This window comes from Lactuca serriola, chromosome 6 (genome assembly GCF_051521515.1).
Source record: "Lactuca serriola cultivar US96UC23 chromosome 6, Lser_US96UC23_V15, whole genome shotgun sequence".
Lineage (NCBI taxonomy): Eukaryota > Viridiplantae > Streptophyta > Magnoliopsida > Asterales > Asteraceae > Lactuca > Lactuca serriola.
Genome location: NC_136413.1, coordinates 3,047,345 through 3,191,523, shown reverse-complemented (window position 1 = coordinate 3,191,523; position 144,179 = coordinate 3,047,345). Strand labels below are relative to the sequence as shown.

Here is a 144,179-nt window from a genome sequence, read left to right as displayed (position 1 = left end):
GGACTGGAGAAGCATAAAGTATCAGCCCTTGAGGCGATTTTGAAGCCCCTTGGCCTTAAAACCTAGTTTATGGTGCATTTTGCGTAGATCTCCATCTCTACACGTAAAGTTTGCAACTTTGCGTGGGGAATATGCTTGGGAAGGGTAGATCTACAGTTTGGAGTCCATGCATGACTCAAAAGTCCTCTACATGTATGTAGATCTGAATGGACTCAGCGAGTCCTTCGAGTGGACTCGGCGAGTAGCATGAAGATGAGGAGGAACTCGACGAGTGGGATGAACAGCTCGTCGAGTCGGAGGAAGATGGGCATGAACTCGGCGAGTTGGATGAAGATTTCCTTGTGCTCGGCGAGTCTGTTCTTGGACTCAGCGAATCAGGTCGCGTAGCCCCAAACCCTTCGAGTTAAGATTCAAATCAGTGATTCAGGTGGAGACTCAGCGAGTTGGATAGGCTATGACTCGGAAATAGTTGGACTCGGCGGATCATGGACTGACTCGGCGAGTCATGTCGCGAATGGAAGGACCCTGAGTATATGAACTCGGCGAGTCAGTATGTGGACTCGGCGAGTAGGGTTGACCTGGAAAGGTTGACTTTGACCAGGACTTTGTCATTGGCAAGAGTTGACTTAGTTGACCTTTGGAGGTCAGTTAGACTAAGTGTTATGTTGATATTGGTAGCTCGGGAAGCTAGTGGAGCAGCAGTTCGGAGTCAATGGTCAGGTAGCGGTCAAAGGGATTAGCAGCGGTAGTTCAGCAGTATCAGGTGAGTTCCCCTTTGTGTGAATGGGTCTACGGCCACAATGCCGGCCCATGTAGATATGAGTAGAAGACCTGGGGGTTAGCCCTAGGCATCTTATGCTAGTATGTTGTTCAGGACGAGGTTCAATGATAGAGGGCGGGTGCCCAAGGAATGGTTTATGTGATAGTTTATACTTGTTGTCTATGTGATACTTGTATGTGCCTGGTAGGGAGGTGAGTGTGGGCGAGGTCCCGTATCTCACCAATAGTAGAGTGTGGATGGTGTTCCACATCTCAGTAGCCGCAGAGCAGGGGCGAGGCCCAAGTTAGGAAAGGAGTGAGTGTGGGCTGGGCCCGTATCTCACTACCAGTAGGAGCATGGATGGGGTTCCGTGACTCATCAGTAGCAGGTCAGGGGCGGGGCCCAGAGATAGGCGAGGCCTTAGGACAAGATCTGTTAGTATGTGTTTAGCTTATGTGATATGTTTATGTGCTATTGTATGTTAGTGGGCGAGGCCCTGTGACAGGCGAGGCCTAAGTGAAACAAATCTGTATCCGAGCGGGGCTCGAAGCCAGGCGGGGCCTGGAGCGGCGGGGCCGTTGTAGCGGGCGAGGCCCGAGGTAGGGGGCGAGGCCTAGGATAGCGGGCGCGGCCTAGTATGTGCAGTATGTGGTTATGCATGGTATGTGGTAGGGTGGGGAACTCACTAAGCTTCGTGCTTACGGTTTTCAGTTTTGGTTTCAGGTACTTCCGGTAGCGGAGGGAAGAGCTCGGGGTGATCGCATGGCACACACCATAGTTTAGACAGCCTGGAAATGTTTACTCTGATAACGAATATGTATTTTGGAAACTAGTACTTTGTTTATGTTTTGAAATGATGAATTTGCTTAACGTAATGTTTTATTAAAAGAACTTTTTAGTCTTGAATTTTGGGACGTTACAAGTTGGTATCAGAGCCTTGGTTTGAGGGATTCGGGCATACTCACGGGTGTGCCTGAACTCAAACTGAGTGGTCGGATAAAAAGTTTTCAAAAATGAAAAGACAGTTTTGTAAAAAGAATTTTGAGAACGAAAAACAGTTTTAGAAATGCAAAAAGAATTCAGAAAGAGAAGAATTTTGAAAAGAGAAAAGGGGTGTGGTGCATGCAATCAACCGAGCTCAAGTAAGTACCCCCAAAATACCCATACCAGTTTATGTTATGATTATCAGTTGATAGAACAACATGCTAGAATAAGACGAAGGATCTAGGGATGATGCCTTATGTGCCTGTTATTTGTGCTTTTGAGCTGCATGATAGTGCTGATTAGACAGTAGTAGGATAGCCTGTTTAGGTTATGCCTGAGTTTATGAGTTGTGTTGCATGCTAGTTCAGATTCTTGCTATGTGAATATGATTGCTTGAGTATGTTATGGTTAGATTTTCCCTTGACCAAATGCTGCTTGCTTTGTGCATTGTGGGATTCTGAGCGATGGGAGTTAGCCATTATGTGGATACGACACGCCACATGTGATCAGGGTTGAATAATCTTAGAGTGTTGGATTTGGTCCTATTGCGCAGCTCTTGTCTGAGTCCAACCGTTGTAGGAACGATTCTTTTACTTGAAGGATTATCTTAGCCTCGTCACATGCGACGGTATCCAGGTGATGGCTAATTGGCATCCCAAGGAGACCTTCAGCAGCTGAGGACTGGTTTAAGTTGAGTCAGAGGTTTCCCTAGGGTAAGCCTAGGGTGAGGTAGTGCTGGGAGCAGTATTAGTGGATTAGGGACCTGGTGGAGTCGAAGCAATTCCTGAGGAAAGTACGGATAGATGTGGAAGGTAGTATGGGCCTGTACTACTGAAAGCAGAGGATCCGTACTCGATTCGGGAAAGGCCAAGACAAGACCGGGAACCTGGTAGGGTATGGTTGGTCTCGCATCAGTGATGAGTATTCTGATAGTGGTTGTGTTATATGTTTCAGCATGGTGACGTTGCGAGAGAGACCAGCGGGCGGATCAGGCGCCAGAGAGGGATCGGGCTCGGGTTCAGGGGCCGAGCAGCTCGAGGAGCGAATGAGGGAGTTGATATCCGCCGAGGTTGCGCGCAGTATGCTAGATCAGACTCCTATGATCTTTGGCACGGTCAAGGAGGGTATATTGGAGATTTTAGATGAGAGGCTGGGAGCCTTCCGTACCGAGATGATGGCTTTGTTGGGAGCGCGTACCTTGACATTTCGAGAGTTCAGGGCCTACGGGGCGCCAGATTATCATGGGGCTAGGGACCCCATTGCTAGTAGCAGATGGTTGGCTGATGTTGCCAACCCTTTTCGTACGAGCAAGTGTCCCGAGGGGGACAAGGTTAGACTCGCCTCCTGTCTTCTGAAGGACAGAGCGAGGGATTGGTGGGAGGAGATTGGTCATGCTTTGGGGGATGATGTCGCGTTGGACGCGACGACTTGGAGCGATTTCTCGGCCAGGTTCAGGGCGGAGTTTTCGCCGATTATTGAGGTGCAGCAGCTAGCATGAGAGTTTCAGGATTTGACGCAGACTACTGAGACTGTGGCGGAGATCACCACCAAGTTCAGGGAGAGGGCTCTTCTTGTACCGCAGTATGTCACGGATGAGGAGATGAAGAAGGCTCGGTACCATGAGATGTTGAGGGATGACATCAGGGAGTTCGTGAGCAGATCCAGCTGTAAGACGCTGGAAGATATGATTTCTCGGGCTAGAGAAAGGGAAATTAATTTGGAGCAAATCCGGAAGAGGAAGCCGGATGAGGTTCAGGTAGCTGCAGGTTCGGGCAAAAGGCCCAAGGGATCGGATTCGAGATTGAGGGATCATCAGGACCGCAGTCGGTGCGGAAAGTGTGGCAGGGCGCACGGGGGCGCGTGCAGGAGTGGTAGCGGTGGTGAGTCTGGCTGTTTCAAGTGCGGTCGGACTGGTCATTTCAGCAGGGATTGTACTGTTATCGCCGCACAGGGATCAGACTTGATATGTTTTCACTACAACCAGTGGGGCCACAAGAAGGCCCAGTGTCCCAGTTTGTTTTTGACAGGACGGGTGATGGCACCTGCCCCTACAACCTTGAGGATCACAGATGGCCGTCAGGGCCGGGTAGAGGCACCTGCAGCAGGGAGCAGGGCTTTTCAGATGATGACCTTGGAGACGCGAGCAACGTCGGACGTTGCAGGTATGCAATTTCCCATTTTCAGTTCTTTTATTTGTGCCTGATTTTATTGTTATGGTTCTGCATCATTATCGGTAAAAGTATTTTCTTTTGAGTGGTTGATTGTGATCGAGTTATATGCCATATGCATACCTTGGGTATTTGTATGGTAGTTCGGGGATGTGCTCTATTGAAGAAGGTTTCGAAGGATGCAGTAACTGTAGCATGCTTGGGAGGGATTTGGTATGTCTCGCTAGTTCGGAGTGGTATAGTGATTGAGATGGATTGGTTAAATCCCTATCTATGGCGGGCTTGGGTTCCTCAGTAGATGGGTTATGGAATGGTAGCAAAGATCGGGATCTCTTTTGAGTATTGAGCAGCAAGGGGTAGGCAGGATCGAAGTGGGGGAGAATCCTTCGGGTGTGCCCAGAGAGGAGCACGCAGACCCAGAATGAGTACGTGCCCTCCGAGAAGGAAAAGAAGTAGTTCAGCGTTGATGGTTTGAGGAATTCAGGGTTGGGAGTTTGAGAAACTCCTCATCAGCTAGTGCGTGTGATTGTAATGGTTAGTTCATGGTTGGGAATTCAGGTTGTGGATCGCCCGTAGGACTCGAGGGAGTTGGAATGAGGATCTTGAGAGCTAATGGCACATGGGTGCCTTCGTATTAGCAGTCAGTGGTGGAAGTGTTGTAAGACTACGGGGAAGCTGTAGCATTCACTAGCAGTCAACAATGGATGGTGATGTAAGACTACAAGTAAGCTCTAGCATTCTTTAGTAGCTTCGTTAGCGGAGTTGGGGCGAGGCCCTTATCTCCTAGTGATCAGATAGGGATCAGGAATGGGTAGTGGATGAGAATGATATGGAGTTTGCCTGTATAGCCCTAGTGAGGTGAGACCTTGGGAGAGGCCACTCCAAGATATAGTTGGGTGAGACCCGTGGGCGAGGCCCGTATGAGATTAGCAGTGTAGATGAGACCTGGGAGCAGGGTTGCTCAGTAGTATGGTTGGGTGAGACCCGTGGGCGACGCCCGAGCGAGAGTGATTAGACTAGTGGGACTAGAAGGATAGAGGCGGGTGGGACCCGTAGGCGAGGCCCGTGAGTTTTAGCAGCACAGGTGGGACCTAGTAGGCACCTTAGTACAAGTTAGGGGATCGGGGATCCCAGGTTTGTAGTGCCTGAATAGTAGAATGGATTGAGCAGTTTTAGGTGGTCGAAGTTTCTTCGGAAGTCGCTGGGAGCGACTAGCGGTGGAGTTGGGACTAGCTACCGGTGGGAGCCGGTAACCCAGACATTGATAGGTTGGTAGGGACTAGGGTGGTATCAGTTCATCCGGAAGGCAGACAAGGAATAGCAGAATTTTCAGTCAGTGGTATTACGGGTAAGCAGAGTATGGTGGAATTCAGTTAGTTGAATCGAGGGGTGCTTGGCACCAAGTTTTGGCAGAGGGAGTGTCAGTGGTTACTGACGGCGATGACCTGTACTGGTAAAAGCGGGGGTGATGGAGTTGGTGAAGGATAGGGCCTTCACAGTGACAGGAGGAATAGTTGGTTATGGAGTTTTGCCTTGGGAAGGCAAGGAGTTGTGCAAGGAAAGAAGGGGTGAACCCCTATAGGTTCAGTGCAGTATTCGGTGAGTACTAGACGGATTATCGGTTGAGTAAGTTGTGTTTCCAGAATGTTCAGGGTCAGGGTTGACCCGAGATGATTATCCGCAAGGTTTGATTCTAGTCAGAATGATTGGGCGGTAGGCCAGCTGAGGAAGGCAGCTAGTGTTGGAATAATTGGTTGGGTATGGCAGGCAGATCGCAGGCGGTGGGCCATAGCAAACTTCGAGGAAGAAGTTTAGTTTAAGTGGGGGAGAGTTGTAACACCCAAAGTTTTGAAGGCCAAGAAAGGAAAGAAAACCTTAATGTTAGGGGCGACTCGGCGAGTCCAAAGAGGAACTCGGCGAGTCAGAGCGGGATCCGGGTCGAGGAGTAAGTGACCGACTCGGCGAGTCGGCCAAGGTGACTCGGCGAGTCTGGTCTGTGCGTGGAAAACCCTAAATTCGGGACTTGGAGCCTATATAAACGTCTTAATCTTCTTCCTAGGGTTACTTACTGCCTCTTTAGCCCTGGATACCAAACCCTAGCCGCCATATTCCATATTTGAGCCATTTGTTGCCTTGGAAGGTGCATTAAAGCTTGGAGAAGGAAGAAGGAGCTTGGAGGAGCAAGAATGGACTATAGATCTGGGATTGTGAGTTCATTCTGAGCATTTGGAGGTAATAAACTAGTTCCTGGACCCTTTTTGCATCTAGAACCATGTGTGGTGTTGGGGCTCTTTAGCCATAATGTTATTATTTTGAGATAGAAGCCGGATCTGGAGTTGCTACTTCAGATCCAAGTGTGTTATGGACTGGAGAAGCATAAAGTATCAGCCCTTGAGTCGATTTTGAAGCCCCTTGGCCTTAAACCCTAGTTTATGGTGCATTTTGCCTAGATCTCCATCTCTACACGTAAAGTTTGCAACTTTACGTGGGGAATATGCTTGGGAAGGGTAGATCTACAGTTTGGAGTCCATGCATGACTCAAAAGTCCTCTGCAGGTATGTAGATCTGACTGGACTCGGCGAGTCCTTCGAGTGGACTCGGCGAGTAGCATGAAGATGAGGAGGAACTCGACGAGTGGGATGAACAGCTCGTCGAGTCGGATGAAGATGGGCATGAAATCAGCGAGTTGGATGAACAACTCGGCGAGTTGGATGAAGATTTCCTTGTGCTCGGCGAGTCTGTTCTTGGACTCGGCGAGTCAGGTCGCGTAGCCCCAAACCCTTCGAGTTGAGATTCGAATCAGTGAGTCGGGTGGAGACTCAGCGAGTTGGACAGGTTAGGACTCAGAAATCGTTGGACTCGGCGAGTCATGGACTGACTCGGCGAGTCATGTCGCGAATGGAAGGACCCTGAGTATATGAACTCGGCGAGTCAGTATGTGGACTCGGCGAGTAGGGTTGACCTGGAAAGGTTGACTTTGACCAGGACTTTGTCATTGGCAAGAGTTGACTTAGTTGACCTTTGGAGGTCAGTTAGACTAAGTGTTATGTTGATATTGGTAGCTCGGGAAGCTAGTGGAGCAGCAGTTCGGAGTCAGTGGTCAGGTAGCGGTCAAAGGGATTAGCAGCGGCAGTTCAGCAGTATCAGGTGAGTTTCCCTTTGTGTGAATGGGTCTACGGTCATAATGCCGGCCCATTTAGATATGAGTAGAAGACCCGGGGGTTAGCCCTAGGCATCGTATGCTAGTATGTTGTTCAGGACGAGGTCCAATGATAGAGGGCGGGTGCCCAAGGAATGGTTTATGTGATAGTTTATACTTGTTGTCTGTGTGATACTTGTATGTGCCTGGTAGGGAGGTGAGTGTGGGCGAGGTCCCGTATCTCACCAATAGCAGAGTGTGGATGGTGTTCCACATCTCAGTGGCAGCAGAGCAGGGGTGAGGCCCAAGTTAGGAAAGGAGTGAGTGTGGGTTGGGCCCGTATCTCACTACCAGTAGGAGCATGGACGGGGTTCCGTGACTCATCAGTAGCAGGTCAGGGGCAGGGCCCAGAGATAGGCGAGGCCTTAGGACAAGATCCATTAGTATGTGTTTAGCTTATGTGATATGTTTATGTGCTAGTGTATGTTAGTGGGCGATGCCCTGTGATAGGCGAGGCCTAAGTGAAACAGATCTGTATCCGAGCGGGGCTCGAAGCCAGGCGGGGCCTGGAGCGGCGGGGCCGTTGTAGCGTGCGAGGCCCGAGGTAGGGGCGAGGCCCATGATAGCGGGCGCGGCCTAGTATGTGGAGTATGTAGTTATGCATGGTATGTGGTAGGGTGGGGAACTCACTAAGCTTCGTGCTTACGGTTTTCAGTTTTGGTTTCAGGTACTTCCGGTAGCGGAGGGAAGAGCTCGGGGTGATCGCATGGCACACACCATAGTTTAGACAGCCTGGGAATGTTTACTCTGATAACGAATATGTATTTTGTAAACTAATACTTTGTTTATGTTTTGAAATGATGAATTTGCTTAACGTAATATTTTATTAAAAGAAATTTTTAGTCTTGAATTTTGGGACGTTACAAGTTTGGTGTGTTTCTTGAAGATTTTGAGAGAAAAGAAGAGTAGATCAAGAAGAGAAGAAGAAGGCCAGACATCCTTGTGTTATCTCAGTGATTTCCTTGAGGTATAACTCAGTTTCCCTCTATTTTGAAGCTTATATTCATTTGTAGCTCCATTAAAGTCCTTCTTGAGCCATTTCCAAGCTTGATTTCGAATTAGGGTTTGTAGTAAGTTGATTAACCCTTAGATCTAGGCATGATTGAGCTCCAGGAGCTCAGATCTACTGCCTTTATGGAGCCATAGTGCATGAAAGCCCTAGATCTATTCTTTTAGTTCATTTTGATCCCTAAAACCTTCATTGGTGTTTATTTACACGTAAAGTTGGAAACTTTACGTGTTAATCAGGCCTTAGAAACCCAGATCTATGTATGGCATGAGCTGTATTCGAGCAAAATCGAGTTTATAGTGTTTGCATGTGAAAGACTTGGTGATTCGTTCATCGGACTCGGCAATTCGAGTCGTGAGTCCCCGAGTTTTCCCCCTTTTCGTGTTTGCGGAGTGGAGTAGTGAGTCATGGGGTGTGAGTCAGTGAGGCGGAAGCTAGACTCACCCATGAAGGAATTCGGCGAGTCAATTTCCTGACTAGGCAAGTCCAAGGCAATCTTCTTGCCTCAAGAACAGACTCGGCGAGTTGTTCATACAACTCGGCGAGCCTCAGCATAGAGTGTTCTTCGGATGAGGACGAACTCGACGAGTTGTTCATACAACTCGACGAGTAGGATGAAGGACGTTTGGACAACAGTTTAGAAGGAAAACTCGTCGAGTCGTTGCCAAACTCGATGAGTAGAGTCGGGCCTATGGTCAGACAAAGGAATAGGGACTCGGCGAGTTAGCAGGACAACTCGGCGAGTCGGGCCAACTGGAAGTTGACTTTGACTTTGACTCTTGGTTTGGTTAGGGGTAACTGGTCATTTTACCCTAAGGTCGAGTAGCAGTGTTTGACTGAGTATTTTGTGGGGATTATAGCCGGAGGATTTCCGGGGCAGCAACAGCAGGAGACAGTCAGTTCCCACGAAGATCAGCAACTACTTTGAGGTGAGTTACCTTCCAGTAGCGGTGGGTCTATGGCCACAATGTCGGCCCACCAGTAGGAGTTGTATGATAGATGATTGTCTCTGTGATATTCATCTAGGGTTGCTACTACCTGTGTTATGTTTATGTGCTAGTATGATATGATGCTATGTGATATATGTTATGTGGTAACAATAGGGGGTGAAATAGTCCCCAGTATCTGGTCGTAACGACCGAAGGGGAGGCCAGCACCCAGATATGCTAGGCAGTATCCGATCGTAAGGACCGAAGGGGAGGCCATCACCCAGATATGCTAGTCAGTATCCGGTCGTGAGGACCGAAGGGGAGGCCAGCACCCAGATATGCTAGGCAGTATCCGGTCGAGAGGACCGAAGGGGTAGGTCGGGCACCCAGATATGCCCGACAATATATGTATGTTATTTGATTATGTGGTATGTGGTACAGTGGGGGAACTCACTAAGCTTCGTGCTTATAGTTTTCAGTTTTGGTTTCAGGTACCTCTTCTTCGAAGGGGAAGGAGTTGGCGCGGTAGCAGCCCATCACACACATGCCTTGTATTCCGCACCATGAGACCCTCCTGGGAAATTGTACTCTGAGTTTATTATGTTTTATAAAATGTTTTCAAGACATGCGTTAACTTTTATGAACTGATATGGTTGGTGAACGTTTTAATTATAATGTTTGCTAAGTATATGTTTCTAAAAATGAAATTTTTGGCTCGTATTTTTGGGACGTTACAGTATTGGCTAGATTAGACTATAAATTGAAACTTTTAATCTGCATAGAACACATTATTCTCTAGCCTAAGCTCACTCTATGAATTTATATGTTCATTCTTACTAAGAACTCACTGTAATCTTTACTTTATATCAATAAAATCATTAAGGGAGGTGATCATCACCTCCTAAGGTTTTATGCCGGAGATTCTAGCAAGGATCAAGAGTTTTCCTTGTAAACCATTATGTCACTTTTCTTTTACTACTTGTTATTACACAATCTGAACATCATAGCCTCTCATTCAATTTGGTTGATTAGTACTTGTGTAATTTTTGACCAAAACAATTTGTCGCCTACCGTGGGGTCGTGGTGTTCAAAAATCCTCAAAAAACATCATGTCTACACAAATGATCCTCTTTTCATCCTTTGCTCTTTCCGTTCCATCCAAAAACCTACCACCTCCTCCGAGTGGACCACCCACTCAAAGGAAAACGCCTGACACTTCCAAGAAAAACACCCCCTCAGTCGCAAGTCCAGGAAGTTTTGGATCCTTAGGGCTTTAGGATCCGACTCACTCAGTCGCTACTGCAAAAATCTATGCTATGATGAGGAAAATGAAGCAACAGGTGACCCAATAGCAGGAGGAGAATAGAGCACTGCTCAAAGAAGTGCAGAGGATGAAGGCGGAATTTCAGAAATCCCATGAAACTACGCCCACCCTTAGCTAACGTTTTTTATACAGAACAACATATAGTTAAGGATCCTCAAAAGTGAAGATCCCAAAACATCGGGGTCCTCACATTCAAAGATCCTGGAACATCTGGATCCTCAAATTTGAACACCCAGAAGCACAAGGATCTTGACAGATAAAGATACCAATACTTGGTAAACTCCATTATATTTAACAATATAATTCCTAAACTGTAAGTCCCCAAAATTGCTTGTGTATCAATCAGATCCAATTGATGGTGCGGAATCCCAATCAATTGGATGATGTCAGATCAATATAGAAGAGAATGAGAAGAAGAAGATGATGAATTTAAAGATGTATTCAATATGAATGATGTTCCTTACAATAGATTCATGCACACACACACTCTTCTCTCTAACTTTCTCTCTCTTCTCTAGCCTTCTCTCTTTTCTTTTTCTCAACCGTACACTCACATGCACTCCTCTATTTATATGGATCTCCGACCATACACATGTGTACAACCACACACCCTGTGTATGGCCGTACACACGTGTACGACCGTACACACAAACCGCAAACACATACAACATTACATAAAAATATATTTTCCTAGAAAATCAAAGTATAAACCATATTTTTGACCCAACAATATCCCCCTTGTTTTATAGCTTTCTTTTCTAATTGGCCCAACAAGCTCCCCCTAAAAAGTAGCTGGCTTTTCTTGTTAATCTTCATTGGGAGCTTGGCTTCAGCATTAATCTTCAAATTGCTTCACAGCATCAAGATGAACATATGAATCTTTAATAAATGACTTCATCTTGAGCAGTTGGGATTTCTGCAGAATTTGACATTGAACGCACATTGAGTGAGGAGGCTTCTTATAGAGATTCTTGAAAGATAGCGCTTCAGCTTGGGAATCTACAGAGAGAACAAATCTTCTGGATCACTTCAACAGGTACAAAGATAGCAGCAGATTGATTGAGGAGGCTTCAATGCAATCTGTGACATAATCTTCAAGTACAGCTTCACCATGCTTCTGGGGTTGACAGATTGAATGTCGAAAGAATAATCTTCATTTGTTGCTCCTTCGAATGTGAATTCTTCGATTCTCACGGACGAGGCTTTGGCTCAGAAATCTTCAACACAAACTCCATGAGTCTTATCTATACCTGAAATCACTTTTCAAGACAAAACAAAACTAAAAGAAAACTTAGCACACAAATGAAAACAGAAACAAAAAATATTTTTGGATTTTTGATTTTTTTTGAACAAGAAATAAAACTATTTTTGGATTTTTAAATTTTTCTGATTTTTCTTTGATCTTTTTTTTTTAATTTTTGAATTTTTCTGATTTTTTTTTAATTTTTAATTCTCCCCTAATATTTAAATTAGAAGAAACTATGACAAATTTAACAAAAATAAAAATGATATCTAACTTTAGGAATGATTTGGGATCAAAGTTTTTAGACAACCTTTATCCACTTATCGGTACCTTTCATATTCACATCTTTGTCTGGTCGATCTTCGGTATTGTTGTCCACTTAAACACGAAAAAGTGTGACAAATTTAGGACATACTATTTGTTACAAGATAGATGAACTTAAGTTCCTAAAAATTATATCTGATCCTAATTTCTTAGATACTATATCTTAAGGAGCATTCATCTGACGACGACCAGGGATATTGTTATCCACATAAATTGAGCAGCGAGATCTATAGACAATCTGTACGTGTTTAATTTTAAGTGTACTAGAACGTGTTTCCCGCTTCCTTATATGCCCCGGCCATCAAGAACTTCCAGAGTACTCCTTACACCGGGTGAGCAGACAACCATTCAGAGAGAGGATAGATTCAGAATTCTATTACTTATTATTTATTTCTTCAGAGGGGTTGAGAAGTAGAAGGTTGCATATGCTGTGTACCAGGTCGGATTAGAAGTCGCGCAGAGGAGACAGCATATGGCTAACAGATAAGAAGTCTTTCACATATATAACCTGCAGAGAAATAGAGTCGCATATGTTGTGTACCAGGTCGGATTGGAAGTCACGCAAAGGAGACAACATATGACTAACAGACGGAAAGAAAGAAAATGATATTCTACAGACCTAATTTATCGGAATTTACCAGTCACCCCATCCAACCGGAATTAAGGACAGAATCCACACATCGAGGAAAAGTTAAGCCACGGTTCCATGTACGGGTTCATTTAATGTGACGAGTAGATTCCCATATATATATATATATATCCCTGCTCAACCTATCCGAGCGTCGTATTGTCAGGCTGAATGGATCTAACTAGGTCAAGATTTGTCAAGTCTATAAATTTCCTAAGTTCAACTCTGACTAGTCAAATCCATTTAGAATCTTTCGTGCCTACCGACGCATCAAGTCGGAGCATAGATCCTTTAACTTTGGGTACGTTACGCAGACTCAGATTGCATGTTATCACTTGATAATATCACTTCCCAGAACATTTTCCTCAAGCAGCACAACTCGTAACCAACAATTTTTTTTTTGATTTTCTGATTTTCTAATGTTTTTGGATTTTTTAAAATTTTCTAATTTTTGTTTTGTTTTTATTTCTCCCCCTAAATTTGTGCATAGGAGAGAAACGAAAGTAAATGCGCAAATTTAAACTATCCTAAAACAAAAATTAGTCTTTAAGGCGAATCAGCTTAAGAAAAACTCAGGAGTATAGAGAAGAAAAGTCAAACCGTAAGTCACCGATTGAATTTGCATCCAGAAGATTTGAGAACAACAAGTGTAATCTCATAACAGATCCGAAAATTCTTCATGTCGTTAAGCACATACCCCATGTGATCCCTTCCTTTCTTCCCTTCCCGCAAAGGACACATACTCTCAAACAATGTCTGAATGTTGTATAGTTGAGAGCTGTTTCCTATCATGTGCCTGGAACAGCTACTACCAACAAACCGAAGTCTGATGATATGCCTCCATAGTTGCTCCGACACAGAGCGGGATTATTTGGTCTTTGGAACCCAGTCCATTTTGAAACTGGGTCGACCTTTGTCATCGACACACGATACTTTCTCCCATGACATGTCCTGCTTATCACAAACAGAAGATGTAAAAATATTAGAAGCATTAGAAGATTTGGGAGAGTGAGCCTTTGGAACCCATTTGTAGTTGGGTTTAACCCATTTCTTTTTCGATCTGATGGGTGGCTCAGTACTTGCTTTTGATCTTGATGTCGGCCGTTGAGATGACTTTGATTTTGACTTCATGGGAGCATCTCTTGGATTTGGCTTCTTGTCCGACATTCCCTTCTTGCCCTTGGGATTCAGATTCTTGGCCTTGTGGGTTTGATTCTTGGCCTTTTGCACATTCAAGTCATCATGTTCTGAACGTGACCTTGAGGGGTTTCTTTTGGAGTATCTCCCTCTTGGCGCATTCTGCCAGCCGCGTGCGTAGTAAGGAATGTATGCTCGATTAGGACAATTTCTAACAATGTGTCCAGGTGTTCCACAGTGAAAACAAGTCTTTTTCTTCATTGTGAAGTTGTTTCTTCCTACCCCTAGTGGTGTATCTTTTCCCTGTCTCTTGTTTTTCCCACACGCACAGCTGCAACAGGTCGGCTGTTTCACTTGACTTGGTGGCCTATACTTCTCAACAACAGGTTGATCAGAAGCAACTGAATTCGAAGCAACAGATTTAGAGTTCAAGGAGATGTTGGTTTGTTCAATGGTGTTCTCCTTGTTCTCATCCTCTGCTACTTTACCTGCACATGAAGTAGAAGCATTAGTATCGTTCTGCTCAGCACCCTCAGTTGGCCCTGATTGTTCAGTCTTAAGTGAATCTGGAGCAGGGGTTTGGCTATACTGAGCAAGCATTTCTTCCTCATTGGTCTCAGAGGGTGGGTTATAATTGTGATTAAAAGGAGGTGGCACATTGTGATACCCTAGACCCTTGGTTTGATTATCTTTAAAACTCAATTAATTTTCTACTAAGGACTCGACTGTCTTACTTGATGTAGTATAATTTTTGAAACTAACATCTGTTTTTCCACACTTTTTTTTCAAAGCATCAAGTTCTTCAGTTACAACAGCAAGTTTGCGTTTAATGTGATCATAATTTTCACACTTGTTGCTGTAATCTTCTTGGAGTTTTCGGAAATCCTTGATTTTGGTTTCTAATTGAGCTTTTAACGGTTTTTGTTCTTTCCTAATGGTGTACCTTTCATATTTTAGGTCCTCATTCTCTCTCTTGATTAAATCTATTGATTCTCGCAAAAATTTCATAGTTTTAGCACAAGATGGAGAGCAACCAGATTCATTTACCTGAATTGATGTGGAACTCATTTTTTTTAATTAATTATTTATTTATTTATTTTTATATTTTTAATTTCCCTTTGACTTAAAAACCGAGAAAGTCAACCTTAAAAGTCAAATATAAAAAGTCAAACTTAAAAGTCAAAGCGAAAAGCCAAATTTGAAAAATTAAAAGTCAAACGAGAAAGTCAAAGTTTAAAGTCAAAGGTCAAATTTTAAAAATCAAAGTCAAAATTTTAAAGTCAAAAGTCAAATATAAAAGTCAAAATTAAAATCAAAAATTTTTTGGGTTGAAAATGGATTTTAAAAATAAAATTTTGAATTTTTGGGCTGATATTGTCAATTTGCGAAATTATATGAGAAAAGGATTAGTTATATTCTAAAGTTCGGACAAATGAAACAAAGAACCTCCTAGACGAGTTGGTTAAGGCGCTGGTTGAACACTTTGAGGTCCCGGGTTCGATTCCCGGCAACCTCAAAACGCGTTGATATTTTATTTTATTGCAAAGCGCTGATGCGAGGATGAAGTGAGGCCGAGAATCCGAGGCGAGGTGAGGCTGCTACGATGCGATGACGAGGGCGAGGACCGCACACCGAGACCGAGCCGCACACTCCGAGGCCGCACACCGGGACCGCACACGTCCGAGGCGCACACCCGGAGCCGCAAACCGAGGCTGTTGAGCCGCACTCCTTCAACCGGGCCGCACACCTTCAACAGATTCACGAAAAAAACGACGTTTTTCACCCTTTTTTGCTCTAAAACTTGATCAAAAACTTGTTTTTATGAAAAATGCAAAGAAGTAACCCCCCTTATTTTTGCGAGATCTATCCAAAAATGCTATTCCCTTTTCAAAATAAGATCAAATAAGCTCCAGATCTGAAAAAATTGATTGATACAACCAAGCTCTGATATCAATTGTAAGTCCCCAAAATTGCTTGTGTATCAATCAGATCCAAATGATGGTGCGGAATCCCAATCAATTGGATGATGTCAGATCAATATAGAAGAGAATGAGAAGAAGAAGATGATGAATCTAACGATGTATTCAATATGAATGATGTTCCTTACAATAGATTCATGCACACACACACACACTCTTCTCTCTTACTTTCTCTCTCTTCTCTAGCCTTCTCTCTTTTCTTTTTCTCAACCGTACACTCACATGCACTCCTCTATTTATATGGACCTCCGGCCATACACATGTGTACAACCGCACACCCTGTGTATGGCCGTACACAGGGTGTGCGGCCGTACACACGTGTACGGCCATACACACAAACCGCAAACACATACAACATTACATAAAAATATAGTTTCCTAGAAAAGCAAAGTATAAACCATATTTTTGACCCAACATAAACTATCATGTACACAAGATAGGGACTTATCATCTCTCCCACGCCTAAGGGTACTTAATCCCATCTAAGGTTTAAAGATCTAATTATATTTCACACGAAATAATGTTTATACACCTCGGTTGGACGCATGATATCTAACTGTGGGATACGGGTAAGGCGATAATTTCAAAATTCAATGGCTTGGCAACCCTCTTATCTTTGAACACAAGTTGAAATCCTTACGGTTTATAACATTTTTGTGACAACCTGGAATTTTCATTCGGTCAAACCCTAAAAGTCAACCACTTCTTATTATAAGTTAATGTCATTATTTCTTATGTTTAACAAATTTAAAGTTCGTTTGATTATTTTAATATTATTCTTTAAACGAACGGGTGAAAGAATGTGCCGTCTCGGGTTTTGAATTTTAAAAACCGCAAACACCTTGTGTCTTAGAATTTCGCGGCCAAACTTTTATGTTTGGGTCGAAAAATCATCCAAAAACCGTGAAATCATGCATAAGCATGAATTTACTCCCCAAACTAGTCATTTTATGTTTACTCCCCAATTACCAAAAGAGTAAACTCCAAAAACCCTCTCAAGTATCATCCTAGAATTGATTCAAGATCTTCAAACTTGTAAGTGTTCTAGCCATTTCAAGTTGGTATAACACTTAATCTAGTGATTGTACATCGTTTCATCCATCCATATTTGTATTTTGTTTAGATTTGCAAAAACACCAAGAACACACACTAAGTGTTCTTGGACTTTTAGCTCAATTCAAGCTTCCTTATAGTAAGTACTTCCATTCTTGAGTCTTATTAAGCTTGTATTACATGTTAGCATCAAGAAAATATGCCAAGAACACAAGGATTAAGGTGTTAACGGTCCAAGAAGGTTCTTGGGCCGTAAACACCAAGAAAGGCACCAAAGTGTGCCTAAGTCCTTTATATAGCCCTAGTTTGATGTTTAAGCCTATCCTTGACATGTTTAAACCTTCCCTTTATGTGTTTAAGCCTTGAAAAACACCAAAGACCACCATTTTTAGGTGTTTATGGTTTGGGGATCTCCCAAAACCGTAAACACCCTAAAGTGTGTTTATTTGGGCCATATTCCTTCCTTAGGCCTAAAAACTAACCTAGACAATTACCTTGATGAGTTAAGGAGTTGAAAACATGGCAATACCCTTTTCCAATGGGTTTATGGTAGTAAACCCAAAGGGAAATGACCATGAGGCCGTAAACTCCTAAAAGGAGTGTTTTGCTGCCCTAGTCCCTTCCAAAGGCCAAACCACCAAGTAGAAATGCTTCAAAAGACTTGTAAAACCTCAAAACAATATATGGTTATAAGGTATAGAGTTTACGATCATAAACCCTTGAGTTTATTGCCGTAAAATACTTGGGTAATGGTCATTAAAACCGTAAACTCCAAAGGAGTTTACCCTTGGACTCCAAACACTCTAGCTTTGCCCTACCAACACATGGATGCAACCCTTGTGATCTTTAACACTTGAAACAAAGTTGTTTCATGTTCTAGAGTGTCCCAACTTAATTTATTAGTTATAAATTGGCTAATTAGTTATATATATGTTCATTATATGATAACTAGGCTCGTGCGTGTGTACAAGTCTCCATTTGTCACCTAGCACCGTATCCGACACTTCAATGCAATCCACTCACTACAAGTGAGTTCATACCCCTTTAACTAACCTTTGAAATACTTTTAAATGTTTTAAATTCTTCTATGGGGGGAATACAAGTTGAATACTTATAGTTATTACATCAATCACATGTGACTAATAACTACAAAACCAATGATTTTCTTACTGCTCAAACTGTTTTACTTCAAACTGTTTTACAAACTCTTTTACTTATCAAATAGTTTTACTTAAACTCTATTATACATATTATAAATTGCATGCCCGTATATATATAGTTATATAAGCAATGTTTAAAAGACTTAGGAAGGCCGCCCGCCCTATTTCCTTTTCGCGCTTGAGATGTGGTCTGGTGGGGTATCGGGTATCCGTCCGAAGGTCGCTTAAATATTAGTTATATATCATGTGTACATATATAGTCATAAAAGTTCTTCCATATTCATACGTACCAGTTACATCATTAGTAAGTTACCATAGGGGTAGCACAGGATAATACTTATACTATTGCTAGAACAATGAGATGTTCAATGAGTCAGTTCATTCATGAGTCAGTACTTATTACTATGAGAACATATACATTATATTACTATGAGAACATATACATTACATTACTATGAGAACATATACAACTATACTAGAAAGAGAACATATACAACGATACTATAACGAGTAACAATACATTACATATACATGAATACGTTAACATAATTATGATCCACTGTATCGGAGCATGCCTTCAATGTCATGGACTGAGTTGTAGCCAGAGTCTCTTGGAGGGAGAGCGTGAGTTTGCGTATAGATCTATACTGGATTGACTATCCTACACCTTGTTGTTAGCTACAGCCGGACCTGTAGGTCTGCGGGTGCCAAACGTCATACCTTTTTTTATGACTTACTTTGTCGCGTTTCATAGTCGATAGTATGGTACAATTAATCACATAATACCTTGATATAAATCCGGTTTAAGGTAGTTAGTACAGCAGTAGTTCCTATAATACAACACTACAGTACTACGTTAATTTACCCTTTACATATATTTAGTGATCATTTCACTTAAACATTAATGTACAAACTATATTTTGTTAATGATAGTTACACTTGGGAAAATTACACACTTTTACAATAAACGAACCTACAAAACAGTTACGCCTTGGTAGAAGGCTACTTTTAATAGGAAATATAGGGTTTTCTAAGAGATTTAAACTTTTACAAACACTTACAAACATTCGCATATTTTTATCACCAATGTTCACAAACACGTACTTCAAACCACGTTCAAACGTTTTGATACAAACACCGACACTAAAATACTTATGAACTCACCAGCGTAATGTTGATAAACTCTTTCCAAATAACTTGTATTCTCAGGTCATCAGTAGACAGGTACCGAGGCCAGCTTATGAGAAGATGGAGCGCATTCAAGACTCATCTTATTATTTTGATTTACATTTTTGGTGTCTATAACTGTTCAGAACACGCTTGTATTAAAATTATATATTTAATGCAATGGATGATGTTGTTTGCTTGTTTACTGTTATACTATGTTGTGATACTTTACATGACGTCCTCCGCCCCAGAACGTTTCCGTCGTTCTCGGTTTTGGGGTGTGACAGATTGGTATCAGAGCATTGTTTATAGTGAATTGAGTATATCAACCCATAAAAGATATACTAACTATAAACCCAATTGGGATTAAAACACTCTGACCAAGTGTCTATACTTTAAATACTAAAATATTTAATTAATTATACAAGTCTGCATTCATACTAAAATCAGTGTCACAATGACAAGAACAAAAGTATTACGGTTGTTAAATATCACAAGTGAGCTCGGGGATGTATGGTCAGTCCTGGGAATGGCATAGCCTGATCAACTATGTTGGTCCGAGGAGTGATTAGCCTATGCCCTAGAATGGTTGTGATATGTTAATAAGTCTAAAAACTTACCAACAATACCATAAGGAGAACAGTAGAACCTAAACTTAAAATACTATAGGAGTATTTTGTGCTACTACAAGCTATTTATATACTAGATTCTTATACCTCTTTTCTCGCGTAGATTTAAATGGCTGGATTCCATCATGGCGACCCGTACTTCCCAAATGAAGGCAATGTTGGATGGCTTGAAGAAGAGCCCGAAGATAAGCATCCAATCCCATTGGATGATCACCTCGCAGAAGGCTTTTCTGATGGATCTGACTCTGAGCCTGAAGTCAACAACCTACCGCCAGTAGGTCAAGCCCCAAACAATAATCCCCGACTAGCTTTCCCAGGTCCCACACCCTTGTGGGCAACTGTAACGCTCGCGTTTCCAGGCTAGGCATTTTCATTGATGTAATAGTCTAGGTTAACCTTTGTAACCCGTTTTGAAATAATAAAAATGTATTATTTGAGTATTATGTGTTTTGTGCTTAATTGCTTAATTATGTGGTGTGATTAATTAAGAATAAAAATAAGCGTCAAAATTAAAGTTTGAGACAAGCCCGATATCTTTTCATAAAGTTGTATTGGTCGAAACAAGGATTCCGAAGATATAAGGAATGCCGAAATCCGAGTTATAACGAAGAAGTTATGACCTGTCGAAGTTTCGCGACAGAACCGACATGACCCAACGCGACCCAGCGCGACGTAAATAGTGAATTTAAGGTAGATAGATATCTATCCTTAGTGACCTAAATGAGAATTGAAGATTTCATCGATAGTAGTGCAACGATGGAAAGACGGACGGAATCGGAGTTCAGATGAAGGAGTTATGAATTTCGAATGGAGTTTTCCAGTCCCAGCCTACTAAAGATATTATATAAGTAATATACTTATAATATATTAAAAATAAAGTCAAAATTAGCCAATGGAGTCTAAACGAGAGTTGTAGAGCATAATCTCACCTTCGCGGCGATATAAAGAACGTCGAAAACGGAGTTCGTATGCGAATGTTATGAATTTCTGAAGTTTGGGACGTGAAACCCCAAAACTGTCAGAGACCACGACGTGGCAAGCAGTGTCACGACGTGGCAAGTGTCCTGACACCTCCGGGAGGCCCCCAGATGCAACTTGGGATGACGCATGCAGTGACGACCAAGCCCACGACATGGAAAAAGGTTGCCACGACGTGGCAAGGGCCAAATTTTCCCTATAAATAGATTTGAAGGGCCAGCCATTTAGGGTTGCTATTTTCTCTCTTTTCTCTCCTGTTTTGCATCGATTTGCGTGCCAGAAGTACCCCGAAGCCCCGGTAATATTCCCGAGTCCCGAGGCAAGTCCCGAGATCCCGAAGATCCCGAGAAGTGCGGTTCCCGAGCCGAAGCTCTGCCCGCGAGAAGTTCGATTTTTGAAGAGATCTTCCAGATGTGCTGAGGATTACTACTTCTGCAAGTCGTAGTGCTGTCTGATCATCTTCTGATCAAGTGAGTGTATACTACCTTTCATAAACACGATAATAATACAAGTATGGTTTGAGTGTATTAAGTATATTGTTGTTTATATGTGTGAATGTATATTCACTCTCTTCTATCTCATGGATCTGATTTGTTTTCTATGAAATACGTGTTATGTGTGTGTGTGCCTCATCTGTTATGCGGAATATGTATTGATTAAAGCATGCTATACAGGTTTTTAAACGATGTATAAAAATGTATATTTTTATCTACTAATATGTTGGGTAGAACATGGGTAGATAGTTGGTGTGTAATAAACAGATAAGAGGCCTCGTTGTTGTTTGATTTAGTCATCTAGCGGAGTTTAGATGACGACCATTGGCTATTCTAGACAGTCTTGTGGAAACATTAGCAGGTTCGCCACCTGTAGGTGTTAATGAACTTGGGTGTTCATTTGCTGTACTCCATCCCCCTCATGGTTGCCTTATTTGACTTATATTGCTGAGGTACCCCCGAAGCATGTGTTGTCGCCCCGATGAAATATTCTTAGACTAGGTCCCTTGTGTTAGTTGTTTTAGGGACATAAAATGAGAATAACGGGAATGGGTAATTGGGTTATTGTTGGTTGGTGAAAATTAAATATGATTATTTATTGTGGGTTGAAAACCCTATATGCTCACCAGGCTCCCAAGCCTGACCCACTCAGTTTTATTTGTATTACAGGAAGTGGCGCGAGGGCATGAGATGGATGAACCATCAGTTGTTTTGTTTACAAGTCTGTATATGTATATATTTGTTGAATGACTTGTAATGTTATCGTTTATGCTTATTGGTCTGTATCGGAACATGACACCCCGAGTTTTGATTATATAATGAAAAATACATTTCTTTTATGAAATGCTTTGGTAAACATTGTTTTATCATGTTTTGTTTTTGGGAACAAATTCCGCAACTCTTTCAAATCAAAAGGATTTACTCTGAAAATATTTTAAAAGCATAAATGAAAAACGGTCTTTTCTGTCCGAGATTTTGGGGATGTCAAAGTTGGTATCAGAGCATTAGTTTAAGCGAACTAGGAATTTGTAGGATTTCTAGACTTAAACTTAGAATGCTAAGTGAAGTTTTGAGATGTGTGTCTATTATGTTTTAGACACGAGCACTAGTTTATTTTAGGAAAGTTGCCTAAAATGCTTTTATGTGCTAAATGTTATATGTTGCCATATATGATATTATTTGTTCGGATCTATGGTCTGTTGCCGACCGGATCTAGAAACCTTATGTGTGTAGGATTCTAAGCGTACGTCTACGATATTAGAACTAGCATGTAAACGTTTCGGTGTGATAAGGAAGATTTGAATATCTATCATGATTGAGGATCTGATTTCACCTTATTCGGTGTGTAGATCAAAATGGTGAGAACCAGAAGTGGAGTTGGAAATGCTGACGAAAACAGGAATCAACCACCAGTGATTGAACAAGTACTTGTTGTAGCAGCAGCACCTGAGCCAATAACCATGGCTGGTGTGCAAATGATGATTCAGACGATGTTGGATCGTCAGATGGATGAAACTAGATGGTTGCTTCAACAGAATCGTGAAGAACTGTCAATTCGTGTGGAAGAGCCTAAATTAAATGAAGGGCACTCGGAAGGTGGAAACTTCAGTGGGTCTGTTGGTCCAGCCAACCCACCGATAGTTAGGCAAGATAACCATGATGGAATGGGATGTAAGTACAAGGACTTTCTAACATGCAAACCATCGACCTTCAATGGAAAGGAGGATCCGATTGGGGTTATGGATTGGATCTCCGAAATGGAGTTAGCCTTTATGACATGTGGCTGCAGAGGCAAGTTGCAGACTATCTATGCAGTGCGTCAATTCCGAGGTGGAGCCGTTCGTTGGTGGAACACTCTAGGGAAGACGTTGAGCCCTAATGAGCCACTGGAATTGTCATGGGCAGAGTTCTTGGTGCAGTTCAAGTGCAAGTTCTGCTCGGCTCAAAATTTGTTGGAGTTGGAGAACAAGTTCCTGACATTGACGAAAGGCAGCATGTCAGTTGATGAATACACCAATAGCTTCACCGATAAGATGGAGTTTGTCTTGCGTATCATCCCAGACGAGTTGACAAAGGTGGACCGGTATGCGAAGGGACTCCCATGGGAGTACGAGGTGCCAGTACGTCAGACACTTACTCTTGAGGCAACTATTTGGGCTGCCAAGTCTGTTGAGAACATGATAAAGGGAAGAACCACCGGCAAGGTTGAGGTTGGTAAGAAGAGAAAGTTTGAGGGAACATCTGGTTCCGGTAAAAGAAGCAAATTTTCGAAATCTGATTCGAAAAAGTTTGGAGGAAAAGGAGGCGAAGCGAAGTGGTTTGATAAGTTTAAGAAAAAGCACTTTGGGAAATGTAGCAAGGATGTGACCTGCTACAAGTGTGGAAAGGTTGGACATTTTGCCAATGAATGTCTGAACAACAAAAGGATGTGTTTTGGTTGCAATGAAGAGGGGCATATTTTGAAAGACTGTCCGAAGAAGAAGGAGGCAGCTAGGCCCAACATTCCACCAAAGCCGAAGGCGAGAGCCTTCCAGATGACACTTGAGGCTGCGAAAGATGAAGCTGATCTCGCTTCAGGTACCTTTCTCGTAAACGAATTACCTGCTCAAATTTTGTTTGATTCTGGAGCCAACTACTCCTTTATTTCGCATGAGTTTGGTAGAAAACTAGCCTTTCCTGTTGATAGACTAGATAATGCTTTATTATTCGAAGTAGCTAGTGGCAAATTTGTACCTGTTAGCCATCGTATGAAAAACATCTTAATCGACCTTAATGGGAATAAGTTTCACGAGGAATTATTGTCCATCGATCTTAATGGTTTCGACATTGTGTTGGGAATGGATTGGCTTAGCGCCAATGATGCCGAAATTTTATGCAAAAAGAAGATAGTTAAAGTAAACCCACCTGGGAAAGATTCGTTTATGGTGTATGGGGACAAACGCAGAGTGAATTCTGGAATCATTTGTCTAATGAAAGCCAGAAAGTGTTTGACTAAGGGATGTACATCATATTTAGCATTCGTGATTGATGCTAAGAAGGAAAAGAAGGTGATGCAGAGTATTCCAATGGTGTGTGATTATCCAGAAGTATTTCCCGAAGATCTTCCTGGATTACCACCTGATAGACAAGTGGAGTTCAGAATAGACTTGTTACTAGGAACCACACGAATAGCAAAAGCACCTTATCGATTAGCACCGATGGAGATGAAGGAGCTGATGATGCAACTTCAGGAGTTATTGGACAAATGTTTCATTAGACCTAGTTCATCGCCCTGGGGAGCTCCGGTGTTATTTGTGAAGATGAAAGATGGATGTATGAGAATGTGCATCGATTACAGAGAGCTGAACAAGGCATCAATAAAGAATAGATATCCGTTGCCGAGGATTGATGACCTATTTGATCAATTGCAAGGTTCGAGCTATTTCTCGAAGATCGATCCAAGGTCAGGATATCATCAGCTGAAAGTAAGAGAGCAAGATATCGAGAAAACTGCATTCAGAACTAGATATGGACACTATGAGTTCTTGGTTATGTCGTTTGGACTAACCAATGCTCTGGCAGCGTTCATGGATTTGATGAATAGGGTTTGTAACCCGTTCCTTGATAAATTTGTGATAGTGTTCACAGACGACATTTTGATTTACTCGAAAAGCCAGGAGGAGCATGGCAGACACCTGCGAGAAGTGTTAGAAATCTTGAAGAAGGAGAAGCTGTATGCTAAGTTCTCCAAATGTGATTTTTGGATTCGTGAAGTCCAATTCTTAGGTCACGTGGTCAACCAAGAAGGGATAATGGTTGATCCAGCGAAGATCGAAGCTGTAATGAAGTGGGAACAACCGAAAATTCCCACGGAGATTCGAAGCTTTTTGGGGTTAGCCGGATATTACCAAAGGTTTATCCCAGGTTTTTCCTCGATCGCTACTCCATTGACAGCTTTGACCCACAAAGGAGCTACTTATGCTTGGAGTGATAAGCATAAAGAAGCATTCGAGAAGCTAAAGAAGAAGCTATGCGAGGCACCGATACTTTCTCTACCCGATGGAGTTGAAGACTTTGCTTTTTATAGCGATGCGTCTGGTGTTGGACTGGGTTGTGTTTTGACCCAAAGAGAAAAGGTGATAGCATATGCGTCTCGACAGCTGAAAGAGCATGAAAAGAATTACCCGACTCATGATTTGGAGTTGGCGGCGGTAGTTTTCGCTCTGAAAATATGGAGGCATTACCTCTATGGCACGAAGTGCAAACTTTTTACTGATCATAAGAGTCTCCAATATCTCTTTAATCAGAAGGAATTGAATATGAGGCAACAACGCTGGCTAGAATTACTTAAAGACTACAACTGTGAGATACTTTACCACCCCGGTAAAGCTAATGTTGTTGCTGATGCTCTCAGTCGGAAAGTCAATCTTGAAAGGAAAAGGCCAAGAGCGTTGAGAATTGAAGTTGTCTCGACCATTATGGAAAGTATAAAGAAAGCTCAAAGCGAAGCTTCTGAGAAAAATGACCGAAAGGAGGAGCGTTTGGGTAAAACGTTGGTGTTTGGTACAAACGGTCATGGACTGAAGGTATTCCAAGATCGTATTTGGGTACCTAAGTCAGGAGGAATTAGGGATCTTCTGATGGAAGAGGCTCACAAGACCATGTACTCGATTCATTCTGGTAGCACTAAAATGTATAGGGACCTGAAACCCTACTACTGGTGGCCGACGATGAAGCTTGATGTTGCAAAGTATGTGGCCGACTGTGTGACTTGTGCGAGAGTCAATACACAACATCAGAAACCGTACGAGAGTTTAGAACCATTTCCTGTGCCTATGGGTAAGTGGGAAGACATTGCTATGGATTTTGTCACTAAACTGCCCAGAACAAAGAATGGTCACGACATGATTAAGGTGGTCGTTGATCGATTCACTAAGAGTGCGCATTTCATAGCAGCCAAGGAGAAATGGTCTATGGAAAAGCTTGTGAATTCTTACGTGAGGGAAATTGTGAGGCTTCACGGTGTTCCGTTAACGATTGTATCGGATCGTGATAGCCGTTTCACCTCAAGGTTTTGGAAAAGTCTACAAGAGGAAATGGGTACCAAGTTATGTTTAAGCACAACTTACCATCCGCAGACTGATGGTCAGAGTGAAAGAACAATACAAACACTTGAAAATATGCTGAGAGCATGTACCTTGGAATTCCTAGGTAATTGGGATGAACATTTACCTTTGGTAGAATTTTCCTATAATAATAGTTTTCACTCGAGCATTAAGATGGCACCTTATCAAGCTTTGTATGGACAGAAGTGTCGTACGCCGTCTTGTTGGCTTGAGGCAGGGGAAAAGCAGTTTATGGGACCAGAGATGGTTCATCAAACTGCTGAAAAGTTGAAAATAATTAGGGAAAGAATGTTAGCAACTCAAGATCGTCATAAGAGCTATGCTGACAAGAAGTGAAGACCGATGACTTTTGAAATTGGAGATTCGGTTTTGCTTAAAGTCTCGCCGTGGAAGGGACTTATAAGATTTGGAAAAAGGGGAAAGTTGAGTCCAAGGTTTATTGGACCGTTTAAAGTTCTTCAGAGGATTGGGAACCAAGCTTTCAAGCTCGAATTACCCGAAGAACTGAATGGAATTCACAACACTTTTCATGTGTGTTATTTGAGGAAGTTTATGGGAGAAGTTCCCGATATAATTCCAATTTCTGAATTGAGAATTGATGAAAACAAGAGGTTAATTGAAGAACCAGAGGCAATTGTTGACCGAAAGACTAAGAAGCTTCGACGCAAGATGGTTGAATTAGTGCTTGTTCGTTGGAAACATTCGAATGGGCCAAATCTCACCTGGGAAACAGAGAGTGACATGTTGAGTCGCTATCCGCATTTGTTTGTTGATGTGTGATTCCGGGGACGGAATCATCTTAAGGGAGAGAGAATTGTAACGCCCACGTTTCCAGGCTAGGCATTTTCGTTGATGTAATAGTCTAGGTTAACCTTTGTAACCCGTTTTGAAATAATAAAAGTGTATTATTTGAGTATTATGTGTTTTGTGCTTAATTGCTTAATTATGTGGTGTGATTAATTAAGAATAAAAATAAGCGTCAAAATTAAAGTTTGAGATAAGCCCGATATCTTTTCATAAAGTTGTAGTGGTCGAAACAAGGATTCCGGAGATATAAGGAATGCCGAAATTCGAGTTATAACGAAGAAGTTATGACCTGTCGAAGTTTCACGACAGAACTGACACGACCCAACGCGACCCAGCACGACGTAAATAGTGAATTTAAGGTAGATAGATATCTATCCTTAGTGACCTAAATGAGAATTGAAGATCTCATCGATAGTAGTGCAACGATGGAAAGACAGACGGAATCGGAGTTCAGATGAAGGAGTTATGAATTTCGAACGGAGTTTTCCTGTCCCGACCTACTAAAGATATTATATAAGTAATATACTTATAATATATTAAAAATAAAGTCAAAATTAGCCAATGGAGTCTAAACGAGAGTTGTAGAGCATAATCTCACCTTCACGACGATATAAAGAACGTCGAAAACGGAGTTCGTATGCGAAAGTTATGAATTTCTGAAGTTCGGGGCGTGAAACCCCAAAACTGTCAGAGACCACGACGTGGCAAGCAGTGCCACGACGTGGCAAGTGTCCTGACACCTCCGGGAGGCCCCCAGATGCAACTTGGGATGACGCATGCAGTGATGACCAAGCCCACGACGTGGAAAAAGGTTGCCACGACGTGGCAAGGGCCAAATTTGCCCTATAAATAGATTTGAAGGGCCAGCCATTTAGGGTTGCTATTTTCTCTCTTCTCTCTCCCGTTTTGCATCGATTTGCGTGCCAGAAGTACCCCGAAGCCCCGGTAATATTCCCGAGTCCCGAGGCAAGTCCCGAGATCCCGAAGATCCCGAGAAGTGCGGTTCCCGAGCCGAAGCTCTGCCCGCAAGAAGTTCGATTTTTGAAGAGATCTTCCAGATCTGCTGAGGATTACTACTTCTGCAAGTCATAGTGCTGTCCAATCATCTTCTGATCAAGTGAGTGTATACTACCTTTCATAAACACGATAATAATACAAGTATGGTTTGAGTGTATTAAGTATATTGTTGTTTATATGTGTGAATGTATATTCACTCTCTTCTATCTCATGGATCTGATTTGTTTTCTATGAAATACGTGTTATGTGTGTGTGTGCCTCATCTGTTATGTGGAATATGTATTGATTAAATCATGCTATACAGGTTTTTAAACTATGTATAAAAATGTATATTTTTATCTACTAATATGTTGGGTAGAACATGGGTAGATAGTTGGTGTGTAATAAACAGATGAGAGGCCTCGTTGTTGTTTGATTTAGTCATCTAGCGGAGTTTAGATGACGACCACTGGCTATTCTAGACAGTCTTGTGGAAACATTAGCAGGTTCGCCACCTGTAGGTGTTAATGAACTTGGGTGTTCATTTGCTGTACTCCATCCCCCTCATGGTTGCCTTATTTGACTTATATTGCTGAGGTACCCCCGAAGCATGTGTTGTCGCCCCGATGAAATATTCTTAGACTAGGTCCCTTGTGTTAGTTGTTTTAGGGACATAAAGTGAGAATAACGGGAATGGGTAATTGGGTTATTGTTGGTTGGTGAAAATTAAATATGATTATTTATTGTGGGTTGAAAACCCTATATGCTCACCAGGCTCCCAAGCCTGACCCACTCAGTTTTATTTGTATTACAGGAAGTGGCGCGAGGGCATGAGATGGATGAACCATCAGTTGTTTTGTTTACAAGTCTGTATATGTATATATTTGTTGAATGACTTGTAATGTTATCGTTTATGCTTATTGGTCTGTATCGGAACATGACACCCCGAGTTTTGATTATATAATGAAAAATACATTTCTTTTATGAAATGCTTTGGTAAACATTGTTTTATCATGTTTTGTTTTTGGGAACAAATTCCGCAACTCTTTCAAATCAAAAGGATTTACTCTGAAAATATTTTAAAAGCATAAATGAAAAACGGTCTTTTCTGGCCGAGATTTTGGGGATGTCACGGGCAACCAACTTGAATCGCTAGAGTGACGAACAGGGTCAACCCTTACCTTACTTTGGGGACCGAAGCTTTTACAACCTCAACGAAGGTGGCTTTGCGGGTCGAGCTCTGCCCGTCATTGTCCGCAGAATAGCTCGTAATGTTGAACAAGGTCGAGCAACCATCGACCGGGTCATGGAGATTGATGCCAACTCCGGTGTCAACACAGTCCGCATCCGCCATCTTGAAGAAGAAATGGAAAGGACTAGGAGAACCAATGAGACCCTACAACAACAGCTGGCTACCTCCCGAGCCGAAGTCATAGAACTTCGAGTTCGTCAGAGGGCTCATGAGCGACACCTTCAAGAGGTGGTTCGTCAAATGGCAGACCTCAGGGTTCGCCCGAGGAATTCCCATCACCGTTAGAAGATGTCTAATACATCTTTGTCTTTTGGTTAAGGAATAGCCTTTAGTATCTGTGCTCTAAGTAGCACTTGTCTGTAAAATATTCCTAACTTTTAGTACTCTAACTAGGAATCTAGGAACTGTCAAACTTTTCCGTATGGTATGATGTAAGACCTACCGTTAGGTCGAATTTCCCTGAATTTATTACATCAATAATACCAGTATTATTGACAACTACCTAATCTGTGGGAAAAATCTGTACACTTGTGTTTTACTACTAATCTTCTATGCTGTGATCTCAAATACTCATTCAACTGTTGGACTATGGTTAGTTAGTCCATGTGTCACTCTGACCCCGCTTATAATTGATTCTTACCATTGTGTTTACCTTTATAAACTTTCAGCAGAAAGATGCCTCCTCACAAATCTCCCAGACATAATCCTCCACCTCCACCACCACCTCCTCCTCCTCAGGTCATCGATACTGCAGCCCTGAATGCTGCAGTAGCTGCAGCAGTGGCAACTGCCATGGCTCAGTATCACTCCACTGATGCCAGCAGAGGTGGAACCCCTGTTGACTCTATTCCTGCTGAAATCCCTGCGCGCTCGAGAGAGTGCTCCTACAAGGATTTCACCAACTGCAAGCTGAAGTCCTTCAAGGGAACTGGCGGAGTCATTGCCCTCTCGCCATGGTTCGAGAAGACTGAATCAATCTTCGAAATTTGTTCGTGCCCTGCTGCGAGCAAAGTCAAATATGTCGCGTGCACCTTTGAAGAAAAAGCCCTGGCGTGGTGGAACGGCCATGTTAAAGCACTAACTCTCGTAGTGGCCAATGACATGGGTTGGGAAACCATGAAAGACCTCATGATTGAGGAATACTTCCCGAGGGGCGAGATCCATAAATTGGAGCAGGAGCTGTGGAGCCTAACCATGAAGGTCTCCAACATAGTCGCATATACTGCCAGATTCAGCAAACTGGTGGCCCTCTGCCCCAATATGGTTCCCACTGAAGGGAAAAAGATCGAGAGGTACATATGGGGGCTAGTGCCTCCGTATCAGGGAAATGTCCTATCATCAAACCCTGCTACCTTCGACAGTGCCAAGCGACCGGCACAGCGACTCATTGACCATGGAGTCAAACCCCCATCAGCAACAACAACCATAGCCATCTCAGAACCCTCCAAACCCGCTGACACTAAGCGGAAGTTCCGGGATGACAAGAAGAAACAACGAGCTGCAAAAAAGCAGCAAATTGTGGTTGTGCATGCCGCAATAACCCCTGCTGCTGCTACTGCTCCGGTGAGGCAGTATGCTGGAAGTTTGCCTAAGTGCAACAAATGCAACTTCCACCATAACGGTCCCTGCTGTGAAATGTAGTGCTCTAACTGCAACAAGAAAGGACACACAGACTGTTTCTGTAAATCTTCGGCGAGGCCGATCACCCAAGTCCCCGGCACTGGCGTGAGCCAGGCCTTCTATGGATGTGGCGAGGCGGGCCACGATAAGAGGGACTGCCCCAAAGCAAAGAATGTTGGCGGAGCAGGGAGAGTACTAGCGATAGGCCATGGGGAAGCAGTTGCTGACCCGACAGTGGTGACTTGTACATTCCTCCTCGATAACTCCTATGCATGCATTATGTTCGATAGTGGAGCGGAGCGAAGCTTCGTGAACCATAAATTTGCTCGCATGCTTAAACAACAACCACACGCACTTAAAAAACAATTCACAGTAGAAATGGCTAATGGAAAAACTGAAAGCACAAATAGCATATACTTAGGATGTACCCTAACTCTAGATAACCATTCATTTCCAATCGACCTTATGACGGTCTCGATTAAAAGCTTCGACGTTATCATCGGCATGGATTGTTTGAGTCTTCATCGCGTCGACATCATGTGCTATGAGAAAGCAGTCCGTCTAAACCTCCCGTCTAACGAAACTCTTGTCGTCTACGACGACAAACCCGGTGTGAGTCTTCGTATTATATCAAGTATTCAAGCACAGAAGTATCTACATAAAGAATACCATGCATTCTTTGCTCACGTTGTCGATACGAGCCTCGAAGCGAAAGAACTAAAGAACATTCCAGTAGTGAGTGCCTTTCCCAACATCTTCCCAGAAGAGCTACCAGGATTAACTCCGCAACGACAGGTTGAGTTCAGAATCGACTTAGTCCCAGGAGCTACCCCAGTAGCCAAGTCGCCCTACCGATTAGCACCAGCAGAGATGCAGGAACTATCTGGTCAACTTAACGAACTGCTTAGCAAGGGCTTTATAAGACCAAGTTTCTCGCCTTGGGGAGCACCGGTCTTGTTCGTTAAGAAGAAAGACGGATCATTCCGTATGTGTATCGACTACAGAGAACTCTACAAACTGATGGTCAAGAATCGTTACCCTCTGCCTCGCATAGACGATCAATTTGACCAACTTCAAGGGGCGAACTACTTTTCCAAAATTGATCTAAGATCCGGATATCACCAGTTATGGGTGCTAGAGGAGGATGTTACAAAGACAACCTTCCGAACTCATTACGGACACTACGAGTTTGTGGTGATGCCATTCGGATAGACCAATGCGCCCACAGTTTTCATGGATCTGATGAATAGAGTATGCCGACCTTACTTGGATCAGTTCGTCATTGTTGTGACATCCCCAAAATCTTGGCCAGAAAAGACCGATTTTCATTTATGCTTTTTAAAATAATTTCAGAGTAAATCCTTTTGATTTGAAAGAGTTGCGGAATTTGTTCCCAAAAACAAAACATGATAAAACAATGTTTACCAAAGCATTTCATAAAAGAAATGTATTTTCATTATATAATCAAAACTCGAGGTGTCATGTTCCGATACAGACCAATAAGCATAAATGATAACATTACAAGTCATTCAACAAATATATACATATACAGACTTGTAAACAAAACAACTTTATTGTTCATCCATCTTATGCCCTTGCGCCACTTCCTGTAATACAAATAAAACTGAGTGGGTCAGGCTTGGGAGCCTGGTGAGCATATAGGGTTTTCAACCCACAATAAATAATTATATTTAATTTCCACCAACCAACAATAACCTAATTACCCATTCCCGTTATTCTCACTTTATGTCCCTAAGACAACTAACATAAGGGACCTAGTCTAAGAATATTTCATCGGGGCGACAACACATGCTTCGGGGGTTCCTCAGCAATATAAGTCAAATAAGGCAACCATGAGGGGGATGGAGTACAGCGAATGAACACCCAAGTTCATTAACACCTACAGGTGGCGAACCTGCTAATGTTTCCACAAGACTGTCTAGAATAGCCAGTGGTCGTCATCTAAACTCCGCTAGATGACTAAATCAAACAACAACGAGGCCTCTCATCTGTTTATTACACACCAACTATCTACCCATGTTCTACCCAACATATTAGTAGATAAAAATATACATTTTTATACATAGTTTAAAAACCTGTATAGCATGCTTTAATCAATACATATTCCACATAACAGATGAGGCACACACACACATAACACGTATTTCATAGAGAGTAAATCTTATCCATGAGATAGAAGAAAATGAATACACATTCACACACATAACCACAAAATTATACACATAACACGTATTTTATATAAAATACTTCATAATTATGCGTTAGAAGAAAGTAACTACACACTCACACGTATAAACAACAATATACTTAATACACTCAAACCATACTTGTATTATTATCGTGTTTGTGAAAGGTAGTATACACTCACTTAATCAGATGATGATCGGACAACACTACGACTTGCAGAAGTAGTAATCCTCAGCAGATCTGGAAGATCTTCACAAAAATCGAACATCTCTCGAGCAGAGCTTCGGCTCGGGAATCGCACTTCTCGGGATCTTCGGGATCTCGGGACTTGCTTCGGGGCTCGAGAATATTACCGGGACTACGGGGTACTTCTGGCACGCAAATCGAGGTAAAACGGGAGAGAAAAGAGAGAAAGATAGAAAAGGAGTCGGCTGCCTTCGAATCCAATTTATAGAGTCTGGAACCTCGGAGTACGCGGGACGTACGCCTCGGATCGTCATGGCTTACGTATCTGAAATACTCGAGTGCGAATGTCGACATACCTCAGTGTACGCGGGGCGTACTTCGGATGAGTCCGATGACTCGTCTTCGGATACTACCGGGATTTAATAATTAAATTTAATTATTAATTATTTAATAAACTTCGGAAATTCATATCTTCTTCATACGAACTCCGTTTTCGACGTTCTTTATATCCACGCGAAGGTGAGACTACGCTCTACAACTTTCGTTTAGACTCCGTCGGCTATTTTTAGTTTTAATTTTATTATTTATTTTTTAATAGGTCGGGACAGAAAAACTTCGTTATAAATTCATAATTTCTTCGTTTGACGTCCGTTCTCGCCTAACTTTTTATCGCTTCGATACCAAAAACGAGACCTTCAATCCTCGTTTAGATTGCTTCGGCTAAAAACCGCTCGATCTCAAATCGAGTATTTCAGGCTGCATACCGCTAAGCCGAAACTTCGACAAATCATAACTTCCTCATACGAAGTCAGATTTGGACGTTCTATATATATTTGGAAACCTAGTTTCAACTACTACAACATTATCCAAAGATATCAAGTTTATTTTACACTTTAATTTTGACGCTTATTTTTATTCTTAATTAATCAAACCACATAATTAAGCAATTAAGCACAAAACACATAATACTCAAATAATACACACTTATTATTTCAAAACGGGTTACAAAGGTTAACCTAGACTATTACATTGCTAAAAATGGCAAGCCCGGAAACACAGGCGTTACAATTCTCTCTACCTTAGAATGATTCCGTCCCCGGAATCACACACCAACAAACAAATGCGGATAGCGACTCAACATGTCACTCTCCGTCTCCCAGGTGAGATTCGGCCCATTCGTGTGTTTCCATCGGACAAGCACTAACCCAACCATTTTGCGTCGCAACTTCTTAGTCTTTCGGTCAACAATTGCCTCTGGTTCTTCAATCAACCTTTTGTTCTCATCAATTCTCAATTCAGAAATTGGAATTATGTCAGGAACTTCTCCCGTGAACTTCCTCAAATAACACACATGAAAAGTGTTATGAATTCTATTCAGTTCTTCGGGTAATTCGAGCTTGTAAGCTTGGTCCCCAACCCTCTGAAGAACTTTAAACGGTCCAATAAACCTTGGACTCAACTTTCCCCTTTTACCAAATCTTATAAGTCCCTTCCACGACGAGACTTTAAGTAAAACCGAATCTCCAACCTCAAAAGTCATCGGTCTTCGCTTCTTGTCAGCATAGCTCTTTTGACGATCCTGAGCTGCTAACATTCTTTCCCTAATTATTTTCAACTTTTCAGCAGTTTGATGAACCATCTCCGGTCCCATAAACTGCTTTTCCCCAGCCTCAAGCCAACAAGACGGCGTACGACACTTCTGTCCATACAAAGCTTGATAAGGTGCCATCTTAATGCTCGAGTGAAAACTATTATTATAGGAAAATTCTACCAATGGTAAATGTTCATCCCAATTACCTAGGAATTCCAAGGTACATGCTCTTAGCATATCTTCAAGTGTTTGTATCGTTCTTTCACTCTGACCATCAGTCTGCGGATGGTAAGCTGTACTTAAACATAACTTGGTACCCAATTCCTCTTGTAGACTTTTCCAAAACCTTGAGGTGAAACGGCTATCACGATCCGATACAATCATTAACGGAACACCGTGAAGCCTCACAATTTCCTTCACGTAAGAATTTGCAAGCTTCTCCATAGACCATTTCTCCTTGGCTGCTATGAAATGCGCACTCTTAGTGAATCGATCAACGATCACCCAAATCATGTCGTGACCATTCTTTATTCGGGGCAGTTTAGTGACAAAATCCATAGCAATGTCTTCCCACTTACCTATAGGCACAAGCAATGGTTCTAAACTCCCGTACGGTTTCTGATGTTGTGTCTTTACTCTCGCACAAGTCACACACTCAGCTACATACTTTGCAACATCAAGCTTCATCGTCGGCCACCAGTAGTAGGGTTTCAGGTCCATATACATTTTAGTGCTACCCGGATGAATCGAGTACATGGTCTTATGATCTTCTTCTATCAGAAGATCTCTAATTCCTCCTGTCTTAGGTATCCAAATCCGATCTTGGAACACCTTCAGTCCATGACTGTTTACACCGAACAGCAACGTTTTACCCAAACGTTCCTCCTTTCGGTTATTCTTTTCAGAAGCTTCCTCTTGAGCTTTCTTTATACTTTCCACAATGGTCAAGACAACTTCAATTCTCAATGCTCTTGGCCTTTTCCTTTCAAGATTTACTTTCCGACTGAGAGCATCAGCAACAACATTAGCTTTACCGGGATGGTAAAGTATCTCGCAGTCGTAGTCTTTAAGTAATTCTAGCCAGCGTCATTGCCTCATATTGAATTCCTTTTGATTAAAGAGATATTGGAGACTCTTATGATCAGTAAAAAGTTTGCACTTCGTGCCATAGAGGTAATGCCTCCATATTTTCAGAGCAAAAACTACCGCTGCCAACTCCAAATCATGAGTCGGGTAATTCTTTTCATGCTCCTTCAGCTGTCAAGACGCATATGCTATCACCTTTTCTCTTTGGGTTAAAACACAACCCAATCCAACCCCAGACGCATCGCTATAGACAGCGAAGTCTTCAACTCCATCGGGTAGAAAAAGTATCGGTGCCTCGCATAACTTCTTCTTTAACTTCTCGAATGCTTCTTTATGCTTATCACTCCAAGCATAAGTAGCTCCTTTGTGGGTCAAGGCTGTTAATGGAGTAGCAATCAAAGAAAAGCCTTGGATAAACCTTCGGTAATATCCGACTAATCCTAAAAAGCTTCGGATCTCCGTGGGACTTTTCGGGTGTTCCCACTTCATTACAGCTTCAATCTTTGCTGGATCAACCATTATCCCTTCTTGGTTGACCACGTGACCCAAGAATTGGACTTCACGAATCCAAAAATCACATTTGGAGAACTTAGCATACAACTTCTCCTTCTTCAAGACTTCTAACACTTCTCGCAAGTGTCTGCCATGCTCCTCTTGGCTTTTCGAGTAAATCAGAATGTCGTCTATGAACACTATCACAGATTTATCAAGGAACGGGTTACAAACCCTATTCATCAAATCCATGAATGCTGCCGGAGCATTGGTTAGTCTAAACGACATAACCAAGAACTCATAGTGTCCATATCTAGTTCTGAATGCAGTCTTCTCTATATCTTGCTCTCTTACTTTTAGCTGATGATATCCTGACCTAAGATCGATCTTCGAGAAATAGCTCGAACCTTGCAGTTGATCAAACAGGACATCAATCCTTGGCAACGGATATCTATTCTTTATTGTTGCCTTGTTCAGCTCTCTGTAATCGATGCACATTCTCATACTTCCATCTTTCTTCTTCACGAATAACACCGGAGCTCCCCAGGGCGATGAACTAGGTCTAATGAAACCTTTGTCCAATAACTCCTGAAGTTGCATCATTAGCTACTTCATCTCTGTCGGTGCTAATCGATAAGGTGCTTTTGCTATTGGCGTGGTTCCTGGTAACAAGTCAATTCTGAACTCCACTTGTATATCAGGTGGTAATCCAGGAAAATCTTCGGGAAATACTTCCGGAAAATCACACACCACTGGAATACTCTGCATCACCTTCTTTTCCTTCTTAGCATCAATCACGAATGCTAAATATGATGTACATCCCTTGGTCAAACACTTTCTGTCTTTCATTAGGGAAATGATTCCTGAATTTACTCTGCGTTTGTCCCCATACACCATAAACGAATCTTTCCCAGGCAGGTTTACTTTAACTATCTTATTCTTGCACAATATTTCGGCATCATTGGTGCTAAGCCAATCCATTCCCAACACGATGTTGAAACCATTAAGTTCGATAGGCAATAATTCCTCGTGAAACTTATTCCCATTAAGGCCGATTAAGATGTCTTTCATAGGATGGCTAACAGGTACAAATTTGCCACTAGCTACTTCGAATAATAAAGCATTATCTAGTCTATCAACAGGAAAGGCTAGTTTTCTACCAAACTCATGCGAAATAAAGGAGTAGTTGGCTCCAGAATCAAACAAAATTTGAGCAGGTAATTCGTTTACGAGAAAGGTACATGAAGTGACATCAGCTTCATCTTTCGCAGCCTCAAGTGTCATCTGGAAGGCTCTCGCCTTCGGCTTTGGTGGAATGTTGGGGCTAACTGCCTCCTTCTTCTTCGGGCAGTCTTTCAAAATGTGCCCCTCTTCATTACAACCAAAACACATACTTTTGTTGTTCGGACACTCATTGGAAAAATGTCCAACCTTTCTACACTTGTAGTAGGTTAAATCCTCGCTACATTTCCCAAGGTGCTTTTTCTTACACTTATCACACCACTTTGCTTCGCCTCCTTTTCCTCCACCAAACTTTTTCGAATCAGATTTCGAAAATTTGCCTTTCTTACCGGGACCAGATGTTCCCTAAAACTTTCTCTTCTCACTAACCTCAACCTTGTCGGTGGTTCTCCGCTTAATCATGTTCTCAACTACTTGGCAGCCCAAATAGCCGCCTCTGGAGTATGTGCCCGACGTACTGGCACCTCGTACTCCCATGGGAGTCCCTTCGGATACCGGTCCACCTTTGTCAACTCGTCTGGGACGATACGCAAGGCAAACTCCATCTTATCGGTGAAGTTATTGGTTTATTCATCAACTAACATGCCGCCTTTCGTCAATGTCAGAAACTTGTTCTCTAGTTCCAACAGATTTTTAGCCGAGCAGAACTTGCGCTTGAACTGCACCAAGAACTTTGCCCATGACAATTGCAGTGGCTCATTAGGGCTTAACGTCTTCCCTAGAGTGTTCCACCAACGAACGGCTCCACCTCGGAACTGACGCACTGCATAAATAGTCTGCAACTTGCCTCTGCAGCCACAAGTCATAAAGGCTAACTCCATTTCGGAGATCCAATCCATAACTCCAATCAGATCCTCCTTTCCATTGAAGGTCGATGGTTTGCAAGTTAGAAAGTCTTTGTACTTGCATCCCATTCCATCATTCCTTCCATCATGGTTGTCTTGCCTAACTATCGGTGGGTTGGCTTGACCAATAGACCCACTGAAGTTTCCACCTTCCGAGTGCCCTTCATTTAATTCAGGCTCTTCCACACGAATTGACAATTCTTCACGATTCTGTTGAAGCAACTGCCTAGTCTCATCCATCTGACGTTCCAACATCGTCTGAATCATCATTTGCACGCCAGCAATGGTTATTGGCTCAGGTGCTGTTGCTACGACATGTATTTGCTCAATCACTGGTGGTTGATTCCTGTTTTCATCAGCATTTCCAACTCCACTTCTTGTTCTCACCATTTTTGATCTATACACCGAATAAGGTGAAATTAGATCCTCAATCACGATAGATATTCAAATCATCCTTATCACTCCGAAACGTTTACATGCTAGTTCTAATATCGTAGACGTATGCTTAGAATCCTACACACATAAAGTTTCTAGATCCGGTCGGCAACAGACCATAGATCCAAACAAATAATATCATATATAGCAACATATAACATTTAGCACATAAAAGCATTTTAGGCAACTTTCCTAAAATAAACTAGTGCTCGTGTCTAAAACATAACAGACACACACATCTCAAAATTTCACTTAGCATTCTAAGTTTAAGTCTAGAAATCCTACAAATTCCTAGTTCGCTTAAACTAATGCTCTGATACCAACTGTGACATCCCCAAAATCTCGGCCAGAAAAGACCGATTTTCATTTATGCTTTTTAAAATAATTTCAGAGTAAATCCTTTTGATTTGAAAGAGTTGCGGAATTTGTTCCCAAAAACAAAACATGATATAACAATGTTTACCAAAGCATTTCATAAAAGAAATGTATTTTCATTATATAATCAAAACTCGAGGTGTCATGTTCCGATACAGACCAATAAGCATAAATGATAACATTACAAGTCATTCAACAAATATATACATATACAGACTTGTAAACAAAACAACTTTATTGTTCATCCATCTTATGCCCTTGCGCCACTTCCTGTAATACAAATAAAACTGAGTGGGTCAGGCTTGGGAGCCTGGTGAGCATATAGGGTTTTCAACCCACAATAAATAATTATATTTAATTTCCACCAACCAACAATAACCCAATTACCCATTTCCGTTATTCTCACTTTATGTCCCTAAGACAACTAACATAAGGGACCTAGTTTAAGAATATTTCATCGGGGAGACAACACATGCTTCGGGGGTTCCTCAGCAATATAAGTCAAATAAGGCAACCATGAGGGGGATGGAGTACAGCGAATGAACACCCAAGTTCATTAACACCTACAGGTGGTGAACCTGCTAATGTTTCCACAAGACTGTCTAGAAAAGTTCGTGGTCGTCATCTAAACTCCGCTAGATGACTAAATCAAACAACAACGAGGCCTCTCATCTGTTTATTACACACCAACTATCTACCCATGTTCTACCCAACATATTAGTAGATAAAAATATACATTTTTATACATAATTTAAAAACCTGTATAGCATGCTTTAATCAATACATATTCCACATAACAGATGAGGCACACACACACACATAACACGTATTTCATAGAGAGTAAATCTTATCCATGAGATAGAAGAAAATGAATACACATTCACACACATAACCATAAAATTATACACATAACACGTATTTTATATAAAATACTTCATAATTATGCGTTAGAAGAAAGTAACTACACACTCACACGTATAAACAACAATATACTTAATACACTCAAACCATACTTGTATTATTATCGTGTTTGTGAAAGGTAGTATACACTCACTTAATCAGATGATGATCGGACAACACTACGACTTGCAGAAGTAGTAATCCTCAGCAGATCTGGAAGATCTTCACAAAAATCGAACATCTCTCGAGCAGAGCTTCGGCTCGGGAATCGCACTTCTCGGGATCTTCGGGATCTCGGGACTTGCTTCGGGGCTCGAGAATATTACCGGGACTACGGGGTACTTCTGGCACGCAAATCGAGGTAAAACGGGAGAGAAAAGAGAGAAAGATAGAAAAGGAGTCGGCTGCCTTCGAATCCAATTTATAGAGTCTGGAACCTCGGAGTACGCGGGACGTACGCCTCGGATCGTCATGGCTTACGTATCTGAAATACTCGAGTGCGAATGTCGACATACCTCAGTGTACGCGGGGCGTACTTCGGATGAGTCCGATGACTCGTCTTCGGATACTACCGGGATTTAATAATTAAATTTAATTATTAATTATTTAATAAACTTCGGAAATTCATATCTTCTTCATACGAACTCCGTTTTCGACGTTCTTTATATCCACGCGAAGGTGAGACTACGCTCTACAACTTTCGTTTAGACTCCGTCGGCTATTTTTAGTTTTAATTTTATTATTTATTTTTTAATAGGTCGGGACAGAAAAACTTCGTTATAAATTCATAATTTCTTCGTTTGACGTCCGTTCTCGCCTAACTTTTTATCGCTTCGATACCAAAAACGAGACCTTCGATCCTCGTTTAGATTGCTTCGGCTAAAAACCGCTCGATCTCAAATCGAGTATTTCAGGTTGCATACCGCTAAGCCGAAACTTCGACAAATCATAACTTCCTCATACGAAGTCAGATTTGGACGTTCTATATATATTTGGAAACCTAGTTTCAACTACTACAACATTATCCAAAGATATCAAGTTTATTTTACACTTTAATTTTGACGCTTATTTTTATTCTTAATTAATCAAACCACATAATTAAGCAATTAAGCACAAAACACATAATACTGAAATAATACACTCTTATTATTTCAAAACGGGTTACAAAGGTTAACCTAGACTATTACATTGCTAAAAATGGCAAGCCCGGAAACGCAGACGTTACAGTTGTCTTCATTGATGAAATCCTGATCTACTCCCGAAGTAAGGAAGAGCATGGCGATCACCTGCGACAAGTTCTAGGAACTTTACGAACGGAGAAGCTCTATGCGAAGTTCTCTAAATGTTAATTTTGGATCCGAAGAGTCGAATTCTTAAGACACGTGGTAAGCGAAGAAGGAATCCACGTGGACCCATCCAAAATTAAGGCCATTGAGAACTGGTCATCACCGAAGACGCCTACAGAAATTCGTTAATTTCTAGGTCTCGCTGGCTACTACCGCAGGTTCATACAGAACTTCTCCCGAATTGCGAAATCTCTTACAACACTGACCCAGAAAGGCGTGGCCTTCGACTAGGAAAAGAAACAGGAGAGAGCGTTCCAAACGCTCAAGCGAGCCTTGTGCACCGCACCAATACTATCCTTCCCCGAAGGGATAGAAGACTTCGTTGTCTATTGTGACGCGTCAAATCAAGGGCTCGGTTGTGTTCTGATGCAACGGGTAAGGTCATCACCTACGCCTCGAGACAGTTGAAGACACACGAAGTTAACTACACCACACATGATCTTGAGCTGGGGGCAGTTGTGTTTGCCCTGAAGATCTGCAGACATTACCTGTATGGCACTAAAAGCACTATCTTTACCGACCACAAGAGTTTACAACACATATTCGATCAGAAGGAGCTCAACATGCAACAACGACGGTGGGTCGAACTACTCAATGACTACAAATGCGATATTCGTTATCATCCGGGTAAAGCCAACGTAGTAGCAGACGCCCTAGGTCGAAAGGAATATTCTGGTCAAAGAGTCAAGTCATTGACGATGACTATCCATTCACACTTGTCTAAGCAAATTCAGGCGGTCCAGCTTGAATCCATGAAACCTAAAAACGTGACGAGTGAATCCCTTAGAGGAATGAATAAAAATTTAGAAGCCAAGGGTAGTAGAGCCTTATATTTCATGAACCGGATCTGGACACCGAAGCACGGTGGTTTCCCAGACTTGGTCATGACCGAGGCGCACAACACTCGGTATTCCGTCCACCAAGGTTCATATAAGATGTATCTGGATCTTAAAAAGTTATACTGGTGGCCTAATATGAAAGCAGATATTGCTACCTTCGTAAGTAAATGCCTTACTTGCGCAAAGGTTAAGGTCGAGTACCAGAAGCCCTCCGGTTTACTACAATAACCAGAGATTCCAGAATTGAAGTGGGAGCGGATCACTATGGATTTGATAACCAAGTTGCCCAAGACAACGGGTGGACTTGATACCATATGGGTCATCGTCGATAGATTGACCAAGTCTGCACACTTCCTGCCTATCAAAGAAACTGAAAAGATAGAGAACCTTACGAGAACATACATTAGGGAAATAGTACAACTACATGGTGTACCTATATCCATTATCTCCGATAGAGATAGTAGGTTCACCTCAAGATTATGGCAATCGCTACAACATTCCCTGGGAACAAGGTTGGACATGAGCACGGCCTACCATCCTCAGACTGATGGACAAAGTGAGAGGACCATCCAAACACTAGAAGATATGTTGAGAGCCTGTGTGATTGACTTTGGAAAGGCATGGGATACTCATTTACCTCTTTTCGAATTTTTCTACAATAACATTTATCACACGAGCATCAAGGCTGCTCCATTTGAAGCCCTCTTTGGCCGAAAGTGCAGATCTCCTCTATGCTGGGCTGAAGTGGGTGATACCCAGTTAGCTAGGGGGCAAGTTTCTGACAATACTCTCACAGGCCCGGAAATCATTCGGGAAACGACATAGAAGATCGTTCAGATCCGTGAACGATTGAAAGCCTCTAGAGACCGACAGAAAAGCTACGCTGATAAACGAAGGAAACCTTTGGAATTCTAGGTGGGAGACCGAGTCCTTCTTAAGGTCTCACCCTGTAAGGGCTTAATACGCTTCGGTAAGCGTGGGAAGCTTAATCCGAGATATATAGGGCCTTTCGAGATTCTCGTAAGAATCGGCCCTGTAGCTTACAAACTCAATCTACCCGATGAACTTCGTAACGTACATTCTAAATTCCACATCTCTAACTTGAAAAAATGTCTGTCCGAAAAAACTCTTGTAATCCCACTCGACGAGATCGAGATCAACGAGAGCCTCAACTTCGTGGAAGAACCAGTAGAGATCATGGACTGAGAAGTCAAGCAGAAGAAGCAAAGCCGTATCCCAATTGTGAAGGTTCGCTGGAACGCCAAGCGAGGACCGGAATTCACTTGGGAGCATAAGGATCAGATGAAACTGAAATATCCTCATCTTTTTGCTTAGTTATTTGTAACTACTTTATTTGTTTAGACTTTAATTTCGGGACGAATTCCCTTTAACAGGGGGATGATGTGACAACCCGGAAATTTCATTCGGTCAAACCCTAAAAGTCAACCACTTCTTATTATAAGTTAATGTCATTATTTCTTATTTTTAACAAATTTAAAGTTCGTTTGATTATTTTAATATTATTCTTTAAACGAACGGGTGAAAGAATGTGCCGTCTCGGGTTTTGAATTTTAAAAACCGCAAACTCCTCGTGTCTTAGAATTTCGCAGCCAAACTTTTATGTTTGGGTCGAAAAATCACCCAAAAACCGTGAAATCATGCATAAGCATGAGTTTACTCCCCAAACTAGTCATTTTATGTTTACTCCCCAATTACCAAAAGAGTAAACTCCAAAAACCCTCTCAAGTATCATCCTAGAATTGATTCAAGATCTTCAAACTTGTAAGTGTTCTAGCCATTTCAAGTTGGTATAACACTTAATCTAGTGATTTTACATCTTTTCATCCATCCATATTTGTATTTTGTTTAAATTTGCAAAAACACCAAGAACACACAGTAAGTGTTCTTGGACTTTTAGCTCAATTCAAGCTTCCTTATAGTAAGTACTTCCATCCTTGAGTCTTATTAAGCTTGTATTACATGTTAGCATCAAGAAAATATGCCAAGAATACAAGGATTAAGGTGTTCACGGTCCAAGAAGGTTCTTGGGCCATAAACACCAAGAAAGGCACCAAAGTGTGCCTAAGTCCTTTATATAGCCCTAGTTTGATGTTTAAGCCTTTCCTTGACATGTTTAAACCTTCCATTTATGTGTTTAAGGCTTGAAAAACACCAAAGACCACCATTTTTAGGTGTTTACAGTTTGGGGATCTCCCAAAACCGTAAACACCCTAAAGTGTGTTTATTTGGGCCATATTCCTTCCTTAGGCCTAAAAACTAACCTAGACAATTACCTTGATGAGTTAAGGAGTTGAAAACATGCCAATACCCTTTTCCAATGGGTTTATGGTAGTAAACCCAAAGGGAAATGACCATGAGGCCGTAAACTCCTAAAAGGAGTGTTTTGTTGCCCTAGTCCCTTCCAAAGGCCAAACCACCAAGTAGAAATGCTTCAAAAGACTTGTAAAACCTCAAAACAATATATGGTTATAAGGTATAGAGTTTACGAATGTAAACCCTTGAGTTTATTGCCGTAAACTCCTTGGGTAATGGTCATTAAAACCGTAAACTCCAAAGGAGTTTACCCTTGGACTCCAAACACTCTAGCTTTGCCCTACCAACACTTGGATGTAACCCTTGTGATATTTAACACTTGAAACAAAGTGTTTTCATGTTCTAGAGTGTCCCAACTTAATTTATTAGTTATAAATTGGCTAATTAGTTATATATGTGTTCATTATATGATAACTAGGCTCGTGCATGTGTACAAGTCTCCATTTGTCACCCAACACTGTATCCGACACTTCAATCCAATCCACTCACTACAAGTGAGTTCATACCCCTTTAACTAACCTTTGAAATACTTTTAAATGTTTTAAATGATTTTATGGGGGGGATATAAGTTGAATACTTATAGTTATTACATCAATCACATGTGATTAATAACTACAAAACCAATGATTTTCTTACTGCTCAAACTGTTTATCAAACTGTTTTACTTCAAACTGTTTTACAAACTCTTTTACTTATCAGATACTTTTACTTAAACTCTGTTATACTTATTATAAATTGCATGCCCATATATGTATAGTTATATAAGCAATGTTTAAAAGACTTAGGAAGGCCGCCCACCCTATTTCCTTTTCACGCTTGAGATGTGGTCTGGTGGGGTATCGGGTATCCGTCCGAAGGTCGCTTAAATATTAGTTATATATCATGTGTACATATATAGTCATAAAAGTTCTTCCATATTCATACGTACCAGTTACATCATTAGTAAGTTACCATAGGGGTAGCACAGGATAATACTTATACTATTGCTAGAACAATGAGATGTTCAATGAGTCAGTACTTATTACTATGAGAACATATACATTATATTACTATGAGAACATATACATTACATTACTATGAGAACATATACAACTATACTAGAAAGAGAACATATACAACGATACTAGAACGAGTAACAATACATTACGTATACATGAATACATTAACATAATTGTAATCCAATGTATCGGAGCATGCCTTCAATGTCATGGCCCGAGTTGTAGCCAGAGTCTCTTGGAGGGAGAGCGTGAGTTTGCGTATAGATCTATACTGGATTGACTATCCTACACCTTGCTGCTAGCTACAGCTGGACCTGCAGGTCTGCGGGTGCCAAACGTCATACCTTTTTTTACGACTTACATTGTCGTGTTTCATAGTCGATAATATGATACAATTAATCACATAATGCCTTGATATAAATCCTTGTTTAAGGTAGTTAGTACAGCAGTAGTTCCTAGAATACAACACTACAGTACTACGTTAATTTACCCTTTACATATATTTAGTGATCATTTCACTTAAACATTAATGTACAAACTATATTTTGTTAATGATAGTTACACTTGGGAAAATTACGCACTTTTACAATAAACGAACCTACAAAACAGTTACGCCTTGGTAGAAGGCTACTTTTAATAGGAAATATAGGGTTTTCTAAGAGATTCAAACTTTTACAAACATTCACATATTTGTATCACTAATGTTCACAACTCGTACTTCAAACCACGTTCAAACGTTTTGATACAAACACCGACACTAAAATACTTATGAACTCACCAGCTTAATGCTGATAAACTCTTTCAAAATAACTTGTATTCTCAGGTCATCAATAGACAGGTACTGAGGCCAACTTTTGAGAAGATGGAGCGCATTCAAGACTCATCTTATTATTTTGATTTACATTTTTGGTGTCTATAACTGTTCAGAACACGCTTGTATGAAAATTATATATTTAATGCAATGGATGATGTTGTTTGCTTGTTTACTGTTATACTGTGTTGTGATACTTTACATGACGTCCTCCACCCCATAACGTTTCCGCCGTTCTCGGTTTTGGGGTGTGACAATTTTCATGTTATCCAGAAATTAAGATCCTACCCTAGTGATTACTCTAGCAATATAACATTTTCATGTTATCGGGAGTTCACCCTAGTGACTACTTAAGGTTTATAACATTCTCATGTTATCAAAGATTGGGGTTTGCCCCAGAAATTACATAAGGTCTATAACATATTCATATTCTCACACGTTGGGAATGTCCCCCAGAGAACACGGTCAAATTGTAACATTTTCATGTTACCTACCCAATGAATTACATCTTAAGTAGGGATGCTCCCCAGAATATAACATTAACATGTTATCTATTTTGTCTAATCTAAACAGGTTATCCTAAGGAGAAATTTCCCTTAAAAGATCCACGATCTTTATTTTGTAGGATCTCTGACGGTAAGGATCCTCACCCTTAAGGATCATCATCGACCTTCGTTAGTAAGGAACCTCATTCCCAACATCGGACAAAAATTCTCTCCTAAGTTGGATTGTATACTCAGTAAATTCTAAAATTCAAAGAATCATGAAGCTTAAAGTGAAACTCGAAGACAATCGGCCATGCAGAAAAACCATAAGAGAGATGTAAAAGGGAAATGCTAGCATATCATCCAAAAGAAAAAAGAGTTGCATATCAACACAGCCAAAATGTTAATTGTCTTACATCGCTAAAAAAAGCAAAAGCTACTCAAACCATTTTTTACAGGCCTAGACCTTAGTCTGGTCATCATCGGTCGTGACCTCCTTCTCCCCTCCTCCGGTCAACATCAACACAAGATCCTCATTGGCAACAACAGGCTTATCGATCAGCTTGGACAACGCCTCACGCCATCCCTCCACGTCCCAGGAACTCATATTTTCTAGATCCTCATCCAACTTGATCTTGGCCTGCAGTATAGCTATTGCAGCGCTCGTCTTGGCATCAACAATCACCTCCTCAAGATCCATTAGATGCTCTTCTTCCTTTTCGACTTTCTGCTTGCTCAACAACTCCACCCTTTGGAGAAGATCCTCGTTGGTGACCCTCTATGTCTTCTCTTGCTCTTTTAGAACAAACTCGACTTTATCAACACGAACCCTGAGGTCGTTGGTAACATGAGAAACATGAGCGAAGACCTGGGAGAAACATAAACATCAGCATGAAAAATAACAAGTATGATAAATTAATATGCATAGTGCCTATTCTTACAGCTTGAGAAAATGAAGATAGCTTCCCAAGAGCATCCTCGATGCTAAGGTTCTCTAAGCTGAAATCTACAGCCTCAAAAGTCTTTTGTTTTTGGGATCCTGAAGCCTTAACCATAAGATCTATATGAGATCTCGTGGGAGGAGGTAGAATGGCACCTTTTTCCTGTTTAGCTTTGATTTAACCACTGGTCACATCATCTCCAAGATCTGCCAAACCAAAGCGGGCCTTGGACCGGGTAGTCTTAGAACCTGCCATAAATCCCTATCAAGTCAGGATCCTATGAAAAGACATATCCACAAAAAAATAATGTTACTAGTGGCCATAGAAGCAGTAGTGGAGGAACCCTCTTGAAGACTGGAATATTCAAGCCTGAATGACCTCTCCACTGTAGGAAGTATGAGGAATTTCGATATCTTATCCTCAAAATTGCCAACGGTAGGAATTAGATCCTTAAACCTAAACGCTGCATCAAAACCAAAAAAAAATAAGGGAAGTAAATTTCAGGATCCTTCATATCTAAATATGTTTCCTACCCTTTTTAATCCATGATCTTGGCAGGGAACCCCCCTCAGAAATCGAATCGCGCCTCACGAAGAAATATTTTTTTTCCAAGCGCCATCTTTTTGTTTAGATTTCAGAATGAGGTGGGGTTTATTTGTCTTAACTCTTAACAGGAAACGCGAAGAACCAAAAGTAGAAAGACCATAGATAGAGGCCAACTCAGGTAATCCAATGAACATATTTTTGGATTGATTCAGGCGATCAATCCAAAAGAGGATCCTCCAAACCACAAGCATAGTTTGGATATAGGAGATTTGGGTACACAAAAAGAAATCACGAACAATACCAGTAAAAGGATAAGTTAAACCTAGAGTGAATGGATATTCAGGAGAACAAACCCACATTGGAGACACAAAATCAGGTTGAACGGTAGTCTCGAAAGGACAAAAAACCATGTCAGAAGGGAAAGCCCTGATGGATTTCAATGATTCTGTGTCTTCATTGTCAAAAGAACAAACCTTGTCATAGTTTAAGATTCCTTGATCATTAAAATCGTTCTCAGAAGGAATAACAATGCCAGCTCGAGAACAACTAATCCTCTTAGCCATGACAAGGAAAATCAAAACAACGGAAGAATGAATGAAAGGAAAAAAGTATTACCTTCACAACAAGATGGTGGTGACTTGGAAAAGTAAAAAGAGGATTTACCGAAAGCCCTCATTTATAGCTTGGAAAAGATGACAGAGATGATTTGACCATTTCTCGATAAAGATAAGACTTATCCCTTAATGACTAAAATCAAATTCTTTTTACCTATTTACTTCAAGTCATTCCTTTAATATTTACGGAACTAACCCTGATATTTTCAGGAATAACTTGGGGGCAATTTTTAGGGCCAGGATCCTTACAATTTTCAGGATCTTCAAATATCCAAGATCCTCAGCTACATCAGGATCCCGGCTAATTAGCGTTATTATTTTTATTGATATTTACAACAGTCATATTTTGTATATAACTAACACGTGTGCATAAGTCGTCAAGGGAAGACCAATTTTCAATGAAAAATCATCTCAACTATGCTAAAGACCTGGGATACTTGGTCAAATAACGTTCAAGAAGCTGGTCATAGAGGATCCCAGAAATATCAGACATCTTGTTGGCTAGATTAGACTATAAATTGACACTTGTAATCTGCACATAACACACTATTCTCTAGCCTAAGCCCACTCTATGAATTTCTACACTTATTCTTACTAAGAACGCACTGTAACCTTTACTTTATATCAATAAAATTATCAAGGCAGGTGATCGTTATCACCTCCCAAGGTTTTATGTTGGAGATCCTAGCAAGGATCAAGGGCTTTCCTTGAAAACTATTGTGTCACTTTTCTTTTACTACTTGCTATTACACAATCTGAACATCACAGCCTCTCATTTAATTTAGTTGATTAGTACTTGTGTAATTTTTGACCAAAACAACTGCCAGTCGCCCTGATATAATTTTTGCAACTAGCATGTGTGCACGCTTTCAAGCTAATCCAAAAGGGTAACATATTCTTGATGCCAAGAGTATATTTTGATACCTGAAGCATACACCCAACCTGGGGTTGTGGTATCCTCGTGACTCTACATTCTAAAGGAATAAATTTTGGACCTTGTTCATCGTCCAAAAGGTAAAACAATTATTAGCACTCGCTGGGTGTTTCGAAACAAGATGGGTAAAAATAGCATTATTACTAGAAATAAAGCAAGTCGTGTAGCACAGAGGTTTACTCAACTGGAGGGTTTGGATTATGATGAAACTTTTACCCGTATCACTGGGCTTGAAGCAATCTGAATCTTTCTAGCTTATGCTTCTTACCTGAATGTTAAGGTGTTTCAAATGGACGTAAAGACTGATTTTCTACATGGAGATCTTGAGTAAGAAGTCTTTATCAAGCAACCACATGGTTTCAAAAGTGAATAATTTTGTTTATGGATGAAATCAAGCTCTTAGGGAATGGTATGATATGTTAAATACATGTCTTCTTCAAAATTGCTATAAGAGGGTAGTTATCGACAATCCCTTGTATATCAAAGAATCAGAATGGGATATTATCCTGGCTTAATTATATATCGATGAAATTATTACCGAGTCAATAAATGAGGAGATGAGCAAAGAGTTTGCTTAAATCATGTCTAAGAAGTTTGAAATGTGTATGATGTTGGATTAGGTGTCTAAGTTCATAACTATTCCTGGAATGTACTTGACCTGATTAGCATGGTCCATTTGGGTTGCATGGCATTGCAACACTTGGATAGACTAAATGAGAGAAAGGACACTTAAGGATTATTAATATATTATAAGCTCTAATATATTAATAATATTATTTAATTAGTATTGATCAAAGAATTAATTTTGAATTAATTAAGTGATCAAAAAGAGACTAATTAAATATATGGGGTTGATTGTGTAAATCATCTATTCTTGTATAGTGGGCTAATGATCCATGGTTTGTATGGATTGGGTTAAAACCCTTAAGGTGCTCCATGGATAATCTAAGGAGGTTACAAACCCATGGATCATGGAATATGGAAAGCCATGACAATTAGGGTTTACATGGTGTAACCCTACTTGTGCCATAACTATATAAGGACCCCTAGTCTAGCAAAATCGGCACTACTTGTACAAGATAGAGGGCTAGCCGATTTTGAGTTTAGTGAACCTCTCTCAAGGTCATTCCAAGTGTTGTGGCGTTGTGTGAGACATTTGAGGCATCACACTTGAGGTGCTAGGATCACAAGGTTCTCAAGAAATCCAAACAACAAAAGGTATGTTCTTCTTCTAGCATTTATGTTTAAAAGTTCCCCACGCTATGCTAGATAGGTTAAGAACCTTGGAAAATCAATTTTGCATGTATCATAGTAAAACATAGATCCAAGGTTTCTAGGGTTGCATGTACACCTTAGGAGTGCTAGAATGCTCAAAACCCTTCATATGATGGGTGAGCTGATGTTATTTTGGGGTCTACAAGTTAAGAAACAATCCACAAACCCCTATGTCTCTTTCACCGAAGATCTCTACAAACTCATCTAGTGTTAATGTTACTTTAACTTTATATAGAGGAATGATCAAATCTTTGCTCTATCTTATTCCCAGTCGCCCTGATATAATGTTTGCAACTAGCATGTGTGCACGCTTTCAAGCTAATCCAAAGGAAACACATCTTCTCATTGTCAAGTACATATTTCGATACCTGCAACATACACCTAACCTTAGGTTGTGGTATCCTCATGACTCTAAGTTCAATTTAATTGGTTTCAATGACTTTGATTACGTAGGATATTCTCTAGATTGGAAAATCACTTCCCAAGTATGCCAACTGTTTTGAAATAGACTGATCAATTATTCTAGAAAAAAAATCATTAGTGTCATGCTCAACTACTGAAGTTGAATATGTTGTTGTTGGTAGATGTTGTGCTCAAACCTCTAGATTTAAAACCAACGTCTAGATTATGGCTTCAAATTCAGAAAGACCCCTATCTGCTATGAGAACACTTGTGTTATCCTTATTACTCAAAACCTTGTTTATCACTCGAAGACAAAGCATATTCAGATAAGGCATCACATCATTTGGGACAATGTGCAAAAATAGGAAGATCGAGTTGCTCTATGTTCCTACTACCAGTCCACTCGTTGATATCCTTACTAAGTGCCTAGATCAATAGAAAATCATGTACCTCACCGGTGAACTTGGCATCCTCTCACTTAGGTAACATTATACCTTTTTTCTAAGGCATTGATGTGGAATAACAAATTCTAGACTACAAATTTATCTTTTATTAATTTCATTGGTTCTTACATCCACTAATGAATTGTACCTAAATGAATTGATGGTGGATTTAATTTTTACTAGGTTTTACTTTGCACACTAGTTTAGGTCCCTAGAACTATGTTGTTGCACGTGACTAAATCTCTCTAAATATCTCATCAGTGATACCTTCTGTTGAGATTATATTGTGCCATCCACTAATGTTGGTTGAATAACACTGTCTAAACCTTCATTGTGAGATAGCCATATCCTTATAAAATAAAATTTCATATATTGCTTGGGTTTTTATGTTATTATTACCTCTCTTTCCAGACCATGACCCTAGAAGTATGTTGTCGTGTGTAACAAGTCTCATGTTCTGCTGAAACATTGAGCAGAACCCAGTGGCTCACTGATAGCATTATATATTTTTTGAGGGATACTTGTCTGGTCCTTAATGACAAAGGGTTGCTTTTGTGTCCTTCACACGATCTATTAAAATCATAGACTGCATACGACACACCCTAGACTTCATGTCCCTAGTCCCTTTCTATTGCCATCATAGATTGGGATATGACATCTCCAAAACCTTTACCATGATGTCTATGATCTTTTCTAATATCAACATAGATTATGTGAGGCTTCAAAATCCAAGTTTCTAAGAACCTCTATATTATCCTATACAACATGTTAGGTACGTCAAACAAAAAAGATGGCTTGGATCCTCTATATTATAAATATATAATGTATGAGTATCAAACAACTATATGTTTATGAACTCCTATAATGCACCATAAAATGAGCATGACATCAAACATCCCTCCCATGATTCTGTTGCAACATGTTACACTCACTCACTAGTTGCTTATATATCTTCTAAAGGATATTGTAGAATAGTGTTGAGACATCAAAGATTTTTAAATTGTAAAATTTTGGATTTGGATAGGAACGGAACAAACAATTTTGGGAGAAATAAGAATTACGTTGCCTTTTCTGACATAATGATTGCTATTACGTCATTCAATTTGCCAAATGTTTCAAATCCGTTTCAAATTTTCACTATAAAAGCAAATCATGTTCTCACTAAGCAATTGACAATTCCTGGTTTTCAAAACCCCCAATCCTCTCTCTAAAAAAAACCCTCTAAGAACCCTAAAATCTACAATAATGGATCCTCTTTCGGTCTTCGTCCCAACTACAAATGTTCTCACTGTTCCAAACACTCCAACAACACCTATTGTTACCAATGCTACAAATATCGCTAACCATGATATGATTCCTCGAAAATTCAAGAATAATGGCTTGGAAGATTTTCTGGGATTTCTATAAGTTCATCCTTTGAGATATGCTCTTGTTAATCATGTTACTTCATTCTATCCTAAGCATGTGTGTGAGGTATACTACATAAGTATATATGATAAATGATCGGATACTCTTATTGGCACCATTGGTGATATTTTCTATGAATTTCTACTTACAGTGGAAGTTATTAAGGATTCCTTTTGTCTCCCCAACCTCACAAGGTATTCAAAGCTTCCCATTGACAGTCAGTGTAAACAATATTGCCTCTTCTAGGGTATGATCTCATGCTTTATGGACCTCGTGATGGCTTGCAATATGTTCTTTGTCAGTGTCCCCCAGCGGGATGGAAGTAACCCATTTAGGTGATTGCAAAATGTCTAGGGCATAACATTGGGAGTCTTGACCGGTTCAATCTCTTCAGGATGAGAATTCTTTATGCTACGGTGAAAAAAGAGCACCTTGATTTTTCCAAACCCATATTTGACCAACTTGTAGGTACTATCAAAGGGAAGAAAAGACCAACTTATCTTCCCTATCGCCGGTGGTACGCCCTGGTACTTAATCACATTGGCACAAGGTATAGTGGATCATCTACTAATGAAATTGCTCCAACAATTATGTCTTCAAAGCTAGTTAATGTTGCTCCAAATTCTAATAATCCCTTTATTACTCTATAGATGTCAACATCAACAATAAGCCCTTATAACACTAAAAAATGTCCATATGATCCTATGGACATCAGGACCACTGATGATCCTTCTTGCAAAGACAATTATAAAGATGAATGTAACATCTAATACAGGTACTTGATCTTTCAATTCTTTGAAATTATTAAAGAATGACAAAACCTCATTTTATAGCTAGTCACATCATGAGAGAGAGTGTGTGTGTCTCACGATGTGACATTCCTCTAAACTGCACATCCTTCCTTGAGGCTCACGGGGTGACACATTGGTGTTCACATCATGAGATCAGGCTAACCTAAATCCCATTTTTTACACCATATTTAAGGGAAGTGTGAGGCTAGGGTTAGCAAACCATCAGCCTTCATCACTTCCTTCCTATCCAAGTCAATTTTAGCCTCTATTGGTGATCTTGAAGAGATTTTTCAGGATTTTGGCTCTTAGAAGTAGAAGAAAACTCCTGGGGTGCATCGCTTGTGGCAAACAAGATCCTTCCTCACCATCCTTCATTGATTTCAGATCTTTGCAAGTCCTAAAGCCCCTGTATTTATCTCTACTGCATGCTAGATCTTGGATATATTCATTTTTATTCATGGTAGGGTTTCATATTATGTACGGGATCCATAAAGTTAGCAACTTCATAGATCATTGAGGCATTTTACTTAGTATAAGTTTCAGATTTGACATTTGGTGTTGGTTTTAGACTCCAAGCAAAAGTCTTGATCCCATTTTCCTCTCATTGACCTAGTTAGTGTCCAAGTAATGCATTGGCCATCCATGAATGAAATGCTATGATTTTTATGGTACATAAGGTTGGGGAAGACCCTCTATAAAGTCTCAAGGAGTGGCTTAAGGGATTAAGAGCTTAATGCTCAAAGTTGGCCAGAGCGAATCTGATGACATGAGGAGTAGCATATCACTTTGACAGAAGTGATCATTCACGAGTGTTTTGTCCGGGTTTGGTGTAACGCCCCGATTCTCAGGTATTAATTACATAAGAATTATTGGATGAAGCCCTACTCGACGAGTCGGTCGACCTACTCGTCGAGTAGCAGCGGGGTGGGACCGCATGTTAAGTGACCTACTCGACGAGTCCACTTTGGGACTTAGCGAGTAGGAGCTGGCAGATGAAACCCTAAATCTCGGGGTTTTCACCCCTGTTTAAAGAAGCCTCAGCCTCCTTTGGCCTCCTTGCAGTCTTTGAGAGCCCTTAAAACCCTAATACGCGTGTGTGTGTGTGTGTGTGCCATTGTGTGATTGAAGCTTGAAAAGAGGATTTTGGAGAGAGAAGGCTTAGAGGAGAAGGGTATTGGAGCTCAACTCTTATCTCAGTCATCATCTTTTGGAGGTAACCAAATCGCCTTTCTTCTTGTGAATCTCTTCCATTTTTGAGTTTTAGGGTTTTTGGTGAAGTATTAAGTTGAAAGGATGAGCTATTGGATAGATCTGAGGTTATAACTTCACATCTGGACCCTCCTTGGATGCTAGAATCATAAATTTGTTGTATTGGTTGTGATTGAGGTCCCTCTTAGACTTGAAGCTTCATTAAGAACTTAAAATAGACATTTAGAGCCTTTATAGCCATGCATGCACGTAAAGTTTGCAACTTTACGTGATAAGTATGCCCTAGAAGCTTGGATCTGTGATTTGGGGCCACTGCATGGCTCAAATCAAGTCTGTATGGAAAAATAATTGTATGGACTCGGCGAGTCATATGAAGATGGCCGTGAACTCGACGAGTTGGATGAACAACTCGGCGAGCCCGATGAAGATCACCATAAGACTCGACGAGTTGAAGAACAACTCGGCGAGTCGGATGAGTTTTCCCTAGATTATATATGTGTGTGTATCTGTCAAGTTGCAAGGAGGGAACTCAATGTGTGACCTTAAGTTTGATCGAGGATCAAAGGAACTCGACGAGTCACTCCGATGACTTGGCGAGTTGGAATGTACTTCAGGGAACTCGGCGAGCAGCCAAGGGTACTCGGCGAGGTAAGGTCAACATGGACTGTTGACCTTGATTGAGGACTTTGACTTTGACCATGGGTTGACTAATGGTTTATGGAGTACCTTGTAAGGTTAAGTACTTATGAGCATATTGCGCTATGATCTTAGGTGGTGGAGCCAGTGTCGGGTGATCCGAGAGTTGGAGTGTATCTTCAGAGTGGACATTTGTAAGGTGAGTTATCCTCACTATATCGATAGGATCTACAGCACCAAGGTCGGCCCTTTAGTTGTTATTGTTATGGTATGTTGCATGTAGTTATGATTTGTTAGTTCGGAATCGAGGTAGACAGTATGTTATGCTTTTATGATCCGTAGGGATTGGTGTGTTAGTGACCTGATAGGTCGGTACTCTAGTTACAGGAGAATTCTATGATTATGATCAGTGAGATAGATATGCTTGATGTTTGTATATGCCAATATATGATAGCTATGCGCACATGGTTATTTGCTTGTTGGTTGGGTTGAGGCGGTCCTGCTTTGTGCTGAAGGCCAACATACCCTATGAGCGGTCTGAGGAGACTATAGGTCCACATGGCGGACCAGTCAGGTCGATGGCTCGGGATAGATTCAGACAGACTGTAGGCCCGGTAGGGCGGTCCAGTCAGGCTGATGGCCCAATATACATGATGATTGATTGATTATTACTGATATGGTATTGTCAGTGTGGTATTGGTATTTTGGGGGTAGCATACTAAGCCCTCGGGCTTACAGTTTTTAGTTTATTGTTTCAGGTACTTCAGGAGTTCATGGAAAGGCGAAGGCGTGACCGTACCGCTCCTCATCCTTTTGTTATGATTTTTGGGACACTCTGATGGAAAATGATTTGAAAACATTTTGTAAACGATGCTTTACGGTTTTTATTTATGATTGAAAAAGTTTAAATTTGGTTTGAAGTTTATGGATGTTACAAGTTGGTATCATAGCCTTGGTTTGAGTGAATTGGAGGAACACTCGTGTGAATCCAGTCTCAAATCAAGGAGATTTTCGGAAATAATTTTTAAAATGCTTTTCAAAATAAAGGATGGAGGATGCAGAGGGTACGATCAGCCGGAGCCTGTAAGTAAACCCCAAAATACCATGCAGTTATTTGATATTCTGATATGTTAGAACAGCATGCTAGTGCTAGGATAGGGATCTTCAGGAATCACATGATAGCCTTGCCTGATTATTTGATGCCGATTAGCCTAGGGTTTCTTGTATATGGAATTGACATTATAACTGTAGATGTTTGGTGTATGCATCACGACTGTGTATAATCAAGATCTTATAGCCTGAGAATGTCTGATTCGACCTTAGTGTAGGATTAGATATTCGAAAGTCTATGGGGTCCAGCGTTACGTGCAGTCAGCGTGCACCGTCGCTGCAGGGGATGATGGAAGTTTCATGGATGTGAGAGTTGTGATAAGTGGTGAGGCTAGATGCAAGATATTTAGTATTCCCCTAGAAGTGAGGGCTGGGCGCATTCCTATGTTGAAGATATTGTTAGGGCGTTGTGATGATACTTGAGACAAATATGGGTAGGTGTGGAAGGTAGTATGGGGTTTTCGTCTCCCGAAATTATGTTATTTATCTGATGACTTGTATGCATATATTCCAGTATGGTGGTGATGAGACGTGTTGCTTCGGGATCTGGATCAGGATCAGGATCAGGATCGGGGTCGGGAGACAGAAGGTTGTAGGTGCCGGTAGCACCTGAGCCCGTGGTTCAGATAGGGACCGAGGAGTTGGATGCCAGGATCTGGGAGATCATGCACGAGGAGATTCCTGCTGCATTCCGAGCGCAGCTGCCAGAGATGTTTGGGTCGATTAAGACCGCGATGGTTGAGTATTTTGATGAGTGCTATGCAGCTCTAGCAGAGACAGCTGTCACTGCTGCCACTTCGGCTGTAACCGCGGAAGGGGTTGGAGGAGGAGCCGTCCGGGCTTTCCAGTACCGGGACTTCGATAATACGAAGCCCCCGACGTTTGATGGTACACAGGATGCGATTAGGGCTATGAGGTAGTTATCTAACGTGGAGGGTTGTTTCTTCACGTGCTCATGTCCTGCTGACCAAAAGGTCTGGTGTGCCCTGAACCTGCTGAGGCTTGGGGCAAAGGACTGGTGGAGGATGACGACTGAGTCATATACTGATGATCAGCGGGCTACTGTTACTTGGGAGCAGTTTAGAGATATGTTCTGCACCTGCTACGTTCCACGCATTGAGCGGGAGCGGCTTGTGTAGGAGTTTTTGACATTGAGACACGATAGGGATTCTGTGATGGAGATTACCCATATGTTCACGGAGAGGGCTATGTTTTGGCTGGAGTTTGCTTCAAAGCAGTCTCAGATGACTCGTTATATGAGTATGCTCAAGACTGATATTCGACAGTTTATGTCTACTCAGCGATGTGATATCCTCCTGGACCTGCAGAAAGCCGCGCGGCGGCGTGAGTTGGAGATAGAGCTGCAGCTGAAGGAGCAGCGTCAGGCACCGTCATAGTCTCAACCGACGCCTAAGCGGTCTAAAACCGCTGATACACGGTTCGGGGGTCATCAGAGTCGCACTTGTGGAAAGTGTGGCAAGGCACATTCGGGGGTTGGTAGAGCAGAAGGTGGGTGCCACAAATATGGCAAGGAGGGGCACTATGCCAAGGACTGCCATCAGACTGCCCCTCCAGCAGATATGAGGATTTGTTACCAGTGTCATCAGGTTGGTCATGTGAAGACCAAATGTCCGTAGCTCGCCGCCAAGCTGTCGCAGGGTTCCGCGCCAGCTCCTGGGAGGATTGGAGATGGGAGGCCAGTCAAGGTGGAGCCTCCGAAGGCTCAGGGTCGCGCCTTCCAGCTCACGGCCGAGGAGGCCAAGTGAGCACCGGATGTGGTTGCTGGTACATTTTCTATTCTTTGTCTCAGTTATTGTATTCGTGTTATGCTTATTGATTGTATCTGTGATTAGGTACGTTTTTAGTGAATTCTTTGCCCGATTTGGTATTCTTTGACTCGGGGGGGGGGGGGGGGGGGAGTCGATTGTTTGTATCTCAGACCTTCTCTAGAGGGTTCAGTATGCCGATAGATGATCTTGAGTGTCCGTTGCAAGTTTCGATCGCCAACGAGCACAGGGCCTCTGCTTCTTCGGTCTTCTGGGGATGCGAGTTGGAGATTTTCGGGGTGCCCTTCTTGATAGATTTGATTCCTATTCCCATGAGGGATGTAGGCGTGATTATAAGGATGGATTGGCTAAGCCGTTTTGGCGCCATGATCGACTATGAGGGGCAGCGGGTGGTGGTTCAAACCCCAAGTGGGGGAGAACTTGTAGTATAAGGTGAGGGCACCAGGATGGGATCAAGGTGAGAGCACCAATCCTTTTTCTCAGGAAGAAGGATGGCTCGCACAGGATGTGCATTGATAATAAGGAGCTGAAAAAGTTAACGGTGAAGAACCGTTATCCGCTTCCAAGGATAGACGATCTTTTCGATCAACTGTAGGGTGCATCTTGGTTTTCCAAGATTGATTTGAGATCAGGATATCACCAGGTCAGGGTGAGGGAGGAAGACATGGAGAAGACCGCGTTTCGAACTCGTTATGGTCATTACGAGTTTGTGGTGATGCCGTTTGGACTCACCAACGCGCCTGCAGTGTTCATGGATTTGATGAACCGAGTATGCATACCGATGCTTGATCGCTCGGTCATTCTGTTTATAGATGACATCTTGGTGTACTCCAAGACTCAAGAGCAGCATGAGGAGCATCTTAGAGAGCTGCTGGAATTTCTGAGGCGAGAACGGTTGTATGCCAACTTCTCGAAATGCGAGTTTTGGTTACTGGAGGTCCAGTTCCTCGGACACCTCGTTAACCAGGAGGGGATTCTGGTCGATACGGCCAAGGTGGAGGCGGTAATACAGTGGGAGACTCCGAAATCTCCCTCAGACATCAGGAGTTTCTTGGGTTTAGCAGTGTATTATCGGAGATTCATTCGTGATTTCGCCAAGATTTTCGTACCCTCACTCGTCTAACGAGGAAGGGGGTGGATTTCCGGTGGGGCCCTGAGCAGCAGAGGGCGTTTGAGACCCTCCGACAGTGTTTATGCGAGGCGCCAGTGTTGACACTCCTCGAGGGAGTGGAGGATTTTGTGGTATTTTTTGATGCATCCATCACTGGCTTGGGGGCAATCCTCATGCAGAGAGGACGGGTGGTAGCCTACGCATCGCGGCAGCTGAAGCCGCATGAGACGAGGTACCCCACGCATGATCTTGAGTAAGGAGCAGTGGTTTTCGCTCTCAAGATTTGGAGGCACTATCTGTACGGGGTCCGTTGCACTATATACACGGATCACAAGAGTTTGAGACACATCATGGATCAGCCGAACCTGAACATGAGGCAGCGCAGGTGGCTGGATGTGGTCAAGGACTTTGATTGTGAGATTCTTTACCATCCTGGTAAAGCGAATGTGGTTGCAGATGCTCTGAGCCGCAAGTCAGCTGGGTCCTCGACCCCAGCCAGGTGTATGAGGATAGCGGTGGATTCCCCACTGGTGGGTTTGATCAGGGATGCTCAGATTGAGGGCATGAGACCAGAGAACTGGAAGTTGGATAGGATTAAGGGCGAAAGCGCCCGGTTTGTTCAGGATAGCCGCAAATTATTGACCCGTTACGGTCGGGTTTGGGTTTTGATGTCCGGAGGGGTCCAGCAGACAATGATGGAGGAGGCTCATAAGTCTTGTTTTTTCGATTCACTCGGGGGCCACCAAGATGTACCGTGATTTGAGTTCGAGTTATTGGTGTCCTGGCATGAAGCGGGATATCGCTTGGTTCGTTGAGAGGTGCTTGACCTGTAGGATGGTCAAGGCCGAGCATCAGAGGCCGCATGGTAAGTTGCAGCCTCTGGAGATTCCCATGTGGAAATGGGAATGAATCGCGATGGATGTCATCACGAAGTTGCCGAAGACGGCAAGGGGGTTCGATGCTATATGGTTCATCATGGATCGATTGACCAAGAGTGCCCATTTCCTAGCCATACGGGAGAGTTCGTCGGCAGAGAAGTTGGCCGACCTGTACGTCAGGGAGATTGTATCTCACCATGGGGTTCCAGTTTCTATCCTTTCCGATCGAGATGTCAGGTTTACTTCCCGTTTTTGGTAGAAGTTCCATGAGGAACTGGGTACACGAATGCATTTTAGTACGATGTTCCATCCGCAGACTGATGGGCAGAGTGATCGGACCATTCAGACCCTCGAGGATATGTTGAGGGCGTGCATTATTGATTTCGGTGGGAGTTGGGATTCTCATCTACCTCTTGCAGGGTTCGCCTACAACAAAAACTATCATTCTAGTATTGGCGCCCCACCTTTCGAGCTATTGTATGGGCGGAAGTGTAGGACCCCAGTCTGTTGGGGCGAGGTTAGGCACAAAGTGATTGGTCGGACAGAGGTAGTTCTGCAAACTACCGAAATGATACATCGGATTAGACAGCGACTGCAGACCGCTCAGAGCCAACAGAAAAGCTATGCCGACCGACGCCGATCTGAGCTGGAATTTCAGGTGGGTGACATGGTTCTTCTGAAGGTCTCACCACAGAAGGGTGTGATCCGTTTCAGGAAGAGGGGAAAATTGGGCCCCTGTTACATTGGGCCGTTTAAGATTATCGCCAGGGTTGGTAGGGTGGCTTATAGGCTAGAGCTTCCGGAGGAGCTTAGCCGGATCCACAACACATTTCATGTTTCGCAATTGCGAAAATGCATTATGGACCAGGAGGCAGTGATATCGTTGGATGACATTCAGGTCGATGAGCGCCTGAGCTATGTGGAAAGGCCTGTGGCGATTTTGGAAAGGAAGAAGAAGATTCTGTGAAACAAGGAAATACCTTTGGTAAAGGTACAATGGGAACATCGGAAGGGATCCGAGTGGACATAGGAGCCGGAGGCGAAGATGCGCGAGCATTACCCAGCCTTGTTTATTTCAGCAGACTTTGAGGGCGAAGTCTACTTCAAGTGGGGGAGAGTTGTAACGGCCCGATTCTCAGGTATTAATTACATAAGAATTATTGGATGAAGCCCTACTCGACGAGTCGGTCGATCTATTCGTTGAGTAGCAGCGGGGTGGGACCACGTGTTAAGTGACCTACTCGACGAGTCCACTTTGGGACTCGGCGAGTAGGATTTGGCAGATGAAACCCTAAATCCCGGGGTTTTCACCTCTATTTAAAGGAGCCTCAGCCTCCTTTGGCCTCCTTGCGGTCTTTGAGAGCCCTTAAAACCCTAATACGTATGTGCGTGTGCCATTGTGTGATTAAAGCTTGAAAAGAGGATTTTAGAGAGAGAAGGCTTAGAGGAGAAGGGTATTGGAGCAAGTGGAGTGTGGAAATCAGCTCTTATCTCAGTCATCATCTTCTAGAGGTAACCAAATCGCCTTTCTTCTTGTGAATCTCTTCCATTGTTGAGTTTTAGGGTTTTCGGTGAAGTATTAAGTTGAAAAGATGAGCTATGGGCTAGATCTGAGGTTGTAACTTCAGATCTGGACCCTCCTTGGATGCTAGAATCATAAAGTTGATGTATTGGTTGTGATTGAGGTCCTTCTTAGACTTGAAGTTCATTAAGAACTTAAAATAGACATTTAGAGCCCTTATATCCATGCATGCACGTAAAGTTTGCAACTTTACATGATAATTATGCCCTAGAAGCTTGGATCTATGATTTGGGGCCGCTGCATGGCTCAAATCAAGTATGTATGGAAAAAGAACTGTATGGACTCGGTGAGTCGCAAGATGACTCGGCGAGTCATATGAAGATGGCCGTGAAATCGACGAGTTGGATGAATAACTCAGCGAGCCCGATGAAGATCACCATAAGACTCGACGAGTTGAAGAACAACTCGGCGAGTCGGATGAGTTTTCCCTAGATTATGTATGCGTGTGTATCTGTTGAGTTGCAAGGAGGGAACTCGACGTGTAACCTTAAGTTTGATCGAGGATCAAAGGAACTCGACGAGTCACTCCGATGACTCGGCGAGTTGGAATGTACTTCAGGGAAATCGACGAGTAGCCAAAGGTACTCGGCGAGTTAAGGTCAACATGGACTGTTGACCTTGATTGAGGACTTTGACTTTGACCATGGGTTGACTAGTGGTTTATGGAGTACCTTGTAAGGTTAAGGACTTATAAGCATATTGCGCTATGATCTTAGGTGGTGGAGCCGGTGTCGGGTGATCCGAGAGTTGGAGTGTATCTTCAGAGTGGACATTTGCAAGGTGAGTTATCCTCACTATATCGATAGGGTCTACATCACCAAGGCCGGACCTTTAGTTGTTATTGTTATGGTATGTTGCATGTAGTTATGATTTGTTAGTTTGGAATCAAGGTAGACAGTATGTTATGCTTTTATGATCTGTAGGGATTGGTGTGTTAGTGACCTGATAGGTCGGTAATCTAGTTAAAGGAGAATTCTATGATTATGATAAGTGAGATAGATATGCTTGATGTTTGTATATGCCAGTATATGATCGCTATGCGCACATGGTTATTTGCTTGTTGGTTGGGTTGAGGGCGGTCCTGCTTTGTGCTGAAGGCCAACATACCCTATGAGCGGTCTGGGGAGACTGTAGGCCCACGTGGCGGACCAGTCATGCCGAAGGTTCGGGATAGATTCAGAAACACTGTAGGCCCGGTAGGGCAGTCCAGTCAGGCTGATGGCCCAGTATACATGATGATTGATTGATTATTACTGATATGTTATTTTCAGCGTGGTATTGGTATTTTGGGGGTAGCTCACTAAGCCCTCGGGCTTACAGTTTTTATTTTATTGTTTCAGGTACATCAAGAGTTCATGGAAAGGCGAAAGTGTGACTGTACCGCTCCTCATCCTTATGTTATGATTTTTGGGACACTCTGATGGAAAATGATTTGAAAACATTTTGTAAACGATGCTTTACGGTTTTTATTTATGATTGAAAAAGTTTAAATTTGGTGTGAAATTTATGGATGTTACATTTGGTCACGATGTGACCTATGGGTGGTCACTACGTAATCATTGGCTGACGTTGACCGTGGTTAAGTTTTTCACTATGGTTGACTTTTTTACTATGGTTAACTTTTTGCGTCAAACTAGGGTTTTAAGGGTGTAGGTTAATAGGGTACAACTTTACTACTGCTAGGTGTCTTTTTGATCCTGTCGACCCTATGTGAGAGTTGTCGTGTTTATAGCGGTTATTCGTAAGGTTAGTCTTCTCACTACTTTTACCTATGTAGTAGTTTGTCTTTAACCATCTATGTTTTTATTGTTGAATATTGTTTTATCTGAATTGGATTATTGATAACTTTAGGATTGTTGAGAATCCTTAGGGTTGCTGATGACCCCTAAAACGTTTTTTTAATCCAAAGGGCATGCTGTTAGCCCACTGAGATTGATGATAATCCCTAGGGTTGCTGATAACTCATAGTTGTGTATTATGATGTGTTGTATAGATATTTTGGGAAGGACTCACTAATATTTATGCTTATAATTTTGGATTAAATGTGTTTCAGGTACCTTAGATGATCGAGGGAAGGCGAAGGCATAGCTGTACACTCCGACTTGCAGATTTTTTTTATGATGTCCTCATTTTGATACTTTGATTTTTGGGATAACTGTATTAATACACCTAGGATTTCTTGTTTTGATTTTTTATGATACGTGAGTTTTTTGCTGAATTAGAAATGAAAATTTTGTTGAAAAGTCTGGGTTGTTACAATGAACCAGTATCTGAGGAAGAAAATGAGGATAAGGAGGTAAATAATGAGGATAAGGATGTCAATATAGGGAAAAATAAAGAAGGCTATGATGAAAAAGTTTTTGACACTTTAGGTGCTTCCTTTGAGTCTCCATCCATCACAGTTAAGAGATAAATGAGTTTTTGCCCTAATCCTACTACTGTTGATGCTCAATCACCTCCACGCCTCAGTAAGCATACATATTTCAGATCCTCCTCCTTTCACCGTATCATGGTATTCGCCATAAACCCACTGTGTATTTGGGTTTACTAGAACTCCAACTCCTCCATCCCCTGGTCATGTGTCTCCTATTCCTGGGGAGTCTCTTTCATTTTATAATTCTCCACCCCACTCTCAACAATAATGAGAGAATCAACCTAAGCAACCAAATTTGTAGTATCAGATACTTACAGTCCTCAATATGTTGATTGGGTTATCTGATATTTTCGTTCAGTGCCTGGGACGCATAGAGGTTGCCATAACTACTATCAAGAGGGAAGTTGTTCCATTGGATGCCCCGTGTTCCACCACCATATAACCAACCACATCTAAATAATCGAACTTCTCCACCCCTATGCCTCCTCCATTAGCTCCTAAATCTACACCACCCGCTAAACCCCTAGTCGATGAGGTCAAAAGGGGGGAGAAAGCAAAAGATAATGTTGAAAAAACCAAGTCATTCTGCAACAACTCTACTGATGAGGACTCAGACACTGATCTTGATAATGAAGAAGGTTTCATCGATCTCACTTCATGGGTGATATTTTTTATGTGTACACTATGCCCATTTTGACTATCGATCCTTCAACTAGATCAAAAACTGACGCGGGGTCTTGGGACAGGGGGAGAAACATGTAAATAGTGACATTGAATGTCAAGATGATCAAACCCTGACTAGAAGAAAAAGGAAGTCTAAGGTATCTTCTTTAATTCCCAATGTGAAAGGACCAAATACTATCCTTCTTTCTAAAAAGATTAAGGAGCGGTGTCTTATAGTAGAAGAAGTAAAAGCCTTTGTTGCTAAAGATAATCATGCACCGCGGAACATAACTATTCTTGAGAATGATTCTATGTTCATTAATGATCTGGTTACTACTAAACAAAGTATAGATTAGCATAAAAGATTTCAAATGATTTCATGTGGAAATTTCACATAATAAGAAATTGGAAGATATTATCACCAAGATCGATCACTCTAAATACGATGATGTGTTTTCAATGAGATTCTCTCCTGATCCATTTATAGAAGTCATGTGCACTAAGCCTAGAGGTCATAAATTTCTAACAATGCATCTGACTAGAAGAGACTACAAGGGTTAATACCTTAAGAGAATATTTGCATCTGATTTGGTCAAGTACGAATACATCGATTGGATGGAAATTTAGAATAGCATCAACAACCACAAGGGTATCCATGCCCAAGAGCTAAAGCATGCCTTGTCCTTGATGATCAACAATGTCAGGAATCTTAATTTGGTTCCTATTTAATGTGCAACTTCTATATAAACAACTCCAATAGCCTTAAGGATTTGAAGAAGAATATCTAAGCATGATCCATTCCTTCTTCCTTTCGAATCCATCTACATCAATAATTCCATACAAGTGGGAGTAGTTCATGTTCAACTTTTATTCATCAAAGAACCAGTGAATGGGATGTTTTATGTTCATGGGGATAACCATATGTGTTTCCAAATATCTAATGGGCTTTCAAAGGCTCCCATTGAGCACTTGTTTTATTTGACACTAGAGTGTTTAGGCAAACCTAAGGCTAGTAGCTATCACTGGTTAGTATCCTTTGAGCTGAACAAAAGAGGATATGTACTTGAATGTGATGATTACAAGTGGATAAAGTCTTTCACCATGATTTCTAACTGAATTAGGTTTTGACATCATCATATTATAACGACCCAAATTTCAAGGCCAAAAATTTCATTTTTGAATTAACGCATTTAATAAACATTTTACCAAAACCTTGTCAATAAAAACATTCCATTGCAAAGTCATAATGTTGTAATTCGAACAGTAACATCATAAGTATTAAAAATCAGAGTACAGTCCCAAAAACTTCTTGCGGAAACATGTATGTGTGTGATGCGCTGCTACATCGCCGGCTCTTTCCCCTTCGACGAAGAGGTACCTGAAACCAAAACCAAAACTGAAAGCACAAACCTTAGTGAGTTACCCCATCATACCACATACCATACAATATCATCGATATCTTTCAACCGGTAACCTTCATCGGTATCTTTCAACCGGTAACCATCATCGGTATCTTTCAACCGGTAATCAACATCGGTATCTTTCAACCGATAACCGGGGACTATTTCACCCCCTACCACTAGCATACAATCGACAGATATAAGCATACAGTCAGGCATATCCGGGTACTAACCTACCCTTGGGCCCTAAGGACCGCTGTCAGGGAAACTAATCCCTGCCATACACATAACATACTATCCAGATAACCCTCATAACCAACACATAACTAGACCACAATAATTATCACAAAGACCATTATCTTTTAAATACCCCTTTTTGGTGGGCCGGCATTGTGGCCTTAGACCCACCCCTACTAGAAGGTAACTCACCTCAATGTCGTGCAGTGTCTGAACTAGCCTCAGCGCACAAGTCGACTCCCTACGACTCCTCGATCCCTACACGACAATCTTCAAGACAACACACATCACATACAACCCTAAACAAGTTAAGTCCAAGTTCAGTCAAAGTCAACATTCAGTTGACCTAACTCGCCGAGTTGGCCTACCAACTCATCCTCGAAGTCTGCTGCTTGTTCCTGGAAAAGCTCTGGGTAAAGCTCCATCATCTCATCCACCGACTCCCAAATCCACTCCGAGCCCTTTCGGTGCTGCCACTGCACCTTTACCAACTCCACTCTCTTGTTGCTCAGATCCTTTGACTTCCTGTCAAGGATCGCCACTGGCCGCTCGATGTAGTTCAGGCTGTCATCAACCTGAATGTCCTCTAAAGGCACTACTGCCGAATCGTCCACCAAACATTTCCGCAACTGGGAAACGTGAAAGGTGCTATGAATCTGACTGAGTTTGGCTGGCAAATCCAGCCTATATGCCACCTTGCCCACCCGGGCTACAACCCTGAAAGGTCCAATATACCTAGGACCCAACTTGCCCCACTTCCTGAATCGAATGACACCCTTCCAAGGTGACATCTTTAGGAGGACCATATCCCCGACTTGGAATTCCAAGTCGGATTGGTGCTTGTCCGCATAACTTTTCTACTGACTCTAAGCAGTCTGAAGCCTGCTCCAGACATGCTGAATCCTCTCCGTAGTCTTGAGTACCACTTCGGTACTCCCCATAACCCTCTTACCAACCTCACCCCAACATATCGGGGTCCTGCACTTCCTTCCGTACAATATCTCGAAGGGAGGACGGTCAATACTCGTGTGATAGTTGTTGTTGTACGAGAACTAAGCTAAAGGAAGGTAAGTATCCCAACTATCTCCGAAGTCTAAGACACATGCCCGCAACATATCCTCCAAAGTCCAGATGGTCTGCTCACTCTGTCCATCTGTCTGCGGGTGAAAGGTGGTGCTAAAATGCAAACGAGTACATGAAACTTTCTCCAAACCCTGGAAGTGAACCGCACATCCCTGTCTGAAATCACAGAAACTGGCACATCGTGCCGCGCCACCACCTCCCGGATATAGATGTCAGCCAAATTCTCGGCCGAGATGCTCTCCTGAATCGGGATAAAATGGGCGCTCTTGGTCAATCGGTCGACGATGACACAGATCGAATCCACTCCCCGCGTGGTGCTGGGAAGCTTAGTGATAAAATCCATCGTGATGTCTTCCCATTTTCACAGCAGAATATCCAACGGCTGCATCTCGCCGTGAGGTCTCTGATGCTCGGCCTTGACCTTCCTGCAGGTCAAGCACCGCTTTACGTACCATGCCACATCCCGCTTCATGCAGGGCCACCAATAGTCCAGACGAAGATCTTATATCCAGACGAAGATCCCTATACATCTTCATCGTCCCGAGGTGAATGGAGAATCAAGATTTTTGCGCCTCCTCCATCAATACCTGGCCCACACCCCCATGATACGGGACCCACACCCTACGGTGCAGAGTCAACAACCCTTGGCTGTCATAGTCAAAGGAGGAAACCTAACCCATATCCCACTCGCTCTTCTGATGTTCCTCCTTGATGGCCTCCTGTTGGGCCTCCCGAATCCGCTCCAACAGTGGAGTCACCACCGTCATCCTCAGGCAGATATCCCTGATCGGTGCTGCCTTGCGGCTAAGCGCGTCGGCCACCACATTGGCCTTACCTGGGTGATAAAGGATCTCGCATTCGTAATCCTTTACCACGTCCATCCACCGACATTGCCTCATGTTTAGATTCGGCTTATCCATGAGGTACCTCAAACTCTTATGGTCCGTGTAGATAGCACATCGAACCCCATGGAGGTAATGACGCCAAATCATGAGGGTGAAAACAACAGCCCCCAACTCCAAATCATGCGTCAGGTAGTTCGCCTCGTGAGGCTTCAGCTACCTCGACGCGTAGGCGATAACATGCCCTCTCTGCATCAGAACTGCGCCCAAACCTGAGATGGACGCATCGCAATACACAACAAAATCCTCCATGCCCTCTGGCAGGGCTAAGATTGGCGCCTCGCACAATCTCTGTCTCAGAGTCTCGAATGCGGCATGTTGCTCAGGCCCCCAACGAAAGACCACGACTTTCCTTGTTAGCTTGGTCAGGGGTACGACTATCTTGGAGAAATCCTGGATGAATCTCCGATAGTAGCCGACTAATCCTCGGAAACTCCGAATCTCGGATGGAGACTTCAGAACCTCCCATCTCATCACGGCCTCCACTTTGGCCGGGTCCACTGAGATCCCATTCTGGTTGACGAGATGCCCAAGGAACTGCACCTCGCGCAACCAGAACTCACACTTGGAGAACTTAGCATACAAGTTCTCCCTCCTTTAAGTCTCCAGAACCTCACGCAGATGCTCCTCGTGCTCCTCTTGCGTCTTGGAGTAAACCAAGATATCATCAATAAACACTATCACAGACCGGTCTAACATTGATCTACACACGCAGTTCATGAGGTCCATGAACGCACCAGGAGCATTGGTGAGCCCGAAGGGCATCCCCACAAACTCGTAGTGGCCATAGAGCGTCCGAAACGCAGTCTTCTGCACATCCTCCTCTCTGACCCTCATCTGATGGTATCTTGAATGCAAATCAATCTTGGAAAACCAAGATGCTCCCTGTAGCTGGTCAAAGAGGTCATCAATACTCGGAAGTGGGTAACGGTTCTTCACCGTTACCTTGTTCAGCTCCCGATAATCTATACACATCCGATGCGACCCGTCCTTCTTCTTCACAAATAGAATCGGGGCTCCCCAGGGAGAACTACTCAGTCTAATGAATCCTTTGTCTAACGACTCCCGTAGCTGTATAGACAACTCCTGCATCTCAGGAGGCACCAATCGATATGGTGCCTTGGCTATTGGAGCTGCACTGGGGACTAGGTCGATCCTGAATTCCACCCGCCTCTCCAGAGGTATCCCAGGCAACTCCTCGGGGAATACGTCCGCAAACTCCCGCACCACGGGCACATCACGCACCGTCGCCTTACCCGCCTCCCGGGTGTCCATAACGTAGGCGACATATCTTGCGCAAACCTGCTGAAGGTAACGCCTAGCTCTCACTGCTGAACATACTACTGGTCCTCGCTGCGACCTCTCACCCTGAACTACCAACTCTCCCCCACTTGGGGTCCTGATCTGAACCAGATGATTCGAGCAATCTATCACTGCCCCATTGGGGCTCAACCAATCATCCCAGGCAACTTCAAAGAGTCACCAACCAACTCCCACCAATCCCTAGCCCGGTCCCTCAAACATCCTACTGCAAATCGTACCTTCAACCCCTCGGGGCAGAAGTTGGTCAGCTGTGCAGACTCAATGTCCGTAATCCATCGTCTGGCAGCAATGGGGTCCTTCGCCCCGTGGAAATCTGGCGCACCACGAAGCTAGTCTATCAGGGGTGTTTAAGGAAATTGCCTATAAAATGGCGACTGAATGGGTATCCACTCTTACCCACCGCACTCTTGACTAGTGGAGGGTCGTTAGCCGAACGGGTAGGATAGGAAAAAACCTTTCATTATAAGTATAATAAAGTACAAAAGTAACTAAATGTTTTACAAATCCCCAATCTTAGTTACTTAGGCAAAAGTGAATTGATGCAATTCCATGAAATTACACTTTGTGCTCTTGCGAAGACGTTAGTGGAGCGTGTGTGGTTTACCGGCACACTAAATAGTTCTAAGAAAAGGTAGCAAAGGGTGACTCAATGTTTGTCATAGTTTGGTGGAGGGTGTGTGGTTTACCGGCACATCGAATAGGTGACTGTAACATGTGAGGGCACCATGTAAGTTTGCATGGTTATTCACACCCGCTTTGTGATCCTCGGCATCCCAGTCACAAACAAGAGGGGCATATCGAGATTTAAACATGCCATTGAAAGTTCAATGAATCTCAAAGGATCTAGGAGTTTTCATAGATTTAAAACTTAAATTCTTTTTCGTTTTTCGCGGTAGAAATTAGTGAATCGTCATTCACTTACCTTCAAATATTCTGCAATTAGAGTTACGGCATCCCTCTCCCGAGTTGTAGAATATTGTGTTGGGTCCTAGCCTTAGTATCTCATTTGGGTGATTTACTAAGGACTCATTCAATCAACTAACTTGAATTCGTTTTCTCCCGTTTTGTAGATGTCAAAGTTTGACAACTATGGTCTTCTCAAATCCCATGGAACGAGCATTCCACATGAAGATGATATTCCACGATTCGATCTAGGAACAAGAGATCATACTTCAATTCCTCCTCCTCCTGCAAATTATTCTCCATAACCCACAAGTTCAAAGGCTTGAAAAGTTCAAGATCACTCAAGCCCTTTTGGCAAGTAAACATAAAGAAGGAAAGTCCGTGTGTGCACACGTCCTAGGGATGAAGTCACACATTGATAGGTTAAGAATGTTGGGATCCGTCGTCTGTGAGGAAATGGCTGTTGATTGGGTTCTTCAGTCACTTCCTAACTCATATAGTGAGTTCGTAAGAGAGTACTATATGATGAACTACGACATGACCCATATAGATCTCACCTATATGCTTATTGCTGCTGAATCAGAAATGGTTTGGCGCAATAGAAAAAGCAATGTTGATTGGTGAATCTGCCTTCGAGAGCTCTATGGATATAGACAATGGCAACGAAAGACATGCTATGATCGAAAAGTTTGATCACAAGAGAAAGGCAATGTCTGAAGTAGTTCCATGTCATGTTCCAAAAGAGCCAATTTGCTTCTATTACCAAGAGAAAGGGCATTGGAGACGAAGCTGCCCTATTTACCTAAGAGATCTAAGAGATGGGAGAGTCGAAACGTATGGCTCTAATTTAGGTAAAATCCATTGACTAACTCTTTTAAGCTTCATTCTAGATTCTGAATACATAATGTGATAAGATTACAATTGACGTTTTGTAGGATCGAAGAAAAGAAAGGAAGCTTAAGGGAAGAAGTGGGCAGAATCTAACCGTGAAGGAATGGATTTCGATCGCATTTCTTGAAGATTGGATTCTGGAGCTACTACTTAGAGTTAGAATTAGATTGCTAAGAAAGATGTATTAGCATAGGTTTTCAAGGAATTGCATTGTAAGGACAAAAATTTTCCGCAATAAAATAAATTTTGATTTTATATTATTTATTTATCCTTACAATGGCGTGTATGAAAAAATTGATGTTAAAATGTTTCTATTATTAGCAATAATGGATTTGGTTCTTATTATGTTATGGAAAGTCGAGAATTTACCAAATAGGGAGAGTTTCTCATCGCCCAAGTTTCAATTGGACAGAAACTTGGAATCATGCAACGTGGATGCACGATGAATGAGAAATTTAATATTTGGAAATTAGACTAATTCATTGACAAAGTGTCAAGTGAAGGACTAGGAGATCGAGCACACAAAGTTGCGTGTTGATCAAGTCCACCATAAGCGTAACAATGAATTCATCATGATTTACTAAAGGTTTAGTAAATATGATTATACTTACAAGATTAAGTGTAATTATGAATTGATTGAAAAAAGTTTAAATCAATAGCAGAACGAATAAGAAGAATCAAGTAGGCAGAAAGATAAAAGTTTCTCCATTCTAAGAAGAAGTGAGAGTAGCTATTATGCTTTATGATAGGTCTTAATGATTAAGAACCATATCTCAATTGATCCTCTAAGTGAGTCTTGGTACAATTGTATGTCCAAGAAGAGGAATAAAAGATTGAAGAAATGGTCAAATCAAGAAGTCAATCATACTTCGTTGCAAAACAAGTCTTAGAGTTAAGATTGTAACAATGAGTGAAAAGTATTAAGAAGGTTTAAAACATTCATTAAATGTGGTAAGTTGTGATGTCTTAAATAAGACAAAGACCAACTAGGACCAATTTATGAAAAGTTTTGATAAAAGCTACACTAACTCTTGAATATTTGTTTGTCAAGAAATGTTTTGACAAGAGAATCTTATATGTCAAAGAGTCAGTGGGAGTCTTAATGGTCTTGAAAGGTTTCAAGAACAAATCAAATAAACCTTATCGATCATCACTAGCACACGAGTTGAGGTTTACAACCTATTGTAATGACATTATTTTGTTTCTATGCCAATCCAATCGAGTTAATTATGCATGTGAGTCCTATGAGTTCTCATTTGGACGCATAAAAGGCAAAGCACCTTAATCAATGAAGGGTACATTGATAGGAAAGGGTGAGCTGCTTAACTACTTGGAAGACATGGTGGGCAGCTGTGCTACCATAAGGCAAGAAATCAAGATTAAGAAAGTTCGATCGATATGAGTTTGAATTTGTCGTAAGCTTTGGTTTTAACAAATTCACATGGATAGGAACACATACACCGCTCAAATCTAAGTGTCATAAGATTTACTCCTTCATGAAAATGATTGTGAGGAAATGCTTTCACTAAGAAAGATTTTAAGAAGATAGTGATTGTAAAATTGCATTCTCGAATTCGATTATGGTTACGGTATCCCTTTCCATAATTTGAATTGTGAGGTTTGGCAATTAGTCTTAATTGTTTAGACACACATATGAACTATCGAAGGCAAAGGTGTATAAGTTCAAGAAGCCTTGATAAAAGATTATCAAAGCACTAAGTATTAGAAACATGAACTTAAGAAATTCAATAAGTATTGTCTTTCTGGAAGTTAAGATGTTTATGAATACATGTCGAAGCTAGTGGGAGCATAAGTGTTATGTTTTATAGTAATCATCATGATAGTGGGAGCATAAAAGTTATGATTGTATGATTATTAAGGCGCGTATTGCAAGTTGGCAATATTAATTATAGAAAACAAGAGTCATACCTTGCAAAGTCGTAAGGGTTGTAAAGTTGTTTTGCTATAATTAAGGGAGAGAATATTATGCTTCATTTCAAATCTAAAGGCTTAGGTTGAGAAATGTTAATAAATTTAGTCAAAGGTACATAGTGTGTTCTTAAAATTTCGATTATGATTACGGCATTCCTTTTCACAATTCGAATTTTGAGAACATAGCAAATAAAACATTATGCGTCGTGCCCCATACGCTTCGGGTATAGGATCGATTGCAAATGCTTTAATGTTTGACCATTCTAAAAACTTTTCCAAATGTCGAGCGCATTTAGAGGGAAAAGGGACTAGAATTGGTTTTGACTAAAATAATTAAACAACTATCAAAGGACAATCCAAAGTTCGACGAGGATTGGTCGCTTGTGAGTAGTTGAAAGTATAGTATTGGAAAATATGGAAATGTTTCCATATTGGATGGACAATATCGACATTATCATGAATAGAAAAGATTCTGTTAAGAATGAGTTGTCATATGGAAAATATGGAAACGTGTCCATACGGGGAATTGAATATTGAAATAACTATGTCTAGATTAGAAACCTTTATGCAAAAGGATGTTCAAAGGAATGTACTTTGAGTGAGAGACATCACATCTAAGGAATTGTCTTGTAACAATCTTCGATGGAAGACTTTGTAATATCATTGGCAATAGTCTTTGTGACTTTGGTGCAGCGACATTACGAAAGGATAAGTTGCATAAAATGTTAGAATCTAGCATATTCTATAAGTGGCAAGAATTTGATATTCTTAAACTTATGAAAAATGGATTTGGAGTTGTGAAATGAGAATGATTGGAAATGTGTCCAATGTGATCTATTTCACAAAGTAAGAACCATAGGTAAACATTGTGTGCATGCTAGAAGCATGGGACAAGTGTAATAATTCAAGTAAGAAGTTGATTACCCGAAACGACAAATAATGAGTAATCAATATGGTGATAAATAAAATTCGTTTTATTTATACTCAAAGGTTTGTGGCCATATGGGATTAGTATTATTCTTGTGTTTCACATTTTCATGTTTTGACTTCTAGAATAATTGAGTTTATTAAGAATAATTGAATTATTCGAACGGGCCACAGTTGTTCATATGTTGGAAGTAGATATGAATGAAGACTGTCGTGAATTGGTGTGTGGATTGTCTAAAGAGCATTAGACATAAGCAAATGTGTGGTGCAATGTTCATGAGTGCTTATGAATATGATTTGAGCATTGGATTAAACCCACGCTCACTTGGATCACTCCATGAATTGTACTACGAGTGATTAGTGAGACGATAACATCTTATATTCTTGAAACCGAGATGTGTGAGTTGTATCTTGCAAATCGGTTGCACATTGATAATATGTAAACGCACTAGTAACTTGGTGTTATAAAACATATTGTTGTGTGTAATTCGGTAGGTGAGTGCAAGCAAGCATTGTATCAAAGTTTATCCGTTCCTTTTATTCAAAGTAGGATAAAAGCGATATCTTTGGGCCCCTCGACGGTTTAGTGATGACAAACGTAAATGCTCGGCCGGGCTAGGGCTAATTTGATTTGTTCAATTAGTCAGTCGTCATAAATCGGGAATCGAGATATAGTACAAAGATAATGATTTGAAATCATATCTCATATGATATCTAGAATGGAGGAATATATGATCCCTTATCTAAGGACACGGGTACTTGATATGATCAGAGTTGACAGCGGCTTTGGAAAGCTACGATTGAAGATCGGGATCCGAATTCATACGTAGAATAGTTGTTAGACTTATCCAAGTGGGAGACTGTTGGATTAGTGTCTAAGTCCATAACTATTTTGGTATGTAATTGACCCGATGGTGCATGGTCCTTTTGGGTTGCCTTCACCAAAGCAACTTGATTGGAGAAATAAATAGATAGAGAGGTTATTATGATTTATTAATATGTTATAAGAATAATATATTAAAGGAGAAATCATATTTTTTTAATTAATATTGGTCGATAATTAATTAAGAAATAATTTCGTGATCAAGTGTGATTAATTAAACTAGAGGGGCTGAATTGTAATTATGTGATAGTTACAAAATAAGGTAAGGATTATCTTAAATATAGGGTGAACGAATTTAAGGAGATAATGCCTTAGAATTCGACTAGGATAAGGTTTTCTAAGACTTATCTTATGGTTGCTTGGTGGGCAAACAACTAGATAAGGATAAGGACTAAAACCCTAATCTTTACACCTATATAAACCCCCTAAGGCTCATGAATTCGTCTAAGCCTTCCCAAGAGGTCCTAGAAACGAATTCAATACCTCTCCTCTCTCTTTATACCTTCTCCACTTGCTTATGGTGTTTGTAAGCCATTAGAGGAGTGACACTTGTGACTCTAAGCCTTCCAAAGTCAATTCAAGGAGGAATTGGGATTGTTATTGCTACATAACAATCAAGGTAACATTATGAACCTATTCTAATATCTAATATGATTACTTGTATGCTAGAATTAGAGTTTATAGTCTTGGATAACATGCATGTACAATAGAGAAACCTAGATCCAAGCATTAGGGTTTATATGAGCACATAGGATGTCTTATGACCAAAACCCATCAGTGGTATCAGAGACTTGATTGGTTTCTATTGTATTAATGCTTGATATGTTTGAAAAATTCGTTTTTTGGTGTTCTACTTGATGGACTCGGCGAGTCCCACTGTGGACTCGGCGAGTTGCCCCTACTCGGCGAGTTCCAGAGGGTGACTCGGCGAGTCGGTGCGTCAGACAGAGGTATATTCGGGATTTCTTGCTATTTTTGATTATGGATGGTTACCTTATCATGTTAGATCAATATTAATCCGATTATATGATATATTTGACTATAATTTTGATCTAATTGAAGATATTTATCAATTAATAAGATAATTGTTTCCTTATGTGATAATTAATTAATTATTTTGAGTAAATTGATAATTTGTTTTGCAAGAAATCATTAAATAAATCAAATATGGATAATTATGTGATTAAATGTTAATTTGAATTATTTGTTATTTGATCCTTGTTGTTATGAAAAGTTTCATATTTTGCCGTTTAGGTTTTATAGTTTAAATTTGAACCCAAAAGTTTTGTTGTTTTAAAATTTAAATAGTTGAAACCCTAATGTTTTGAAAAAGGTTTCAAAACTTACCCTCAAGTTTTGGAATTTAAATTTTGATTAATAGTTTAATTTTGATGTATATTTAAATTCTAAACCCTAATGTGTTGAAATGTTTCAAAACTTGCCCTCAAGTTTTGGAATTTAAAAGTTGATTAAAAGTTTAATTAGAAATGTTAAATTCTAAAACTCTAATATAGTTTTGAAAAAATTCAAATCACACCCTTATGGTTTTATTAATTAATTAAGGTGTATAATTAAAAGAGGTTTAATAAATCCATAAAAGGTTAGGTTTACAATTTAATTGAATTAAAAGTATAATTGTTAAATTAGACCACCTAGTATTTTGAAAGTATAAAATACACCCTATACTATATATAACATTAAAAGTCTAACATTATATATATGTATGAGTAAAAGTCAGTCTTACCGTTAGTAGGCCTCATTCACGAAGCTAGTCTATAAGGGGTGTTTAAGGAAATTGCCTATAAAATGGCGATTGAATGGGTATCCACTCTTACCCACCGCACTCTTGACTAGTGGAGGGTCGTTAGCCGAACGGGTAGGATAGGAAAAAACCTTTCATTATAAGTATAATAAAGTACAAAAGTAACTAAATGTTTTACAAATCCCCAATCTTAGTTACTTAGGCAAAAGTGAATTGATGCAATTCCATGAAATTACACTTTGTGCTCTTGCGAAGACGTTAGTGGAGCGTGTGTGGTTTACTGGCACACTAAATTGTTCTAAGAAAAGGTAGCAAAGGGTGACTCAATGTTTGTCATAGTTCGGTGGAGGGTGTGTGGTTTACCGGCACATCGAATAGGTGACTGTAACATGTGAGGGCACCATGTAAGTTTGCATGGTTATTCACACTCGCTTTGTGATCCTCGGCATCCCAGTCACAAACAAGATGGGCATATCAAGATTTAAACATGCCATTGAAAGTTCAATAAATCTCAAAGGATGTAGGAGTTTTCATAGATTTAAAACTTAAATTCTTTTTCGTTTTTCGCGGTGGAAATTAGTGAATCGTCATTCACTTACCTTCAAATATTCTGCAATTAGGGTTACGGCATCCCTCTCCCGAGTTGTAGAATATTGTGTTGGGTCCTAGCCTTAGTATCTCATTTGGGTGATTTACTAAGGACTCATTCAATCAACTAACTTGAATTCGTTTTCTCCCGTTTTGTAGATGTCAAAGTTTGACAACTATGGTCTTCTCAAATCCCATGGAACGAGCATTCCACATGAAGATGATATTCCACGATTCGATCTAGGAACAAGAGATCATACTTCACTTCCTCCTCCTCCTGCAATTATTCTCCCTAACCCACAAGTTCAAAGGCTTGAGAAGTTCAAGATCACTCAAGCCCTTTTGGCAAGTAAACATAAAGAAGGAAAGTCTGTGTGTGCACACGTCCTAGGGATGAAGTCACACATTGATAGGTTAAGAATGTTGGGATCCGTCGTCTGTGAGGAAATGGATGTTGATTGGGTTCTTCAGTCACTTCCTAACTAATATAGTGAGTTCATAAGAGAGTACTATATGATGAACTACGACGTGACCCTTATAGATCTCACCTATATGCTTATTGCTGCTGAATCAGAAATGGTTTGGCGCAATAGAAAAAGCAATGTTGATTGGTGAATCTGCCTTCGAGAGCTCTATGGATATAGACAATGGCAACGAAAGACATGCTATGATCGAAAAGTTTGATCATAAGAGAAAGGCAATGTCTGAAGTAGTTCCATGTCATGTTCCAAAAGAGCCAATTTGCTTCTATTACCAAGAGAAAGGGCATTGGAGACGAAGCTGCCCTATTTACCTAAGAGATCTAAGAGATGGGAGAGTCGAAACGTATGGCTCTAATTTAGGTAAAATCCATTGACTAACTCTTTTAAGCTTCATTCTAGATTCTGAATGCATAATGTGATAAGATTACAATTGACGTTTTGTAGGATCGAAGAAAAGAAAGGAAGCTTAAGGGAAGAAGTGGGCAGAATCTAACCGTGAAGGAATGGATTTCGATCGCATTTCTTGAAGATTGGATTCTGGAGCTACTACTTAGAGTTAGAATTAGATTGCTAAGAAAGATGTATTAGCATAGGTTTTCAATGAATTGCATTGTAAGGACAAAAATTTTCCGCAATAAAATAAATTTTGATTTTATATTATTTATTTATCCTTACAATGGTGTGTATGAAAAAATTGATGTTAAAATGTTTCTATTATTAGCAATAATGGATTTGGTTCTTATTATGTTATGGAAAGTCGAGAATTTACCAAATAGGGAGAGTTTCTCATCGCCCAAGTTTCAATTGGACAGAAACTTGGAATCATGCAACGTGGATGCACGATGAATGAGAAATTTAATATTTGGAAATTAGACTAATTCATTGACAAAGTGTCAAGTGAAGGACTAGGAGATCGAGCACACAAAGTTGCGTGTTGATCAAGTCCACCATAAGCGTAACAATGAATTCATCATGATTTACTAAAGGTTTAGTAAATATGATTATACTTACAAGATTAAGTGTAATTATGAATTGATTGAAAAAAGTTTAAATCAATAGCAGAACGAATAAGAAGAATCAAGTAGGCAGAAAGATAAAAGTTTCTCCATTCTAAGAAGAAGTGAGAGTAGCTATTATGCTTTATGATAGGTCTTAATGATTAAGAACCATATCTCAATTGATCCTCTAAGTGAGTCTTGGTACAATTGTATGTCCAAGAAGAGGAATAAAAGATTGAAGAAATGGTCAAATCAAGAAGTCAATCATACTTCGTTGCAAAACAAGTCTTAGAGTTAAGATTGTAACAATGAGTGAAAAGTATTAAGAAGGTTTAAAACATTCATTAAATGTGGTAAGTTGTGATGTCTTAAATAAGACAAAGACCAACTAGGACCAATTTATGAAAAGTTTTGATAAAAGCTACACTAACTCTTGAATATTTTTTTGTCAAGAAATGTTTTGACAAGAGAATCTTATATGTCAAAGAGTCAGTGGGAGTCTTAATGGTCTTGAAAGGTTTCAAGAACAAATCAAATAAACCTTATCGATCATCACTAGCACACGAGTTGAGGTTTACAACCTATTGTAATGACATTATTTTGTTTCTATGCCAATCCAATCGAGTTAATTATGCATGTGAGTCCTATGAGTTCTCATTTGGACGCATAAAAGGCAAAGCACCTTAATCAATGAAGGGTACATTGATAGGAAAGGGTGAGCTGCTTAACTACTTGGAAGACATGGTGGGCAGCTGTGCTACCATAAGGCAAGAAATCAAGATTAAGAAAGTTCGATCGATATGAGTTTGAATTTGTCGTAAGCTTTCGTTTTAACAAATTCACATGGATAGGAACACATACACCGCTCAAATCTAAGTGTCATAAGATTTACTCCTTCATGAAAATGATTGTGAGGAAATGCTTTCACTAAGAAAGATTTTAAGAAGATAGTGATTGTAAAATTGCATTCTCGAATTCGATTATGGTTACGGTATCCCTTTCCATAATTTGAATTGTGAGGTTTGGCAATTAGTCTTAATTGTTTAGACACACATATGAACTATCGAAGGCAAAGGTGTATAAGTTCAAGAAGCCTTGATAAAAGATTATCAAAGCACTAAGTATTAGAAACATGAACTTAAGAAATTCAATAAGTATTGTCTTTCTGGAAGTTAAGATGTTTATGAATACATGTCGAAGCTAGTGGGAGCATAAGTGTTATGTTTTATAGTAATCATCATGATAGTGGGAGCATAAAAGTTATGATTGTATGATTATTAAGGCGCGTATTGCAAGTTGGCAATATTAATTATAGAAAACAAGAGTCATACCTTGCAAAGTCGTAAGGGTTGTAAAGTTGTTTTGCTATAATTAAGGGAGAGAATATTATGCTTCATTTCAAATCTAAAGGCTTCGGTTGAGAAATGTTAATAAATTTAGTCAAAGGTACATAGTGTGTTCTTAAAATTTCGATTATGATTACGGCATTCCTTTTCACAATTCGAATTTTGAGAACATAGCAAATAAAACATTATGCGTCGTGCCCCATACGCTTCGGGTATAGGATCGATTGCAAATGCTTTAATGTTTGACCATTCTAAAAACTTTTCCAAATGTCGAGCGCATTTAGAGGGAAAAGGGACTAGAATTGGTTTTGACTAAAATAATTAAACAACTATCAAAGGACAATCCAAAGTTCGACGAGGATTGGTCGCTTGTGAGTAGTTGAAAGTATAGTATTGGAAAATATGGAAATGTTTCCATATTGGATGGACAATATCGACATTATCATGAATAGAAAAGATTCTATTAAGAATGAGTTGTCATATGGAAAATATGGAAACGTGTCCATACGGGGAATTGAATATTGAAATAACTATGTCTAGATTAGAAACCTTTATGCAAAAGGATGTTCAAAGGAATGTACTTTGAGTGAGAGACATCACATCTAAGGAATTGTCTTGTAACAATCTCCGATGGAAGACTTTGTAATATCATTGGCAATAGTCTTTGTGACTTTGGTGCAGTGACATTACGAAAGGATAAGTTGCATAAAATGTTAGAATCTAGCATATTCTATAAGTGGCAAGAATTTGATATTCTTAAACTTATGAAAAATGGATTTGGAGTTGTGAAATGAGAATGATTGGAAATGTGTCCAATGTGATCTATTTCACAAAGTAAGAACCATAGGTAAACATTGTGTACATGCTAGAAGCATGGGACAAGTGTAATAATTCAAGTAAGAAGTTGATTACCCGAAACGACAAATAATGAGTAATCAAAATGGTGATAAATAAAAGTCGTTTTATTTATACTCAAAGGTTTGTGGCCATATGGGATTAGTATTATTCTTGTGTTTCACATTTGCATGTTTTGACTTCCAGAATAATTGAGTTTATTAAGAATAATCGAATTATTCGAACGGGCCACAGTTGTTCATATGTTGGAAGTAGATATGAATGAAGACTGTCGTGAATTGGTGTGTGGATTGTCTAAAGAGCATTAGACATAAGCAAATGTTTGGTGAAACGTTCATGAGTGCTTATGAATATGATTTGAGCATTGGATTAAACCCACGCTCACTTGGATCACTCCATGAATTGTATTACGAGTGATTAGTGAGACGATAACATCTTATATTCTTGAAACCGAGATGTGTGAGTTGTATCTTGCAAATCGGTTGCACATTGATAATATGTAAACGCACTAGTAACTTGGTGTTATAAAACATATTGTTGTGTGTAATTCGGTAGGTGAGTGCAAGCAAGCATTGTATCAAAGTTTATCCGTTCCTTTTATTCAAAGTAGGATAAAAGCGATATCTTTGGGCCCCTCGAGGGTTTAGTGATGACAAACGTAAATGCTCGGCCGGGCTAGGGCTAATTTGATTTGTTCAATTAGTCAGTCGTCATAAATCGGGAATCGAGATATAGTACAAAGATAATGATTTGAAATCATATCTCATATGATATCTAGAATGGAGGAATATATGATCCCTTATCTAAGGACACGCGTACTTGATATGATCAGAGTTGACAGCGGCTTTGGAAAGCTACGATTGCAGATCGGGATCCGAATTCATACGTAGAATAGTTGTTAGACTTATCCAAGTGGGAGACTGTTGGATTAGTGTCTAAGTCCATAACTATTTTGGTATGTAATTGACCCGATGGTGCATGGTCCTTTTGGGTTGCCTTCACCAAAGCAACTTGATTGGAGAAATAAATAGATAGAGAGGTTATTATGATTTATTAATATGTTATAAGAATAATATATTAAAGGAGAAATCATATTTGTTTAATTAATATTGGTCGATAATTAATTAAGAATTAATTTTGTGATCAAGTGTGATTAATTAAACTAGAGGGGCTGAATTGTAATTATGTGATAGTTACAAAATAAGGTAAGGATTATCTTAAATATAGGGTGAACGAATTTAAGGGGATAATGCCATAGAATTCGACTAGGATAAGGTTTTCTAAGACTTATCTTATGGTTGCTTGGTGGGCAAACAACTAGATAAGGATAAGGACTAAAACCCTAATCTTTACACCTATATAAACCCCCTAAGGCTCATGAATTCGTCTAAGCCTTCCCAAGAGGTCCTAGAAACGAATTCAATACCTCTCCTCTCTCTTTATACCTTCTCCACTTGCTTATGGTGTTTGTAAGCCATTAGAGGAGTGACACTTGTGACTCTAAGCCTTCCAAAGTCAATTCAAGGAGGAATTAGGATTGTTATTGCTACATAACAATCAAGGTAACATTATGAACCTATTCTAATATCTAATATGATTACCTGTATGCTAGAATTAGAGTTTATAGTCTTGGATAACATGCATGTACAATAGAGAAACCTAGATCCAAGCATTAGGGTTTATATGAGCACATAGGATGTCTTATGACCAAAACCCATCAGTGGTATCAGAGACTTGATTGGTTTCTATTGTATTGATGCTTGATATGTTTGAAAAATTCGTTTTTTGGTGTTCTGCTTGATGGACTCGGCGAGTCCCACTGTGGACTCGGCGAGTTGCCCCTGCTCGGCGAGTTCCAGAGGGTGACTCGGCGAGTCGGTGCGTCAGACAGAGGTATATTCGGGATTTCTTGCTGTTTTTGATTATGGATGGTTACCTTATCATGTTAGATCAATATTAATCCGATTATATGATATATTTGACTATAATTTTGATCTAATTGAAGATATTTATCAATTAATAAGATAATTGTTTCCTTATGTGATAATTGATTAATTATTTTGAGTAAATTGATAATTTGTTTTGCAAGAAATCATTAAATAAATCAAATATGGATAATTATGTGATTAAATGTTAATTTGAATTATTTGTTATTTGATCCTTGTTGTTATGAAAAGTTTCATATTTTGCCGTTTAGGTTTTATAGTTTAAATTTGAACCCAAAAGTTTTGTTGTTTTAAAATTTAAATAGTTGAAACCCTAATGTTTTGAAAAAGGTTTCAAAACTTACCCTCAAGTTTTGGAATTTAAATTTTGATTAATAGTTTAATTTTGATGTATATTTAAATTCTAAACCCTAATGTGTTGAAATGTTTCAAAACTTGCCCTCAAGTTTTGGAATTTAAAAGTTGATTAAAAGTTTAATTAGAAATGTTAAATTCTAAAACTCTAATATAGTTTTGAAAAAATTCAAATCACACCCTTATGGTTTTATTAATTAATTAAGGTGTATAATTAAAAGAGGTTTAATAAATCCATAAAAGGTTAGGTTTACAATTTAATTGAATTAAAAGTATAATTGTTAAATTAGACCACCTAGTATTTTGAAAGTATAAAATACACCCTATACTATATATAACATTAAAAGTCTAACATTATATATATGTATGAGTAAAAGTCAGTCTTACCGTTAGTAGGCCTCATTCACGAAGCTAGTCTATAAGGGGTGTTTAAGGAAATTGCCTATAAAATGGCGATTGAATGGGTATCCACTCTTACCCACCGCACTCTTGACTAGTGGAGGGTCGTTAGCCGAACGGGTAGGATAGGAAAAAACCTTTCATTATAAGTATAATAAAGTACAAAATTAACTAAATGTTTTACAAATCCCCAATCTTAGTTACTTAGGCAAAAGTGAATTGATGCAATTCCATGAAATTACACTTTGTGCTCTTGCGAAGACGTTAGTGGAGCGTGTGTGGTTTACTGGCACACTAAATGGTTCTAAGAAAAGGTAGCAAAGGGTGACTCAATGTTTGTCATAGTTCGGTGGAGGGTGTGTGGTTTACCAGCACATCGAATAGGTGACTGTAACATGTGAGGGCACCATGTAAGTTTGCATGGTTATTCACACTCGCTTTGTGATCCTCGGCATCCCAGTCACAAACAAGATGGGCATATCAAGATTTAAACATGCCATTGAAAGTTCAATGAATCTCAAAGGATCTAGGGGTTTTCATAGATTTAAAACTTAAATTCTTTTTCGTTTTTCGCGGTGGAAATTAGTGAATCGTCATTCACTTACCTTCAAATATTCTGCAATTAGGGTTACGGCATCCCTCTCCCGAGTTGTAGAATATTGTGTTGGGTCCTAGCCTTAGTATCTCATTTGGGTGATTTACTAAGGACTCATTCAATCAACTAACTTGAATTCGTTTTCTCCCGTTTTGTAGATGTCAAAGTTTGACAACTATGGTCTTCTCAAATCCCATGGAACGAGCATTCCACATGAAGATGATATTCCACGATTCGATCTAGGAACAAGAGATCATACTTCACTTCCTCCTCCTCTTGCAATTATTCTCCCTAACCCACAAGTTCAAAGGCTTGAAAAGTTCAAGATCACTCAAGCCCTTTTGGCAAGTAAACATAAAGAAGGAAAGTCCGTGTCTGCACACGTCCTAGGGATGAAGTCACACATTGATAGGTTAAGAATGTTGGGATCCGTCGTCTGTGAGGAAATGGCTGTTGATTGGGTTCTTCAGTCACTTCCTAACTAATATAGTGAGTTTGTAAGAGAGTACTATATGATGAACTACGATGTGACCCTTATAGATCTCACCTATATGCTTATTGCTGTTGAATCAGAAATGGTTTGGTGCAATAGAAAAGCAATGTTGATTGGTGAATCTGCCTTCGAGAGCTCTATGGATATAGACGATGGCAATGAAAGACATGCTACGATCGAAAAGTTTGATCATAAGAGAAAGGCAATGTCTGAAGTAGTTCCATGTCATGTTCCAAAAGAGCCAATTTGCTTCTATTACCAAGAGAAAGGGCATTGGAGACGAAGCTGCCCTATTTACCTAAGAGATCTAAGAGATGGGAGAGTCGAAACGTATGGCTCTAATTTAGGTAAAATCCATTGACTAAATCTTTTAAGCTTCATTCTAGATTCTGAATACATAATGTGATAAGATTACAATTGATGTTTTGTAGGATCGAAGAAAAGAAAGGAAGCTTAAGGGAAGAAGTGAGCAGAATCTAACCGTGAAGGAATGGATTTCGATCGCATTTCTTGAAGATTAGATTCTTGAGCTAATACTTAGAGTTAGAATTAGATTGCTAAGAAAGATGTATTAGCATAGTTTTTCAATGAATTGCATTGTAAGGACAAAATTTTTCCGCAATAAAATAAATTTTGATTTTATATTATTTATTTATCCTTACAATGGCGTGTATGAAAAAATTGATGTTAAAATGTTTCTATTATTAGCAATAATGGATTTGGTTCTTATTATGTTATGGAAAGTCGAGAATTTACCAAATAGGGAGAGTTTCTCATCGCCCAAGTTTCAATTGGACAGAAATATGAGGTAGACTATGTATATATATATATATATATATATATATTGTTGACTTTGACTTTGACCAAGGGTTGACCAGTTTGACTTCTGGGGGTATTTTAGTAAATTGGAAATTTATGGAAGTGGTCTTATGGTAAATATAGGTGGTGGAGTTCGTGGTTGTGATTCGAGAGTTTGAGCTTATCACTTCAGTTTGACATTTGTGAGGTGAGTTCTCCTCACTATACTAAGGGGTCTAAGACACCAAGGCTGACCCATTGGATTGATATCCTAGTAGTTGTTGATATGTCGGGTATAAGTTAGCATTGCGTGCTAGTTGTCATGATAGTATGAGAGTAGTTATGCATGCTAGTTGCTGTAATAGTTTGGTAGATCTGTAGGACTACCTGTGATATTCCCTGATTATCTGTATGCATAGTTAGTATTATATGTCGACATTTTATGTGGGTAGGGTTCAGGTTGCACTGCTACGTGCGGTGACCAAAAAACCCTAGGGTATTCCAGATATGAGTTGAGGGCCAGGGAGAGCATGTCAGACTCGCACTGAGGCTAGTCATTTCATTACAGTCTAAGGACTAAGGGAGCAGGCCAGATATGAGTTGTGGGCCTGTAGGGCAACCCATAATCATACTATGGGCTCATGGGTAATCCAGTCTGTAGAGTTGTGGACCCATTACATGTTGTTATTATGTGTGTTGTATGTTATGTATCGGTGTATTGGGGGAACTCACTAAGCTTCGAGCTTACAGTTTCAGCTTTGGTTTCAGGTACATTAGATGGTCGTAGGAAGGCAAAGGCGTGATCGTACAACTCCTCACATATTATGATTTTGATTTCTGGGATACTCTGACATAAAAATATTTTGAAAACACTTCGTAATAATTAAGGGTTTTTAATTGGTTGAAAAAGTTTTAAATTGGCTCAAATTTGATGGATGTTACATAGATATTTTTTCTGGCAGGATGGAGGAGGAGGTGGATTTCAAAATTTTGTCACAAAAAGCAAAATTCTGGAGGGGTGCACTACGGGCCCCACAGAATGATTGTTTTTGTACGAACTTCAAACACTTTGTACAGATCATAGAGGGCTCCGCGGAGTGTTTGGTTCAACTTATTAGTAAAGCCTCCGCGTAGCATGTTGATGAGGTCTCCGTGGATTGGTTAACCTCTCTACAGAATGTGTTGGTTTGGTCTTTTGTGATGGTTCTTTGTCATTTAAAATAATTTTTTTTCTATTTAAAAAACGATCAGTTTTAGGGTGAAATTTTTTCAGAGAAAATATGAGTTTTGTTATTTTATGTATGGGGTAGCCAGTTGAGTAATGGAATTAACACCTACGTTAAAACAAAATTTAACAACTTAGGTTTACTACTTCCACCTAATTTTGACTGTCAAATATTGTTTGATTTGGTTAAAAATAAGGATAATACATACAATTGTAATATATCATTGTCATTTCAACACCCAGTTCATGGGGATGTTATGAATATTATAGAAGAAGCAGTTGTTCATTAACTCATAAATGTAATGTCTGAAATGCAGGAGATTATGCATTTATATGTCGTGGGGGAGATTCTACATGGGTAAGAGTCCAATTCACATAGAGAATATAAAATGGCTCCATGATCTCCATCTCGTTTACCACGACAACAATAGACTGGTTGTTTAGGCTGCAAAAATCAGATTGTTAGTTTAACATAAAAAAACATTGGAATTTGTAACTATATGTAATTATAAAATAAAAAACCATACCACATACACATTGATTAGTCGACGACATTAAACCCAAGCAAATGGTATTTATCTTCTCCACGACCTCATTCGTGGCAATTTTGTCGGCATGTGAATATAATATTGTGTTGCCTCTGGGAACGTCTCTAAAATCCATATCTATGGAAAAAAAAAAAGAGGAAGTATGATGCTATTATAGTATAAAAATGAAAGTACAACAGTATTATATAGTACAAACGGAAGTGCAATGCTATTATGGTATAAAAAACAAAAGTATGATAACTATATAAATTACATTAGAAACTAACCTTAAACAGAAGCATAAACCCGGAACGGTATACTTGTGTATTTTCGACGATTCGGGATTGGCCTACTTAAATAGTTAAAAAATTTCTGTTTTCTCAAACATTCCAAGCATCAACCCTGAAGTATAGGTCCAAAAATATGTACCCCATGCAAACCTGCAATTTTCAGTTTATTTATTATAATTATTTTTGTATTTATACACAATTTTTAAGTGTAATACTTGTTCCAATCATATATATTATCCGCAAGCTTGTATATTGCCGCATGAAAGCACGTTTTGATGTCCCGTCCATGGAGACCTTTCAAAATAAAAACAAGCTGGATAAGCATAACCGTATCTTCATCCTGAAGTTACAGATAATTCGGAGACATAATGTACTCTTCTAAATCTTTGAGCCGCAAGCGTGCATCTGTAATGTCTAGGAACAACCGAGCCCGAAAATTTGAATATGACCGACCTTTCTCGTCATGAAGTAAATCAATATAAGGACCAACTCTTAACCCAGTAATCAAAATATACTATGTTTCACCAAAATCCAACTGCACCCCATTTATCTAAAACAACCCCCCCCCCCCCCCCGATTCAAACACCTGTTGAGACCGTACTTCATGCAACTTCATCAAATGCACGAGTAAGGGGTCACCATTAGGGACATGCATTCCTAAAAATCTTCCAAACAATGAAGCTTCAAATGAAGTTTGTTGTAATTGAGTTAGCCGCGGAAAATAGTATTTAATGATCGTACCAACCACACATTTTAAAGTTAAAATAGCTTTTTGTTCGAGGTCATCGTGCTACAAAACATATACATTTAATTTAATATAAAATGTTTGTAATTGAAAATAAAAACAAGGTTTTAAAACTACATAGTAAATTTAGTTAAGGCAATAAATAGCAACATACTTTCAATTTACATTAAAAAAAATACCCAATTATACCATTGACATCAATTTATATTAAAAAATTTACAAATTTACAAATTTTCAATTTTCTATTAAAGGGCTCATTTTGAAATTTATTGTTATAAAATGGCAGAAAAAATGGAAAAATGACAATTTTAGGTCATTCCGCAGAGGAGCCCCGTCTGCGGAGTGACCTATCCCCTCCGCGGAATGGATCTTCCTCATTTCAATTCCATTCAGTTTCATTTCCGCCTATTTTTAGGTTTTGAATTCCATATTCATACCATTCTCATCCTAAATCTAAACAATACGAAAACGGAATACGATAATCTATAGAGCATGAATGATTACCCGGGAGCTGTATCCATCCGCAAAAATGTTGGGGAACTGCCCATCCATCTGTTGTCACTGAAAAATGTTGTTGGAAGGGTTATTGTCCATACAGAGGTATATGTCGGAAGAAAGGGTTGTTGTCTATGCGGAGATGCAGAGTGCTATCAAAGGAGCAGGGGCAGAGGGGGGACCAAAGAGGAGACCTGATTTTACAAAAGAGAAGGGATGCGGAGGGGATAATTTACAAAAATACCACGATTCCCCAGAGATATTGTCAGTCCGCGGAGCCCATAGAGCGCGAGCGACTCCTGATGTGGTGACGAGTATGTATCTTCCCTTCATCTCTATATTATTATTGATTGATTGTTGCTTATGATTATATGTTTTATATAGGTTCGTTCTCTGTGAACAGCATTTCTGCTATGGTATTATTCGATTCGGGGGCTACCCGATCATTTGTATCGCTTGCGCTTAGCAAGAGATTTAGTAGAGCTCCAGGGGAGCTAGATTGTCCACTAGAGGTTGAGATAGCAGATGACAGGACCGTGAGGGTCGCCAGAGTGTATAAAGGGTGTTCTCTTCAGTTGTTTGACGAGCAGTTTTCGGTGGACCTGGTTCCTATTCCCCTGCAAGGGAATAAGGTTATAGTAGGCATGGATTGGCTGAGCCCCAATGGGGCGGTGATTGATTGTGAGCTGCAGCTAGTGAGGGTTCGCACTCCCAGTGGGGGAGAGTTAGTGATTCAGGGCGAGAGGCCACAGCGCGGACCGACCTTTTGTTCCGCCGCAAGGGCGAGGCGCTATTTTCAGCAGGGTTGCGCTGGTTATGTAGCTTATGTCTTGGATGCCCGGGAGAAGGGCAACACGACATTTGATGATGTTCCGATAGTGCGAGACTTCCCGGATGTATTTCCCGAGGATTTACCGGGAATACCTCCTGAAAGGCAGGTTGAGTTTAGGATCGACCTGATTCCTGGTGCGGATCCGATAGCCAAGGCACCGTATCGCCTAGCTCCCCTTGAGATGCAGGAGTTGTCCACGCAGCTGCATGAGCTGCTAGACAAGGGTTTCATTCGGCCGAGCAGTTCGCCTTGGGGAGCGCCGATCCTGTTTGTGAGGAAGAAGGATGGGTTGCATCGTATGTGTATAAATTACCGGGAGTTGAATAAGGTAACGGTGAAGAACCGTTACCCACTTCCGAGGATAGATGATTTGTTTGATCAAATTCAGGGAGCGTCTTGGTTCTCCAAGATCGATCTACGCTCCGGGTATCATCAGATGCGGGTTAGGGATGAGGATGTGCAGAAGACTGCTTTCAGGACCAGGTATGGTCATTATGAGTTTGTGGTGATGCCATTTGGGCTCACCAATGCTCCAGCCGCGTTCATGGATCTCATGAATCGCATGTGCAGGCCGATGTTGGATCGGTCAGTGATAGTATTCATAGATGATATCTTGGTGTATTCCAAGACGCAGGAGCAGCACAAGGAGCACCTGAGGGAGGTGCTAGAAGTTTTGAGGAGGGAGAGACTTTTCGCAAAGTTCTCCAAGTGTGAGTTCTGGTTGCGCGAGGTGCAGTTCCTTGGTCACCTCGTCAACCAGAAGGGTATTTTGGTGGATCCGGCCAAGATAGAGGCCGTGATGCAGTGGGAGGTCTCGAAGTCTCCATCCGAGATTCAGAGCTTCCTAGGGTTGGCAGGGTATTACCGGAGGTTCATTCAGGATTTCTCCAAGATAGCAGTGCCGCTCACCCGACTGACCAAGAAGTCGGTGGTATTTCGTTGGGGGCCTGAGCAGCAGGCAGCGTTCGAGACCCTCAGACAGAGATTGTGCGAGGCTCCGATCCTTACCTTGCCAGAGGGAGTAGAGGACTTCGTAGTTTACTGTGATGCCTCAATCACAGGTATGGGAGCAGTGTTGATGCAGCGAGGCCATGTGATAGCTTACGCCTCGAGGCAGTTGAAGCCTCACGAGGCTAATTATCCTACCTATGATTTAGAGCTGGGGGCGGTTGTGTTTGCCCTCAAGATTTGGAGACATTATCTTTATGGGGTCCGTTGTACTATCTACACGGATCACAAGAGTTTGAGGTACCTTATGGATCAGCCGAGTCTAAACATGAGGCAGAGGAGGTGGTTGGATGTGCTAAAGGATTATGATTGTGAGATCCTTTACCATCCAGGGAAGGCCAACGTGGTGGCCGATGCCCTAAGCCGCAAAGTGTCGGTAGCCCCAATCAGAGATTTGTGTTTGAGGATGACAGTGATTACTCCGTTGTTGGAACGGAATAGGGAGGCTCAGGTTGAGGGCCTCAAGGAGGAGAGGCAAAAGTGTGAGAGGATAGTGGGCCGAGTAGCTTCGTTTGATTATGACAGTCGGGGATTGCCGACACTTCATGGGAGAGTGTGGGTACCGTACTGGGGTGGGGTACGGCAGGTGTTGATGGATGAGGCTCATAAGTCTCGATTTTCTATCCACCCAGGGGCGACGAAGATGTATAGATATCTTCGACCCGATTATTGGTGGCCATGCATGAAGCGGGATGTCGATTGGTATGTTGAGAGATGCCTGACCTGCAGGAAGGTCAAGGCGGAGCACCAGAGGCCTCACGGCAAGATGCAGCCGTTAGACATTCCCGTGTGGAAATGGGAGGACATCACCATGGATTTTATCACCAAGCTTCCCAGGACCGTATGAGGAGTAGATTCAATATGGGTAGTAGTGGATCGGTTGACGAAGAGTGCTCATTTTATCCCGATCCAGGAGAGTATATCGGCAGAAAAGTTAGCCGACATCTATGTGCGTGAGATCGTGGCATGTCATGGAGTGTCGGTATCGGTGGTGTCAGACCGAGATGTCCGTTTTACATCCAGATTCTGGAAGCGGTTTCACGAAGAGATGGGTACTCGTCTCCATTTCAGCACCGCTTTCCACCCTCAAACGGATGGGCAAAGCGAGAGGACGATTCAGACTCTCGAGGACATGCTCAGGGCATCTGTTCTAGACTTCGGTGGCAGTTGGGATACGTATCTTCCGTTAGCGGAATTTTCGTATAACAACAGTTATCATGCGAGCATTGATCGACCTCCCTTTGAGATGCTTTATGGGAGGAAGTGTAGGACCCCGATTTGTTGGGGCGAGGTCGGTTAGCGAGTCGTTGGGAGCACAGAGGTGGTGCTCAAGACGACCGAGTTGATTCAGCAGGTCCGTAGTAGACTGCAGACTGCGCAGAGTCGGCAGAAAAGCTACGCCGATAGGAAGCGTTCAGACTTGGAGTTCCAGGTGGGCGATATGGTCCTTCTGAAGGTCTCACCCTGGAAGGGTGTCATCAGGTTTCGGAAGAGGGGCAAGCTGGGCCCCAGGTTCATTGGTCCTTTCAGGGTTTTGGCCCGAGTGGGTCAGGTTGCTTATCGGTTGGATCTTCCTGTAGAGCTTAGCCAGATCCACAACACTTTCCATGTGTCTCAGTTGAGGAAGTGTTTGGTGGATGAGTCAGCAGTTGTTCCCCTAGAGGATATTTAGGTTGATAGCAGCCTGAATTATATTGAGAGGCCGGTCGTGATTCTGGACTGGAAGACAAAGACCTTGAAGAACAAGGCAATTCAGTTAGTGAAGGTGCAGTGGCAGCACCGAAAGGGGTCTGAGTGGACGTGGGAGGCTGAGGAGGAAATGAGAGAGCACTACCCGGAGTTATTTGCAGATTCATCCGTAGCAGACATCGAGGATGAAGTCTGAGACAAGCGGGGGAGAATTGTAACGCCCCGTCTCTGGTATGTTGCTTCCGTGGCATTTATTTAGAAGTTTTCAAGAGGGACTCGGCGAGTCTATAGCCCGACTCGTCGAGTAGGGGCGGGATTTCGAGCACGTGTTAGTCGGCGACTCGGCGAGTCCATATTCGGGACTCGGCGAGTCTGCCTGCCAGGAAGAAACCCTAAATCCCCGGGTTGCTCACTATTTAAGCAATGTTATGTGCCCCAAACTCGCCTCCTTTACCCTCAGAGAGCTGTGAGAAACCCTAATCCATCACTTGATTGTTTTAAGTGTTTTTGTGTGGATTTTTGAAGGCTTGAAGAAGAAGAAGAAGAAAGGAACAAAGAGAAGAGGTGTAAAGCAAAGATCCAAGGGCAAAATCAGAGTTCATTGAGGTATTTCTCGGATTCCTTCTGTTTTATGCTTTAGACCTCCATTAGAACACTTCTAGGGCTAGTTTGATGTATTTTCCAAACCTTATAGTTGTATGGATGCCTTAATAGGTCGAGATATCCCTAGATCTGTTCATTTAGGAGTTGTAGTGCCCGGATCTATTGCCTTTTTGAAGATGCTTTGCATAAGAACCCTAGATCTAGCCTTTATTATGCTTTTTGAGCCTTATTATCTTCATGGACGCTTATGGGCACGTAAAGATAGAATCTTTACGTGCTAATCGAACTAAGGAAGCCCAGATCTATAAGTTTTAGACGTTGGATTCAAGCAGAATTGAGTTTAGAGTAGCTGCATGGATGTGACTCGGCGAGTCGGAAGAACGACTCGGCGAGTCAAGTCGCGAGTCCCCTTTTTCCCCTTTTTGAGTGATGTCGAGTGGGAGCCTGTGAGTAGTAGAGTGGACTCAGTGAGTTGGAGGGCAGACTCAGTAATGAAGGGACTCGACGAGTTGTTCATACAACTCGGCGAGTCCAAGGCAATCTTCTTAGCTCAAGAACAACTCGTCGAGTTGTTCATATGACTCGGCGAGTCGGATGCAGATTGACTGAGTTCTTGGATCGACAGGGTACTCGTCGAGTCGATGCCATACTCGAAGAGTAGCCACGAGTAGGGTTGAGAAGTGAGACTAGAGACTCGGCGAGTTGGCGGCCCAACTCGGCGAGTCAGGTCAACTGTGGGTTGACTTTGACCGGGAGAGTTGACTTTGACCAAGAGGAAAGAGTCATTTTACCCCAGTGCAGTGATTAGCATTTGATTGAGTGTGTTTTTGGATTTGTAGCTCGGGAGATACCGGAGCAGCAGCAGTTAGCTTCCAGAGCCATACACACAGCAGCCAGTTTCACGAGGTGAGTTTCCTTCTAGTAGGAACGGGTCTACGGCCACAATGCCGACCCGTTTAGTTAGCAATAGTTCTGGACTTCAGTCCGATGCAGTAGTTAGAGTGCTTGATGTCTTTGTGATTCAAGCATGTTTTGTGTTATGTGTTCCGGACTTTGTTCCGATGCAGTATGCAGTATATGTGTTTATATTAGTTGATATGTGTTATGCTATGCTATGATCAGTCAGTTCCGGACTTCGGTTCGATGCAGTCAGTTCCGGACTTCGGTCCGATGCAGCTAGTTCCGGACTTCGGTTCGATGCAGTGGGCAAGGCCCAGTATGTGCTTTATATGTATTGTATGGTATGTGGTAGTCTGGGGGAGCTCACTAAGCTTCGTGCTTACAGTTTCAGTTTTGGTTTCAGGTACTTCCGCAAGCAAAGGGAAGACCTCGGGATGATGGCATCGCACACACCACAGCTTCAGTTTTTGTCCTGGGAGTTGATTCCGTTTCTTGATATGTTTGGATACAGTTGTGATACAGTTTTTCTCACAATATTTTATCATGGTTTTTGAAACACGCAACGTATGGTTTTGTTATGTGATACTTGGTTTCATGGTTTTGTTATAATAAAAATTGAAATTTTTGGGTCGTATTTTTGGGTCATTTCAACCGGTATGGTGATCGATTCCCGGTTCAGATCACCGGGTCAACCGGTTTCTATAATTTTCATTTTTTTCCTATTTTTGTACACATACATACATATATAAATCATGAATTTGACGTTTATTAGTTCAAACATTAAAAATATACATAAAAATAAGTTGTAAATCAATCTAAATACATTAAAATAACACATAACCATAAGTTTTAGTGTTTTACATCAATCCATATACGTCAAAAAGAAAATAAAATATAATATCGAAAAAAAATATAGTTTTAGATGAATACAAACACATCAAAAAACATTATACCATTTACCATATGTTTTTATTTAGAGAAAACTAAATAGATTTGAAAAAAAATCACCAAAGTTTATTATACAAATAGTTCTTTTCCATATGTTTTTATTCAGTTTAACCGGTTCAACCTGGTTTTTCTAAAAACCGGTCGGTTCAAAAATCGACATAAAACCGGTGAAAGTTGAACCGTTCTCTCCCCCAGTTTCCGATTTAAACCTATTTTTAAAACATTAGTCTCGTCTGCATCTTTTTCACGCTCACACTAAGAAACAAACCAGACCAAGTCCAATTGAACTTTGGGTTCGTTTTGTGGGACTGTGGACTAAAACTCACCCTCACCCCATCATCTATTTAGGGGGGGGGGGGGGGGGGGGGGGGAGGAAGGGAGGGAGGGAGGAGAGGGGATGGGATTTTAAAGTAAATTCAACAGCTTACAGGATTAAATTCTAAACCTCACTACAAGTTTGAAGGTTTAAAGCTTACGTACGTTTTAATGTTAGAAACTTTAAAAAGTTAATTACACACCTTTAATAATAAAATTTTGGAAGTCAATGAAATAGCGCTGCTGTCAAAAATATCAGCATGATATAACATTGTTGTCCTGGTCAATGTTATAAGAATTTTGGAAGTCAATGAATGAAAATAATCAAAATATGACATCATTAATTGAGATTTAATGATTTTTTTTTTTATTTTTCATAACAAATATTGTTTGATAGTATTAAAATATTAAAATATATGAGGGATCCCGTCTATAATATATGTTAAAATTTTGAGTAGATTGCAATGTATATACAGATTGATGTTCTAAAAATAGAACTTGTGTTTTTAAATAGTGTAAAATGTTAGGAAAAACCTATATAAAATATAGTATTTTAAAATCTGATATCTCGGAATTATTAATCTAAATAGAAGTAAATAGATATACTTTTCATTACCTTATAAGATAAGTAAAATTAAATAATAAATTGCATAGAAATGAAATATCGTGTATAAGAAGGATTAGTCCAATAATTTTAGTAAATAAAAATGTTAATAGTTTTAAAGATACATAACAATGGAGGTGTCCATTTAACAATTTCAATGTATTAGATTATGGCGATATATATCTATGAAGTATGAACTTAAAAAAAACGTTGCACAAGTCAAGAATGAAGAAGATATTAGATAATTCCAACATATAAGCGCATTAATTCGTCGAGACTTGAAGTCTTGAAGATTTAAAAGCCCAATAGATAAGTTAACCCAACATATAAGCCTCCTAAATAAAGAATCCCCGACATTTTCTTGTACCACATTTTGAATGACAACCCATATAAACTGCAACCCTAACACTAACACTATCCACTTAAAAATGTACCTCGAGTATCAAGTAAATGACTCTCTACCAAAGGAAAAAAGACACGTGTTCGCATGTATGAAGAAAATCGAAGATAAACATTGCATGTTTTGACGGGTTGGTAAACCCGCTAAGAAGATTAAATGCAACAACCCGTAAAAACCATTTTTTAAAATATGTCATTAGATGGAGATAAAATTTTGACAAAGTTTCATAAATAGAATTCAAGGTTTCCGAAAAGTCTCAAGTTTAAGATATATTTGCAATTTGATATACCCATGGTTCCTTGGGAACCTTGCACTGTTCATGTTTTAGGCTAACTATGTTACTTTTAGCCCTTAAATGCACGTGAAAGACATTTTTCCTGTCTAATATCTTCTTTTTTTTCGGTGCGAAAAGGGGCAATGTACTTCTAAAGACAACAACAAAGAAGGGGAAATATTGCCATGGCTTACGATCGTGAATGTCTAATGCATTTTTTCATCTTTATTGACAAATTAAACTAGAAAAAAGTATTGTGTGAACTGTTTTATGAATTTAGGGTTAACAAAAGTATTCGAAGGTTTTGAAAGTTGGTTTTATATGATTTTCTTGGCTGCAAGTTTTTTGTTTCTAATTGATTCCAATGAGGACAAGACATAAATGGCGGAACATAAATGGGTCGATATGTAACATGTGAAAAATACACATTCCCAACGACGCACTTCCCTCACCCTCCCCATCAACGTAGGCTCTCATTTCCATTACGTGTCTCACTATCAAGAACTAAAGTTGTAATGGAACTAATCAACCACAAACAAGAGTTTTTTCATGTTCATTCGTTCAAGTTTAACACACACACACACACACACACACACAAAAAAAAAAAAAAAAAAAAAAAAAAAAGAAAAACAAATGACCACAAACAAATGTTTTTGTTTTTGTTCATGTTTGTGTTCGTTCACTTAACAAATTACGCTATTTGTGTTCGTCTATTTATGTTCGTTAATATGTTAAACAAAAATAAATGAATGAAAATAAACAAAAATAAATAAACATAATGGAACTAATATGAGCACAAAGGAACATAAATACATAAAAACATCCTAATCAAAAACTACAAAACTTGATTGTAAAACACCTATGATATGTTAATCATATTTAATATGGTGGCTTTTAATATTTATACAAAATCTAAAAGTTGCAAACCTTAAACCAGTATTAGAAACCGACCCTCAAAAAACCGAATATATATATATATATATATATATATATATATATATATATATATATATATATATATATATATATATATATATATATAGTTTATCGATATTCATTTGACTTCAACTAAATTGAAGCAAGATAATTAGTTCTTTGTTTTTTTCTTAAGAGTACATAGGTCTAGTCTATATGGAGTATGATTGTGTCGTTTGAGGATCAAGAGTATGATTTCACCATACTTTTGATTATAAGCTAAAAACGTAAAACAAAAACTAAAATTGGTTCATGTTTGTGGGAAAGATGTGTTGGTTAAAGGTCTAAAAGCTAATTTTTTAATAAAAATGCTCACTTCTTGCCTCATGTGCTTCTAGAAAGTGCACCATAGTATAAACCACACCATTCCATTGTGCGGTTTAAAACTGAAATCGCACCACTAAAAACCATGAAACCATAGCTCATGGTTTTATGATTTCAAAAAGGATGCATTTGGTTTGTGATTTGGTGTAGGCCTAAAACTACACCAAACTGTTGCTTACGTGTAATAGGACCTTTAATGAAGGAGACAACAACCAAGGTAAGTTGCATTTATGTGCATAAATCCAAACCAATCCAAATTACTGCTAGATCTTCAACCACCCAAACAAAGGACCAAGAAAAAAACCTCATCTCATGAAGGTCAATAAACCCAAGTGGGTTTATCGGTTTTCTTGGCTTGTAGTTGTCACCAAAGAGAAGTGGGGAAGGAGGTGGAATTAGGATTTTAATGTGCTATCTAATAAGGTTTTATTATTTAATAATAGGATCTTTTATGGCTAGTAGTGTGTGACCTCATATTCTTATATGATCATTAATATATAAATTTGGTTAATTCTTGCACACTAATTCTAACAGACTCCCATGTATACAAACAATAAAACAATTGACTGTACAGCACAATTCTAAACATCTAGCAACATTTCACTTCCCTCAATCATGATGGGTTATTAGGGTTACAACTACAATGCCTTAAGCGGAAAACAATTAAACAATTCAATTTATTAGGACACATGCAACCTAATTGGATCTATGCATTTCACATATAGTAACATATGAATGGCTAATCTGCAATAACTTTTCTATGAAAAAACTAATTCATAAGATAAGAAAACTAACCTTTAAGATTGTTATTGCAAAAAAATCTTCAATTCTTCCTTGAATGACTCTTGGAAGCAAGCGCCACAAGTGTCGAGCCTCTAATGGTTCACACCCAAACCCTAGCAACTAAGGAGCTTGAAGAGAGAGATAAGAGAAGAGGTGGAAATGTCGGTTGTATGCCTCTAGGAAGAGCATGAACGAAATATCAAACCCTTAGGAGTTTATATATAAGTCTAGGAAGGTGTTGGTTAAGGCAAATATCTCCAAGATAACCTTAATCCCTTTTCTTCCTCCCTAAGGCATCCAAGGCACCCTTAAAGCCCAAGGAAACCCTAGAAGGCTTCTAGATTTCTTCCCCTCCTTATAGGTGGTTCTAGAATTCCTCAATGTTCAACTATTGAACATTGTCAACTTTATCCTGCTACTTTTAATTAATACAATTAATCCCAAAATTAATTTCAATTAAATTTTGATTAATTATTATTTAAATAATATTATTTCCAATTAATATATTATTCTCATAATATATTAACAAACTATTTATTTTGATTTCCAATTAATTTATTAACCACATAATAAATTAATAAATCAGTCTCTCTCTAAAAGTTATCCTATTTACTTGCTGGGTTTGAGGGCAATCCAAAATGATTATGCTACTATCAATTTAAGTTTATACGAATTATAGTTATGGGATTAGACACCTAACCTAACAATCTCTCACTTTGAGAAGTCTAATAATTATAATTGTTAGTATAACTTCCAAACTGATATGCAAATTGTAGCTTCCAAAAGCTGTTATCGAACTCTGGCCTAGTCATTTACGTGTCCTAAGATAAGTGATAAAATATTCCTCCGTTCTACAAGATATCGTACATACATGTGACATGGATTATAATCAATCTCATTGTCCAAGTTTTATTTCCCAATTTCTGATTTGTGACAAATGAATTCAAACTGCTAATTGAACACATCAATTTAGTCCAGGCCCGGCCAAACACTTATAAGTCAACACCAAATCACTGAGAGGCCCAAAGATAACGCTTTTCCCGTTGGGGCAAAAGGAACGAATAAATTTTGATTTACATGCTTGCTCTATTTACTCATCAAATCATGCCCAACAATACGTTTTATAACTTCAAGTTATTAATGCGTTTATGCATTATCAATGCACAACTGACTTGAAAAAAACAACTCATATACCTTCGTTTCAAGAATATATGTAACGCTCGTGTTCCTGGACTAAGCGTTAGTGTAGTGATGTAATAGTCATGTCAACCATTGTGACCTATTTTGAAGTAATAAAAAGGAATTACATGAATATTATGTGAAATATATGATTTTATGTTCTTAAATACTTGTTTATAATGATATAATAAATAAGGATTAAAATAAGCGTCAAAAATATAACTTTAAAAATAAAGTCAAAATTAGCCGACAGAGTCTAAATGAAAATTGGAGAGTACGGTCCCGCCTACGCGTGGATATAAAGAACGTCGAAAATGGACTTTGTATGTAAAGTTATGAATTTTAGAAATCGGAATGTAAATTTGCGAGAAGCAATGACGTGGCACGATCTTAGCCCTCCTTTGATCCCCACGGTCTCGCCTTCGGATGGTGACAGATAGCTCGCTACGACTCGCGTACAAAAAGAACGCCTAACGTCTGAGGATAGCCCTGCGTACGAGAAGGGAGCTCTGCGCAGACTCGCTTGCTTGGACTGGAGACTAGCCACGATGCACCACCAAAGTTACAATACGTGTCTCTACGCCCCGCGTAGATCAGACAAACGCAGTGCATACTCAGCAGCCTCGTTCCTTTAAATAGAGGTGCGAGGCTAGCCGACTAACTCACACCTTTTCCCATCTCTTTCTCTTTCTAACATCTCTCTAGCCTACCCTAACCCCCCCCCCCTCCCACCCCGAAAGCCTAGGGTACCCCCGTAGCACTAGAAGGAAGCTCTGGAGCACCCGACGCCTCCGAGAAAAAGAGATTTTCGACTCAGAAGCTTTGCTCCAGCGGAGCCCAGTTTTTAGTAAAACCCGCTGTAAGTAAGATACGCCTACCATACTTTAAATATAGCTTATATTTAAATATAATATTGTTATTATGAACCTATAAACCTATAAATAAGATTTATCAGTGATTCGAAGTCGTTATACTGATTGATCTACTTACGAGAATGATGTCTAGGCTGTGATTTAGTGAGGTGTTTTAAAGTGGGATTTCCAAACAGTATACTTCGCATACCAAACGGACCCTACCTCCGATATGATCCTACCTGGTTGTTCCTTACTTGATAGATCATGAAGTAGACTCTGAGTTAATGACGAATCTAGACTAATAATTAGTCGCAATAAATATTAGACTAAAATCTAGCGGTAATAATACTAGGTTTCGTCGAAGGAAATCATATTGTTAAGAAGTGAAGCGCTGCTCGAATTTTGAGTCGTCACTGTAACAAGTGATTGCATAGTCACTTTCATGTTACACATAGATATGAAGTATTTTATATTAATTATGTGCTATGTATGAATATTATCTGTTTACTTGATATTTATGCTGGATGAACATTTTAGACAAGTTTTAAATGATTTAAATTGTATGTGTATTTTATATCTACAAACATGTTGGGGTAAAACATGGGTAGATGAAATAGACGATGTGCGATAAAATGATGAGAGGCCTCGATGTTAACGATGATCCAGTCATCTAGCGGAGTATAGAGGACGACCACGGACTATTCTGGACAGTCCAGTGGAACACTAGTAGGCTCGCAACCTGTTGTTGTTTGTGAACGATGTGCTCACTGGTGTACTCCATCCCCCTCATGGTTACCTTAAGGACATTTATTGCTGAGGAACCTCTATAGTAGTAGTGTCCATCCTGATGATGATCCTTAGGCTAAATCTCTTATGATAGGTGTTTAGGGACGTAAAGTGAGGATAACAGGAATGGGTAATCGGGTTATTGTTGGTTGATGAAATTAATAAACTTATTTATTGTGGGCTGAAAACCTTATGTGCTCACCAGGCTCCCAAGCCTGACCTACTCAGTTTCTTGTATTACAGGTAGTGGCACTCGAGCATAGATGTGATGTGTGGAATAGGGATTACGGATTATAGGCTTGTAGATATGAATAAATGTTGTAAGGCTTATATTGTATTGTTTATGCTTTTGATCTGTATCGAACATGACATCTCGAGCCTTTTAATGAAATACATTTCTCAAGAAATGCTTTGATAAATCTTTATTATATTTTCTTTTGGGAACAAATTCTGCAACACTTTTCTTTAAAATATTACTCTGATTTTTAAACAAAGCATAAACAAAATTGGTCTTTTCTGGTCGCGAAAATGGGGATGTCACAGTTTGTATCAGAGCATTAGTTTAAGTGAACTAGGAATAAGGATTTACTTCTATACTTAAACTTAGAATGCTAAGCGATGATTGTGAGATGAGTGTCTACTATATATTAGACACAAGCACTAGTTCATTTTAGAAAAGATGCCTAAAATGCTTTTATGTGCTATATACTATTATTTGTTCGGATCTATGGTCTGTTGCCGTCCGGATCTGGAATCCTTATGTGTTCAGGATTCTAAATGTACGACTACGATATTAAAACTAACATGTAAATGTTTCGGAGAGATAATGATGATCTAAACATCTATCATAACTAAAGATCTAAATTCACCCTATTCAATGTAAAGATCAAGATGGCAAGAACCCGAAGTGGAAACGCGAATGGAAATAAAAATCAACAACCTCAACCCCAAGTGATTGTGCAAGTGCCTATAGTAGGAGCTGCACCTGAGCCATTAACAATGGACGGAGTACAAGCCATGATACGGGTTATGTTGGTTGAACAACATGAAAAGATGAGGTAGATGTTGCATGAAAATAGGGATGAACCTACACTGTCGTTCGAACAGCCTGAATTGAATGATGGGCAGTCAGAGGAGGGAAACTACAGCAGGACCCTTGGTCAAGATGATCCACTGGTGATTAGGAGGAACAAACAAGATGACAGAGTCGAGAGGAATGGATGAAAGTACAAAGATTTTCTAACTTGCAAGCCATCGACTTTCACTAGGAAGGAAGATCCAATTAGAGTTATGGATTGAATCTTGGAAATGGAGTTGGCCTTCATGGCATGTGGTTTCAAGGGCAAGTTACAAACCATATTTGCAGTGCGTCAATTCAGAGGAGGCGCTATTCGCTGGTGGAACACCCTGGGGAAGATTCTAAGCCCTAATGAGCCCCTGCAACTGACATGGGCAGAGTTTAGTTGCAATTTAAGCTTAAGTACTGCTAAGCCCAAAACCTGCTTGAGCTAGAGAACCAGTTCCTGAGTTTGAATAAAGGAAGCATATCCGTTGTTAATTATACCAACAACTTCATAGACAAAATGGATTTTGCTTTGCACCTTGTTCAAAACGACCTGACGAAAATTGACAAGTATGCAAAGGGACTTCCGTGGGAGCATGCGGTGCCAGTACGTTAAGCACCTACTCTAGAGGCAGCTATCTGGGTTGCCAAGTCTGTTGAAGATATGATTAAGGGAAGAGCTGCTAGTAAGATTAAGGTTGGCGAGAATAGGAAATTTGAAGGGTCTGCAAGGCCCAATAAAAAAATCAAGTTTGGTTCAAGGAAGTTTAGAGGAGGATGAGCCGAGGCGAAGTGGTGCAACAAGTGCAAGAAGAAACACTCTGGGAAATGTAACGAAGAAGTCACTTGTTTTAAATGTGGAAAGCCCGGTCACTATGCCAACGAGTGCACGTTCAATAAGAAGGTCTGTTATGGGTGCAACGATGAAGGGCACATCTCGAGGGACTTCCCGAAGAAGAAAGAAGCGGCAAGACCTAATGTTCCACCGAAGCCGAAGGCGAGAGCCTTCCAAATGACGCTAGAAGCTGCAAAGGAGGCAACATATGTCGCTTCATGTACCTTTCTTGTAAATGGATTACCTGCCAATATACTATTTGTTTCGGGAGCAAACTACTCCTTTGTATCACATAAATTTGGTGGGAAACTAGCATTGCCTATACAAAAACTTGATAATACCCTAGTTGTGGAAGTTTCTAGTGGCAAATTCGTACCTATTAGTGATCGTATTAAGAACATCTTCATCGACTTAAACGGAAACGAATTCCAAAAAGAGTTGTTACCCATAGAGTTGAACAGTTTCGATATCGTTCTGGGGATGGATTGGCTTAGTGCCAACTATGCCGAGATACTTTGCAGGAAGAATATAGTAAGGGTAAACCCACCCAAAAAAGATTCATTTATGGTGTACGTGACAAATGCATAATAAACTCTGGAATCATTTCCCTAATGAAATCCAGGAAATGTTTGTCTAAAGGATGCACATCATACTTGGCATTTGTGATCGATGCTAAGAAGGAAAAGAAGGAAATGCAAAGTATAGCAGTGGTGTGTGACTATCCGGAAGTCTTTCCTGAAGATCTTCCCAAATTACCGCCTGATAGACAAGTAGAGTTCTGAATAGACTTGTTACCAGGAACGACACCAATAGCAAAATCACCGTACCGATTAGCACCGATGGAGATGAAGGAGCTTATGATGCAACTTCAGGAGTTTTTGGACAACGGTTTCATTCGACATAGTTCATCACCCTAGGGAGCTCCGATGTTATTCGTGAAAAAGAAGGACAAAAGCATTAGAATGTGTATAGACTACAGAGAGCTGAACAAGGAAACATTGAAGAACAAGTATCCATTGCTAAGGATTGATGACCTATTCGATCAGCTGCAAGGTTCGAGCTATTTCTCAAAGATCGATCTTAGGTCAGGATATCATCAGCTAAAGGTAAGAGAGCAAGATATTGAGAAGACTGCATTCAGAACAAGATATGGACACTACGAGTTCTCGGTTATGTCATTTGTACTAACCAATGCTCCAACAGTGTTCATGGATTTGATGAACAGGGTTTGTAAACCATTCCTCAATAAATTCATTATCGTGTTCATATATGACATTTTGATTTACTCAAAAAGCCAGGAGGAGCATGGCAAGCATCTACGAGAAGTGTTGGAAGTGTTGAAAAGGGAGAAGCTATATGAAAAGTTCTCCAAATGTGATTTTTGGATCCGAGAAGTCCAATTCTTGGGTCATGTGGTTAACCAAGAAGGGATAAGGGTTGAGCCAACAAAGATCGAAGCTTTGATGAAGTGGGAACGACCGAAAAGTCCCACGGGGATTCGAAGCTTTCTGGGATTAGCTGGATATTACCGAAGGTTTATCCAAGGCTTTTCTTCGATAGTTGCTCCATTAACAGCTTTGACCCACAAAGGAGATACATATACATGGAGCGAGAAGCACGAAGAAGCATTCGAGAAGCTAAAGAAGAAATTATGTGAAGCACCAATTTTTTCTCTACCCGATGGAGTTGAAGACTTCGAAGTGTATAGCGATGCGTCAGGAGTCGGGTTAGGATGTGTTCTAACTCAAAGAGAAAAGGTGATATCATATGCATCCTGACAATTGAAAGAGCACGAAAAAAACTACCCCACTCATGATCTGGAGTTGGCAGCAATAGTATTCGCTCTAAAGATATAGAGGCATTACCTCTATGGCACAAAGTGCAAACTTTTCACTAATAATAAGAGTCTCTAGTATCTCTTTAATCAGAAATAATTGAATATGAGGCAACGACGCTGGCTACAGTTACTCAAGGACTACGACTATGAGATACTTTACCACCCCGGTAAAGCAAATGTTGTCGTTGATGCTCTAAGCCGAAAAGTCAACCTTGAAAGAAAAAGGCCAAGAGCGTTGAGAATAGAAGTTATCTCGACTATTGTGGAAAGTATCAAGAAAGCTCAGGAAGAAGCTTCAAAGAAAAATGACCAAAAGGAAGAACGTTTAGGCAAAACGTTAGTGTTCGGTACAAGCAGTCAAGGATTAAAGGTATTCCAAGATAGGATTTGGGTACCTAAGACAAAAGGAGTAAGAGATCTTCTGATGGAAGAAGCCCACAAGACCATGTACTTGATTCATCCCGGTAGCGTTAAAATGTAGAGGGATCTAAAATCCTACTACTGGTGGCCGACGATGAGGCTCGATGTTGCAAAGTATGTGGTTGAGTGTGTAACTTGTGCAAGGGTTAAGGCACAACATCAGAAACCATATGGGAGTTTATAACCTTTACTGTGCCCATGGGTAAATGGGAAGACATCACCATGGATTTTATGACTAAACTACCCAGGATGAAGAAGAGTCACGACATGATTTGGGTGGTCGTGGATCGTTTCACTAAGAGTGCACACTTCATAGCAGCCAATGAGAAATGTTCTATAGATAAGCTTGCAAACTCTTACATGAAGGAAGTGGTAAGAGTTCACAGTGTTCCTTTAACGATCATATCAGATCGTGATAGTCGTTTCATGTCAAGGTTTTGGAGAAGTCTACAAGAGGAATTGGGTACGAAATTGTGTTTAAGTACAACTTACCATCCGCAGACTGATGGTAGAGCAAAAGAATGATTAAAACACTTGAAGATATGCTAAGAGCATGTACCCTGAAATTCCAAGGTAACTGGGATGAGCACTTACCTCTGGTAGAGTTTTCCTACAATAACAGTTTCCACTTGAGCATCAAGATGGCACCTTATCAAGCTTTGTACGGACAGAAGTGTTGTACGCCGTCTTGTTGGCTTGAAGCTGGAGAAAAGCAGTTTATGGGACCCGAAATAGTCCATCAGACTGTTGAAAAGTTGAAGGTGATAAGGGAAATAATGTTAGCCGCCTGGGATCGTCAAAAGAGCTATGCTGACAAGAAAAGACGACCGATGACATTGAAGTTGGAGATTCGGTTTTTCTTAAAGTCTCACCATGGAAAGGACTTATAAGATTCAGGAAATGAGGAAAGTTGAGTCCAAGGTTTATTGGACCGTTCAAAGTTCTTCAGAAGATTGGGAACCAAGCTTACAAGCTTGAATTACCCAAAGAACTAGATGGTATTCATAACACTTTCCATTTGTGTTATTTGAGGAAATTCAGTGGAGAAGTTCCCGACATATTCCAATCTCAGAGTTAAGGATGGATGAAAATAAGAGGCAAATCGAAAAGCCCGAGACCATTGTTGACCGTAAGACTAAGAAGTTACGACGCAAGATGGTCGACTTAGTGCTTGTCCGTTGGAAACATACGAATGAGCCGAATCTCACTTGGGAAACAGAAAGTGACATGATGAGTCGCTACCCACATTTGTTTGCTGGTGCATGATTCCGGGATGGAATCATCCTAAGGGGGAGAGAATTGTAACGCCCGTGTTCCTGAACTAAGCATTAGTGTAGTGATGTAATAGTCAGGTCAACTATTGTAACCTATTTTGAAGTAATAAAGAGGAATTATGTGAATATTATGTGAAATATATGATTTTATGTGCTTAAATACTTGTTTATAATGATATAATAAATAAGGATTAAAATAAGCGTCAAAATTTAAGTGTTAGATAAACCCGATATCTATACATAAAGTGGTAGTGGTCATGACAAGGATTCCGGACATATAAAGAACGCTGGAATCCGAGTTATAACAAATAAGTTATGGCATGTGGAAATTTCGCGACAAAACCGACATGACACTGCGTGACCTAAATAGTGAATTTATGATAGAGTGATTTTTAGCCTTAGAGATCTAAACGAAATTCGTAGTGTTCGTTAAACCGAAAGTGTGCATAGAAAGAACGCCCAAATCTAACTTCGTATGAGGAAGTTATGATTTTTCTAAGTTTCGGATCAACAGTACACGACCCAGAGTTCGAATGTTAGATCGATCCATTTTTGGCCGACATGACCTAAACGAGAATCGAATGTCTCGTTACTAATAGTTAAATGGTAAATAGGCGGACGAAAATGGACGTCAAATGAAGAAGTTATGAATTTTTAACGGACTGTTAAAAATATAACTTTATAAATAAATTCAAAATTATCCGACGGAGTCTAAATGAAAGTTGGAGAGTACGGTCCGGCCTACGCGTGGATATAAAGAACGTCGAAAACGGAGCTCGTATGCTAAAGTTATGAATTTTAAAAATCGGGATGTAAATTTGCGAGAAGCAATGACGTGGCACGATCTCAGCCCTCCCTTGCTCCCCACGGTCCCGCCTTCGGATGGTGACAGCTAGCTAGCTACACCTCGCGTACAAAAAGAATGCCCAGCGTCTGAGGAACGCCCTGCATACGAGAACAGAGCGTTGCGCGGACTCGCTTGCTTGGACCGGAGACTGGCCACGATGCACCACTGAAATTACGACGTGTGTCCCTACGCCCTGCGTAGATCCGAGGAAGGCAACACGTACTCAGCAGCCTCGCCCCTATAAATAGAGGTGCGAGGGTAGCCTGCTAACTCACACCTTTACCCATCTCTTTCTCTCTCTAACATCTATCTAGCCTACCCTAAACCCCCCAAATCCTAGGGTACCCCCTAGCACTAGAAGGAAGCTCCGGAGCGCCCGACGGCTCCGAGAAAAAGAGATTTTCGGCTTAGAAACTCTGCTCCAGCAGAGCTCGGTTTTTAGTAAAATCCGTTGTATGTGAGATACGCTTACCATACTTCAAATATAGCTTATATTTAAATATAATATCGCTATTATGAACCTATAAATAAGATTTATCAGTAACTCAAAGTCGTTATAATGATTGATCTACTTACGGGAATGATGTCTAGACTATGATTTAATGAGGTGTTTAACGTGGGATTTCCAAACAGTATACTTCGTATACCAAACGGACCCTACCACCGATATGATCCTACCTGGTTGTTCCTTACTTGATAGATCATGAAGTAGACTCCAAGTTAATGACGAATCTAGACTAATAATTAGTCGCAATAAATATTAGACTAAAATCTAGTGGTTAATACTAGGTTTCGTCGAAGTAAATCATATTGTTAAGAAGCAAAGCGCTGCTCGAATTTCGAGTCGTCACTATAACAAGTGAGTGTATAGTCACTTTCATCTTACACATAGATATGAAGTATTTTATATTAATTATTTGCTATGTGTGCATATAATCTGTTTACTTAATATCTATGTTAGATGAACATTTTTATACAAGTTTTAAATGATTTAAACTGTATATATATTTTATATCTACAAAAATGTCGGGGTAAAACATGGGTAGATGAAATAGACAATGTGCGATAAAATGATGAGAGGTCTCGATGTTGATGATGATCCAGTCATCTAGCGGAGTATATATGTCGACCACAGACTTTTTTAGACAGTCCAGTGGAACACTAGCATGCTTACAACCTATAGGTGTTTGTGAACGATGTGTTCACCGGTGTAATCCATCCCCCTCATGGTTGCCTTAAGGACATTTATTGTCGAGGAACCCCTTTAGCCGTAGTGTCCATCCTGATGATTATCCTTAGGCTAGGTCCCTTATGATAGGTGTTTAGGGACGTAAAGTGAGGATAATGGGAGCTGGTAATCGAGTTATTGCTGATGAAATTAATAAACTTATTTATTGTGGGTTGAAAACCCTATGTGCTCACCAGGCTCCCAAGCCTGACCCACTCAGTTTCTTGTATTACAGGTAGTAACACTCTAGCATAGATGTGATGTGTGGATGAGGGATTACGGATTATAGATCTGTAGATATGAATAAATGTTGTAAGGCTTATATTGTACTGTTTATGCTTTTGATCTGTATCGAACATGACATCCCGAGGTTTTTAATGAAATACATTTCTCTGGAAATGCTTTAATAAATATTTATTATATTTTCTTTTGGGAACAAATTCCGCAACACTTTTATTTAAAATATTACTCTGATTTTTAAACAAAGCATAAACAAAATTGGTCTTTTCTGGCCGCAAAAATGGGGATGTCACATATAAGATATTATCATCTCAAAATTACTCGTGATAAAATACATGAAGTAAGTCTCTGAGCGTGGATTTATCCAATACTCAAAATCCCCATTTTCTAAGTACTCATGAACATTGCAGCAAACAATTGCTATGTCTAATCCCTATAGACATTCTACATTTTCTAAGTACTCATGAACATTACAGCAAACAATTGCTATGTCTAATCCCTATAGACAATCTACAATTCAATTCATGACTACTTAATTCACTACTTACTTCCAAAAGTACGATCGACTGTGGAATTTTGAATAATCAAATTATTTTGGAAGTAAAACATGCAAAGTGAAACACAATAATAACCTAACTAACTATGGGCTCAAACTATTTAACATAAATAAAACACTTATTATTTAATCACAATATTAATTAAGACTTTATTCATTGTTTAATGTTTCGAGTAATCAACTAAACACTTGAATTAAACATTAGTCATGCCATGTTATGAACATGCACACTATGTTTCTCTATGGTCCTTTCTTTGTGAATAGATCGATTGGACATTGTTCCAATGATGCTTATTTCACAATTCCAAATTCTTGCCATTACTAAATTTGTTAGAATTCCAACCTTGCATGGATTTTTCTTCTGTGATGTCAAAGCTTCAAAGTCATAGAGACTTAGCCAACGATATTACAGAATATTCCATTGTAGCTTTGTTACTAAAAACAACTCTATGGAAACGAAGTCTCAAATTCCATGTACACTCCTTGAACACCTTTCTTGTATTAATGTTTTTAACTCAAATGTAGATATTAATAATCAACTCCCATTATGGAAACATTTCCATATTCCCATATGACCATCAATTTTGATCAAGAATCAATCTAAAACATGTCACTACGTTCCTTCCAACCAATACTATACTTCCAATTGTCCACAACCAACCAACCCTTTAGTATAACCTCAAAATGTTCTTGACAGTTGTTTAACTTTAGTCACACAAAGTTCTAGTCCTTTTCCCTCTCAATTTCCAAGGCATTTGGAAAAATCAAAACAAGTGAATATTATAGCATATATAATCGATCCGATATCCGAAGCATATGAGACTCGATTCATTATGTCTTACATAAGGACCTGATACCTATTCAGTCTCTTGCTATAATATTTCCATATATCGAATTTACTATGTTGAATCATTTCAACACGACATTAATATATGTCCATGACTAAGTTCTACTAAACTATGCAATCTAGACCTTTTATATTCGAAACAAAGTATGAGTGCCCTCTCCCTTGAGCCTTTACTATAGCGAAACAATTTCCAAACTTTCCAACTTGCAAATTTATGAACTTTGTTCCCTACAAATAGTATTGCCAACTTGCAACACTTGGCATAACAATTATGCTCCCATTAGCATAACACTTATGCTCTCTCTTGCATAACAGTTATGCTCCCACTAGCTTTGACATGTACCCATAAATCAACTGCACTTTTTAGAAATCAATGATCTAGACTTTCTTACTAAAGTGCAATTTTCTAATATGTGGTGCTTCGAAAAGTCTTCAACTAGACTTATCAAGCTTATACACCTTTATTAAATAGCATATGTATGTGTGTTCAAACCCTTTCAAAACATCTAGCTATATGTCTTGAGAGTTCAAACAATTCCTTGCCACTTCTCACAATTCGAACTATGAAAAAGAGATGTCGTAATCATATTGTGAATTTGAGAATGCAATTATCACAACTACAAACCATAATTATATTTATCAGATCTTTAAAATCTACTAGCAAAAGTGTTTCCTCATAATCATTCTCATGAATTAGAGTGAAACCTTTTGCCACATAGATTTTATGGTGTATACGTCCCAATCCACGTGAATCCATCATTTCCAACCTATAGTCATAAGATAAGGTTTATGATAAAACCAAATTCAAATTTAGCTTTCATGGACTTAACTTTGCTTATTCTTAATTTCTTTCCCTCTGGTAGCACAAGGGCCTACCAGTGCTTCGATGTTGTTAAGCAGTTCACCCAAATTGATCAATGTACTTTCACTAACCAATGTGCTCTGACTTTTGCAGTCAAATGAGAACCATAGAACTCATAAGCATTTCCAACCTAAATGGAAGGTGCACAGAAACAAGAATGTGTCAACTTAACACGATAGGTTATCAACCTCAGGTCATGTGTTAGTGATAACAAAAGGTTTATTCTTGATTGACTCTTCAAACTCTTCTAGATCATTAAGACTCTCACTGAATTCTTGACATATAAGTTTCTTTCTCAAGGAAGATTCCTTGACGAGCAAAAAGAAATATTCAAAAGTTAGTGTGGATTCTCGACAAGAAACACTTCATGGAATTGGCCTTAGTTCATCCTTTGTTTTAACCAAAACATCATAACTTCCAATTCCAAATGTGCTAGAGTAAGAAAACATTATTACTCCACATTTAATGAGGTATTATAAACCAACTTAGTATAAAATAAGTTTCAAGATACGATGTGTAGTAACTAGAGTATGACTCTAAAACTTGATTAGAAACGAAGTATGACTCATTTCTTGATTGAACCATTTCAACAATATTCGATTCCTCTTCTTAGTTATACAATTGCACCAAGATGTTCTTCGAGGATCAATTGTGATATAGTTTCACAATCATTAAGATGATCATCAAACATGATACTAAAGTGCTCTCCTTTCGTTCCAGATTGGAGAAAATTTTATCTTTATGCCTAACAGATTCTTCTTATTCTTTCGGCTATACTTTGAAAATGTTTTCCAAAATATTAGAATTATGTTTAATCTTATAAACACAACCATATTTACTGAAACATCAATAAATCAAGACGAATAGACTTATCATCCTTTGTGGTGGATCTGAATAGTCCATATCAACATGTTTAGTATCTATTAGTCCTTTACTTTGACTCACATAAACATGTGGTGATCAATGAATTAGTCATAATCTTCCAACAATCAATATTCTCATACATCACGCAATTCAAATTGCATGACTCCAAGTTTCTATCTAATTAGAGCTTGGTTGATGAGCATTCCTTTTCGCTTGGTTAATTATGACAATGCCATAAGCGATATAACAAAAATTCAATCCACAATTAACATTGCTAATAATAGAAATATAACCAACACTTTCATGAATGCCATTGTAAAGAAAAGTAAACCAACCATATAAACCAAAATTTCACTTTTATTGATAATAAATGAAAATTTTGGAGCTTGTCCTTACAATTCATAAAATGAAAACTACGTTTCTAGAAGTTTCCTAAGCAATCTATTAAATTATCCTAACTCCCAAACAATAGCTTCCAAAATCCGATCATCGAAAAATGCGACCGAAATCCATCTTTCACGATCAGATTTAGCTCACTCTTCTTAACCTTCCTTATTTTGCTTAAATCCCACAAAACATCAAAATGTGATCATCACATCATGTATTAATGATCTATTAATAATAACTATTAAAAATAACGGAGTTACATAATGGATGTACCTGAAGTAGAGTCACACAACTTGAATTTACCATCTCTAAGATCTTTCTGGTAGTCTGGGCAGCTTCACAACCAATGTCCCTTCAATTGGCAATAGAAACATATGGACCTTTTACGGTTAACACATGGAACTATCTCAGAACAAGCATTTCTCTTTACCATACGATCAAACGGATTGACCTTGGCCGATCCCTTTCCATTGCGAAGAGAAATCTTTATGGACCACCATTGTCAATGTCCATGGAAATTTTGGAATCAGATCCATCAAACACTTTTGCTTCACTTGTGCTCTTAAGCATTTATGCTTCAACAACAATCAACATATGTGTCAAATCAATTAGGGTCATTTCGTGGTTTCTCACATAAAAGTTCTTAGCGAACCGACTATATGACTCAAGAAGCGAAAGGAGAACCAAATCAATGGCTTTCTCCCTTGGGAAAATGTGACATCCCCATTTTCACGGCCAGAAAAGACCGATTTTGTTTATGCTTTATAAAAATCAGAGTACTTCTTTTAATAAAAATGTTGCGGAATTTGTTCCCAGAAAAACATGATAAATACGTTATTAAAACATTTTCGAAGAAACGTATTTTATTCATTTTAAAACGTTTGGGATGTCATCGTTAATACAGAAACATAAGCATAAACAGAACTTACATTTATTTACACTAGTGATCTACATCTCTTTAAATCTCTCAGTGTAATGTGACTTCATATCAACACCTGTGATATAAATAAACTGAGTGGGTCAGGTTGGGAAACTTGGTAAGTACACAGGGTTTTCAACCCACAATAATATAATTATTATGTTTAAACAATCAAGCAATTAAACCCCATTACCCATCCCCATTATATTCTCTATTCTTAAGGATCTACCCTAAGAATCAACTTATTCCTCGTTCATTCGTTCCTAAGGATCATCCAAAGGAATCGGCACGAAGTCCATCGTTGCCATGGTTTACACAACGGGCACTAAGTCTGCATAGTCGCCAGGGTTTAGGCATCAAGTCTACATGATCACCAAGGTTTAGGCACCAAGTATGCATGGTTACCAAGGTTTAGAGTACACCGGGTGAACACATCGTTCACAACACCTACATGTTGCGAGCCTGCTAGTGTTCCACTGGAATGTCTAGAATAGTCCATGGTTGTCATCCATACTCTGCTGAATGACGGAGACATCGTTTGGGAAAAAGGCTTCTCACATCGTACACCTCTCACCCATACCTCATGGTCTATATCACCTCTCAACTCATCGTCCAACTCATATTTCATCTATTATATCTACCCATGTTTTACCCCAACATTTTCGTAGATATAAAATACATATATAGTTTAAATCATTTAAAACATGTATAAAATCTTTCACCGAGCATAGATAGCAAGTAAACAGACAATATGCACATATAGCACGTAGTAAATACTTCATATCTATGTGTAAGTTGAAGGGGACCATGCACTCACCTGAAAGGTGGTGACTCAGCACTCGGACAGCGCTTCGATACTCTCAAAACAATTTTCCTTCGATGAAACCTAATACCAATACCACTAGGGTTTAGTCTAACGATAACCGCGACAAATTAATAGTCTAGCTATTATTATTATTATATAAGCATTAAATAACATTCAATATAAATCATAATAATAGCCCAAATACTCATTATAAGTTCCTAATAACGTTACTATATTAAAACACAAGCTATACTAAAGATAGGGTAGGCATAGCTCACTTACAGTGGGTTTTCTCGAAAACTGGGCTTTGCTGGAGCAGCGTTCCCGAGCCGAAAGGCTCTTTTCTCGGGACTCCGGGAGCCTTGGGGCTTCCTTTGGGTGCTAGGGGGTTTACCTAGGCTTTAGGGGGGTTTGGGAGGCTAGAGAGAGAAACTAGAGAGAGAAAGTGAGTTTGGGAGGTGTGAAGAAGAGGCTAGACCCGACACCTCTATTTATAGTGAAAATATCTTATGGACTTGCCGAGTAGGGGGACCTACTTGCCGAGTTGGTGCATGTGGTGGCCTTCTGGTGGTGCCACGTCACCCCCTATCGCGTATCAGCCTTCAAACTTAGAAAAATCATAACTCTTGCATAAGAGCTCCGTTTTCTATGTTCTTTTTTTCAACGTGTAGGTAAAATCAAGATCTAAAACTGTCATTTAGACTTCGTCGGCTAATTCTCGACCGATCTCAAATTTAACAGTAGGAGGCGTTTAGACTGTTAAATGACCGCGAAGAATTCGTAACTCCTTCATACGGACTCCATTTTCATCTATCTTTTTACCGTTGAGTTCCTATTAATGAGATATTCAACTCTCATTTAGGTCGCGTAAGCCAAAAACCACTCGAACTAAAATTCGAGTTTCGGGCCATGCACTGCTAAGCCGAATCTTAGAAAAATCATAACTTCTTCATACGAAGTCAGCTTTGGGCATTCTTTTTATGGCTTTTTCTCAGTTTAACATATTCTACGAGTTTCGTTTAGATCACTAAGGCTAAAAAGTCCTCCATCGTAAATTCACTATTTACGTCTCCCGGTGTCGTGCCGGTTTTGCCGTAAAACTTCGGCGGGTCATAACTTCTTCGTTATAACTCGGATTTCAGCGTTCTTTATATGTACGGAAACCTTGTGACATATACTACAACTTGGTTTAAATTATTTATTCTAAATAATCTTTGGCCGAAAAGTCATTTTCGACACTTATTGCATCTAAATTGACTAGCCCGTATCTACGGGCGTTACAGAAAACGACACCCATTTTATCCAATTTGTCAATCTGTGATTTCATTTTTAGAACATGCGTACACACTAAATTTCCATCTCGATGTATACATACCAATAGGGCTTGAGTTGTTTTGTATCTTTCGACTCGAGGGAATCGTAATGAGGGGAGAGTCACTGGAGGAGGAGAAGGAAGAGTTGGAGAATCATGATATCCATTTACACCATTGCTCAAAGAAGGGAACATAGTTTCACCTTGATAAAAATGTGGAAGATCATCCTTAGAAGGTAGAGGAAAACCATTTCCAAAACGATGAGGAAGACCATTATTGTCTTGACTTGACATCTTAGTTAATTTTAATCCTTAATTATTAACCCATAAATTTTAATTAAGGCTAGCATCAATATTTTCGATTCGAACTTTAAAGAGGGATGCTGTAATCAAATTCGAATACATTTTAGGTAGGTAATGCTTTTACTAATTTCAATCTTATGAAATTCCTAGATTTTTTGAGATCATTGAATCTAATCAATGACATGTTTAATCTCGATTATGCTCTCATTTTTGTGACTGGGATGCCGATGATCACAAACGAGATGTGAATAACCATGTAAATTAGCTTGGTACTCTCGATGTCATTTATCATCTCATTTTAATGTGTCAGTTAACCACACGTGCTCCACTAATCAACAATAATTTTTAAGACACCCATTACCACTCTTTATTAGTCCCCCATTAGTGTGTCGGTTAACCGTACACGCTCCACTAACGACTCATGAAGTGTAATGTGCAATTTCATGGATTAGCATACAAATTCACATTTTTCCTAAAGTAACTAAGAGTTGGATTTTAAAATTAGTTTAGTTACTTTTTAATTGCATTATACTTATTAATGAGAATTAATTGTCATATCAAACCCGTTCAGCTAACTACCCTCCACCATACAAGAGAGTGGTGGTAAAAATGGATACCCAATGACCGTCATTTTCTAGGTCGCTTTTAAATTTTTCACAATACCAAATATAATTTGACATTAATTATTAAGTTCAATTAATATCTAGATTTACTATTTAAACATTTAAAAATCAATCATATTAATCACAAAACAATTAAGCAAGTCAAATGCTAGTATCCTAACTTCTAGGCTTTTAATTTATCACATGGATACACCAAAATTGGAATTGGGGATAAACATAGCAAGTAGATATCACATAAAGGTTGATTAGGAAGGTTAGGCATAAAAAATCAGATCTGGCCTGGGCTCACGACGTGAGCATGCAAGCTCATGACGTGAGTTGCGACAAATCCAAAAACATGTTTTTTTTTCTTTCTTTCAATCAATTCACCAATGTGAAAATATATTAATGATGTCACTACGCTCTGATACCACTGATGGGTTATTAGGGTTACAACTACAATTCCTTAAGTGGAAAACAGTTAAACAATTCAATTGATTAGGGCACATGCAACCTAATTGGATCTATGTCTTTCACATTTAGCAACATACTATGAATGGCTAATCTACAATAACTTTTCTATGAACAAACTAATTCCTAAGATAAGAAAACTAACATTTAAGATTGTTATTGCAAACAATATTGAATTCCTCCTTGAAAGACTCTTGGAAGCAAGCATCACAAGTGTCGTACCTCTAATGGTTCACACCCAAACCCTAGCAACCAAGGAGCCTGAAGAGAGAGAGAGAGAGAGAGAGAGAAGAGGTGGAAATTTCAGCCTTATGCCTATAGGAAGAGCATGCACGAAATATCGAACCCTTATGAGTTTATACAGGAGTCTAGGAAGGTGCTGGATAAGGCAAGTATCTCCAAGATAACGCTAATCCCTTTTCTTCCTCCTTAAGGCATTCAAGGCACCCTTAAAACCCAAGGAAACCCTAGAAGGCTTCTAGATTTCTTCCCCTCCTTACGGGAGGTTCTAGAATTGCTCAATGTTCAACTATTAAACATTGTCACCTTTAGTCCTCCTACTTTTAATTAATCCAATTAATCCTAAAATTAATTCCAATTAATTTTCATTAATTATTAATTAAATAATATTTTTTCCAATTAATATATTATTCTCATAATATATTACCAAACTATTTATTTTGATTTTCAATTAATTTAGTAACCATATAATGAATTAATAACCCAATCTCTCTCTAAAAGCTATCATATTTAATTGCTAGGTTTGAGGGCAATCCAAAAGGATTGTACTACTATCAATGTTAGTTTATGCCAATTATAGTTATTGGCTTATACACCTAATCCAAAAAATCATATGTAAGGTTCTTGGCTCCACAATACCACCATCAAACTTAACACAAGAATGTGTTATCGTCTCCATTTACCCTTTGGTATAATGTTATGGAGCAAGAGGCATTTATTATCACTATAAAGTCAAACAAGATAATATCAAACTTCTATTTAGACAATCTAGGTATGGCCATACACAACATCTTATATGATTCTACTAAGAGTGGCTAACCATACATGTGTATTCTTTTAGATCTTTCACTAAGATACATCCATCTCATGGATATCTCTTAAACTTTCAGAATCATCTTGCATATAATTATTAAAATAGCCATAATTGAAAAAGGGCAATTTAGAAAAACTCAAGAAAAGGTAAAACATGCCAACTTCAAACATAATTTTGCTGCATGATGAAATATTTGTATGAAATATTAAAACAAACTAAAATTAAAACTCTTTGTGGTTCCAATATCAAAAAACAAAAAAGAATCTAAATTGGTGACCTCAACTTCCCACATTACTACTTTCATTGGTAACAACATTCTCATGTTGTGAAAACAAAGGCATGGTCACGAATCAATGATCTTATATAAATAAACTTTTTAAAAACCACTAGCTTCATTTGATATGATTTACCATAAATGTCACAAATATAGTAAATAGTTGGTCTTCTCATAAATTCATTCTTATATGCAAGTATTTCAAAAAAAAATTCATGCACATGTCTAAATATCATTCAGTTGTCTAGGGATCTCATGCCTTTTATGGGATAATCTAACTCTAATTTTCATATGATTTAAAAGGAGTGCCAAATTTGAGTAATGTTTAGAGATCTTTCATTAGATATGCCATATTTCTTTTCTTGAGAGTGATTTTAGTCTATCTAATGTTCCATTCATGAGAAATATAGGTTGACTTAAATCATCAAGATTTATCTTGAAAATATTAAAAGATTTACATTGGTATCACAAATTTTTATTGATCTCATGATCCAAGCATTCGTAAAACAAAAGTAAACGTAATTTGTGTTAGATCTCTATGCTCCAAGCATACAAAGTAAATAACATGTCATTTGTGGTAGACTCATTGGGACTAAAGTCTAGTGATTTGCATACCTTATCAAAAATAGTCCTCTAATGTCATGTAATATTGGTATGGATTTAAAATTAAATCATGTATCTTGAATACCAACTTCTTCACCAATATCATCCTCACTATTCAACATCCTCAGCGACTTCTCCCACTTTTTACGATCCCAAGAATATTTATTTCCCTTCTTAAGATATCCATCATCTTCAACATCTCCTGCAACATTGATTTCACCTTAAATACATTGGCTTTGTTGGTGATCTTGTTAATCTTCCTCTCAAGCTTAACACATCTCTTGGATAACATCTCCTACAATTATCTCTTGAAGATTTCAAGATCCCACTTGATCTCCTTGGTACCCTTGAACATTAGGGTAGTAGCCTGCAACAAGTTTTTTCAAAAAGAACACGATGAGGGTAAGAGAAAAGACAATGGTGGGTATTTGAGGGTGATCGCAAATGATTATGATCGGCGGACTTAGGGTTTGGGGAAGTGGAAGAGATTTAATTTAAAGAATAAGAGAGAGAGAGAGAGAGAGATTTTATTTAATGTTGAAAACCTATTTTTTAGGATTAAAATTATCTTATACCAAAAATGCCCTTATATTTATGTGATTCTATGTACTATAACCATTTTACCCTTAAAAATTATTTATTTATTTATTTCATATAATTATTAAAATTTAAAAATGTACAACCCCCAAAATCCCTACCTCTTTGAGAGATTCAAATCATGGAGAACTGAATATCCTCTACCAAACAAAATCAATCCAAAAAGCCTCATCTATGTCGTAACTGGAGAGCCTTTTTGATGCCAGAACTATAAAGCCTCCACCATTGTTAACTAGTGTCCAATACCAAATCTAGCCTTGGGTGCAACTAATCTCATAAGAAATTAAAACAGTAAACAAGTTTTGGTTAGGCGGGCAAGAAATGGTTGTGGCTTTAGAAACAGTCAAAGCACGAGGAGGGGGGTTGGAAGGACACGTTGTGGTAGGTCTGGTTTGTCAGAAGGGAATGTTTGAAGCCTGACATGTTTTAATGGAAGCAACGCTTGCTCAATTTATGGTATCTGATAACCGCCTCGTGAAATTTGCTACGTCGTTAGAACAGCCTACTTGCAACGGAATGAAATTAGAAGAGCCTACTTGCAAAAAGGACCTTACCAACCACATAATCATTATTTCCAAAAAAGAGCGATCGAAGGTAGACTTCGCAGATTTAATCCCTCTTGGTTTGATACTTATAAATTGGATGCAGTATAGTATAAAGCTAGAGGCTGCATTTTGTTTATGTTGTTATCTATTCAAATCGGAGATTAAAAACAAAGGTAGTTCTGATCATTTTGTAAAAAATGGATATAATACTTGGAATAAGATATTGAGTTTGAATCTTCATAATGATGGAAGTCCACATAATATGGCAGTCCAAAAATGTCAAAATTTGATGAACCAAAAACAATCCATAGCCACTGCTTTTGATAAGCAAAGTGATTTGATGAAAAATGATCATCGTATCAGATTAAATGCTTCTATTGATTGTGTCAGATTCTTATCGTGACAAGGATTATCTTTTAGGGGTCATGATGAAAGCGAAGACTCGATTAATAAAGGTAATTTTCTTTAGTTGCTTCAATTCTATGCCAACCGAAATGATAAAGTAGGTCGTGTTGTTTTAAAGAATGCTCCAAAAAATTAACAAATGAAAAGTAGCTCTATTTAAAAAGACATAGTACATGCGGCGACAAAGGAAACTATCAAAGTTATCATGAAAGATATTGGAGATGATTTTTTTGCTATTTTAGTAGACGGGTCTCATGACGTGTCTTGTAAAGAGCAAATGGCATTGTTTTTGCAATTCATGAACGGTCAAGGGGTGTTATGGAGAGATTTATTGGCATAAAACATGTTAGTGGCACTTTAGCATTTTCACTTAAAAAGACAATTTATTCATTTTTGTCAGAATGTGGATTAAGTCCACATATGATCCGAGGGAAAGGTTATGATGGAGCTAGTAACATGAGAGGTGCATTTAATGGATTGGAGACCTTGATTATGAAAGAAGTGGAATCTGCACATTTTATTCATTGGTTTGCTCATCAGTTACAATTAGCACTTGTGTTTGTTGTAAAGAATCACTCTGACATTAATGATTTTTTTGAGTTGATTTCTCGTTTGTTAAACATGATTGGATCTTCTTATAAGCGTCGAGACATGTTAAGAGAGAAATAATCAATAAAAGTGGTGGAAGCATTAGCTACATGTTTCTTTTATTTTGTCTATTTGTTTTATATTAATGGACATTGTTTTCTTGCTAATTTTTGTATATTATTTACTGAAATTTTAGGTGACATCCAAAGTGGTATAGGTTTGAATCAAGAAGTTAGTATCAAACGACCCGGTGATACTCGTTTAGGTTCACATTATGGTTCACTCGTAAATATCAAGAGAATATATTCTTCAATTTGTGAAGTACTCGAAGACATTATAAGATATAGTACTTGTTAAGATCATAAAGCCAAAGCACGTCGTCTTTTGAAGTTGTTACGAACATTTGATTTTATATTTTGCCTACACTTGATGGTTGATATCTTAGGGGTCACAAATGCCACATTACAAAAGAAAGACCAAAATATTGTAAATGTCATGCATCAAGTGAGGTCCTCTAAGGATAGACTCAAACAAATTAGGAATGAAGGTTGGGAGGCACTTTTAAACAATTTAGTTTATTCTGTGAAAAATCGTATATTAAGATTTTGAGTATGGAAGATCCATATTACGATGGATTAAGTCGTCGCAAAGATTCAAACGTTAGCAACTAGACAGTTTTATTATTTTCACAACTTTCCTAATTAACTACTAACAACTGTTTCTGTTTATCTCGCAGATTAATTGTTTGCACCACTACAAAGCTGATGTATTTGTGTGGTCGTAGATATGTAATCTCAGGAGCTCAACAATCGCTTTAATGAAACAAACACAACATTACTTGTTTTGATGGCTTCTTTGTGCCCAAGTAAGTCTTTTCAAGCATTTAATCTGGAGGCACTGCTCAAAATGACTAAATTTTATCCTAACGAGTTCCCAGAACATGACCTTGGAACACTTAGAGCAAATCTTCAAAAGTATATTGTGGATGTACATGGAGATGAAATGTTTAATAACTTGAAGGGAATTGGAAACACAACAAAGATGATGGTTGAAACAAACAAGCATACCATATATCCAATGGTATATGTTCTACTAAAATTAGCATTGATTTTGCCCGTTGCAACATCAACCGTGGAACGAGCATTTGCAGCGATGAAATTGATAAATAATGATTTGCACAATAAGATGGGTGATCAGTTTATGAATGATTGTCTAGTGTCATATATTGAGAAAGATGTACTAAATGGTATTAGCAATGATGCAATTAAAGATTATTTTCAAAATATGTCAAGTCGTCGTGAACAGTTATAGGACATTTACTAGTAGCTTTCAACTATCAAATAATATATTTGCTTATGATAGTATTATTGACAATCCGACCCGTTAAAAAATAAATTTTCATTCGTTGATTTTATCACTCTATTTAAGGTGGACACCTGTGAGTTTCAATCCTAGATTCGCCATTGATTTCTTTTTTATTTTTTGATTTACAATAATTTATAAACAAAATAGTTAATTAATTTTAAAATAAATTAAAAAGGTAATATAATATTTTTATATAAAAACCAACAACACAACAAAAACATATCATAAAACTATAAAAACTGTTCGCATGTTAAAATAATTATGAACCAAAAACAATAAAAATATCTTCTAAACTCTTCTTCGTGTATTAAAATCTACTCTAATAAATAAAAATAATTTTTGTCACTTGTCACATTCTCATGCATTTTGTCATATGTAATTTTATGGTTAATTCTTAGAAATTAATTTACATTTGTTATTTTGTGGTAGTTTTCAATTTTCTTAATTAACTATTTTAATTTTTAGGTTATAGAAAGTAATTAATGTGTCATTAATTTGTTTCATTACCAAAATTTAATATGTTTCCTTCAATGTACATAATTCAAAATTAATATTTTCTTACAAAGTTTATTGTCATTTTAGACCAAAATAGTTTATATATAAAAATTTATCAAACTTTGTTGTATTTCATTGATAAAACTAAAAAAAAACTTGGTTAAACCACAAATATGATCAAAATATAATTATTTCTCTGTAGTTTGTTTTATTAGTATAAATGGAATTATTTATTTATTCATCATTTTGTTTGCATTTATTTTAAAAATACTTAATGTTTATACATTGATATTTAATATATATTTTTAAAATACTTAATATTTATATCTTAATATATAACTTTTTTTAAATAAATTCATATGGTACACGGGTCTCACACCTAGTGTCGTAATAAATGGATATTAAATTCATTAATGGACTTATTTTCTTATTTCAAAATTTTCAAATTAAAGTTCATTAGTTTATTTATTTAAATTTAAAAGATAAAAAAACCAATTTTAATAATTCATTATTTTTCTTATTTTCTTATAAATCCAAAGTTCTTATATATATATATATATATATATATATATATATATATATATATATATATATATAAAGAAAGAGAGTTATGTTCAAATATTTTCACTATCTATTGTATGCACGTATGATTGATTCTGGACCAATCATTTTAGTTATTTTAAGAAATTAATTAATGCATATTAAATGATAAAGATGTAATTAATATACATTATATCTTCAACATTTAATATGCATTAATTACTTTCTTAAAATAACTAAAATGATTGGCCCAGAATTAATCATACATGCACACAATAGTTAATGAAAACAAAATAATCTAACCATATATATATATATATATATATATATATATATATATATATATATATATATATATATATATATATATATATATATATAGGGTTAGGTTCATGTGAGACGACCTAATTTTGTGAGACCGTGAGACACATTTTTTTATTTTTTTTAGTTAATTCAAGTTCCGAAAATAATATTTAAAAAAAGAATTTTTTGATTTTTCCATTTATTTTGCATTTTAAAATTATTTTTAGAATATGTACAGTGTAATATTCTATTTAGAATATTTCACGTATTTTTCAAAAAAAATAGAATTTTTTTTATTTTTTTATTTTTTTAGTTAATTCAAGTTCCGAAAATAATATTTAAAAAAAGAATTTTTAGATTTTTTCATTTATTTTGCATTTTAAAATTATTTTTTAGAATATGTCAGTGTAATATTCTATTTAGAATATTTCACGTATTTTTCAAAAAAAAAATGGGATTTTTTTTTATTTTTTTTATTTTTTTTAGTTAATTCAAGTTCCGAAAATAATATTTAAAAAAACAATTTTTGGATTTTTCCATTTATTTTGCATTTTAAAATTATTTTTAGATTTGGTCTCACAGTCTCACAAAATTAGAATGGTCTCAAATGAACCTGAACATATATATATATATATATATATATATATATATATATATATATATATATATATATATATATATATATATATATATGGTTAGGTTCAATGGAAAATGAACAATTAGGGCAACATATGCTGGAACCCATGATCAAGTGACACGTGTTCATTTCTTTATTCATAAGCAATGAATTATGGAAGTTATTTATGTAGTTATTCCAAAGTGATGTGTTGTCATGCTTTCATTGGTTCCAACCTGTGTTGCCCTAATTGTTTATATATATATATATATATATATATATATATATATATATATATATATATATATATATATATATATATATATATATAATGTAATATATGGATATTAAACGTAATAGTTAACTAATTATGAACCAAAAATACAAATCAGCCGATTTATGTGATTTAGCCTATTTTCTTTATTTAAGATGAATAAAAATATCTTCTACGATTGCCAATTCTAGAAGGGCAAAACAGGCTGCTATCCTCCTATCATAAACAAATATCTATGCAATAATAATATGGGCCTACTGGGGTTTATTTTTGAATCCCTTCTAAATTATTTTAAACCGTTGTATTTGATTTTTTCATAAAACTGAAAGCATTTCGATTGAACAAAGTGTACATCTAACGAATGCCAAATGTCATAATAAAAATTAGGGTGTTATTATTTTGGTACGAATGTTAAAAAAGGAAAAGGAATTGGTTGCAACCAAAACCGAACTGAGAAACTGAAAATATGATTCACACTTAAAATTCGATTTTCCGATCCTTTACAAGTATTGAACAGGCAAAGTTGATAATGACAATACTTTACACAATTTAATTTCGATATGTTATGCTATGGTGGGGTGAAATGAATTTATAACAATATATTTAGGTTATTTTTTGGATAATGATAAAAATGATTTTCCAAAATGTCCATTTATTTATATCTAACAAGATTTTTATATATTTTCTAAAATCGCCGTACGAAATTCCATATTTAGGACTAAGGTTTCGGATTTTAGAATACACTTTTTTTTTCGATTTTGAAATGAATTCTATATTTAAAAGACATATTCGATTAAAAGAGTCAACGGAGTTATGATATAAACATAGACTTAGGATAAGGTTACATGTCAATTTGATTAAGTTACAACTAACATCGACCAATTTGTTAGATTAAATTGTATCGTGTCAGTGAGATTCAATTTTTTGTTAAGCTATCAAGAGTAGAATGATGATGAACTCTTAGATCAAATGGCTTGAGCTCTCAAATTGATGTGCCTAGACAAAGAAATCAATTATTTCGTAGCTGGTAATGTTTTATTCAAGCTAGGTTTCCAGTTTGGACGGATAAAAACCTAGGCTGGTGTCTCTTTGCACTTGTGTTGCACCCACTCTTGCATACTATTAGAGACAATTGCAAGCTTCTTCTTCATGCATGGTACCTTAACGATGACACTCTTATTGGAGATTCAGAGGAGGTGGCTAAAGCATTGGACATCATTACTGACTCAAAATTGGGCCTTCAACTGAATATCAAGAAAACTGACCTCTTTTGGCCCTCGCGTGATGGTAGGAAGCTACGTGAGGGGCTATTCCTAGCTGACATTGGGAGGCCGCCTTTGGGGGTGAAACTTCTTGGGGGAGCTGTTAGTAGAGATGCTAGTTTCATTAGCAGCTTAGCCATAAAGAGAGCCGAAAACGCTGTAAATTTGATGCGCCTTCTTTGTAACGCTCGTAGATCCGGGCTAGTCAATTTAGAGACAATAGGGGTCGGAAACGACTTTTCGACAAAAGATTATTTAGAATAAAATATTTAATTTCCTTATATGATAATTAATTAACTATTTTGATTAAATTGGTAATTAACTTGCAAGAAATCTTGAATAAATCAAATATAGATAATTAGGGAATTAATTTTTAATTAAAATTATTTGTTATTTGATCCTCCATGTTTTAAATGTTTAAAACTTGTCCTCAAGTTTTGAAATTTATGTTTTGTGATTAAAAGTTTTAATTTAGACAATTTAAATTTCAAACCCTAGATTTTAAAAGTTTGAAATACAACCCTATACTAATATAATATTACAAGATTTATATATATATATATATATATATATATATATATATATATATATATGTATAACTAAAATGCTAGTCTTACCGTTAATAGGCCTCATTCACGAAGCCGATCTATAAGGTGGGTATAAGGTTGTGGCCTATAAAATGGCGCTTAATGGGTGTACACTCACACCCACCGCTTGCTTGATCAGTGGAGGGTCATTAGCCGAACGGGTAGGATAGGGCAACCTCATCTTCTCATTAAAAGTATAATATGAAATACAAAGTAACCACATATTTTTAAATTTCCCAATCTTAGTTACTTTAGGAAAAGTGAATTGATGCAATCCCATGAAATTACACTTTGCACCCTTGCTAAGAAGTTAGTGGAGCGTGTGTGGTTTACCGGCACACTAATTGGTTCTAAGCAAAGGTGGCAAAGGGTGATTCATTGTTTATCATAGTTCGATGTAGCGTGTGTGGTTTACCGGCACATCGAATAGGTGATCGTTACAATGAAGGCACCATGTGAATTTGCATGGTAATTCACACCCGCTTTGTGATCCTCGGTATCCCAGTCACAAACAAGAGGGGCATATCGAGATTTAAACATGTCATTGAATAGTTTCAATGAATCTCACCCGAACCTAGGAATTCTCAATACATTTAGGACTTAATGTTATGTTTTATGGTGGAGAATTAGTGAATCATCATTCACTTACCTTCATATTATTTGCATGTTGGATTACGGTATCCCTTTTCTAATATGTAAATCTTGTTGTTGGATCCTAGCCCTAATTTTTCTTAATGGGTGATAATTAGGGATTCATATTCTAATCTATCTTTGTCCTTTCTATTCAAAGATGTCGAACGCAAACAACGCTGCTGCTAGTTCTTTCACATTGATGAGCCTTTGTCAAAAGGTCACTTTCGATGGGACGAACTTTAGCGAATGGATAAGATACATTCGCACCATTGCTCGCTATAAGGATAAGGAGTATGTCCTCGATGAGAAGCTCGAGAAAATTAACCCTGAAATCGCTACTCCGGCTGAAATAACCGCTTTTGAAACTCATGAGCGCGATGCAACGAAGTTACATTGCATCATGATAGCCACCATGAACTCCGAATTCCAAAAGTCCTATGAGGACATGTACCCGTACGAAATGCATCAAGACTTATTGGAGAGATACCACCAGAACGTGAGACAAGAGCGTTATGAGATTTTCACTAACATGATTTCCGCTAAGATGGGTCATGGAGAGTCTCTTACCGTGCACCTGCAAAAGATGCAAAGGTATGTCGACCGCCTTCGCAAGTTGAATGTTGACTTTGGGGAAGACTTGGCGATCGACATGGTGCTTCACTCTTTGCTTCCAAGCTACAATCAATTTAGGATGACCTACCACATGAACAAAGAGGAGGTCACCCTAAGCAAACTCCAAGGTCTCTTGAGGGTCGCTGAGAGCAACTTCAAGGACAAGTCTGTTGCACCAACTCCCAATCCAACCGTTACTCCTGTCTTGGCTATTGGACAAGGAAAGGGAAAGAAGAGGAAGGCTTCGTCTAGGAACTATCGTAAGGTTAAAGCCCGAGATGGTGCCTCTTCTAGTGGGACCAAAGTTGATCCTGCTAAACCCTGCCCTAACCCAAAGGAGGCAGAGTGCCACCACTGCCACAAGATAGGACATTGGAAGAGAAGCTGCCCAGAGTACCTGCAAGCCATAGAGGAAGGAAAGATCAAGCCATCTTTCGCAGGTATATACACAATTAAATCTAACGATTCATCTCATGCTATTTCTTTGGTTCTTGATACCGGTTGTGGTTACCACATTTGTTCTAATGTGCAGGGACTAAGAAGAATATAGGGATGTGGAGGCTGGAAGAATAAATCTAATCATGGGGAACAGAAGATCGTCGCCTGTGACCAAGATTGGAGTGTATTCTTTAGTACTTAGGAATGGTTTAAGTTTAGATTTGAACAATTGTTGCTATTCGCCAGAAATGGTTAGAAACATCATTTCATTTCATGGTTTGTTTAGACAAGGTTTTAGATTTTCTTTTAATAATGAGAATGGTTCTATTTTAGCTTATCTAAATGGTGTCTTTTATTTTAAAGCTATACCATGTAATGGAATATATGAAACTGTTATGATTGTTGATAACTTAGGAAATGATGTTTTAAACATAGATTCTTCCAATAGTATGGATAAAGCATCCTTGTGGCATTGACGTCTTGGACATGTCAACAAGAAACGCATAGCCCAACTCCAAAAGGATGGAGTGTTGGAGTCATTCGACCATAGGGAAGATGACACATGCGAAAGGGGTGAGGGTCTATTGGACCTAATACATACCGATGTATGTGGACCGTTTAGATCAACCACGAAGGATGGGAACCGCTTCTACGTGACTTTTACCAATGACTATAGTAGATATGGGTATATCTATTTAATCAAGCAAAAGTCAGAAACTTTTGAAAAATTCAAAGAGTTCAAGAATGAAGTGGAGAATCAATTGGGCAGGAAAATCAAGATGCTTCGATCCGATCGAGGAGGAGAGTACCTAAGTCTTGAATTCCACGATTATCTCAAGGAGTGTGGAATAGTTTCACAATTGACGCCACCTAGGACACCACATCTGAATGGTGTGGCAGAAAGGCGTAATCGAACCTTATTGGATATGGTTCGCTCTATGATGAGTCGTGCTTCACTACCTATCTCTTTTTGGGGGTATGCCTTAGAGACTGCCGCCCATATCCTTAACCGAGTCCCTACTAAGAAGGTTGCCAAAACCCCTCACGAGATGTGGACAGGGAAAGCTCCCTCGTTAGCACACATCAAGGTTTGGGGTTGCGAGGCTTTCGTAAGACGAGATACTCACGACAAGCTCGAACTTCGTAGTGAGCGATGTATTTTCATCGGCTACCCGTAGAAATCCTTTGGATATCTCTTCTATAGACCGAAGGACAATTTTGTCTTCGTTGCGAGGAGAGGAGTTTTCCGAGAGAGAGAACTCATAAGCCAAGGAGACAGTGGGAGGCAAATCGAACTTGAAGAGATTCAAGAGTCGATAGATAAAGGAACCTCTACCGCTGGCACTCAACCCGAGGAGGAAACTCCGGTTGAACCGATTGACGAGTCCTTACCTCTTAGACGTTCCGATATAGTTTGAGTTCAACCCCAATTTTATGGTTTTCGTATTACTACCGAAGGGGAAACGTATATTAGTGATGGTACACTAATAAATCTTGATGAACCTAATAGCTATAATGAAGCCATGGCAGGCCCGGAGTCTGCGAAATGGAAAGAGGCAATGGATAGCGAGATCCAATCCATGTATGACAATCAAGTTTGGAATTTGGTTGATAATGTGCCCAGACGTAAGACCGTTGGGTGCAAATGGATCTTCAAGAAGAAGACCGACGTGGATGGAAACTTACACACATATAAAGCGTGATTGGTCGCGAAGGGATTTACTCAAACTCCCGGAGTTGACTATGATGAGACCTTCTCACCAGTTGCGAAGATAAAATCTATTAGAGTGATGCTATCGATTGCCGCATTTCATGATTATGAGATTTGGCAAATGGATGTCAAGACCGCTTTCCTTAATGGGAAGTTGGCTGAGGATGTTTACATGGCTTAGCCAGAGGGGTTTATGGATCCGAAGCATCCGAATAGAGTGTGTAAGCTTGAGAAGTCCATTTATGGACTTAAGCAAGCGTTTGGCAGATGGAATCTTTGCTTCGATGAGAAAGTCAAAGAGTTTGGATTTGTACGAAGCGAAGATGAATCGTGTGTATATGTCAAAGCCAGTGGGAGTATAGTAAGCTTCCTCGTTCTATATGTCAATGAAATATTACTCATAGGAAACGATATCCCGACTCTGCAGGAAGTTAAGTCCTGGCTCGGGAAGTGCTTCGCTATGAAGGACCTCAGAGAGGCTTCTTACATTTTGGGAATAAGGATACTGAGAGAAAGAAGTAAGAGACTAATCGGACTTAGTCAGAACACTTACTTAGAGAAGGTACTAAAACGTTTTAGTATGGAAAACTCGAAGAAGAGAGAATTATCGATACAAAGCAATGCCAAGTTAAGTAAGACTCAATGTCCGAGTACCGAAGCTGAAATAGCATAAATGAGTCGAGTACCATACGCTTCCGCAGTTGGCTCAATCATGTACGCTATGACTTGTACTCGCCCTGATGTAGCCTTTGCTTTGAGCATGGTTAGCAGATATCAAGGGAATCTTGGCAGAGCCCATTGGATTGCGGTGAAGAATATCCTTAAGTACCTTCGGAAGACGAAGGAATGGTTCTTAGTGCTCGGAGGGAGTGATGACTTGAAGGTGCGAGGGTATAGTGACGCCAGCTTTCAGACCGACAGGGACAACTATCGTTCGCAGCCGGGCTGGGTCTTTACCCTGAATGGAGGAGCAGTGACATGGAAAAGTTCCAAACAAGAAACCGTAGCTGATTCAACGTGCGAATCAGAGTACATTGCAGCGAGCGAAGCGTCGAAGGAGGAAATATGGCTGAAAAACTTCATCGGTGATCTTGGAGTCGTACCTGCCATAAAGGAGCCCATGGAGATTTTCTGTGATAATGAAGGAGCGGTTGCCTTGACCAAGGAACCAAGGGATCATGGTAGATCTAGACATATCGACAGAAAATATCACTTTATTAGACATCGTGTAGAAGAAGGACAACTCGTAGTAAAGAGGATATCATCGGAAGATAACCCAGCAGATCCGCTTACGAAGGGACTGAGTAGGGTTAAGCACTTGCAGCATGCTAGGAGTATTGGGCTGAAGGATGATATTCGCATAGATTAGATAGATAGTATTAGAAACCTGTAATAAATAAATGTAATTAACATTTGATGATTAAATAAAGGAGTTTTATTTATGAGTAATGTTACTGTCTTATGTTAATTGTTTAACTATTGTTTCACTTTGCATGTTTTGACTTCCAGAATAATTGAGTTTATTAAGAATAATCGAATTATTCAAATTGTCCACAATCGTTCATATGTTGGAAGTAGATATGAATGAAGATTGTCATGAATCGGTGTGTAGATTGTCTAAATGGTATTAGACATAGCAAAAGGGTTGTTGCAACGTTAATGAGTGCTTATGAACTGGTTTTGAGCATTGGAACAAACCCACGCTTGCTGAAATCACCTTATGGAATATGATATAAAAGGGTGATCGCAAGACGATAATATCATATAGTCTTAAAACCTAGATATATGGTTTGTTGTTTGTTAATTGATTGTACATTGATAATGCGAAAACGCATCAGTAACTCGGTGTTATAAAACGCGTTGTTTTGTATAGTTGGTTAATGAATAAGTAAATGCATATAAGTCGAAGTTTATCTGTAACTTTTATCTCAGGAGGGTAAAAGCGATATCTCGGCCGCTCGATGATTTGATTTGACTTATGTGCCGGGCCCGGTCAGAACTGAATTGATGTGTTCGATTAAGTTCTATGTCAAATAAATCAGAGATCGAGAAACCTAAATGCTTGACTAATCATTCCATAGAATTGTCAGCATGATATCTAACAGAGGACTGTACGTTCCCTTATCTAAAGGACAAGATTGATTAGATTAGAGTTTGACAGTGTCTTTGAGAGCTATGATTGCAAATCGGATTGTACTTGTGTATATAGTTACTAGACTTATCCAAGTGGGAGACTGTTGGAATAGTGTCTAAGGCTGCAACTATAGTAGGCAAGTATTTGACCCGATTGTGCATGGTCCTTTTGGGTTGTCTTCATCATAGCAACTTAATACGATGATTTATTATGAGAGAATAAATATTATTAATATATTATGAGAATAATATAAGGAATAATAATATTGTTGTTTGATTAATATAAGTCATAGAATTAATTAAAATTAATTTGGTGACTTAAAGAGATTAATTAAATAAGAGGGTATAAACTGTCAATTGTTTGATAGTTACACTTTAGACTGTAAATCCTTATTGGATGAAGGATGGGCGGATTCTAGGGCTAGGGATAGCCTCAAATTGTCCAAGGCTTATCTAAGGAAAGGATTTAGATTGCTTTAAGGAAAGATTATCCAACTAGGGTTTAAGGTGAAACCCTTAAGGAGTCTACAATTATAAATAGACCCCATGGCCAAGGGAAATCGGCATCTCATCTTAAGTAGAGGACCTCTGGCCGATATCCTCCTAGCCTCTCTCTCAAATCATCTTCTTTGCTATTTGGTGTTTGTAAGCCATTAGAGGAGTGACAATTGTGACTCTAGAGCTCCAAGACAACAAGATCAAACAAGAGATTCAAAGGTAAACTTCTAGATCTGATTTTGAATTGTTCTTATACCTAATTAGTTATTAGAAGTCTTGGATTCAAAGCATGTTTAATTAGAAAGCCTAGATCCAAGCAATAGGGTTTTGCATGCGCACATAGGAAAGTTCTTATGGCTAAAACCCATCAAATATCACTTCCCAAAACATCTCCCTCAAGCACATTTCATAACCAACATATTTTTGATTTTCTGATTTTCTAATGTTTTTTTTTTTTTAAATTTTCTAATTTTTGTTTTATTTTTATTTCTCCCCCTAAATTTGTGCATAGGAGAGAAACGAAAGTAAATGCGCAAATTTAAACTATCCTAAAACAAAAATTAGTCTTTAAAGCGAATCAGCTTAAAATAAAATCAGAAGTATAGAGAAGAAAACGCAAACCATAAGTCACCGATTGAATTTGCATCCAGAAGATCTGAGAACAACACGTGTAAACTCAGAACAGATCCGAAAATTCTTCATGTCATTAAGCACAAACCCCGTGAGTGATCACTTCTTTTCTTCCCTTCCCGCAAAGGACACGTTCTCCCAAATAATGTTTTGAGTGTTGTACAATTGAGAGATGCCTCCTATCATGTGCCTGGAACAGCTACTACCAACAAACCGAAGTCTGATGATATGCCTCCATAACTGCTCCGACACAGAGCGGGATTAGTTGGTCTTTGGAACCCAGTCCATTTTGAAACTGAGTCGACCTTTGTCATCAACGCATGATACTCTCTCCCATGACATATCATGCTTATCATAAACAGAAGATGTAGAAATATTTGAGTCATTAGTTGATTTGGGAGATTGAACCTTTGGAACCCATTTGTATTTGGGTTTAACCCATTTATTGCTTGATCCGATGGGTGGCTCAGTACTTGCTTTTGATCTTGATGTCGGCCGTTGAGATGACTTTGATTTTGGCTTCACTTGAGCATCTCTTGGATTTGGCTTCTTGGCCGACATTCCCTTCTTGCCCTTGGGATTTTGATTCTTGTCCTTTGAGGTTTGATTCTTGGCCTTGGGAGTTGAATTCTTGGCCTTGGGAGTTACATTATTGGCCTTCTTGGCATTCCAGTCATCAATGTCTGATCGTGATCTCGAGGGGTATCTTTTGGAGTATCTCCCTCTTGGCGCGTTCTGCCAGCCTTATGCGTAGTAAGGAACGTATGTGCGATTTGGACAATTTCGGGCAATGTGACCAGGTGTTCCACAATGAAAACAAGTCTTTTTCTTCACTGGGAAATTGTTTCTTCCTGCCCCTGGTGGCATATCTTTGCCTTGTCTCTTGTTGTTCCCACATGCACACTTGCAACAAGAACTCTGTTGCGTTGGAATTGGTGGCCTGTATTTCTTAACGGCAGGTTGATCAGAAGCACTTGAGTTCGAAGCAACAGATTCAGAGTTCAAGGAGATGTTGGTTTGTTCAATGGTGCTCTCCTTGTTCTCATCTTCTGCTACTTTACCTGCACATGAAGTAGAAACATTAGTATTTTCAACATTAATAACTTCTCTTGACACAAATCCAGCTCGTTTGCCATATCGAAGATGTGGCTCCCTGTCAGTTTCGTCCTCTGTCATATGGATGGATGCATAGTTATAATTATAAGGAGGAGGTACACTATCATACCCTAAACCCTTGTTTTGATTTTCTTTGAATTTTAATTGGGTTTCATATAAGGACTCGACTGTCTGACTTGATGCAGTATAACTTTTAAAACTAACGTCTGCTATTCCACACTTAATTTTCAAGGCATCAAGTTCTTCAGTTACAGCAGGAAGTTGTCTCTTAATATAGTTATAATTTTCACACTAGTTGCTATACTCTTCTTGAAGTTTCCTAAAGTCTTTGGTTTTTGCTTCTAATTCAGCCTTCAGGGGTTTCTGTCCTTTCCTGAGTTGATATCCTTTATATCTCAGGTCCTCAACTTCCCTTTTTAATAAATCAATTTGTTCCCAAAGAAATTTAATCGTATCTTCACTAGATAGCGTACATGAAACTTCACATGAATGAGAACATGACACTTCATTGACCGGAAGGTTTACAGAACTCTTTAAAGCGTCAAGCTCTTCAATTACTTCAGCAATACTAAGACGATTGAGATCTTATGTCTTTGTGATGACAGCTACATTCATATCCCACGATTTTGGAAGTGAATTCAATAGCCTTTTGTTTATCTCAGATTTGGTCAAAAAGATCCCAAGAATATTCATCTCAGTAGTGAGTGTGGTAAATCGTTGCAACTGAGCTTCGAGGGTTTCTCTAGGGACATAATCGAACATGTTGAAATTTTGTCTTAAAATCTCCTGACGATTCTCTTTCATGTTTTAACTCCCTCGTAGACCTTAAAATCAATTAAAAAGCACAACTAGAAGCTAAAATAAAGCTTAAAGGTCAAACCCTTTGATTATAAACCTCAAAAGTCAACCTTAAAAGTCAAATTTAAAAAGTTAAACTCAAAAGTCAAACTTGAAAAGTCAAACTTAAAAGTCAAATTTAAAAAGTTAAACTTAAAATTCAAATTTAAAAAATTAAACTCAAAAGTCAAACTTAAAAGTCAAACCGAAAAGCTAAATTTGAAAGTTTAAAAGTCAAACGAGAACGTCAAAGTTTAAAGTCAAAGGTCAAACTTGGAAGTCAAAGTCAAAATTTAAGGTCAAAAGTTAAAAATAAATAAATATATAAATAAAAGTAAAAAATTAAAATATAATTTTATTTATTAATTTTAATTTTATTTATTTATTTATTTATTTATTATTATTATTATTATTATTAAATTTTTTTTATGAAAAGGAATTTAAAATTAAAAAAATTTAATTTTGGGCTAAAAATGACAATTGTGCGAAACTTGGAACCGAAAAGGAGTCTTTTTGAATTAAGTTTCGAAAGTTTATTCCATCTAGTAATCGAGATCAGCTGGTAAGGCGCCTGGTTTGGGAGCTGGAGGTCGCGGGTTCGATCCTTCGGATACAAGATTCACACACTAACACACACTCTCTAGTTTCTCTCTCTAGAACACCTTCAAATGCACACACTTAAGCTCATTGGTGTTCATCACTCTCTACACCTCACCCTAACACCTTTATTTATACTTGGAATATGGGTCGGATAACACATGGGCCGTAAATGAGTTTACGGTCGTAAGGTGTTTACGGCCGTAAACTCAGCCGTAAACTAGACCATAAATTCACAAATATTACAGAAAAATACAACTGCCTAGAAAGGTAAAGTATAAACCATATTTTGACCTAACAGTAAGTTCTGTTTATGCTTATGTTTCTGTATTAACGATGACATCCCAAACGTTTTAAAATGAATAAAATACGTTTCTTCGAAAATGTTTAAATAACGTATTGATCATGTTTTTCTGGGAACAAATTCTGCAACATTTTTATTAAAAGAAGTACTCTGATTTTTATAAAACATAAACAAAAAAAAATCAGTCTTTTCTGGCCGTAAAAATGGGGATGACAAAGTTGGTATCAGAGCATTAGTTTAAGCAAACTAGGAATTTGTAGGAAATTTCTAGACTTAAACTTAGAATGCTAAGCGATGATTATGAGGAGTGTGTCAAATAGATTTAGGTAATACACCTGAATAGACACAAGTACTAGCTTATTTTAGGAATGATGCCTAAATCGCTTTTATGTGCTAAATGATTTGTTATGCTATAGTTTGATCGGATCTATGGTCTGTTGCCGACCGGATCTGAAAACCTTATGTGTTTAGGATTCTAAACGTACGAATACGATATTAGAACTAGCATGTAAACGTTTCGGAGTGATAAGGATGATTTAAACGTCAATCCTAAGTAAAGGTCTAGATTCACCTTATTCGGTGTATAGATCAAGATGGCAAGAACCCGTAGCGGAAACGTGAATGCAAATCGGAACTGTGACATCCCCCTATTTCTCAGCCAGAAAAGACCGATTTAATTTATGCTTTTTAAAATAAAATCAGAGAAATCTTTTTAAAAGATGTTACGGAATTGGTCCCTAAACAACATATGATAAAAATTTATCAAAACCTCGGGATGTCATGTTCCGATACAGATCAAAAGCATAAACAAGACATTATAAGCCTTTCAACAGTTATTTACAACTACTGGCCTATAATCCAAAAATCTCTCGTCGTTCTCCGACTATGCTCGGGGCACACTACCTGTAATCATAAAACTGAGTGGGTCAGGCTTGGGAGTCTGGTGAGCATATAGGGTTTTCAACCCACAATAATAATATACTTATTAAGTTCACCAATCAACAATAACCCTGATTACCCATTCCCGTTGTCCTCACTTTACGTCCCTAAACACCTATCACAAGGGACCCAGCCTAAGGATTATCATCGGGATGGACACTACTGCTAAGGGGTTTCCTCAGCCATACATATCCTTAAGGCAACCATGAGGGGGATGGAGTACATCTGGTGAGCACACAGTTCAAATAAACACACAGTTCGAATAAACACCTACAGGTTGCGAGCCTGCTAGTGTTCCACTGGACTATCTAGAAAGTCTGTGGTCGTCATCTATACTTCGCTAGATGACTAGATCATCAATATCATCTATAATGAGGCCTCTCATTATTTCATTTTATCACACAGCAACTATTATATCTACCCATGTTCTACCCAACACATTTTGTAGATAAAAAGCATATACAATTTAAAACTTGTATAAAACAACAATTCAACAGTCACCTCGAATAAACAATTAGCATATTTACACATAACACGTATTTCAAGGTAAATACTTCATATCTATGTGTAAATTGAAAGTAACTACACACTCACGTATTTTGGTGAAAATCAGGCAGCAATTTGTTTCCTAAAAAGATCGTTTCTAATAAAACCAGGAGTTTTATTGAGAAACCGGGATCTGCAAAAGTCGGGCTTCGAAACCGAAAATATAAATTTTCCGGGCTTCTCGGGCACTTCGTGGGGGTATTCCGGGCTTTACAATCGATATCGGGGCTTTGCGGGATGTTAAGATGAAGAAAATATGGGTTTAGGGGTTAAAAGTGGCAATTTCTTAAAAATATCCGAGAAGGCTCGCAGCCTTCTATTTATAGGGTGAAGCTTCAGATCGGACGGCTGAGAAGCTTCTGATCCAACGGCTGAGAAGCATCTGATCCGACGGCTGAGAGGGTTCGCAGGCAAAGGCTCCCACGAGGTTGCGCATGGCTCGCACATGGGTCGCACCTGCGAGGGCTCGTTGGCAGCTTCTAAGTGGACCGGAGTCTACACGCGCACATGCGAGGTTCGGAGCTAGGCTATGCGAGGCTCGGAGCTAGGTGCGAGGCTCGGACGGAGAGCTGGCTGCTTCGGATTGGGCCTCCTCCTCGGTCGAATCAGAAGAGGACACGTGGCTGCGCATGACTCAGCAGCTTCGGTGACTCAGCAGCCTGATCAATCAGCAGCCTGGTGACTCAGCAGGACACGTGTCACATTCTAAGCGAGGGTGACGTGGCAAAGTGTGACTATGCGAAATTTCTCGATTTTCGCGCCAAAACTTCTAAAATCCATAACTTTCGCATACGAGCTCCGTTTTTGACGTTCTTTATATGCACGCGTAGCTAAAATTACGACCTACAACTTCCTTTTAGACTTCGTCGGCTAATTTTGACTTTAAATTTTATATTATTATTTTTAACAGACCGGGACAGGAAATCCGTTAAAAAATCATAACTTCTTCATCCAACGTCCGTTTTCGTCAGACTTTTTACCGTTGCGCTCCTAATGACGAGACCTTCAATTCTCGTTTAGGTTGTGTCGGCTAAAAATCGCTCGATCTAAAATTCGAGTTTTTAGCTGTCTACTGCTACGCAGAAACTTCGAAAAATCATAACTTCCTCATACGAAGTCAGATTTGGGCGTTCTTTTTATCGAACTTCTCGGTTTAACGAATACTATGACTTTCGTTTAGATTACTAAGGCTAGAAAGTAGTTTATCGAAAACTCACTTTTTACGACATTCAGCACCGTGCCGGTTTTGTCGCGAAACTTCGACAGGTCATAACTTCTTCTTTATAACTCGGATTTTGGTATTCTTTATATCCCCGAAATCCTTGTTTCGACCACTACAACTTTATGTAAAGATATCGGGCTTATCTCACACTTTAATTTTTGGCGCTTATTTTTATTCTTAATTAATTAAGCCCAAATAATTAAGCATAAAACACATAATTCACATAATATTCACATAATTCCTTTTCATTTCTTCAAAATAAGTTACAAAGGTTAACCTAGACTATCAACTCAATATAAATGCCTAGGCTAGAAACACGAGTGTTACATGAACCGAAACCAACCCCCAGTGATTGAGCAAATACCGGTTGTGGTAGCCGCTGTTGAGCCAATAAACATGGCCGGAGTGCAAGCAATGATCCAGGCAATGTTGGATCGTCAAATGGAGGAAACCAGACATTTGCTCCAGCAAAATCGAGAGGAAGCGACCATACAGATTGAACAACCCGTGTTGAACAAAGGGCAGACTGAGGAGGGAAACTACAGTGGGACTGTTGGTCCAGCCAACCCACCGATAGTTAGGCAAAACCACCATGATGGAGGAAACGATGGACGTGGATGCAAATACAAGGATTTCATGGCGTCCAAACCACCGAGTCTATCTGGAAGCCCGACGCCAGTGGAAGTCATGAATTGGATCTGTGAGATGGAGACGACGTTTGAGAGTTGCGAGTGTAGCAACAAGCAGAAGACTGCTCTCGCGATTCCTTTGTTGAAATCTGGAGTACTAAGCTGGTGGAAGCTTCTAGCCGATTCGATGCCCAAAGGAGAAGCGAGCAAGATGTCATGGGAGGATTTTTTGGTGCAGTTAAAAATGCAGTACTGCTCTGAGCAGGATCTTTTGGAGATCAACAACGAGTTTCAGAATCTAAAGAAGGGAAAGATAAGTGTCATCGAGTATGCTGGAAGTTTTACGGAGAAAATGAAGCTTGTTCCTTATCTAGTTCCAAATGAGCTCTCCAAGGTCAACAAATTTGCCCTTGGATTACCAGCGGACTTTGGTCCAATGGTCAAGCAAACTACCACTCTGAAAGCCGCCATCTGGGCTGCTAAGAATGTGGAGATCCAGATACGAGAGAAGGGTCTAGAGAGAGCTGAAGTTGGCGAGAAAAGGAAGCATGAGGGATCTTCAAAATCCAACAAGGAAAAGAAATTCTCAAAGACTGAAGAAGGAGGAGGTGAAACCAAATGGTGCGAGAAGTGTAAAAAGAAGCACTTCGGGAAATATAGCGAGGAGGTGACTTGCTACAAATGTGGAAAGACGGGGCATTACGCCAGCAAGTGTGCATCCAACAAGAAGGTGTGTCATGGATGTAACAAAGAAGGGCATATTTCTAGGGACTGCCCGGGGAAAAATAAAGCAGCAAGACCAGAAACGCCACCGAGGCCAAGAGCATTCCACATGATCCTCGACGAAGCAGAAAACCATGCGAGGAATCAAGGATGAGGACTTCATATCCGAAGATCAAGTTATGCAGTGGCCATAGTATCGTATAATGTAGCCTATTAGAGGCATAGTCTAGGGTGAACTTGAACACCTATGTAATAGTTTCAAGAAATAATAAAACCTTTGTTTTGTTATCTGATGTGTTAAACTGTTATGCGATTTTCTTGTATGATGACTTGGGACTGCGAGACAATACTTGGGACGAGTATGAGTGGGTGTGAAAGGTAGTAGATGCATATACTAACGGAAGCATAGGACCCACGCTTGGATCAGGGAAAGTCACAAGGTTACCAAGAAGCTAGTAATTGATACCGTTTTATTCAAGTATGTCGTTACCATCGTTTCGGTAATGACTAAAAAGATTATTGATATTCCGACCCGAGTGGTCATATCGAATTGAGTCCGACTACGATAAGTATGTTACGTGGCTCAGAGAACCAAGTTTGATGTAGCACCAACTTAAGCCAGAAGAATTAATCAAAGCGATCAGTAGAAGTATCGCAACGGTTGCTAGAAATGCTACCTTTTAATACGTGATTAGAAGATGAAGGAAGGTATAGATTGTTCCGAAATTTAACTCTAAGCGACCTGAGTCCAAGCAATGCATCACACGATGATAGGTCATTAGAATATGACACATCGTTCCATTGTAGTAATAAAAGAACTTATCTTAAGTTTGTATCAACTGAGGATTGACATTGTGACTTGAAGGTCATAATTTGGAGTCTAACGTAAGATAGAGAGCGGATGCAAGATCGAACACTGTCACACCCCAAAACCAAGAACGGCGGAAACGTTCCGGGGTGGAGGACGTCATGTGAAGTATCACAACAGTGTAATATAATAAACAAGAAACAACATCATCCATTGCATTATAAGTAGAGTTTTAATACATGTGTGTTCTTTTATAAGTACAACAATAAAATGAATAATCAAAATAAGGCGAGTCTTGACTGTGCTCCGTCTTCTCAAGGCCTGGACATCGTACCTGTCTAACTGATGACCTGAGAATACAAGTTATTTTAAAAGCGAGTATCAGCTATAAAGCTGGTGAATTCATAACTATTTAGGTGTTATTGTCCTGTTTTGGAATGCTGTTAAGAATGTCGTGTAAATCCTTACATAGAACAGTTGATATAAGTATGAAATGTGGTCTTCTACCAAGACCCGAAAGTTTTGTTATAACAAAGTAAAATGATAGGTTTTCCTTTCTATTGACTAGTACTGAGAGTACTTAGTCTAACTCATCGTTTATGTGAATATATCACAAAATAAAGTAAAATGGGAAACTGATATGATAGTCTTCTACCAAGACCCTAATGTTCTGTAAGTAAAATGATAGTTTTTCCTTTCTATTGACTAGTACTAAAAGTACTTAGTCTAACTCATCGTTTATGTGAATATATCACAAAATAAAGTAAAATAGGAAAATGATAAGATAGTCTTCTACCAAGACCCTAATGTTCTGTTATGATTATGTAGTTTTCTACCAAGACCCGAATGTTTTGTTATGACTATGTAGTCTTCTACCAAGACCCGAATGTTTTGTTATGGCTATGTAGTCTTCTACCAAGACCCGAATGTTTTTTTATAACTATGTAGTCTTCTACCAAGACCCGAATGTTTTGTAAGTAAAATGATAGTTTTTCCTTTCTATTGACTAGTACTAAAAGTGCTTAGTCTAACTCATCGTTTATGTGAATATATCACAAAATAAAGTAAAGTAGGAAAAATATAATCATGTAAGTGTTATCCATGGGTGACCAGGATTGACATGACATCGCCGAAGCGAAAGATAGACCCTATGGACATCCGAAGAGTGTCCCCTCATCCTCTGTAGCGGCAGCAGGGTGGAGGGAGGGTTAGTCCCGATATCGATCTCTTAAAACAGATCGCTAACCTAATGATCCTCCGAAGATTCACATCTCATCCACTGTTGCAACAGTGGACAGAGGGATGGTTAGTCCCGTCACTGACTACTAAATAAGTGACAACCTTAGACATCCGTAGACGTTCATCAACCACTGGTGCTAATCAGTGGGGTTCGGAATGGTAAGTCCCGCCGAAATATCCCATTGAACCGGGATAGGAAAGATAATTTACACAGTAAGTACTAATAAATCATCCTCATAGTTCTAAGTACAAGTATCCAAGGTAAGTAAATACAGGATAATGCACCTATGTAGAAGTGTTCCTGTATGGTATTCATGTAAGTGTGTTCATGTAACAGGTAAGTATATGTAAACATATTCATGTATCATGTAATCCTAAGTACGTGTACTCATGTATCATGTAAGGTATTGGTATAGACTCATGAATGAACTGACTCTTGTGTGATTCCTTGTAGTAGTAATAATGTTTGATATCTTCTAACTATCCCTATGATAATTAACTGGAAAGTAAGTGGTTGTTCAAGTAGATTTATGCACCCTCGATACACCAGGGTGTGGGAAAACTGAACGAAGGATGAAAACTATAATCTCTATCATATAAATGAACATATGCGCATAAGTATAGTTTGATTCAAGAAGGTAAAATAATGGTTTTGCAAGATATCTAGGAGTTTTGAACAATAATTAAGAATAACTTGATGTCATTTTAAT

The 144,179-nt window shown here is 39.3% G+C and overlaps 1 protein-coding gene across 1 annotated transcript; it reads left to right on the top strand.

Moving 5' to 3' along the window:
• Positions 1-122,029: 122,029 nt before the first annotated feature.
• LOC145058088 (uncharacterized) lies at positions 122,030-123,723 on the top strand. The gene is made up of 5 exons (XM_079006011.1): positions 122,030-122,129; positions 122,225-122,434; positions 122,609-122,697; positions 123,015-123,071; positions 123,211-123,723. Exons 1-5 carry the CDS (start codon positions 122,030-122,032, stop codon positions 123,721-123,723), a joined length of 969 nt encoding a protein of 322 aa, XP_078862137.1.
• The last annotated feature ends 20,456 nt before the right edge of the window (positions 123,724-144,179 follow it).

What these genes read in the sequence shown, in the direction of transcription:
- LOC145058088 (XM_079006011.1), top strand. Translation starts at nt 122,030, where the DNA reads ATGAAAGATATTGGAGATGATTTTTTTGCTATTTTAGTAGACGGGTCT. An exon ending in GTTTTTGCAATTCATGAACG is followed by an intron (nt 122,130 to 122,224) that starts GTCAAGGGGTGT and finishes CATTTTTGTCAG; the next exon opens with AATGTGGATTAAGTCCACAT. An exon ending in GTCGTCGCAAAGATTCAAAC is followed by an intron (nt 123,072 to 123,210) that starts GTTAGCAACTAG and finishes ATGTAATCTCAG; the next exon opens with GAGCTCAACAATCGCTTTAA.